Genomic DNA, 144179 nt, shown 5'->3' on the forward strand with positions numbered 1-144179 from the left:
ATTGAAGCCCTATAAATTCATGGACGGGTTTTGAGGCTGTCTCATCCTTGAACTTTCCTACAACTTTATTTCTCTCCATGGAAAAGCAGGGGTGGTAAGGAGGGTAGTTACTTGTGTCGAAAAGGTTCAAATTTTCTTCAATCAACTGATACACGTCCTCCACTTTTATATTTAAAAGAAAACTATCAGTATCGGTCATACAGAGTTCTACGCGATCCCACAGTATAATTTTTTGTAATTTACAATAGAAAAAATCGTACATATGGGATTTACTCAACTCCAGTACGGAAAACCCGAGATAGACAGGCTTGTTCATTTTTAGTTCCAACTTAAGAGAGAAAACCGTGATCACGTTCAGACTAATTATTTGCCAGTGTTTGCATAATGGATTTGAAATGTACTTATCTAACTGTTTTTCATCCATGATAATTTTAACATTGATATGCTTGCGAACTGATTGAATAGTCTTCCCAAAGATAAAATTGCAACAGGCCTTAAAGAAGGATATTTCAAATTTATTTTTTGCATTCTGTCTATTGCGGATATTGAAGTCGATGTAGCTTTTCAGCCAGGGAGATTGGGAAAAGCTAATAATGCGATGTACTTTTATTTATTGCAAACCGAGCTGGAGGTAGAGTTTTAAATTGAGGTAGTGGACAATGTACTTTCCACGGTCAAAAAGTGTGTTCATGAGCTTTTTGGTTCCAGTTTGACCGTTCTCATTTGTTTGATAGTTTGACAGCAATTCATGTGGAGGTGGAGAGACGCAAGTGGGGAACTGGCATGCTTATCATGTAACTCTTTCGGATACTTGAGATCGCATTATATTACATATCCAGTTTCTGAATTGCTGTCCAAATTCGCTAAATCAAGTTTGGAAATTTCTTCCTCTGTGAGGAATTTGAAATTTCCAACAGGTAAGTTTCGACTCATGGCTTCCGAGTATAAACTGTTTGCATCGATATAAAGGAGATAATTACTCGGTTTTGAGGGGTCGTATGTCTCAGGTAGATGTTTGTTATTCGCCTCACAATAACATTTACCGATAAATGGGACCCCACCATTCATCACCGCCTCAAACTGAGATGCATGTCAGGATGTGTAATCAACTCTAGTTCAACTTTAGTGTGCTTCAACATGCAATTCCAGGTAAAGTGCGCGAGGGAAACAAAATGAGTGACATCAAGGCCATATCAGCTAAAAAGCGTAGACCTCATAGATTCAAAAACTTCCGCTAATAGCATCACATCCAAACATAAATAGAAATTGTGATATTCACCGAGCGATTTCAGCTTGAATGTCGAGAACACTCTTTGCGCATGCTAATATTCTTCCCAAGACAGAGGTGTATCAGTTAAATCATTATGAAAACATTCGATAGGAGGAAGCAATGTTTCCGCGTATTTTTCGGGACAACTCATGTATGAGTAAGGATATATGCCTTTTTTCAACAAGAGATGTCTGTGTTCGAGTTGCGGGTGATTACACAGTGAAAATAAACGTTCGAACTTCTTTCCCATGTCTGTACTTTCTACCAAATTACGCACCAATACTTCCAAGGATTCGTTCATAAACTTGTAGGAATCTAAAAATTTAATTTTGCCTACTGAAAGTGTCAAAAATCTCTCTGACGTATTTGCAATGCAGGAAATTTCTTTTTCGCATTTACCGGGCGCTTTCAGAATGAAATGTGAATCAAACCCAGAGAAATTGTGGAAATAACACGAAATGTACTCTGGAGTATGAGCCGATAAATTACAAGAAATGTGCGCCGCACATAGGTAATTTCCGGTTTCATGCGCATGGTGATGACATTTGATATCGGAGTCTAAGAACGGTTCGGCACAAAGCCCACAGTTTACCGAATTTTGAAATTTGTGCTCTTGACTTTCGGATAAATGTTGCATCGGAATTTCACGTTTCATATCCTCATACAAAATGTTGCCAAGATCTGTAATTTTCTGAAGAAATTTCTCCATGAATTTTCATCTAAACTACTCAATCTATGAAGTATCACATCGATAACAACAAAACAATACCCGCAGGGAATATTTTTCTGTTATACTGTTTTCTTTGTAAAGCTATGAGTGATTTCATCCGAATCGGATTCATCATCATCATTATTATCGATATTAACAACGTAAGTTTCTAAATCTGCGTAAATGGTATACTTTTTCTTCAACGTGGAGCCTAGTTTCTTAAATTCAATTGTGTCTCCACGTTTAGGATATGAAACACGCTGTGATCCAAAGTTGGAACAAAGCTGTTCATGTTTCATCAAATTTGCTTTGCCATCATAATTTTTAGATTTGGTCGATGTAAATCTATGAAAACAGAAATTACAAATATGTACTTGTCCGTCGTGTTTTGAAAGGTGAGAGAAAAGATGCGATAATCCATTTTTCCCATTCGCGGTATTAATTAAACAGAAATGCGTTTTTCCTGCATCAGCTTTCAGCATTAAAAGATTAATTTGGTGCTTACGAGTGCGGAAAATGCTTGTGCGGTAGGAGAAAAACTTTTTGTTGTCATATGCAATGATGTGAATTGCAATATCCAGATTCAGTATTTCAAATTTCTTAATATCACGTGTCGTCACCAGAAAATTTACACCTTGTGTATTATGTGTGTGAGCAAACTCGCTCAAATACTTTACAGTCGGGTGTAAGTCCTTTGGTTTCTGATGGAAATACGCGAGGAGCATTTTTCATCAGACAGATTTTTGACATTTATAATACAATTTTTGTTTTCAAGAAACTGGGGTGTTTGAATGGAACTGGATGTGAATATTGGATTAAATTTTATCACGTTCACATCCAGTGACTCAATTTTCTTCAAAACCCAACCGCTGCCATGTCGAACAAAGTTGTCAAAAGACGACAGGATTTTTCTCATAGCCAACATGAAATGATCGTTAAAATCTTCATAATACTCAAGCACATTTAGCGCTATGTTGGAGTAACTATGAAGATTTATGAGAGATGAGACAGTCTCGCTAACCTCATCATCCATCACCACCAATTTATACAATAAAACATTCAAGACAATGAACCATTTTACATTGTCATCATGCCGTGCCGCGTGCTCTCTAATTATGTCGAAAACGTGTCGTTTCGATCCCTTGAGAACATTCTCGATGCTAATTTCCTCAGCATCCTCGATGGTTATACTATGGCAGACCGTGCTGGAATTCACACCATGTACTCTTCGTTTCCTCGGCATGATGATGTTGATGTTAGATTCTGAAAAACGAAAGAATAACGATCAGCATGAGATGGAATTAGAGTGATACAGTACAACTGCATGTTTTTAAAGCAGTTGTGAATTTGCATTGGTAGAAGAAGGCTGTGTGGAAATGATATCTCAAGAACACATAATGTTGCATGAAAGATTATGATTATTAACTTTTGATAAAAGATGGACGAAATCTTCTCAGCATTTGTCGGCGGAAAACATGGTGAAAGAGGGATTTATATTCGCATGTATACCAGACATTGTGCGATGTGTATTTTGTTCAATTTATTTGGGAAAATGGGAAGAAAGTGACATACCAGCAATAGAACATGCAAGGTACAGTCTAAACTGTGCATTGAGAAGGAAAGATAATATAACAATTGAAGAGGAGAATTTCGATAATTATATTCTACGCCAATATGAAGAAAGATATTTAACTTTGAATCATGTAGAAGATTCATCCGTTCAAGGAGAGTATTTTGAAAATCATCATCGTCATCTACATTGTGACTATTGTAAATCATTATCTGATAAAGCAGACTATTTTGCGAGGAATGGTTATTTCTTACATAAAAATCACTATCTGCAATGTGTCTATTGCAAATATATTATCGAGAATCCATTTGAAAAAGTAATACATTTACCGTTATATGAAGAGTGTGAGAAAGGAGTGGGAGGAGAAGATTATCCAGATTATGCATATTGTAAAGATGAGCTAAAATTGCATGCATGCAGTATGCTGTAGAAGGTTTTTTGTCCTCCGAGGACAAAAATCCTCCCCTCCGAGGACAAAAATTGTCCTCCAAGGACAAAAATCCTCCCCTCCAAGGACAAAAATTGTCCTCCGAGGACAATTTTCCTCTCCTCCGACTCTCCTCAGTGGATAAAATCAAAGTAAAAATGTACTTACATGTGTTGGTTGATGCTGCGTGAATGACAGGTATTTCCTCGGCTGTAGATGTGCAGGTATAGATACCGGCTATGCTTCCTTTTCGGATTGCGTGTTAACCTCTCAGGTATGTTGCCTTGACGAGAGCTTAACTGCTTATGAGCTCGGAAGCTGAGTTGTGAGGTGAGAAAATGCTGTGAAAACAATGAAATATTTAATAACTGATAATATTAGAAATCAATAAGCATCACGAGAGGCGGGATGCTATTCAAAAATATAGAATGTTTGAGTGATTGTAACGGGCCCCATGCTGAGACGTAGATGAGAATTTTTTTTTCACCTTCTAGCAGGTGTGCCTCTCACTCAGCAGACACTGTCCCATGCTGAGTTCTAGAGGAGAATTTTTTTTTCCTTCATCCTCTAACACGTGTGGCTCGCACGAGGATGCTATTCGAAAATATAGAATGTTTGAGTGATTGTAACAGTTTTTTATGATAGGAGAGAATACTTATAAATCTGAATGATGTTGATAATGATGTGGGAGGATATAGCAGCACATGTTGTTCTGTGCCTAGGGGAGAAATTTGATTTCTTTTTGCCTTATAGCATGTGTGGCTCTCACTCGCACGAGCCTGGAACAGAGAGAGGAACGCATGTTATATAAACAGATGTAAAGAGAGGAAAATTGTCATTTACATCAGAGTCGGATTTGAGTGTACTACATACTTCACTATCGTATGAGATGAGTTCTCCATCATCATCATTCATTCTCCCAGATAGCCCACCACCACATAAGCGTATCCTCAACTACTGGCAACAGAAAGCTGCCCTCGCTGCCAAGTCGTCCGCTGCTGCACCTGCTCCTTCTCCGCTCACCGTGGAACCACCATCGCCGGGCAAGATCGTGCTGGGAGACAGTCTGCTTCAACGCCTGGCTCCACCTGCTACCTGGGCACCGCGGCAAGTGGTGCTAACTACTCTATCCAACAAGATCAAGCAGAAGCAGGGGAAGAGGAGGTTGGCTTTTGAGGAGCCTGAGGTTAGCGGGGAAGAGGATGAAGAGACAATCTACTCACAAACAAAGGTTAGTCTCAACAAATATTATTAACTTGTATGTGTACAGATTTTTTTTTTTTAACAATCGATCATGGAAAAAATCTGTACACATACAAGCCTTTGATTATTATTATTATTTGATAGCAAGGAAATATTATTTTAACTGATCAGAAATTGAATTACAAGATATTAGTGTTTAAAGTAATCGATCATGCATAAATTATTTGATAGCAAGGAAATATTATTTGAACTGGTTAGAGTTGGAATTATGTGATATTAGTGTTTAAAGTAATTGCTCATGCATAAATTATTCGATAGCAAGGAAATATTATTTGAACTGATTAGAAATTGAATTACGTGATATTATTGATAAAAGTAATCGATCATGCATAAATTATTTGATAGCAAGGAAATATTATTTGAACTGATTAGAAATTGAATTATGAGATATTATTGTTAAAAGTAATCAATCATGCATAAATTATTTGTTAGCAAGGAAATATTATTTGAACTGATTAGAAATTGAATAACGTGATATTATTGTTTAAAGTAATCGAGCATGCATAAATTATTTGATAGCAAGGAAATATTATTTGAACTGATTAGAAATTGAATTATGAGATATTATTGTTAAAAGTGATCGATCATGCATAAATTTTTGATAGCAAGGAAATATTATTTGAACTGATTAGAAATTGAATATGTGATATTAGTGTTTAAAGTAATTGCTCATGCATAAATTATTCGATAGCAAGGAAATATTATTTGAACTGATTAGAAATTGAATTACGTGATATTATTGATAAAAGTAATCGATCATGCATAAATTATTTGATAGCAAGGAAATATTATTTGAACTGATTAGAAATTGAATTATGAGATATTATTGTTAAAAGTAATCAATCATGCATAATTATTTGTTAGCAAGGAATATTATTTGAACTGATTAGAAATTGAATAACGTGATATTATTGTTTAAAGTAATCGAGCATGCATAAATTATTTGATAGCAAGGAAATATTATTTGAACTGATTAGAAATTGAATTATGAGATATTATTGTTAAAAGTGATCGATCATGCATAAATTTTTGATAGCAAGGAAATATTATTTGAACTGATTAGAAATTGAATAACGAGATATTATTGTTTAAAGTAATCGATCATGCATAAATTATTTGATAGCAAGGAAATATTATTTGAACTGATTAGAAATTGAATTACGTGATATTATTGATAAAAGTAATCGATCATGCATAAATTATTTGATGGCAAGGAAATATTATTTGAACTGATTAGAAATTGAATAACGAGATATTATTGTTTAAAGTAATCGATCATGCATAAATTATTTGATAGCAAGGAAATATTATTTGAACTGATTAGAAATTGAATTACGTGATATTATTGTTAAAAGTAATCGATCATGCATAAATTATTTGATAGCAAGGAATATTATTTGAACTGATTAGAAATTGAATAACGAGATATTATTGTTTAAAGTAATCGATCATGCATAAATTATTTGATAGCAAGGAAATATTATTTGAACTGGTTAGAGATGGAATTATGAGATATTATTGTTTAAAATAATCGATCATGCATAAATTATTCGATAGCAAGGAAATATTATTTGAACTGATTAGAGATGGAATCACATGATAATATTGTTTAAAGTAATCGATCATGTATAAATTATTTGATAGCAAGAAAATATTATTTGAACTGGTTAGAGATGTAATTACGAGATATTATTGTTTAAAGTAATCGCTCATGTATAAATTATTACTCACTTTGAGATTGTGTAGTGAATCTATTGATCAAGTTCTCTAGTATGATTTGACAATTCTGATTTGATGATAATCTGAAACAAATAAGACACTAATCAAATATTTTTCAACAGAAACATGCTGGAATGGAGGACGCCTCGTCACTTGTCCCCCTGATGAAGGAGGTGCAGCGGGCGGAGGAGGATGAGTTGGACTTTGTCCAACTCATCAATCAGCCTGTAGCAAAACCCTGGGTGCCGCTGAGAGAGTTAAAGGAGGATGCCCCCTACCCCATTATCAGCACAAGGGAGCATACGAATAAACACGGACGACAAGTTATTTTAAAAATTAGCAATGCAGGAAGCAAATCTGTGTGTGAGGTATATTTACCACAACGATTTGCTTCCTGCATTACCACTGAAAAAATAGAACAATTTAATAAAAGTTGTAAAAATTTGGTAATGATAGTATCACATAAGTCGGGGAATTGGACCGATATAAAAATTGTTAAGCATCAACAATTCTTATATCTATACAATTCGTCGACTTATGTGTTACGAATTGTATAGATGTATGTGTGAAAGTAGTATTAGTAGTGAATAAATTTTGTATTTATTTGATAAAAAATTGTTGTCAATTCTTACCTGTTGTTGTTGATAAGTTCACAATGAATAGTAGAAACACAGAAGAAGAAGAATGGTTCACTTTTCACCTGCTTACACTCTGTTGTGAATGATAAGTAAGGAAGCTGAGCTCCCCTTTTATAGTTTGTTGTGAGCATGCATAGAGGCAAACGTCTTCACTACTACACACACACACACACACAGACACATGTACACATACAGCCAAGTGGCTTCGGTGAGTTGATGCATTGCTCTCCCCCACATCTGTTTTGGCACGTGTTCCTACAGATATGGGCGGGCGCGATGACATCATTTCCCCCCCTTTCAAATTGTGTTCACCTTTTCAGATTTGTTATTTGAAATAATATTCTTATCATTCGAACAATGTTATGAGCACATAGCAATCTGATACATGGTGTGAATCCATTTCCAACTCGATTGAAAATCAAACCAATTCAATTCTCTTTTGATTAAGTTGGTGTAATGATTAATTAATTAATTAACCTCAGTTAATGTTCAACCATTGAGTTGAAAGGTAAGGAAATGGTATGTAGGAGAAAGCGAAGTTCGAGGAAACGAGGTAGAGGAATCTTGAGTTCAGCAGCAAAAGTTTTTAAGGGTGTGAGGGGTTTGGCAGGTAATGTCACATCCACTATTCTAAATAAGCTAATTGACAATCTGCAAGATGAAATTCACATTCCTGGCTATCAGTGGTGTGGGCCGGGCACAAAGGTTAATGAAAGGTTAAAGAGAGGTGCTCAAGGTATAAATTCATTAGATAGAGCCTGTAAGGTACATGATATAGCATATACACAAAATAGCGATAATAAAACTTGAGCGATAGCTGACAGAGCTCTAGCGAACATATTCAAAAATCCACAAACACCCCTTGCCGAGAAAGCACTTAGCTATCTTGTTACAAACGTCATGAAAGCTAAAGCAGCATTTGGTGGGTCTTTGAGAAAGAAGAAGAAGAGGAAGAATGAGAGGAGAAGTTATAGTAATGATATTAGACGCAAAGCTATAGCTTAGTTGAAAAAGCATATTGCAGGAAAAGGGTATTTTTTGAAGCCTTCTCCTCAAATAACTAGTGGGGGGAGAGTTTTAATCCCACCCTCTTTACCACCACCGCCATCATCATATGGAGTGAGTTTATTCCCCCAAAAACAAGTTAAGAAACGTAGAACAACAAAGAAGAGTAGGAAGAAGAAGAAGAAGAAGAAGAAGAAGAAGAAGAGAAGAAGAAGAAGAAGAAGACATTGATATTGAAGGAGAATTGAGTAATTATGATTTGATTGATTGGTCGTAATTATTACAGATTCGGCTATGAGGTATATATATGCTAGATGCATTACCCAAAAAAATTCTAAAAAACGAGAATGCCATTGTGAATTTAGCGAGGGAAAGCAAGGATGGCACACATTGGGTTGCATATAAAAAAGTCGGTTCTAATGTTTGGTATTTTGATCCAATTGGAAATTTACAACCGCAATACGAATTAGACAAGTATTGGAAAAAAGAAATTGGAGTAAATATATTCTATAATGTAGAGCACATGCAACCATTAACTAGTGATTTTTGTGGTCATCTTATGTTATTGTTTCTTGCAAATCAGTTGTAATTAAGTGTTTGTGGTGAACACACACACACATTACAAGATGGTTGTTATTACATTAAGATCTAACACAAGTAACCTCTACAAACATTCACAAGAAATTATAGAATTGGATAAAAATTGTGAATGGGAAATTGGATTGATTGATTTTTGTAGTTACAATAGTATTGCAAACGTAAACAAAGGAACAAATTCCAGCTTCAAATATGGTGATAGATTAATTGAGCTGGATATGGGTGTATATGAAGTTGAGGATATTATATAATCTTTAAAGAATGAATTGAATATTGATGAGAAGAAGAATAAACTTATTCTATGTGCAAACGCAAATACTATGAAGATTGAAATTCATTCTGATGAAGCTATTGATTTAACACATACTGATTCGATTGGTAAGATACTTGGTTTTGAGAATGTTGTTTTGCAACCGAATAAATGGCATTATTCTCAGCATTTGGTTGACATAACAAGCATTGGTAGTATTGTACTCAAGTGTAATTTAGCATGTGGTAGTTACTCTGACGGAAAACAAAAACATATAATCTACGAATTTTTGCCAAAGGTTCCTAGCGGCTATCTAATAAACGAAGTACCATAGCCGATTATTCATGTACCTTTGAATACGCATCGAATTCAAACTATTAATGTAAAGGTAACAGACCAGAATGGATTGTTTATTGATTTCCGTGGAGATACAATTACAATTAGGTTGCACATACGTGAAAAACAAAAGTAAACGTAATGGGTTATCTTGTTTTCAATCCACGTTCAAATAAGACATGTACACACAATGTCATTAGAGAGACGAACGTGAGAGCATCAACACCTAAAAACAAACGTGCTTTGTCGGCTAAAAGTGTGAGAATATTAGAAAAGTTAGGTTTTATAGTTGATTGGCGGAATGTGAGGAGGAGGAGTGGCTGCAATCAGTGAAATTCTGGACGTGGAGACAGACCTTCAGTTTTATAATGATATAACCAAATTCCAATTTCACACTCATACAGTTTATTTGGGACAAGAAATAAAAAACTGTGACGAGGCACGTATTGGCATAAATTCTTTAGATGTCTATTCTTTACCTTGCAAATCATTTATATTTATTGAGGGAACAGTTAACTGTACAAAACCAGGAACAGAGCCGGCTGATCCACCAGTTGTGGCAGACTATAAATTAAGCAGTAACGTAATCGGCAACCTTTTTGACAAAATACGATATGAATTAGCAGGTCAGCAAATTTCTAAATCAAGATTGATTGGATTAACATCCACAATTAAAGCTATACTAGTGAAGAATACGCTCGATAAGAACACATATCACTTGGCTGGTTTTGACAGAGCAGGATATGAGCTAACAGATAATAAATTCACTTTCTGTGTACCGCTGGAATTAATCCTCCCGTTTTTTGAAGATTTTCAAAGAATAATTTCAAATTTGAAACAGGAACTCGTCTTATTGGGGTCACCGACAGACCTAAATTGTGTTGAGTCCGCAACTGGAACAAGCATTAGTGTGAAAATTACAAAACTGCAATGGAGAATGCCCTACATAACTTCAGAAGATCACGTAAGACTGAAATTTTTGAGACCGCTCGATGCTGACACTCCACTGAAATTAGGTCACCGGCATTGGGAAATTTGTGAATTACCAAATTTGCAAAATTCACTCAACCATTCTTGGGCAGTCCGCACCACATCGATTTTTGATAGTCCAAAATATGTTATAATTGCATTTCAAACCGATCGTAAGAATAAAATTAAAAAATCAATATCTAATTTTGATAGCTGTGGTATTTACAATGTTAAAGTATATTTGAACAGTGAGTATTATCCATATGAAAATCTGCTGGGTAAAAAGGAACCATTATACCGGATGTTTTTGGATTTCGCGCCCTCGTATTATAATCATTCAATCAATAGCGAACTCGGAACAGAAATTGACTTTAAAACGTTTTGTGATTCAACACCGCTGGTTGTTGTGGACTGTTTACACCAAGCAAGTCATTTGAAATCTTCGACAGATGTTCGTATTGAAATGGAATTTAATAGTGCAGTACCTGCAAATACTTCCGCCTATTGCGTTTTAATTAGCGATCGTGTGATGGAGTACACTCCTCTGATGAGCATGGTGAAAGAATTTCAGTAATTTTATTGATAGAGTGCACTGCATTCAATATTATATAAGGTGTGCACTCTGACAAATTTGGTTCATTATCAGTTTCATCTTTGAACAGGTAACATCTAAAATGTCCTATTCTTTGTGTTCTGATATTTTTGGCAAAGTGCAAACTCAGTCTATTGGTATCCAGTGTGATCTTGATTCTGATAGTTTCTATTATGAACCAAGGTGCAGCACACCGATCCAGAAGCCACCAGTGGGTGGGGGAGGAGCAGAAACGGGAGGAGGAGGAGGGGGAGAAAGACGGAGGATTCGATGAGCCCGCCGAACAGAAAGAAGTGGACAAGCAAGCAAGTACGAAAATTGCTACAGTTGATCTTCACTGGTTTTAACAAGATTGTAATCAAATTATTGTGAAAGAACTTGCCATAATTGATCAGTTTAATAATTATATTGTATTCCATTTCAAATCACCATTTGCAAAGACAGAATTGAGTGCAAAATTGTGTAACAATGTAACATGGTTAGAACGTCACTATCATAAAATAAAATGGGAAGATGGAGATTTAGAATACACTGACTCATTAATATGTGATTACCTTGTAGGTTATGGAAAAAATTTCACAAAAGGAACTGAGAAGTTTTTAAGAAGATTACATACTATTGTTCAATGTATACCAGAGGATTTTGCAAAACCCGATTTCAGCTTTTTCACTAGTTCATGGTGTTATGGTGTGTGAAACATTCATAAAAATAGACCAGATGGACGGTGTGCTTTGTTCAGTGCTCAATATTATAATTCTTTGTTGTTTAAAAATATGTATCAAACAAATAATTTCATGTGTGAAAATAATCGAATGCAAAGTATGAAAATGGCCGCAATGTACACGAATTCACAGAAAAGAAACTTTGCTCATTATGGATTCTTCTACAACAGAAAAGAGATTCAGTGCGTTTATTGCATGCATGCATTGAGACTGCATAAAGCATGTACATGTTGTCTGTCTACAATTAATGAAGAAAGACCACTTAATTACTCTATAATAGTCCCAGCCTACACTTAGTTTTGTTCATTCGCTTATCATGGATCCGAGAAAGTGGTTGGCTGCTGACAACGAGTTGGAAGTGAGGTTGGAAAACTGTATTGATTGGTATGATGAGTGTGAAAGTGCAATTAGGAAATCAACTCGTAAAAATTATAGTTTGGCAAAACAATTAAAAGACATTTTTCTGAGCACGGTTAATTTAAATGACATAAGATACTATCTATGTTATTATCGTCCTCATAATTTGTGTATAGATAAGTTAATCAAAATTGAAGATGAAATTATGAATAGTTGTGGTGAAATGATGTGTAAATAAACTTTTTCTGTGTTCAAATGATTTTTCATTCCAATATCCCACTCACTTTTTAGTTTAGTAGCTGGTCAGAGCTGGACCTGACAACAGCAACGCATGTGGTGTGATCTTTTTATACAAGTGAGACACGACCCCCTTCAAGCAACTGTTGATGGTAATAAGTACAGCAGGTGCACCTTGTCAATTTATAGATCAGAGACACATGCCAAACATCTGGGAGGGTGTTAACATGCAGTGTTATGGTTTTTCAAAATTCAAAAAATTAACTCGTCTCTTGATGGAAACTTCATTCAACGAATTTGATTCAATTGCGAAGAATATAAAATTTTCAACAGGATGTCAAGATGCTGATTTACCATTAACAAAAACAGAAAATGTGCACTTTCCAATTTTATCTGAGATATTCGAATTACTCGATATACTAGACAATGGACATCTACATTATGATTGTACAAATGATTTGCCATTATCTGTTGTTAAAAATTCCGATGAACTTTGGAAATGCTTGTGCGATATTGCAGATAAAAAATGTAAAAGAACTTAGATCATTGACCTCTCTGTAGAGATATGGATTCACTTTAATCTGTCAGTATAGCATTAGATGTAGAGAGAGATAGGGAATTTCTCAATTCACTTTAATCTGTCAGTATAGATGTAGAGAGAGAGAGAATTTCTCAATTCACTTTAATCTGTCAGTATAGCAATAGATGTAGAGAGTGATAGGGAATTTCTCAATTCACTTTAATCTGTCAGTATAGCAATAGATGAAGAGAGTGATAGGGAATTTCTCAATTCACTTTAATCTGTCAGTATAGATGTAGAGAGGGAATTTTTCCCCTCAAAGGGAAATTATTTTTTCCCTCACTTTCTTCATCCCCCTCATCACCACTGGAGCAGGGGAAGGGAAAATCTATTTTGAGAGAGAGAGTGAGAGAGATATATCTCTTTCTCTTTCTTCATCCCCCTCATCACCACTGGAGCAGGGGAAGGGAAAATCTATTTTTAGAACAGAGAGCCCCCTCGTCATCACTGGGCAAGGGGGAGGGAAAATCTATTTTTAGAACAGGGGATGGAAGAGGGGTGAGAGGTGGGAGGGGGATTTCGAGCAAAAAAGCTTCCTCAAACTGTCAGTTTATAACTACTGTCGACAGTTAGATTATCTTTCTATGTACTTAGTCCAATCCATTACTGATATTTTTTTTGCAACCCATTACTTAATTGGTCTAATCAGTTGTTATTGTTTATTGTGTAATGTCTAATCTAGCTTTCCCTAATATTATCCTCTATGTAATTAGTCCAATCCATTACTTATATCTTATTTGCAATCCATTACTAAATTGGTTTAATCAGTTGTTATTGTTTATTGTTTATCAAAGGGAATTTCTCAATTCACTTTGATCTGTCAGTATAGATGTAGAGAGGGAATTTTTCCCCTCAAAGGGAAATTATTTTTTCCCTCACTTTCTTCATCACCATCATCTCCACTTGAGCAGGGGAAGGGAAAATCTATTTTGAGAGAGAGAGTGAGAGAGATATATCTCTTTCTCTTTCTTCATCCCCCTCATCACCACTGGAGCAGGGGAAGGGAAAATCTATTTTTAGAACGGAGAGCCCCCTCGTCATCACTGGGCAAGGGGGAGGGAAAATCTATTTTTAGAACAGGGGATGGAAGAGGGGTGAGAGGTGGGAGGGGGATTTCGAGCAAAAAAGCTTCCTCAAACTGTCAGTTTATAACTACTGTCGACAGTTAGATTATCTTTCTATGTACTTAGTCCAATCCATTACTGATATTTTTTTTGCAACCCATTACTTAATTGGTCTAATCAGTTGTTATTGTTTATTGTGTAATGTCTAATCTAGCTTTCCCTAATATTATCCTCTATGTAATTAGTCCAATCCATTACTTATATCTTATTTGCAATCCATTACTAAATTGGTTTAATCAGTTGTTATTGTTTATTGTTTATCAAAGGGAATTTCTCAATTCACTTTGATCTGTCAGTATAGATGTAGAGAGGGAATTTTTCCCCTCAAAGGGAAATTATTTTTTCCCTCACTTTCTTCATCACCATCATCTCCACTGGAGCAGGGGAAGGGAAAATCTATTTTGAGAGAGAGAGTGAGAGAGATATATCTCTTTCTCTTTCTTCATCCCCCTCATCAACACTGGAGCAGGGGAAGGGAAAATCTATTTTGAGAGAGAGAGTGAGAGAGATATATCTCTTTGTCTTTCTTCATCCCCCTCATCACCACTGGAGCAGGGGAAGGGAAAATCTACTTTTAGAACAGAGAGCCCCCTCGTCATCACTGGGCAAGGGGGAGGGAAAATCTATTTTTAGAACAGGGGATGGAAGAGGGGGGAGAGGTGGCTGGGGGATTTCGAGCAAAAAAGCTTCCTCAAACTGTCAGTTTATAACTACTGTCGACAGTTAGATTATCTTTCTATGTACTTAGTCCAATCCATTACTGATATTTTTTTTGCAACCCATTACTAAATTGGTCTAATCAGTTGTTATTGTTTATTGTGTAATGTCTAATCTAGCTTTCCCCAATATTATCTTCTATGTAATTAGTCCAATCCATTACTTATATCTTATTTGCAATCCATTACTAAATTGGTTTTATCAGTTGTTATTGTTTATTGTGTAATTTCTAATCTAGCTTCCCCCAATGTTATCAATGTAACTGTTTCATATAAATACGGTATTAGAATCAATGTTAAGTAGTCTTAAGCAATATTCTGTATTATGTAGTTGTAGTGTACAGGCTCGGCCTGAATGAAGTCTTTTTAAAAACGCACAGTGTGTTCCTGCACCCTTAACTGGCGCCCGAACTTCTGTAGATCTTCCTTGTGAAATTGTTCGTGTTCTGTGAACTCTCCCAGGCCGATTTTTTTTTCCTCAGCACTCCGCCGAGTTTTTCATAAGAGAGCTACGAAACCCTGCAGCAGGACACCGTGCGAAGACCCAGTAGCCAGCCTCGAAAAGCAACAACCAGAACTGCAAGACTCCAATACTCACACAGATTGTAACCCGCAGACGTTATCATCTCAATCATCTGCTATCCACCATTGCGGGCCAACACCTAAATAGATTTTCACCAATTCCAACACGAGTTCCAGCAAGGAAATTCCTGGACGAACCTCTCGAAAAAATCTTAAGTGGCCTCGAACCAGAACAGTCGACATCTGATGTGCTGAACCAACTAGTTCCAGCAACCTCAACTTCAAGAACTTCACGAATCTCACCAACTTGAAAAAGGTACAATGGCTTCAAAAATCCTATCAGCCAGCATTACTAATTTAGTACCATCATTTAATGGCAACCTTCTAGAACTACCCTATTTTTTTAAAAATTTGTCAAGAAATATATGATGAATTCTGTAGCCAAAATGTGGAAGCACTAGAGACTAACCACTGGCTTTTATTCCACCACACTTACAGTCATCTCTCAGGGAAATCCCGTACGGCTGCCCGAGGTTGTAGAACTATTCCTGACTTATTGACTGCAATTAAAAATAATTTTTGGGAAAAAAGATCTATAGCTGACTTAGTAACACAAGCCATGATGCTCAAACCATTCAGTAACAAGTCAACCAATGATTTTCTTGATAGGCTTAAGTACAAAAAGAGTGTTATAATCGATCGCTATAGCATGGAGAAACTCTCTGATGACACAATCACTTACTTGACTAGTCAACTTGATCGCACATTGATGACCACTCTCATTCGAAATGTACCAGCAGACTTTGCTGCTTTCCTTAGGGTACACAAAATTCTAACAATTGAAGATGCTCAAAACAGCTTATTGCATGATTTCGACGAGCCATTTGATTCCAAACCCTCATTTCGTAACTCCCGTAACAATAACTATCGTAACTTTGAGGACAATCGTAATAATCGCTCCAATCACTTTAATGACGGTCGTAATAATCCCAACAGAAACAATCACTACAATAAACAGCAACGAAACGTTCATCCTGGCTTCACCAGACACAACACCCCAAATTTTGAAAATCCTCCTAAATTCCAAAATGGCAGACAATTCAGTAACAATCACAATGGTAGTGCTTTTGCAAATCGGAATCATTGTGATTCCAACACCGTGTCAATGCGCACTGTTTTAAACAGAGCATATCAAAAAAAATCATCACATTGTAGAAGATTCTGATGAAAACTCTTCAGTTGAAGATCAGCTCTCCACATTAACCAAACATATAATACCTGATACAAAAAATATCTCGGTCTCTAGCCTCGATATGTAGGAATTGTTCCACTCTTTTAGTGAAAATACATTGTATGAAATACGCAATGGAATACCCTCTCTAATTCGTACATCTCACATGAACGAAGGAGAAAGAGAATTTATTATGGAATTGTTATCAGAGTTCCCTGGAATAATTAAGCGTGAACACGACTCTCCAACAAGCACTAATCTTCTCCAACATAGAATTAAAACCAAGACTGATGATTATATCTATACCAAGAACTATCGCTACCCCGAATGAAGAAGATGTTAAAATTTAAATTGAAGAACAAGGTCATTCAACTTAGTAATTCCCCGTACAATTCTCCAATTTGGGTTGTCCCAAAGAAAAAAGATGCGTCCGGTAAGCGTAAAATCTGCGTAGTAATTGACTATCGTAAGCTTAATGACATCACTGTAAGTGATAGGTTCCCACTCCCTAACATAGAAGATTTATTTGGAAAAATTGGAGAAGCTACATACTTTTCAGCGATAGATTTGTCATCAGGTTTTCACCAAATTGAAATGGATCCTGAATCTATCCCAAAAACCACTTTCACCACAGAAATTGGTCATTTTGAATTTCTGCGCATGCCTTTCGGTTTAAAAAATGCCCCTCCGACTTTTCAAAGAGCAATGAATCTGATTTTCTCAGACACACCCAACGTCCTTGTCTACATGGACGACATAATTATTTTTTCAGACAGCCTTTCCGAACACAAAAAGCATCTTCGGACGGTATTACAAAAATTGAAAAATCACAACCTTCAAATTCAATTGGATAAAACCGAATTCTTCAAACGAGAACTATTGTATTTAGGGCACATAATTTCGAGTGACGACATACGCCCTAATCCAGAAAAATTAAACGCCGTAAAGAACTTTCCAATACCAAAAACACCTAAAGCAATTAAACAACTCTTAGGTCTCACTGGCTACTACCGTAAAATGATCCATAATTACGCGAAAATTGCTAAACCTCTTACGCGTTGTCTTCACAAAGATGCAAAAGTCGATCCCACAAACAAGGAATTTTTAAATGCTTTCGAAACTTTAAAATCTGCATTGCAAAACGAACCAATTCTCAGACTTCCAGACTTCTCAAAAAGCTTCACACTCACCACAGATGCAAGCCAATTTGCGATTGGAGCAGTCCTGTCGCAAAATTTTGAGAAAAACGATCTCCCTATGCCTCTCGCACTTTAAATAGGTCAGAAGAAAATCTCTCTACAATTGAAAAAGAACTTCTTGCAATCGTATGGGCATGGGGCATGTAAACATTTCAGACCATACCTATACGGCCGAAGTTTTGTATTAAGAACTGATCACAAACCTCTTGTTTTGTTGAAGAGTCTGAAAGAACCCAATTCAAAACTATTACGATGGCGACTCCTATTTGAGGAATTTGATTTCGAAATTCAATTTTTAAAGCGTAAAACTAATTTTGTGGCCGACAGTTTTTCTAGAATAAAACTTGACACGCACGATCTTTTAAATATTGATGACTCTGACGACCTTGCCTCAGTTCTTCAGGATTTCATTGATGACTACTGCCCACCTGAAATTCCCAATAATGACAATGTAAGTACTCAAACGGTACACAGTCAACTTAGTTCAGATAATAATCATATTGCAATCATGGATGAGGACAAGATCGTTAATGTTGAACACAATCAAATAATTATCAAACGAGGTATTTTCAATGGTCTAGGTACAGCAATATCTTGGATCACAGGTAACATGGACGCTAATGACAAAGAACATTATAATTCAATTGTCAGTGAAATGGAAAATAATGAACAGATAATCCAGAAAAACCTTGACTCACAAATTATTTATAATCATAGGTTAACAGACAAATTTAATGACAATATGAAAATTATTCAAAGCAACAACGCTGTTTTACAGGATTTTTTACTGAAAGCCTCACATGAAATCAATGTCATTGAACGTCTTCAACAATATTCTCTTCTATTAGCAAGTGTGTCTCTTCTTGAGCTTCATGTAAATGATATTGTGGAAAGTCTGGAATTTTGTAAAAAGAATATTCTACATTCTAGTATTTCATCTCGCTCATAAATATCTTCAATAATTTTAAATACTCCCGATAATTTGGCATCACGAGACGCTTCCGTGCTATGGCAGATCTCAAACGTGCATTGCGCACTTGGTAATGATTTATTGACTTACTTCATTCAAATTCCTATTGAAACCTTGTTATTAGATTCTTATTTTATTATTTCGTATCCAATTACGCCCAACGCAAAACTGACAGATTACAGAGAGTAATGAAAATCAACAAATCTATTGTATCCTATTGTAAAGGCGAATTGTATGTTCTAGACGATTGTGTTTTAATCTCTAATACTAGGTATTGTAATAAGCTTGATAGGTTAGATGATCCATGTATTTTAGATTTATTTAGTAATAATGAATTGAAAAATTGTGAATTAATCTCTTTGCAAGCGACTTGTGGTTTTGTAAAATATATTGATAGCATTAGTAGTTACTTAATCTATAAGAACAATAATGTACGATTGTGTGTTAATGGTAGTGAACAATTGATTAATTTGCATAGTACTTCACTCTTATATGTGACGTTAAATGAAAAAATGTGTGGCTTTAATACTCCAACAGTTTACAAGGACACTTCACCACTTGTTATTTCAAAATTTCCGGCTCACCTGAAACAACTTGTTAAATTCGATACAGTTCATTTAGTGAACCTAGGAGATAAACATTTAGACATACTTGAACCAATCATGATTGATGATTCAAATAAATTTTATGTTGTTGTAGGATTAATCTTATCTGTAACAATTTAATAGTTTTATTGCTTCTCTATTTGAAGAAATCCAGAAATCATAGTAATGTAATTGTACAATCTGTTCCACTTAGAAATTTGCCAAGTCGATTAGTCATACCAACTGGACTTTAATACCTTGCCGGGACGTAAAGGACTTGGGGAGGGAGGAGTTAGATTATCTCTCTATGTACTTAGTCCAATCAATTACTGATATCTTATTTGCAACCCATTACTAAATTGGTCTAATCAGTTGTTATTGTTTATTGTGTAATGTCTAATCTAGCTTTCCCTGATATTATCTTCTATGTAATTAGTCCAATCCATTACTGATATCTTATTTGCAATCCATTACTAAATTGGTTTAATCAGTTGTTATTGTTTATTGTGTAATTTCTAATCTAGCTTCCCCCAATGTTATTAATGTAACTGTTTCATATAAATACGGTATTAGAATCAATGTGAAGTAGTCTTAAGCAATATTCTGTATTATGTAGTTGTAGTGTACAGGCTCGGCCTGAATAAAGTCTTTTTAAAAACGCACAGTGTGTTCCTGCACCCTTAACTGACGACGCCTCACCGACCCGCCTACAGCGCGACATCAACATGCTCCAATAACAATGCAGTAATCGTGCTTCCTACTGCAGATAGTGAGGTGGGGGGAAGAGATATATTTTTGTTTTCCGTTATGTGTGCTACAAGAACTGTGAGTAGAAAATTTCTCAATATCTTCAAAACCTATTTCCATCTTTAATGAATCTAAGTACATTCATAATTTAATAATATATTCTACTTAAGTATATTCTTCATTCTGAATTGAAAACTCGTAAGAACTCCTTCAAACAAAAATTTCAATACATAGAACAATCGAAAACTCAAGAGTGAATGTCTCGTATGTCATAGCCTACTTTACTTTTACTTATAACAAACTGCTTTTCTTTTGAATGTTTTTCACTAATAATACCTACAACACTAATTTTTCACGTACAATATTATAATTTCTGTCGAAAACCCCTTCCCTTTTGTTGCTTCTATTCAAATCTTAATACGTCTTAGACGAAAAGTCCCTCCTCTATACATTTTTCTCTACTTTCTTTCGCACTTTGGCGTGAACTTTTTAATAACTATAGAATGGAGCAGTATAATCATCTTTTAAGTTGCTAGCAGTGTTAAAACTGATTATTAACAAAAACCTCATTTAATGAACTATTAGTATACCAGTGATTAACGAGTTATATATTCTACCTAAGTATATTCTTCATTCTGAATTGAAAACTCGTAAGAATTCCTTCAAACAAAAATTTTAATACATAGAACAATCGAAAACTCAAGTGAATGTTTCGTATGTCATAGCCTACTTTACTTTTACTTATAACAAACTGCTTTTCTTTTGAATGTTTTTCACTAATAATACCTACAACACTAATTTTTCACGTACAATATTATAATTTCTGTCGAAAACCCCTTCCCTTTTGTTGCTTCTATTCAAATCTTAATACGTCTTAGACGAAAAGTCCCTCCTCTATACATTTTTCTCTACTTTCTTTCGCACTTTGGCGTGAACTTTTTAATAACTATAGAATGGAGCAGTATAATCATCTTTTAAGTTGCTAGCAGTGTTAAAACTGATTATTAACAAAAACCTCATTTAATGAACTATTAGTATACCAGTGATTAACGAGTTATATATTCTACCTAAGTATATTCTTCATTCTGAATTGAAAACTCGTAAGAATTCCTTCAAACAAAAATTTTAATACATAGAACAATCGAAAACTCAAGTGAATGTTTCGTATGTCATAGCCTACTTTACTTTTACTTATAACAAACTGCTTTTCTTTTAAATGTTTTTCACCAATAATACCTACAACACTAATTTTTCACGTACAATACTATAATTTCTGTCGAAAAACCCTTCCCTTTTGTTGCTTCTATTCAAATCTTAATATGTCCTAGACAAAAAGTCTTTTCTCTATACATTTTTCTCTACTTTCTTTCGCACTTTGGCGTGAACTTTTCAATAACTATAGAATGGAGCAGTATAATCATCTTTTAAGTTGCTAGCAGTGTTAAAACTGATTATTAACAAAAACCTCATTTAATGAACTATTAGTATACCAGTGATACGAGATAATTAAATAATAAAATAAAATCTAAAATTATACAACTAACATAGGTACTCAGGTACCTGTGTACCTGTTATATTGTCTATAATTATGCGTCAAAGGTACCGATTTGAATTCACCACGCATTAACCGAGCCAGCTGAATACGATAAGAATGCGATAAAAGATTATACTGCATTTCCTTACATCATTATTATCAATAGAGACTGTTTAATTACATATATTGAGACTGATTATACAGTCTCTATAATATTATTTCCAACAATTCTAATAGAGTTGTACGTGAATAAAGTTGAAGGTATGAATAGGCTAATAAAAATTAATTTAAAATTGATTATTCATTAATTTAAAAGCAGCCCATGTCAATAAGTGTTTTATGAATAGGCTTTATAGGTATTTGCTAAGCATGATTATACCCTATATTCGACTATTCAACTTATTGAGATAATATGCTATGAAACGAAGTTAGAGGCGTGCTGTTGCCACAGTTGGAAAATTTCGTTATCATAAAGCACTGATTACACCGTTGTAATAACAAGCTATCTTCGATTGCAGAGATTAAGTCTAGCTGTGATTTCATTGGCAATTACTATTAGCTTCAGTAGAGCAACGCTATATCTAACTTGATTTAATACTTGAAATAGAATCTGTTCTGAAAAATCCGACCACTTATAAATTACACTTCTTATGGAAATCATTATCTTTATTTTTCCGATATATTATCACATAGTGTAGCATGTTCCAGATATAACTCTAAACAGTGTGAAATCCTACACACATTTTATGATCGAATAATCTATTTAATTTACCTTAAATACTATATTTTTCCAATTTTTCAAACCTAGAATCGATTGAAATATTATCTGTTATTAACAATTTATATATTCTCTTTCCCTTCTCAATTAACTAACTCAAGTAAATTTATTTTTCTGTTCAGCTGCTTTATATAAGGCTATTCAATGAAACGATACAGTATGCATGAAAAAATTCAATTAAATTTTTTATTATTATTTTTTTTTAACGTCGGTTAGCCTATGCTTTTTCACATCACATTTTTTTTTGTAATTACGATATTACACCAAAGTGTTAGTTTTAATTTATTTCAAATTAAAATAATTGAGTCTTTTTATTCTTATTTTGTTTGCTCTCAAATGTACAGTACCGTTTAATTGAATGCCAGGCGGCCGGGTAAGTTGTCATAAAAATGATAAGAGACGTGTTCGATGAAATGGATCTTCCATTCATTAAATGCACAGAGTGCAATGACATTAATTATTTTAAATATTTATTTAGAGATGAGGAGGGCTCTGAGAATAGCCGGTGTCATGGGTTTTCAGTAATTCACCAAAATATTCGAAGCTACGGTGGAAATATTGATGAATTTTTAACTGTTTTACATGGACTTGAGCATAAATTAATTGTATTTTTTCAACCGAAGCATGGCTAAAAGATGAAAGTAACTTAATTACAATTCCAGGATACAATTCATTCAGAACTTATAACAGCTTGAATCAGAGTGATGGGTTGGTTGTCTATATTGATAGCGAGTTATCAGTAACATGTAGCGAGCATTTAATTGGCGGCCTGGCCACCTGTTTGAGTTTGAAGTTTGAATGGGCGAGTGCAACATGCGAGCTATCCGTCTATCGCAGTCCGAACTCCGGCCTCTCTGATTTCATAGACGCACTTGGAATTTATTGTAATAAACATTCAAATAGCTCTATTCAGCTATTAGCCGGTGATATCAATTGCGACTTACTGAATGTTGCTCCCAACTCTCTTGAAGAACGTTACGTGGATGTATTGAACGGCGCGGGTTATGTGGCATGCATAGATAAAGTCACACGTTCCGCTAGTGGCACGTGTATTGACCACTATTTTATCAAACTTCCGCGTGCCTCCAAAGCATCATCCGTTATCTTACAGTCCTCTATAACAGATCACTATGCCATATGTTTGAATTTAGTATCTTCTGACTCACTCAAACCCACGAATGTTGATAAATTCGTTTCAAGAACAGACTGGAACGAAATTTCAAAATCTCTTCCAAGCCAAAATTGGGATAGCGTCATTGATCAAAATGATTTTGATATGGCTGCTGACCAATTCACTAACATTCTTCAGAATGTTATTGAATCCAAAACATCAGTGATTAAACTTTCAGCTAAAAAACCCCAAATCAAGCCTTGGATCAGTGCGGGACTTGTTAACTCAATACGGCATCGTGACAAACTTGGAAAAAACTAAACAGACAGCCTTTTAATCAAATTCTGAAGAACGAGTTTAAACAATACAGGAATTTTCTTCATTCTGCAATCAAACAAGCCAAACATAGATACTACAGAAACAAAATTGAAGAATCTTCTCATAATCCAAGAAAACTGTTGGATTAATGAAATTTCGGGTCGTCCAGCCAATAAGCAACCTTCTCCAATAAGCGCTTTTACTCAAAGTGGAGAAAAAAAACAGCTCCGAAGGAATTGGAGAAATCTGCAATGATTTCAACCAATACTTTTCGACAGTTGGGGTAAACCTGGCTGGTTCTATCATGGTGCAGGGTGCGCCAGAAATAAAAGATTAAGATCATGCAGTGGAGACTGTATTCGAGTTTCAGCCAGTTTCAAGACAAGAAATTGCTGATGTAGTCAAGAGTCTAAAAGGCCGTTCTGCCCCCGGCCACGACGGTATCCCAACTAGGGTTTTCAGAGATAACTTTGATTCACTAATTTCACCTATCCATCACATAGTCAATCTTAGCATTGCGGTGGGCCGTTTCCCGTGTGCTCTCAAAACTGCCAAGGTGATACCAATATATAATTCAGGACAAAAGAATGTCTTGTCAAACCATAGGCCAATTTCTTTGTTCGTAACAATGTCCAAAATTCTTGAAAAATGTGTCAAGAAACAATTATCCAAGTACTTGAATGAGAATGATTCGATCTCTGAAAACCAATATGGGTTTCAAAAATCAAAAAACACCTCTGATGCTTTTTTTGATTTGACACGGCATATTTCAAATAATTTTAAGATAAAAAATAAAGTTTTAATAACATTTTTAGACTTGGCGAAGGCCTTTGATTCTGTTGATAGATCTAAACTTATCACCAAACTCGAGATGTGTGGCATCAAGAACAACTCACTGCAGTGGTTCAAAAGTTACTTTGATAATCGACAGCAGTACGTTTCAATTGATGGAAAATTTAGTGAAACGGAACCAGTTGAGTTTGGAGTGGTTCAAGGTAGCACTCTTGGACCTCTTCTGTTCCTCATCTATGTGAATAATATTCCAAATTGCAAACTAATGGAAAATTTTTCTTATTTACTGATGACACGGTGTTGGTGTCAGCTGAGGGCACATGGGAGAGGACTTATTGCGGTGCATCATTGGACCTTGCAAGAATTAAAAACTGGTTTGATCACAACTGCCTGACCGTTAATGTCACAAAAACTAAATACATGCCAATTGTAACAAGAAACCAAACTGATCCTGGCCAACTCATATTGAAGATGCACTCATGCGAAAATGCAAGGAGTCAGGACTGTGCTGTCATTCCCTTGAACGAGTTGATTACTTACTACAAATACTTAGGTGTTATGATAGATAACAAGTTGAGTTGGGTGCAGCATATTTAGTGTGTCAAGAGCAGACTTAGAAAATTATTATTTGCTTTTCCTGAGATCAGCCAAGTAATGAGCATAGACCAGTGCAGAATGGTGTACTTTGCATATGCTCAGTCGCTGATCCAGTATGGCATCCTGGCTTGGGGTGGTGTTTCCTCTACTGCCGTTCAACCCCTAGCCGTTACACAAAGAACAATAATCAAAAAAATACTGAAAAGAAATCACAGATACCCAAGTACCTTGCTTTTTTCAGAATTTCCGGTTTTAAATATCAGACAACTTTTTATCAAATCAGTTTCAATTCACATAAAAAAATACAAATTGGCGAAACAAATTTTAATTCCCGTTATGAAACTCGCCATAGGTCCAACTATAATATTATGAAATTCCTCAATTGACACATGGGTCAGAACTATCAAATTCATATTACTTATCACACATTTTATATAGAAACATTCCAAATGAGATCTGAGAGGCCGAGGTGTGCTGTTTGGCTGTGTATAGAAGGGGTGTCGACAGGTGGCTATATAGCATTGGCTGGGTGGCAGCTGAAGCCCTTCTCTGCTCTCTTTACACCCGCCAACAACCCTTGTAGAGATAAAACTCCTTGAAATAATTAAGTGATTTTTCTTGACACGATATAAATGTTATTTTTTCCTTTTTTTCAATGAAAAATTAGTCCTTTCTCATATTTGTAACCAAGCGTGACACGGTCTCAGAGCCATCCTCTCCCATTATGAATAAGTTATCTTTCTTTATTTCACTTATTTAAAAAAAAAATATTCATTTACTTTGTAATTATTATGAATAAAATTTTGTGATTGCAAATGTGTTGTCCATGGAACTCTCCTCCACACGCAAACGATTGGTCTTTGTGAGGGAATTCCGTGTACTATATGTGTCTCGCTTGTTATTTTTGTAAAGTACCTATGTTGTAAAGAAGGAATAAAGATCATTTGAATTGAATTGAATTAAAAGGAGGATATCATTCGAGCGAGTGTTGTGTTTGTACATGTGGTGTCCAGTGAAAGAGCAGAGCAGTGATTGATCTAGCTCCTTTAATAGTGCAGTCAATAAGTGTACATATTAAATAAACAATAGCATAAAGAGTTTCTAATGAGAAATTCACCTTGTGATTTCTTAAATTAGGATAGAAAACTTAGCTTATTAGTCTTTAGACTTGATGTCTATAGACCAAGCACGTCCGCCAATGAGGCGCCCAAGAGGAGTCTTGAAGGAGAACGAACAATCTATACTATGCACACTATGACATATTACTATGATTTATCTCCCAGAGAAGGATGTAAACCCATGAATCCAACAGTCTGGTTAACTACACATGCTACTTTTAGAGACGGGGGCACCCTTGATTCCCATAGTGTGGTTTAGTCTAATCAATTAATAAAAATCCTGTTGACTTATTATTCTATCAAATAAAGCCTTGTTACTGAATTATTACTGCATTAAAAAAAAGTTTAATGCATTATCATCACTCTGAGGTACATAAATGATTAACTTTGAATTCTTCATGAAGATTCTGAATGAACCGAATGTCATTGAAAATGATCGACTTACCCGGAACAGTTTAGATTCTCCAGACAACTGCAGAGCTATGACTGGCGAAGAGAATATCATTTGGAAATGGAGCCAGTCTTTTTGTATACCATACCAGTCTCTGATAGCAGAACTCATTTTAAGAAGCATATCATACCAGTATTTCACTTCATCTAGTACATGAAATAAACAGAGGAGTCACGTAGAATTATTTTTTTAACATTCAAAGAATAGCATTGAATGAATAAATTAATTTATTATAACGATGAGTCCTACTAGCGATTGTAATTCAAATCTTGACTATTAGTTTAGTATGTTAACCAAACATTGAAAATATGAGAGATTCTTAGCTGAATTATAGTGGCAGGGGCGGCTCCTCATCAGAAAAGCTTTACAATTCTAAAAAAATCTAAACAAAGAAGTCCTGAATATGTTGATGGGAGAACGCCTTTACACACAATATTCCAGGCTACTGTGCCCTCGTTCACTGGGGAAATAAACCTCTCATTGGTAAAGTTCTTACAAAATGATTGTCAAGTGAATATCGTTAAGGGCAGCATACAGGTAATTGTGATTAAACATAATCTCAAAACGAAGAGGTGTGATCCAAGGAGCAAGAAGTGGTTGATGTACTGAGGAGGTTCCAAAATAGAAATGTGGTTGTTTTTAAAATGGTATGGAAATAGATAACAGGGTACCGATCATAATGGGATCTACGTTTCAACTCGGCCACTTTTGTCAGTATATGTATGTATTTTTCTTCTAAGTATGTCTGATTTTGTTTTGAATTTGCTTTTGTCTGAATATGTATGTGGATTTTATGCGTTTGCATTTTGTCTGTAAATGACGCATTTTCAGCCAAACTCAGTATTCGATTCTTATGAGATTTGGTTCATTTCACTGGTATTTTTCAGTGGTATCAGTCGAAAGATTTTGTGTCATGTTTAAAACAAAGCATTGTGAATAATGTTGGAAGTATTGAATTTCTTATGTAATGTTCTAGATTTTATAAATAAACTCCTCTGGTTCAGTATCCACAGAAATTAATATTATCAATAATGCAATACTAGAGTATTCTCTTCATTCGAGTAGGAATTTGCTTGTACTTCAAAATACGTCAGCTATCACTTGGAGGAAATTTTATAGAAATAATTGGGAGGATGTTTACTCACCTTTGACAGGTTTAACGAAAGCTGATCCTCTCATTGATAAGGTTTTGACAAGATGATTGTCAAGTAGAGCCTGAATATCATCAAGGTCATCAACAATATAACAGTGTTTCTCACTGGAAACGAAGAATGCCAATTATGAAATGGATACGGATGAATAATTTTTTAGTACTACAGTTAGAAATGAATAACTTAACTTCAAAAAACTTCATTCATGTATTACAAAATTACCGTAGCCTACCTACAAAACGCTAAGGTTTATGAGAATGTTCATGCATCATAATCTCCAAATAATTTTGTAAATTAGAAGCACAGATGATATCTAACCACTTATCAATCCATCCCAGACTTTATTCTGTGTGAACTGTTAGTGAAGCTAGAATTTACAACTTTGGAGCTACCGAATATCGAATTATGATTTATGAAGTTACACTTCGTATAACAGGTTAGCCTTTGGATGTTTTTTATATCAAGAAGTGTGAGAAAACATATTTATTCATTCTTCATTCTTATTTTTACTTTCCTTGCCCTATAGGTATGGGATATATAGCAGTATATATACTGCTTTCCCCAAAAAACTAAGGTAATCCGCCATTTTCAATATTAATTAATTTTTTGAATGGGAAGATGGTCATGCGATTCATTATTTCAATACAGAATTTCAAGAAAAATGAATGGCGAAAACCACATATCGATATCTCAAACCATTTTGAAGATATTCACATCAATTATCAATACCATTAAAGCAGAAACGGAAGAAAAAAGTATGAGAACGGTTTATTATCTCATAAAAAATGTGATTCGGTGGATATGATTTAGGATCTTATTCAAATTAAAAATACTACTTTACTGTATCTTTGAAAATCTTGTCTGCCATTTCCAATGTAACTTCATTTTTTTAAATGGGAAGGTTGTCATGCAATACATGATATCAATACGGAATTTCAAGACAATATAAATGGCGAAAACCGCACATCGTTATCTCAAACCGTTTCAAAGATTTCCACATTATTATTCAATACCATGAAAAATCTATCACATTATTATTATTGATTATTAATAAGTTGAACGCAAACGCAATAACTTGCGGTTTGCTTACGATGTGATGTTGGTTGCTGGAAGTGCTGGGGAGATGACGGAAATGTTGAATGAATTGATAGAGGCCAGCGAAAGCATGGGCCTTCAATTGAATGCAAACGAAAAGAGAGTGATGACAAATTTCAACAAGGAGGAAGTAATGGTGACATGTGGTAATATAGAATACGTCGAGGAGTATGAATGTAATAATAATTGATACAAATTTATAATCCATTAGATGGAGGGAGGAGATCGCTCAATGCGTGGGAGATATGTATCCGACAATAGTCAGGGATCGGAGAAGGTGGCAAAGAATCATGGAAAATTTGTAAATATAATTATTGCAAATTTTGTTTTCAAAGATGTTTTTTTTTGGTAACTGTCAACCAAAAATTACCTCAATTGAGAGGCTTTGTTCATTTCATGAATGTCAATAAAGCTATTATTATTTTTATTATTGATTATTTCTTGAACATTTCATTCACTCTGTATAGTGAGGCATCATCTTTAAAAACTCTGTATCTGAAAATGTATTATTGGAAATTTACAAAAATTTATAATGTTTTTACAAACTTATCTGGATGTAAACATCCAGAAAAATTATAATTATTAATGTGAAAATGTTGTTATTAATGGGAAAGTGAATTGTGGATCCACAATAATGCATATAGTCCATTTAGACTATATAAAATTTACCTTGAGAATTTAGTAACAAATGTAATGCTGGTCCATTCGGAATACATTTTCTTGAGATTAATCTGTAATTGAAGCTCTTTGGTAGCCCCAATACTTATTATTTCAAACCTGGAACCGATATAAAAGTATTTTTCCAGAGTGAAGTAGATACACTTTCACTGTAAATAGAGAATACAAATGATAATATCATGGATAGAGTGAATTGCAAGTTGAAACCTGAGCCTAATACAAAAAAGCCAAAAATGTTGGAACAGAAACACGGGTAGAATCATCGCTAATCAGTTTTTGCAGCGTTGAATGACAATAAGGTCAGGCCATGTGCTTGATTTTTATGAATAAAGCCGGGTTTTGGAAACGAGACGGAGCCGCCGAAAACAATACATGGACATGTAAAAATTTTAGTCATCCTTGAGCGGTCGCCTATTGTTATTAAATTTCAACATTTTCGTGGCCTATTGACAAATCACAAGTTTCCCAGTCGGTGCCAGCCAGCTATTGTCGTAGCCTTCAGTGATTGTATAAGCACATACATTACTATTAATTGATGATCCGTACAGATTTAGTTAATCCAAGACCATGTATTTAGTGTAAATAATAAGACTAGCACCATGAACTATTATAAGAAAACTTTATAAGTCACAGAATACTTCCCCTCCCCCCTAAACATAGAAATTAAACTCCCGTATTGCAGAATAACAATAAGGTTTTATTTATGTTCTATCAAAAAACGTTCCATACCAGTCTTTGATATGTATTCTCTAAATGCAGTTATACATGAACATCGAATAAACTCCATGTTGTAGTGTAGTAGGGAAGATAAAATGTGTCACACTGACCGAGACCATAGTTATGAGATCTGTCATCTTGCTTGCACAAGATGCAGTCAGCAAGTAGTGATTTTTACTGGAATGAACTGGTATGATATCCCCACATCACTGGAGAATTTGAGGGTGAGAAAGTTAATTCTAGAAATCCATCCTCAAATAATTCATTTTTGGACATCCCATACTTTTTTAATTTCGATGGTAACATAGATAAAGAATAGTGTTCATAGATGATTGATCAGATAGCGGAAATAGAAAAAAATAGAGTGTAGTAGTGAAGAATGATGAGAGGAACCTCACAGAGCTACGCCAGTACACAGCTTGCGAGCATTGTTGAGTTCCATCAAATTTACTATCAGACCTATACATTAAACCAATACAATTACAAGTACGCCTATTTAATCACAATTTGGATTGAATTGCGAAAAATGATAGTTACAAATTTAATTGCTTCTCACATTTTGTAACTTGTAAGAAACAAAAAGTTTAAGCTCGCTACCAGCTATAGGTGCCTTACAGCAAAGAGAAGGGACCAATAATAATGGTAATCAGAGAGCAATAGAGTATAGAAGTGGAGAGTTGAAGGATGAACCTTTTTGAACTTTCATGGAACATTTACCCAGCGGATGGGTAGTGCGATCCTGTCTCGTTTTCAAAACCCCATCATAAACCTACTCGAATTAATTTATCAGCATAATTTCCAAGCCACAATAGTCACCTAGCCTGCATGCCTCATCACTGAAATGTTCTCCCACCACACCTGCTCATGACAGCGTGCTTCCCCTCCCGCATCGTTGAGTGGTCTACATCCCTCCTGGGCATTTGAATAGAGCGCTCATTCCAAGCGCCGGTCGCTCTGTTCCAGCACCAGCTCTTGTTGAAGAGTCAACAGCTCCTGATTGGTGAGTGACCACCGGCCTTCAACATGGGCCAGAAAAGCTGCTCCCTATTAGCACATTGGCTGAGGTACCGTGAGTAAAAGTGAAACAGTGGTGAGTTATTTCCTGTTAGTATCTCTCAGGCCTAAAACTGGAGATCACTTGGAGATTCCCAATTTTCCTTTCCCTAAAAGTAGCAGTGCTTATTCACGGTCAATTCTTCCCTTTCCTAGAAGGGACAGTGTTCATTTATAGCCTATTCTACCCTTTCCTAAAAGGGGCAGGGTTTATTCACGGCCTATTCTACCTTTTCTACAAGGGGCAGTGTTTCTTTAGGAACTATTCTTCCCTTCCCCAAAACGGACAATGTCAAGTTATGGCTTATTCAACCTTTTCTACAACGGACAATGTGAAGTTATATCCTATCTCATATCTTCTCCAATATAATGGCAAAAGGCATCTCAGGGCCAAGACTATTCTGTTTTTGAAAATTATTCTTATGAATCACCATAGCTCCTCCACCAAAGTTCTAGAAGAAATGAAGACCTGGTGACCTATGTGACACCTGGTCCTATCGGTTTCTTTTTTTCATCCTTCCCTTATTATTCTTCCCCCATCCCATCCTTTCATATCTACCGTCTATTTACTTTTCCTGATACCTTTTTCTCTAGGATTGAAGGTTTTCTCAGTACATGGATATCCATAGTCGAAAAAACCCTTCAATCTGTCATCCTTTTTTTTGCACCACTTCCTTTTTATTTTGTTTTAATGTGTATTGTTGTTGATTGTTGTTTGCATGTATTCTTTTTGTTTTTCTCTGTATTAAACTTGTATGTGTGTGTGTGTGGAAATAAATTGAATTGAATTGTGCCAAGAGCAACTCGTTTCCTCCACCCCCTCCTTAACCATATCCGACTGCTGCTAGTCGCCTGAGAACAACAACTAGGATTTTTTTACATGTGTTCAGTGGAAAATATTTCAAACGTATAATACTATGTTCTGCTGGAAGTCAGTAATCAGCGACACAGATTTGGCACGTCATGATAAGGCCGTTAGGTTAGCGGAAGACACTAATGTCCAACTTACTGGTCAAACAAACTTTCCAAGTTGAGATTGACCAACTTTTGGAGCGTGGTACCGGCGTCTGGAGTCAAATCCAATTGTGCGAGCTCTGACATTTCTTTCCAATGTTGGTCGGTTAGAGCTGGGTTGCACATTATTGAAACAATCCTGATGTGGGGCTGAAACAAATATTTTAAGAATTGTCAGCAATTCTCCCTAACATACAGTTAAGTATGGTGTCTATTCTGATAACATTCATATTCATCAAAATTTCAAAAAAAAATGTATTTATAAGATAATATTATTATATTGAATACTCATCAAGCATCAACGTCACAAAGACGAAATGCTATTGAGTTTCTCTCGTTTTTTTGTTGTTTTTTTTAATGTGTCTTAGCAGAAAATATTGATGTCTTAATTATTTGAACAACTGCTGGTGATATTGTGAGATTCCTTCTTCGGATAAAACACTCTTACAAATTTCAATTTTCAAACATTCAAAAACAATCATTGAAAATAACACTAGTTATATGAGTAGATGCTGTTGAAGATGTGTATGGTGTTTTCAAGGAGTGTTCGAATAAGTGGAATTGAAGATCTTGAAATTCCATGGAATTATGGAGAAGCTGAGCTTCCACTTGATCCATTGCACTGATTATTATATATGCTGTTGATTATTATTTGGTGGTGCACACGTAGCAGCTCATAGCCTATAGTTTCATATTTTGAATGAGAGAATCATTTTTTTTCTGCGTAAGTCGACTCTAGTCGATCTGATTTTTTCACCATTGAGTGCCTAAATCGACTTCACGGCAATAGGAAAACATCTCCTCTGGCTTGTCAAGTCAACTATAGTCTGGAGTGATAGAAAACATATACTTTCCACTAATTGTGAGGTGCTGTAGTCTGTGGCAAGGTCTAAAATTTCTAATGTTTACTATACAGTAGCCGGCATTGGATGGACCGTTTGTGATGATTTATTTGAATTCAATTATAGCGATGTTCAAAATCAGTCATTCCAATTGTTTCGAATAGCTATTAGACTCAGTAATATTGTTTTCCAAGTGTTGATGAATGGCAAGTGAGTGAGTACAAATCATGTCAACAAACTTCCAGGTGGGCTTCAAGTTTCTAACCTACAATAGCTTCAATAGGAATGAATGATATTATAAATCTATTATATTGATAATATTGATTTAGGCTAGCCCTACATGGATACTATCATATGAACACGGTTGCCAAGGTGACTGCAACGAACATTTCTAACTGAGCTACAGTAAGGAATGTCATTACCGTCTACACAAATTTTGTGAATCGATTCAAGGTCAATTTTTTTTATAAGACGAGAATATCCAATTATAATGGGTTGTGTTTTGATGGGATTAAGCTTAAGGCCATTTTTCATTGTCCATTCCACTATCGAATTCATTATCATATCCTGATTCATTATTCCAACTGTTTCATTAATTTTTGTTATGGGACAGCTTAAATAGATTTGATGGTCGTCTGCATAAGTATGGAAACTGGAGAATTTGATAATGGAAGAAAGGTCATTAGCATACAAAGTGAAGAGGAGAGGGCCTAAATTTGAACCTTGTGGTACTCCATGCATAACGTTTTTCCAAGTAGACTTTTTGTCACCGACAGATACACATTGTTTCCTACCTAAAAGATAGGATTCAAACCAAACTAATGAGTTGTGACTGAAACCAAGAATAGCCAATTTATTCAGAAGGACTGTTTGATCAACAGTATCAAATTAATACTTTAGAGAAATCAAATAGGGTGATGATGGTGCATTTTCTTTGGTCCATAGCTAACCTTATATCATCAGTGACACAAAGCAGAGCTGTTTCAGTTGAATGGAATTTTCTAAAGCCTGATTGAAAGTTATGAAGCTTACTATTGTTGTCTAGAGATTTTACAACTTGAGCATGAATGAGTCTTTCTAGCACTTTGGACAATGCAGGTAAAATACTGATTGGTCTAAAATCCTAAACTTTATTGGGTGATGGAACTTTATTTAGAGGGCGAACCAGAGCAAACTTCCAGTTTTCAGGGAAAATGTCTTCTTCAAGTGTAAGCCTGGTAGAGGATCAGTCTGTTATTGTGATGCAAGCAGGAGAAGACCTTGAAGGAGGTTGCTCCCACCATCAAGGAGATTGCAAAGCTAAGACGTAACATCGAGTGAAAGCATAAGGCTACTTTCACACGATAGGAGACGTGCAACTTGAACACTGAACAGTGTTCACGTTTTTTTGTCGAGATACATTGAGTCAAATTTCACATGGTGACCCCGAGCCAGGAACCTCCTTTTGTCACGTCTTTTCCCTTCGAGGCAAGCAGAAACCGGCTTGGGTCGAGATACTAGCGGACAAATCGCCGCTTTCACATGGTGATTCTACATCTCTCCAGTCACCACTTATTCTCAAAAACTATCTTTCTTGAAAATGAAGATAGAAAGACTCTGATTTCAGATTTGGAATCAGCGACCCCAAGTTCTTTCAAGCGAAAGTCCCATTTTCGAAAATATCCGAAAACAAGGAAGTTATGACTGTTTTTAGTAAAGTTTTCTATTATCATATAATTATATGGTAAAAACGAACAGGTACTGTACTATAGAGTACATTTTATGTACTGTAGCTATTATAATACAACTAACACTATTTTTGTGTAGGAAATTTGGTGGGATATTTTTCTTGATTTCTGAAAATACCCAAAAATAAGGGAGTAAGATAACTTCGAAAAACCAACGTTTTCCTGCCGATTGACAAACACATATTATGTCTTGAAGTAATAACGTGTAACAGATATCCAGATCACTATTCAAGCAATCAAGCTTTTCATGAATTCATTTGTCTCCTCATGGCAGTAGGTTTGCGCCCAATGTTTTCACTTAAACATTTCTGTGATAATCATGGAATTATGATAAAACACATTATCGTATTAATCTTCTGAATCCAGTTACATGCACACCGATTTCCGTAAAATTGATTTTCACCGTTCCTATGAACTCTACCAGGTTCAGCGCAACTTGTTAAATATCATTATGTTTGATTCAACAGAATTCATAAGAACAGCAAAAAATCGAACAACAAAAAAGCCGAAGTTTGTGTCGATGGTATACGACATAGAAAGCAAAAGCTCGCACTTGGTCCATAGTTCTACAACTGAGGATTCAGCTCAGCGACTAAAATCGACAAGCCATGATTATGTTAATCACTACTCATATAATAATACAAAGTATAGAACTGCTTTTCACTATGATACATGGTTTTCATTCTTTAATAAAAATAAAACGAGATTCCGGTGTCAAAAGCATCAGAGTCACCAGGCTGGTCTGGACTATTCATGACTTTCTCAGTATGCATTATCCACTCAGCAGTTCTAATACACAGACATCAGTTTCGTTTTAGTTGGAATGGAATGACATTTTTTATTTTTTCAGTTCCTATAAAAATGTAAGAAATTGAAAAATAACACACATAACCATTATTGTTTATATTAAGTGATATTTCTAATCTTAACCACTGCTCGTGGTAAGGCAACACGAAAATCATATCAATAGCTATTGTACCAACATGTTATGGGTAGGGTACTCAGTACTGAAGAGAATCAATCAGAGAAGTCAAGACGTCTTTGATCAGCACTTAATCATGGTTAAATATTTCATAAAATGTTATATTCAATTGAGCCAAAAAAAATATTTTGAAATAGGATTATTTGAAGTCTGATCCAATAAATGGGATGAGGAAATACACAAAATTGAAATTCATATTTCTACATATTTTTATAGATTAATAAATCACTGGTTCCCAATAAGTTGTCCGCGACAGCTCTAGAAGTGGTCCGCGAGGAGTCCGTGGGAAGGAAAATTGATGTTTCAAGCTTTATTAGTGTTTTTTTAAGTTATCTTCCTTGTTTATATTAAAGTCCAATCAATTTCTCTTCGGAAATGATATATCAAACTCAACTTAAGTTCATAATAATGTTTACAATCGGTTAAATAAGTGATAAGTTACAAATGTCTAATGCTATAAGATAGGACTTGAAAGTTTGTTTAGAATCTTTATGGCGGATTTGTACCATGTACCGAGCTAGCCAATCAGAAGCGTGACAGTCAATGGCCATACTGTGGGTAATATAGTAACTGTAGGTAGGTAGAGCAGTTTATAAAAAGAACACAGTCATAGTCAAGATATTTTATCTGTAGAACAGCTGTTTTGACGACTTTTAAGAAGATCATCGAATTTCACAATTTACACAAAGGAAAAAGTATTCTGAAAACAATCATATATACACATATACAGTAGTCTGATCGTAGTTTCAAATATGTTGCCGCCTATCATCATTATGTTATTCCCCTAAATTATTCTCGTTTGAGAATGAGGCTTACAGTTCAATGAGCAAGGAAAGTTGTGTGAGTGTACCACACCAGATTTTTGAAAATGGGACTTACACTTTAAAGAATTTGGGGTGGCTGAATCCAAATCCGAAATCAGAAATCTTCTATCTATGATTTTAAAGAAGTTAGACTTTGAGAAAAAGTGATGAGTCCTACTTTGAGCAAACGTCGGCGTGATTGTTAGATCCGTCGGCTTATTTGTAGGATCCCCATGTAGAAGCACAGGAGAGCTGCAAAATGTGAAATATGATCTTCCATAATATGATTTTCAGGAGCCAGGATTCTGCCGTGTGAAACTGGCCTAAGGAGCTCACACTTGGAAGAGAATTGTCAGAGGAGCAACATGCAAAATATTTCAAACCACTAACTGAACAGCTGGAAAAAACTACTGAGACGCTTTAGATTCCTACAGCCCAGCAAAAACCACCTCCAGCTCAGCAGCAAGCACCCCCAGCTCAGCAACAGCCACCGGCTCAACCATTAGAAGAACAACATAGACTTATACCGCCTACACCACCAACAACTCAATCCAACCTGATGTTAGCTCCTGATGTGTCAGTGCCGGGTCAGTTGTTACTGATTTCTTCACGATATAATTTGATAGTTTTTGTGCATGATAGTTCAGAGTATTGTTGTAGCCTGCCTCAACATTTGGTATTGGATTACAGCTGGTAAAGTTGACCAACTTCCCATTCACCAGTGCTTGTATCAAGAGGTGGGTGAAAGTAACTTTTGAATACAGATGTATTACCTCCAAAGCAGAGCATTGACTGCTCAATGTACTATTGCTATATATATATATATATATACAACGGAAGGAGTGTTTCCATCTATACTCAAATTATCAAGAGTAGTACCAGTTTATAAAAAGGGACCAAAAGATTGTCCATCTAGTTTTCGCCCCATATCATTAGTTCCTATATTTTCAAAGATCTTTGAGTCAGTAATGAAAATCCAGATCTCGAATTACCCAAGTGAACAGCACATTTTAAGTGAAGCTCAGTTTGGTTTTATAAAAAGTAGATCTACCGCATCTGCAATAGATGCTCTGAATAAAAAAGTGTTGGATGCTTTTGAAACAGGTCAATTTGCTCAGGCTACCTTTGGTGACCTCAGCAAGGCATTCGATTGTGTCGACCACAGAATCCTGCTGAATAAACTTGGTCTCTACGGTATGAACAGTGTAAGCCTCATGTTAATTGGGTCATACTTATTTGACTGTAAGCAAATAGTCTATGTAGGTCATACTAAATCTAAGGTAAAAATGATCAAGTTTGGCGTTCCTCAGGGCTCTATCCTTGGACCTGTACTGTTCACCCTGATGATAAATGATCTTCCATTATCAGTGACATCTCAGTCAATACTTTACACAGAGGATACCACTTTTTCAATTCAGACTCAGATTTCAATTCAATTCAATTCAGATTTTCAAAAACTCGCTTCTACGATGGAACATACTTTAAACCAAGCAAGCAAAAGACTTACTTGCTGGCGTTTCCCCATTATAACAAATGATATCCTCTGAGCGCAGTTTTAGCTACACTGACTCCTGCGTGTGTTTGGAAGTTATTCCATGTGTTCGAAGGGAGTACCTCCACCCCTCTCCTTCTTCCATGTGTTTGGCCTGGCGCTGCTGAATGAATGGAATTCCCGAAGAAATGTCTGGCTTTTGTGCTGTGTTGAGAATGATTTTCCAAAGGGAAGAGATATTTGTACTGTCATCTCTTTTGTTAAGGCTCCCTTGTTCTCTATTTCTAGGGCCTCTCGAACAATCCTAACCCGAAAATCTTAAATGCTGTAAAGGGCTGGAGTAGATTGTTTGTTTTTTATGTTCAATTTGTGTTCCTCTATCCTGGCTGATATTCTTCTATTTGTTTGACCTACATACATCTTGTCACAATTCAGGCAGGGAATACCATAGACTCCCTGATTTTCTAGTTCTAATCTCTGAAAGGGTTTCTTTAGAAATTTCTAAATAGTTTGGAGAGGTTTGTAGACTGGTTTGATTTGATATTTCTCAGTATTCTTCCAATACGGTCAGTAGTACCCCTGATGTATGGAAGAAGGACGGTTTTTTCGAATGCTTTCTCTTCCTTGAGTTTTTCTTCAGGGATTGGAGGTGTCAGTTGTTTTTCCAATGATTTTTCGACCATTCTATTATTGTAGCCATTACACTCCAGTATGGATTTGATTGTCTTGATCTCATCTTCTTTCTTTTTCTCGTCCATGAGATGAAGAGATCGAAAGATTAGATTATTGACTACAGAGAAGGAGTGTGCGGGCTGATGATGGGATAGTGCATTCAGGTATCTATTTGTATGGGTTGGTTTTCGGTATACAGAGTGTTCTAGACTGCCATTTTTTTCTCGTGATTGGAATGTCTAAGAAGGGTAGAGTGAACTGTATTTTGGGGTGTATCTGGTTCAGCTGATTGAGGAATTCGAAGAGTTCTTCTTTACCATGAGGCCAAATGATAAAGATAATATCGTTAACATATCTCTACCAAAGGGTTGGTTCCAGTTTTGTTCTACTGAGAGCTTTTTCTTCAAAATTGATTGATTGATTGATTGAGTACTTTATTTATGTTGATTACAATATATACTGGCTTATACACTTATATACAATAGCTTACAATACAGCAGAATTATAGATGAATTTACATAATTTAGACTAAGAAAATAATTATTGAACTGTATGAGATATGAAAAAGTGATTTGTAATATAATAGCTATAGATAATTATATTGTTATGCATCTACATAATTTGACAGAGGTTTGGACATATCAATTTCCATTTTCAGAAAGAATATTAAAAATATCGTCCCCACTAACTCTCCAACAAAACATTAATTAAATCAATAATACTATACTAAGGATTTATTTATTAGTGGTAATATTGTAAAAGTTCTAATTAATATATATATTTAAGAGAAAAAACAGAGAATTGATAGGGTAAAATAATTATATAGGTAGATAAGATCAAATTATTGATTAATAAAATGAAGTAGGCTGAGAGTAGATCAGGGTAATCAACTTTCAGTAATATAAAGCAGTATGCAGCTGATAATTAAAATAACATGAGTTTATATATATTATATATATATATAATATATATATATATATATATATATAATATATATATATATATATAGGTTCATTCCTTAACACAAAGTTGGTCTTTTGTATAAATCTTTACAACTCATGTTTGTACGTTCAGGTAAGATGGTCCAAGCATCTTTAGTAGCTCCACAGACCTATCATGTGATGGCATTTGTGTAATGCAGTATAATAGTTCACTCCCTTGGGTCTGAGCGTTCGCGCCATTTATTCAGACTGAACTTGATTTGAGGTTATGTATTGAAGTTCGCGCCGTTTCTGTTGTGAATGGAATATTCTTGTCTCGTCCTTGTCTGTCAGCTGTCTGTTGTCTGCAGGTGCAGAGTGAAAGTGATATTGTGCTTTGTGATGTTGTGATTGTGTCAAAATGTCCAAAAAGATTATTCAAGCAGTGATCAAATTTTGAATTCAACTTTGAAAGGTAAGTCAGTTATAGAATTATAACTTGTACTTGAATTATTATAATTACTTGTACTATTTAGCTTGCTTCTTTCACAATTATTTCCTTATGAGATTTAGTAATGCTTTAAGGTTATTAACATTTTGAAATGAAATCAAGAATAAAACACATCAAAAGTAGAAATTAAAAGTAAACCGCATCACTACTCACAGAGTGTATGTAATTGAGTGATTGGAAATAAATAAATGTAACAAAAAATAAAATCTTAAATGTAATTCCTTCATTTCTATCACTACTTACAAGCTCAACTAAGTTAAATCTGCACAAGAATCTTATTCTATTAGGATATATACAATTAATATATACCTGGGTAGAATTGGTAAGAAGCTCATTGGCAATGAAATTCTCAATTGTATAAATAAATATTTAGATCATAAAAGTCAAGTTAGTCCTAAAATCATTCCTCTTCAGCCATGCAATTTTTCATAAATAACTCTTTTAATAGGTCCAAAGATAGGAATGGATATTTATTTATTTATTTAATCAATGAGAATTACTCAACTTACAGAAAAGTACCACAGGCTTATACGCCCAAAACGGTTCCAATTCTAATTTATACAACAGTCCAAATGTAGCTAGGTTATGTGATATGCAAACAATACCAATCCTGGGCCTAGGACTAATGATGAATAAACAGCTAATGAAACTTTTCTAAACACTATATCTTTGAATGTCCAGGGTATATCAAACAAATAAGAATATATTTCCCTCTTATTATGTTATAAAACTATAGTGCTGAACACTGGTTAACAAACAATGACTGTAGCTGTCTCACAATACCTGACTATGAACTTGGATCCTTCTATGAAAGGAAAAATTCCATTCATAGTGGAGAAGCAATTTTTTTAATTGATGGATTGAAATAAGAAGAATTGAGCATAGAAAGGAACTTTCTATAGAAATGATTTGTGAAGCTGCTGCAATTGAACTTCCAAATGAAAAAATAATTGTTTTGTCATTGTACAGACCCTATAATAATGATGTTAGTTTTTTTAACAACTCTCTATCCTGTCTTAATGATATATTATGTGCCATTTATAAATGTAACTATAATTTAATATTATGTGCTGATTTCAATGTCAACTTTAATGTAAATGATAATTTTAATAGAGATCTTTGCAATTTGTTTGAATGTTTTCGTATCCATATTTCTACAAAAATGAAATCACTAGACCAGGCACACTGAATGAAGGCCACTTTATTGATAATGTTGTGACTGATATCCATGATAGCAGACATGTGACCCGAGTTATCAATACACATCTACTGTCAGATCATCATGCCCTACTGTTTAAATCTTTAATAAATGTGAAAAATGACTCTCAAAGTTTTTCTAGTGTAAACAAAAAGCTAGATAGGTTAGTTAATTAATGATCAGAACACTTATTTATTTGTTAGGTTAATTAGTATCATACACTGGAGTGTGGTGTATTTGCTAAGCCTAATGATGCGAATGATAAGTTTAAGAAGTTTTTTGATTTGTATATGTCAGCTGTTAATGCTGTTTATCCTCTTAGAGGTTTCAAAGTTAGTAAGCCTAAGCTGGATGATGGATGGTATACTGCTGATTTAATGAAGCTCAAACATAGTTGTGATGAATATTATAGCTTACTGAAATTTTCTAAGACTAATCAGTTTAGAGATAAATATAAAAGCTGTAAGAAAGAGTATAGAATTGCTATTAAGAATGCAAAAATAAATTATTCCAACAACAAAATAGAGCACTCAAAAAATAAAACTCAAGCTGCATGGAAGGTAGTTAAAATTCTTACAAATGTCAACAATGAAGCTATTGATTCACATGATGATAACAACACTGATTCATTTAACAACTTTTTCATTGAAAAAGTTGAGGAAATTAGTGAAAATGTGCCAGTTAGTGAACATCTCAGCTCTCACTACATCAATAAGTGCAATAGGCCCAATGTACCATTTTTTTCCAACCTGTTACTGCAGATTATGTGTACCAGAAAATAAGTAGTCTTAGTAATTCAAGTTTTTTTTAGATATATATGGTATTAATTCTAAGGTCTTAAAAATATCTGCCCCTTATATAAGTGAAGTTTTGAGTTACCTTTTGAATTATTGTTTAGTATACAAGGGCATTTTTCCAAGTGTATTGGAAAACGTTAAGGTAATACCTGTAGGCTACATAAAAAAGGTGATAAGAAAAACTTCAGGCCAATATTTCAGGCCAATATAATCAGGCCTTATTTCAGGCCAATAACAATTGTACCTGTGATATCCAAAGTATTTGAGGCCATAATGCAAGACCAGATCTCAAATAATTTTGAAAACTTTGGTATTTTTACTAAAAAACAATTTGTTTTCAGGCCATGTAGAAATACTAGCAATGCAGTAACAAGTTTAGTGAATTAATAGTGTTGTTAATGATTTGGAGAAGGGTCTATCTGTTAGTTTTAGGTCATATGACATGTCTTAAGCTTTTGATACTGTTAAGCATAACATACTTTTTGAAAAATTTTCTTATTATGGCTGCAATTCAAAATCAATCTATTTAAAGGACCGCAACCAGTTTGTTTACAAAGATTGTCAATTCTCTAAGGGCAGAAAGGTTCATTATGGGGTCCCTTAAGGCTCCATACTTGAATCAATAGTCCCTAATATATATATTAACAACATAATTTGTAATATAGAAGGCACTGATAAAGCAGGATTTCTCTTTGCTGATGATTTTGGTCTCAAAGTTAGTTGTAAATCCGAAGCAGGTGTACAAAATTGTCTAGTTGATAGCTCTCTACTCCTTAATAATTGTTGTGCTAGTAATTATTATGTTCACCTATAATAGAAATTCAAACAATGAAGTAGGGACTGAACCTTTGAAATTTCTAGGTATTGTTCTTGATCCCAAACTTTATTGGCAACCACATATGCAGAATTAATTAGTGAAAAAAATAGCAAAGGTACTGTACTTGCTGAGAAGGTTAAAGTTAACTGTAGATATTCATATATTATTAAATGTGTATTTCTCTCAAATACAAAGTTTACTGTCCTATGGTATACTATTATGGGGCTCTAGTACTCATGTCTCAAAAATATTTATACTCCAAAAGAAAGCAATTAGATTGATTTGTAATGTTGATATGAGGACCCACTGTAAACCTTTTTTCACAAAATTGGGAATATTAACTGTCCATTCTTTGTATGTATTATTTAGTGTTAGTTAAGTAATCTGGATTTTTTAAAATTAAATAGTGACTGTCATGGATATGAGACCAGAAATAGGAATAATATCAGAGTTCAATAGTTCAGGTTCACAACTTCACAAAAAAATCTTCTGTACACATCTGTTAAACTGTACAATTCATTACCACTAGAAATTAAGGCACTGCCTCTTACATTCTTCAAAAGGAAATTGAAAACTGTACTGAAAGCTGAAAGTTTATATAACATCCAAGAATTTCATGTAATTGACTGGACCAAATATTTGTAGGCTAATATTATTTGTATATATTAATTGTATTATGTAATATCTAGTACCTATTTTTGACATTTATCAATGCAGTGTTAACAATGTCTATGATGATATAGATTCTTATTCTTATTCTTTCAAGAATGTGACCAAAAAAAGGCTTGCTCATTTTTGAAAGTGGATTTCATATTTATTTCTTGTTTGTATTCTAGTTTCCTACATCTTTGTGAGTATTGAGAGAATTGAACAAATACTTTCTGCATTAATTAAATTAATTACCTATAATAAATTAACTTATTACACATGGATGAGTGGATGAATAACCCCCATAATAATTTGAAATTAAAAATGGTTTTTGAATTTCAGTATTTTTTTTATTTCTACAATTTATTCCTGTTTATTATTTCATTTATTTTATAATAATTCCTGTTATATTAAATATAAACAATTTTCATAGATAGAGAATAGCTACAGTATCTTATATTCACTTTCTAGAAAATCACATGAAAATACGTGTGAAACAATTGTGGAAAATGCACATTGTAGTGGGTTCTAGCACATACAATATTATTAGATTACAAACTCTACCTCTTCTTTGGCTCTAACCTTCTTATTGTGAACAACTTTTTTTGAAAATTGCAGCTTTGAATGCTTTATTGAAAAACGATGATATGTATCAAAAAAGTATTTCAGCTGTTGTTTTTTCCAAAGACTAAATTAAAATAATGTGTCATTTAGTGTGATGATCTCTTTCTTCGAGAAAAATTAGTTTAATTGAAATAGATGGAAACAATTATTAATCAAACTTGAAAAGCTATGAATTATACATTGAAACAAATCCTGAAACAAGAAATCTAGCTTATTGGAAGAATAGCTTCCAAAATTACTAATGAAGCTAACAATAAAAATCAATGGAAAAAATTCCAATGTCACTTTAAAAATCATAAATTGAATTCATGAAGTGCATCAACAAATCAATTGCACTCAGCCTATCAGCTTGGAAAATTATGTACCGGTATTATCAATAAATTCAATCGAAAGAAAATACTGCAATCATGCCTATTGGAAGAATCCTTACAGATATCGCAAGGAACGGAGAACCAAAAATTTAAATTCTATCAGCCAGTTGTATAAAAGAAAATCAAACCATGAGATGACGTCTTTAATGGAGCCACTGCAGCCACTTCCCTGTTCAGCTCTGTATGATGACGTCATCTTATGTTAATTAAATTGCATTTTCTTTTGTGCAACTTGCCGTTTGTGTTGGAACTTGGAATTATGACACCCCTATTGTCTGTACAGGTAGATCAGAATTTTCTCTTTTATCATATTCAGAACCTACAAGTTATGTATGGTAGCCATTGAGCTTATTAATTTTTTTGTCCAAAAATATGTGGGGTCCCAAATTTGAGAATAATTTTCAATATCATTTATCTTATCAATTCGAGTGATAGCTCATTTTACTCTAGAACATGGTATGCCATAGTGGAGTAGGTCAATTTCCACACAGAAAAAACTAAACAAGTAGAATAGAGGACACGTTATAAAATTTTTTTGTAACTAACTAGGTTTTGTATGTAATTTATTGTAATTTATCTAATATGTTGTGTAATTGATCTTGTAGTTTTGTTTTTTTTTGAGAAATAAACATTTATTTAATTATTTGTTCATTTTACTCAGCTCTTCAAGGTGGGTTTAATGCATATCGGTTACCTGATTGAACCTTACCTAACCCTAACGCATGCCTTCGCCACGACCAACCTCACCAGACGTGTGTATTTTAATGAAATGATTATAAATTCAACTTTTTGGAATGGGATTGCTCCAAAAATACTCAAACAGTGTAATAAATAAGTCAACAGTGCAATTCATTAACATATACATAGCCTATCTGGTGAGGTTAGAGGTACTAGTGAGGTTTTGTCAGGCAACCGAAATATGCATTGAAACCGCCTTGAAGAGCTGAGTAAAATGAGCTATCACTCAATATGAAAGGACAAATATTAAGAATTCTCTAATTTGGAGAAAAAGAAGAACAAGATGACAAAGAAGGAGAAGCATAAGAAAAAGAAAAGTTGGGAAAAAAGTAGGTGTTATCCAATGTACCTACAAGGTACTGGTATACAAAATACAAGGTATACAGAATACAAGATACTGGCCACGAAAAGATGCGCGTTGACAAATCCAAACCAGCTGGTCGGTGTGACGTCATTGGTGCTCTAAAAGTATATTCTTCCTATCTTTTCAATGTTAAATTGAGCAACTTTGTAAGTCTTTTTCTCAAAAAGTACATAACTTTCCAGTACCATCGACATCCCCTACGATTAATACAAGAATTTATTCTCAATGTTTTTAGAAATTCAATACTTTTGGACGGCTGGATCTTTCAGAATGATCGATTTTGTAAGAGCCTGCTCATCGAATAACTGTTGCTCTCTTATTGAAAATTAACATGCTTTCCCTGGCTCTTTTGTAATTCAATTACTCAATGCTGATCAATTTGATAAAGCGATCATTGAATAAGGAATTAAAAACGTGGAAACATTAATTAGAGTATAATATTATTTCTCTCAACATCCTTCATATCTTGTCTGTATATTACATAGAATCAGTAGAACATCTTGCCTGTTCAACATCTTTAATCCTTCAGGAGTGCACTCTTAATTCAGGAAAAAAATGATATACACATATACACATACTTTAACCAGGTGATAGTTGTGTGTTACGGTCACATACAATATTTATCTTCTTTTCTTGAGCAGCTTTGTAAGTCTTTTTCTAAAAAGTATATAACTTTCAAGTCCCATCAACATCTCCTACGATTTATACAATATTTATCTTCAATTTTTTTCAGAAATTCATCACCTTTGAACTCCTAGATCTTCCAGAATTCTCGATAATGTAAGGGCATACCGGTTTGGAGATAGAGAACTCTCATTTGTTACTACGAGAAGGGATACTCGTAGAATGAATGAATAGATTTTATTTGTCAACATTTGAAAAGATGAATGGCTTCAAAGGTTTTCTACTGGAGGTTTTCTATTCAAAGTTTTAATACCCCAACAATTATAAAGTTGAAAAAAGGTACTGAATGTAGCCTATTTCTCCTAGTAATACTTTGAGTGATAATATAGACCTACACTTCTTCAATCACTGTTTTTATCAGCATAATAATTAGGCTTGGCTTGAATACTTTATAGTTATTTCGAGCTTTCTCGTTATTTATTATGTTGTACACATTCGAGCTGTTTCCTTTGTTCATTGTGATATTCTTCTGCAAACTCAACCAATATCTATCCTTTCAAAATTGATTCTAATACCAATCTCAATGCAGAAGACATATAAAGGAAAAGCTAATATTAATTAGATAGAAGTAAAATCAAAAGCGGTTGCAGAGAATAAAGGTTGTTAGTGCAGGGCATTCCATCAGTGATTTGAAAGGAGAATGTGGATGATCAACGGATGAAGATGATAAGCGCACCACTTTCCTCCCTTATGATATTATATTATGATATTTGATGATTTCGTTCGTTATTACCAATCAATTGGATTGATCAACAATTAAATTCCAATTTAATTTTCGATAAAGAACTTTATTGGTTTCAAAATTATTTACACTCAGTGACCAAGGCACAATCTAGTAACATAATTTTTATCACATATACATCACTCACACTCTATGTGGTAGAAAGCCCCAATATATGGAACAAAAGGAAGTATGGGGTGATAGTATAACACTCACATTCATAAATGCATTATAAACTGAATAATTTGCTATTTGAAAAAATATCTTAAAATATGCCCAACTATATTATCTTTCCGGTATAGGAAAATAATGTGGAGATTGAAAATAATTGGAATTTACCACGCACATTATCCTGTTTTAAGTTTATGAGAGTTCAATTTCTAGAATTGAAATGCCCTCCGAGTTGATTAAAGAGATTGTCATCCTTTCTATTCTTTCAAACAGGAATTCAACCGATCACTTGCCTTATAGAATTATCAAGTTCATTAGAAGGAATATATTGTAGGATACTTATAGTATGAATTCATATTCATACGCATACTTTTCAATGTATGATTCATTTTCATTAAATTCATTATTATTGAATCATGAAGAGTTGATTTTCCCTTTCACAAATAAATAAAGAATGAGAGTTCTACAATAAGTACCAATTGAGAATTCCTCTTACAAATAATTAAATTAGAAATATGTGTTTCAGAATACAAGATCAAGTATTCAATACAATTATTGAGAATTCCTCATGCGCAATCCATGCTTTAATATAATATTCGCCCATATATTTTTTTGTTATAGTTTTCAATTAGAAAGATTCAACCAGAAAACTATTTCCTCATCAAGTATGTGAGAGCCATAATTTTCCTGAAAAAAGAGTTCCTCCTAAGGGATTAGGCAAGAAGTTCTATTGATTCTACATATGATATACAGTACACAGACAAGATAAAGGATTGTGAAAGAAATAATAGTACAATCAATGTTTCATGTTCTTAATACCTTATTCAATGATCGATTTATCGAATTCATTAGCATTGAGTAATTGAATTACAAAAGAGCCAGGAAAAGCATGTTAATTTTCAATAAGAGAGCAACAGGTATTCGATGTAGGCTCTTACAAAATCAATCATTCTGAAAGATCCAGTCGTCCAAAAGTATTGAATTTCTAAAAAAAATTAAAGATAAATATTGTATGAGTCGTAGGAGATATCGATGGGACTTTAAAGTTATTTACTTTTTGAGAAAAAGACTTACAAAGCTGCTAAATTTAACATTGGAAATATAGGAAGAATAGATATTTAGAGTACCAATGATGTCACACTGATCATCCGACTCTGATCATTAAAAGATCGAGATGCACGTGGCCAGTACCTTGTATTCCAAGTAACTTGGTGTTATCTACAGCTTCCACTTTTATAGAGAGATAAAATGAATGCATATCGTTTGAACTACCCAATAGCGTTGTAGCGTTGTTATGCGGGAAAAGTTATCCAATTCAGTTCCTTGGCGGGCGACAGTAGTAGATACATAATGCGGATTTTGCGAGACTTTTTTACGACTTTCCCCCCTCCCCACCCCCTCCCACCTCCCATCGCAACCATCCTACCTACCCCCCACCTCCCCCACTCCTGCCGCACCTCTCCCGACCTCTCCTGACCCCTCTCCTGCCCCCTCCACCACCCCTTAGAAGGAGAAGATGCTCTCTCTTTCTAGAAGAAGGAGAGGTGGAAGATGAAGAAGAAGAAGAAGAAGAAGGAGAGGTGGAAGAAGAAGGAGAAGAAGAAGAAGATGATAACGATGATACTCTCTCTCTATTTCTCTCTCTCTCTAGTCATGCTCTAGTTAATATAGTCATGCCTAATTACATCCAGTCATGCTCAATTACATTTAGTCATGGTCTATTTGATGATTAATAGCAGAGAGATATGTGAGAGAGAGAGAGGCAATCTACTGACAGATTTAAGTGAAACAAACTTCTGCCAGATTTAAGTGAAATGAATATCTTACTCTCAGATTTAACTGAAAGATGTTCTTGACAACGATGTGAAGTACATGCAGAATTGTGGGTTGTACACACAATGAACACTGCCAGATTTAAGTGAAACAAACTTCTTACTGCCATAAATTCTAGATGTACTTGACAACTAGGATGAGATTCTACCATTCTTTAAAGAATTCATGTCCAGCAGTAACATTCAAATCCCATCTTTTTAAAACTCTTTATGTGTCTGTGTATTCAGCATAGTTGAATATTCTTTTGGAAAAATAATAGTGAATTCAAGGTTCTTTTCTGAATCTATATTGATATAAATTAAATCATTCTCACCAAATCTTACATTCTTAACAAAGAACCAATCAAACTGAAAAACATTGGCATATCAAAGTTTGTCATTTCTTGTTGTAGTTTTCAATCATCTCACAGCACTATGTAGCAACGTTTATAGATAAGCTTACCGTGAGACAACCTTGGATGTTATCATTACGCACCAATTCTCCTCTTGGCTGATGATTTACATGTTTCAAAATTTCACTTCAGAGACCTTACAAGGACGAATGCGGTTCCGGTCTAATTCAATACTCGAGCATTGTCACGTTTTGCAATTTTACTTCACATAGCTTACAAGGACGAATGCGGTTCTGGTCTAATTCAATACTCGATCATTGGCACGTTTTTGCAATTTTACTTCACAGAGCTCACAAGGACGAATGCATCTCTGCTCTAATTCATCTCAAATTCGAGCATTAACACGTTTCGTGCATAATCTTGTTTCACCTTGGAAAAAATGCATATGAACACTCTCTCACGTTGAAATAGAATGTAGCTAGCTATTTCTCATGCAATTTCTCCCAAGAAATTTGCATAGTGAGAATCGGTTAAAGATTGATATGATTCTAACTTTAGGGTTTTAGAACATCGCCATAGATAGAGAGACCCATTTTATCAGTAATTAAATCACCTACTTGATCTTCTGTCAAATTATGCTGTTTTGCCTCAATCCAATTCATATGAAAGCTAACTTTAGCGTTATTCTGTACTATTTGGTAGGCTATTCGATGTATAAATAAAGTGAGATAATCGGTGAATGCAGCTGAACATTGTAATCTTGTCACTTCATCATTCTCTGTATTTTTAATTAAAGATGCTATTTCCTCACGAATTGATTTGACTGTAGCTTGTAATTCATCTTTCTTAATAAATGCTTGCATTTCACTACTCAGATCATTTTTCAATACATAAGTTTCGATAAAGATGTTTCATGTAAAGATGTAAATCATGTTTTTTCGGCTTAGGAAGGTGAAGGAGTCATGGGAAAATTCTACAAAAAGCCGTGAACGTTTTTTTCATATATTTGAGATTCTTCTAAATTTTCAAATCAATCTGTCCAAATTCAACAAGGTTATAAGCATTTTCAAATTTGATGCTGGTTAAGAATAAAAATAGAGTAATATCCGTATTCCCTACCAGACATTCAGCTGAACTTTGAGTTCTCATTTTATTCTATGGAAAAATGAATGCATTTTTAAAAAACCTTTGATTGGGAAGCTTTAATGTTGAACTAGCAATGTGGGCTGGGGTGATATGATCATGGCATTGGAGAGAGTAGACAAAATGTAGACAATAATTTTGGCAACGCTGTAGTTTATCATTCAGAGTGACTTGCATATCATTAGGAACAGAACTACAATACATTAAATGTGGGAAGATGAGAGATTGAACCAATAATAATTAAATGTTTCCAGGGAGAATATCGTGCATTTTCTTCAATGCATGCATGGCTGAGAATACCTTTTTACAAGTTTTGTTCACTTGTTCTGACCAGTCAAGAGTATTATCCATAATAATGCCTAAACTTCCAACTGAGCTACAGTAAGGAATGTCATTACCGTCTACACAAATTTTGTGAATCGATTTAAGGTCAATTTTGTTTATAAGACGAGAATATCCAATTATAATGAGTTGTGTTTTGATGGGATTAAGCTTAAGGCCATTTTTCTTTGTCCATTCCACTATCGAATTCATTATCATATCCTGATTCATTATTTCAACTGTTTCATTAATTTTTTTTATGGGACAGCTTAAATAGATTTGAAGGTCGTCTGCATAAGTATGGGAACTGGAGAATTTGATAATGGAAGAAAGGTCATTAGCATACAAAGTGAAGAGGAGAGGGCTTAAAATTCAACCTTGTGGTACTCCATGCATAACATTTTTCCAAGTAGACTTTTTGTCACTGACAGATACACATTGTTTCCTACCTAATAGATAGGATTTAAACCAAACTAACGAGTTGTGACTGAAACCAAGAATAGCCAACTTATTCAGAAGGACTGTATGATCAACAGTATCAAATGCTTTAGAAAAATCAAATAGGTTGATGATGGTGCATTTTCTTTGGTCCATAGCTAACCTTATATCATCAGTGACACGAAGCAGAGCTGTTTCAGTCGAATGGAATTTTCCAAAGCCCAATTGAAAGTTATGAAGCTTATTATTGTTGTCTAGAAATTTTACAACTTGAGCATGAATGAGTCTTTCTAGCACTTTGGACAATGCAGGTAAAATACTGATTGGTCTGAAATCCTCAACTTTATTGGGTGATGGAACTTCATTTAGAGGGCGAACCAGAGCAAACTTTCAGTTTTCAGGGGAAATGCCTTCTTCAAGTGACTTGTTGAAAATGTATGTAATGGTTGGTAAAACAGCAAATAACATTTTCTTGATGAATTTAATAGGAATTTTGTCAACACCCGTAGCATTACTATGAATACGTTGAATTGCTCTGAAAGTGTCTTCTTCTGAGATTGGATGGAAATGAAATTGATCAGTAATTGGTAAATCTAAGTTTGTAACCTGCTCTTCAAGATCATTGATATGATTAGCAATGACAACTTCGTCGTGTTGGTTAGAGTGTGAAACGAAATGGTCATTTATATTGTTCAATGGTAAGTCTATTTGTGGATTCGATTTCTGTTCGCCAAGCCCAAATTCTTTTATCCCCTGCCAAAGTGATTTAGAGTCTTGTCTGGTGTTTGTCATAAACGAATTCAAGTACCTAATCTTTGAGTTCCATGATTCCTGTTTAACTCTATTTCTAAGGCTCCTATACTCTATCAAACTGTCGAAGTCAAATGTCTTTTTAAATTTTCTATGTGCTTTGTCTCTACGTCCCATCATCTTAAGTATGTCTTCAGTCATCCACGGTACTCGTCGTTTTCTATTGATCCTCCTTGTCACATAAGGTGCATGTTTGTCATACAAAGTCAAAGTCCAATTCTCGAAAGTCTTGACCATGTCATCAACTGAGGGTAATGCTTCAATTTGATGCCATGGAGTCGAGCTACATCAGTCAGGAAGGCAGCTTCATCAAAGTTTTTGAAGTCTTTATAAGTGATAATTTTCTGTTCTGGCTTGGGTACCTTATGGGAAAGTACACAGTACATCAAATCATGTCTAGAAATAGCTGGGACTGAGATATGGCCCGCTTGAACAACCTTATTGGGATCACTAACAATGAGAAGGTCAATGAGTGTGTCTGATTCATTAGTATGATGAGTTGGATCGGGAGGTTAAATAGTCATGTTTAGTCATTGGAAAATTGTAGTCAGTTGAAGGTAGTCAAAGTTCCGATATGTCATGTTCAAGTCGGTGTTCATATCCCCCATAACTAGTATATGGTTATAACAAGGCATAAGAGAAAGCAAGGCACTTTCGAAATCTGTGAAATGACCTATTTCTGGTTGACGATAACAGATACCAACGAGTAATTTATCAGTACTAGATAAGGATAATTCAAGTAGCATAAACTCTGGTCTGGAACAATACTCTTGTTTAGATGTGATCTTTTACATAAATTGCTACACCCCCACAAGCTTTATTCAATCTATCATTCCGGAAAAGATTATATCCAGGCAAAGCAACAAAATTTGATGGAATACTAGGCTTCACAAATGATTCGGAAATTCTGATTATATTGAAGTCCTGAAAACGGAAGATTGCTCTGAGTTCATCAATGTGGCAGCTGAGGGATTGTACATTAAGGTGAGCAGCCTTGAAAAGTTTTTTGAAAGAGTGGAGCTTATTTGCTAGAAACATACCTGCGTCATTATTACTATTATTGAAATAATCATACCTACTTGAGGGCGAGCGAGCTGACGTGTCAGTGAGAGGCATCATGGAAGCAGACCAATTGTGAACCGACCTCAGAACGACACATGACGGGGAAAATGGGGATGAAACTGATAAAACTTAACCCAAATGAAAAAGTCTCTTGATTCGAGTGCATTCAGTATGCCTTGGCAGTTCGGCTCCCTTCACTATTTATAGTACTAGTTCAAAAAATTCACTGAACACAATAAGATGTAGATGTGTGGAGTTCCGGTGATGAATAATCCTAATGGTGTATGAGATGAAGATTGAGGAAGAACTTGTAGTGGGAGATCTAGTGCAAGTGGTGATAGAGCGAGTAGGTATCCGGTAGTGGAAGAATCGGGTCCAATTGGAGGTAGAGCGAGATTCAGATTCAGATTCCTTTATTCATGTCAGAGTCCAGCAGATAATCCAATGTGGTGGGCAGTTTGCAGTGGTAGATGCTGATGGGAGCGAGCAGGTGGGGGAGTGAGAGAGAGCCAGGGCGGCGGCAAGAGAGAGCGCGTGCGAGAAGTCACAGGAACCAGGTCTGAAAACAGGAAGAAAACTCCAGCAGAAACACAGCAGAAAAAAGTACAGAGAGTATATGAAAATCATTAAGAGGATGGACAATTAAAAGAGAGTGTACAGAGAGATGGAAAATAGCGAGAAATATGAATCAGTAGATTGATTTCAAATTGCAGTTGACGGTTGTTAGAGAGAAGAATGTGAAGAGAGGACTAAGCTGTGTGAGAATACACATAGATTATATGAGATTATTGTCTAAAAAGGTGGATGAAGAGAGAGATATTAGAAGAAAGTAGTAAATATCCGGTGCATAAAATGAGGTAGATAATAAGAAAATGAAATTGGAGGGATGAGAAAAACCGAAGGAGAGAGAGAGGGAGTGAGTAAGAGAGAGCAAAGGGATTGATACAGATAGCATAGAGTACAGTGTTAATGATCTGGTATAGAAATGAAGTAAGCATGTCTATATTATTAAAAATATACAGTATAACTAGTTTTGAGCATGAATTGAGCTAATTTGGAGGGAGGTCAGAATGAGAAGAGATAGGAAGAGAAGAAATATTAGAAGTCACAGACAGGTAATACTGCAGAGAAGAAAACAGAATAACGAATATATAAATAGAATACGCGAATAGAAGGTTGGAATGTGACTATGGTGAAAATCACAATAGAAGTGCCAATCATAAGTTTACCATCATTATTACGATGACTGTTATTTCTGTTATTGTTGTCAATTCCACGAAAAGTCAACTTGAATCCTGCTGTAAGTTTACTATACACACTAGTAATATACATGTGGGGACTGGATTCAGGCTTTGTTGATAAACAGAAATGGATTTAATAGATTATGGATTGACAATGAACTGAGATGAGGAAGATGAGTTATAAACTCAGCAGTTCGAAATAGGTTATAAATGTATTATTAAAGTGAACTTAGGTTTCGGAGCAATTTTCATAATTTTATCAGCAGTGGAAAAGGTTCTATTTTTGTACTATGCTATCGTTAGATAAAAAGTGACACATTGGATTAGCTGGAAACATCATTCGATTATGTATGGAATACTAGTTTCCTGATTGAGTATTTGATGATTCAATCAGTAATAACGTTTTATTATACTAGATGAATAATTGCTATAACTAAATTGATATAGCTTTATTCCAGTTATATTTTTTCCATGAAAACAATATTATATATGTTCAAAAAAGCAAAAATTAATTTTAAGATTTGTAAACATAGAATCCAGTTATATTTTTCCCATGAAAACAGTATTATATATGTTGAAATAGCAAAAATTAATTCGGTAAAAATGGTATCTTTAGGGCAATTGTCCAACAAAAAATAAAAGACTGTAAAAATGAAAAGAGAGAAGAGTGATGATTACATGAAGAGGCACAATTGAAATAATGAGAGCTCACCTTTAGTAGGAAGATATGACGTGCCAACACCGTGAAGTGTTTACTGGAGGTCGGCAAGATGCTCGGCGGTGTAGATGCGTCGTCCAGGTCCCTCTCCGATGGCGTACTTGATGCGGCCATCGACTGTCCACGTGTTTCTTATCCCGTACTTGTTTGCTGCTGCGTTCAAGAGTGCCAGTCGGTGTTTCGTCAAGTCCTCCCTCACGGTGATGCCAGTGTTCTTGAGCATCCGCTTGGCTGCGAACACCCTCTGCCTCGTCCGGTAGCTGTCAAACCTCACAATGATGGGACGATGATGCTCCTTGCCGGCTGCTCTGCCCGTGTCCTGACCTGGCTGCTGGATTGGTCCCACTCGATGCGAACGATAAATGTCGTCGATCTTCAACTCCACGTTCAGCTTCTCCTTGCAGACTCACTGAACAATCTGGTCGGTGGACTCCCCCTTGGTCACCGGAATTCCAAAGAATCGCAGGCAGGTATGGCGACCATATTGTTCAAGATCATCGATTTTTAATTCTGTCTCCTTCTCAATTGCTGCCATCCTCTGCCGAAGTTAATTATTCTCACCCTGCAATCGATCCAATTCGGATTGGAAGAAGGAGAAAGCCTCTGCGACAGCTTGATTTACTTCCTTGTTTATCCTCTGTAGAATTTCGTCGGCCAGTTGGTTTGTGTCTTGACAGGGAGGGGTCGTTGACACATGTACATTGCACGCCTACCTGCCTTTTGTGTGGGAGTTTCCTGCTTCTTACCGTTGCTCTTCACCATGTTGCAATAGATAAACCAAACTGTGGTCAAACTAATTGGAGGTTATGTAATACTATTTATTGTAATTACTGCGTAATTACAATGAAAATCAGACTTTTAAAAATATTTTATTAAACTATGTGAAAAACTTAATGCACTAATGTAAAGCTCGAATCGATTTTAACAAGATAACCCTACAAAATAAAGCTTTTCAACGGAGCCGAACTGCACACGTGTTCACTCACTGACCTTCAGAGGCGAACAGAGAGAGATGGAATCCAGTGGTGGAAAATCGAGTGCAATTGGAGACCCAAAATGAGTCATGGAGAGATTGGCTATTGCTGAAGAGAGGGATGATCCCATCGGGGCTTCTCTAGTTTGTCTATAGTATTGGTTATTGTGAGTGAAATATGTATTTTCCAATTAGTGACTTGTCAGGTCAATAATTGATTTAGAAAAGTGTGCTTTTTGATTCATAATGATTAGGGCTTCATCAACAGGGATGTTAGGGTACATGGGAATGATGTCTAAACTTGCTAGTATATCCCCCGAGTCTAGGGTTATGTCTTTGATTTGATTGATAGAATCATATGAGTTTTCCACATATGATTGTGATTCTTCTATAACTGTTTGAATGAGGTTGGCTATGGATCGTTCAAGTTTCTGGGTAGGTGAGTTAATAGCACTCACAATTGATCTGAGTGGTGTATCCAGGTTGTGTATTTTTGGAAGATCATAAATTTTCGGGCATCTACTAGATTTCTCTCTGTGAATTAATTTGATTTGAGTATCTGGGTTGATTTCGGATTATTTGATTTTTGACTTCGTAATTTACTCAAGGTGGGTTGTGGGGTCTCATTGAACCGGCTTGCAGGCTGCATCTTTGAGAATATTCTCTAGTTTTTATATACTGTTCTGTCCATAACTACTGTAGAATTCCTTTGTCAGCTGATAAGATTACTATGGAGGGATATCAAGAAAGGGTTTTCAAGGCTGTGATTTCTTCTTTTGATAAATTGGACTTGGGAGGATTCGATTTTTTCAAAATATGAAAGATTTCTTGTCTGATCTCTTCTGCTTCAATGTGTTCGAATTCTTCAAGACTTTGTTCGATAGTGGATATTATTTCTTCATGTGGTAAGTTTTTGGGGGTGATTGCAAAATTTAAACTTTTTTTCAGAACATTTTCTTCAACTTTAGATAATTTGTGGCTTGGAAGATTGTGTACAACTCTCCTACTAGTGTTTTCGGTTGTCACTTCCTTGTCTTATTGTCCTTGATCTGAAGGTTAGCAAATTTCTTATCTTGTTTGTTGGTTTTAAGGGTTCTGTCTGTACAGTATGGAAATTAACTAATTGTTCAAGACGTTGCCAAATGAGGGGGTGTAGTGAGTTACTGAGGGTGGAGTGAATGGTAATTAATTCTGACTCAAGAGTACTGAGTTGTTTCCTAACACGTTGAATATTTCCAATGAGTGACACATTATCGGCTTTCTTAAGAATACTATTTGTTTTTAAATTATTAGTATGATAAGATGGTTTGGTGAAGTTGAGAAGCACATCACTGTCACGACCCTTACACAGAAAATTCAAATCACACAACAATGTTGTCCTTTTCGACTGAAATTTTTCAAACACTCTACATTGATTGAAAACTATCTCCCCGTAGAGATGTAATATGTTAACTTTTAAAAATTCGCGGATGGATGAACATGCTAATATTTCAACCGGGTACATCCGATAAGCAGTTTCACTTACTTGCTGACGTTTCACCATTATAGCAAATGACATCCTCTGAGCGCAGTTTTAGCTACACTGAAGTATTTCCTACACTGTGTGTGTTTGGAAGTTCTTTCATGTGGTCAAAGGGAGTACCTCCTCTCCTCTCCTTCTTCCACATGTTCGGCCTGGCGCTGCTGTGTGAATGGAATTCCCAGAGAAGTGTCTGGCTTTTGTGCTGTGTTGAGAATGATTTTTCAAAGGGAAGAGATATTTGTACTGTCATCTCTTTTGTTAAGAGCAATGTTATAATTCAGAAAAAGGGCTGAAACAGGCACTTTGTTCTAGCGTGTTTCGGACACTATTTCCCAACCGATAATCATGAAAATGGTACCAAATTGTTCAGAAAGATTTTGACATCTTGCGCCGTACCGCGAAATTCTAATTTTCCAACTATAAAATTACTTTAACATTCGATGAACTTGGTGAAAATTTGTCAAAGTTTGATGTTCAATAGAATAAAATTGATAAGTGATATCAAAATTTGGCGGACGGCGCCAGATGTCCAAATGTTTCTGAACAATTTGGTACCATTCTCATGATTATCAGTTGAAAAATAGCGTCGGAAACATGCTACAACGAAGTACCTGCAAAGTACTCTCAATCGAGAAAAGTCAATTCCCCACTAGCCTTTCGAAAAAGTAAGGTTGAACTCACTGACACAGTCCCAACTGCTATGATTGTGAGTACAAACACTCACACCGGAGAAGTGGAGAACTGGTTTTCGGTTGTCAAAACAATTGATTGTTTTTGTTCAATGAGATATCGCCCATCATCTTGTCTGCGCTATTGTGTCTTATGATAATATACTATATTCATATAATATGCTCTATGATTCTATATGCTTATACAGTAGATTGACATCCATATTATAATTTATTCTCATTTCATTTCAAAATCACATGGAATCTGTACTATATTCTATTTGTACAGCTATTTTGGAGACATGGTTGTCAGGGTGAGAGAATAGGGACAGCAGCCAATGGGCCGCTGTGCCCTGGGAGAATGGAAGGGTAGGGATGGCAGCCAACAGGCCGCTGTGCCCTAGGAGGGTGAGAGGATAGGGACGGCAGCCAACGGGCCGCTGTGCCCTGGGAGGATGGAAGGTTAGGGATGGCAGCCAACGGGCCGCTGTGCCCTGGGAGGATGGAAGGTTAGGGACGGCAGCCAACATGCTGCTGTGCCCTAGGAGGATGGAAGGTTAGGGACGGCAGCCAACGGGCCGCTGTGCCCTGGGAGGGTGAGAGGATAGGGACAGCAGCCAACGGGCCGCTGTGCCCTGGGAGGATGAAGGTTAGGGACGGCAGCCGACAGGCCGCTGTGCCCTGGGAGGATGGAAGGTTGGGGATGGCAGCCAACAGGCCGCTGTGCCCTGGGAGGGTGAGAAGATAGGGATGGCAGCCAATGAGCCGCTGTGCCCTGGGAGAATGGAAGGTTAGGGACGGCAGCCAACGGGCTGCTGTGCCCCGGGAGGATGGAAGGTTAGGGACCGCAGCCAACGGTCTGCTGTGCCCTGGGAGGGTGAGAGGTTAGGGACGGCAGCCAACGGGCCGCTGTGTACTGGGAGAGTGAGAGGATAGGGACGGCAGCCAACGGGCCGCTGTGCTCTGGGAGAATGAAAGGTTAGGGACGGCAGCCAACGGGCCGCTGTGCCCTGGGAGGGTGAGAAGATAGGGATGGCAGCCAATGAGCCGCTGTGCCCTGGGAGAATGGAAGGTTAGGGACGGCAGCCAACGGGCTGCTGTGCCCCGGGAGGATGGAAGGTTAGGGACGGCAGCCAACGGTCTGCTGTGCCCTGGGAGGGTGAGAGGTTAGGGACGGCAGCCAACGGGCCGCTGTGCCCTGGGAGGATGGAAGGTTAGGAACGGCAGCCAACAAGCTGCTGTGCCCTGGAAGGATAAAAGGTTAGGGACGTATGGCAGCAAACGGGCTGCTGTACAAGGACAGGAGGTCAGGGATGTATGGCAGCCAATGGGCCGCTGTACAGGAGAGGAAGGCTGGGAGTGGAATGCTGTGGTCTGGGGCTCGTCCGGCGTTTATATACTCTCCCAAAGTGGAGGGGATGGAGTTTCGCCGCCGCCAGAGGAGGTAAGAGTTGTCTTGATGCACAAACGATGGTGGGCCATCGGTACCGTCTTTATCTCCGCAGTCAGCTAGCTTTGCTGATAGCTGAGTGTCTTTCAATAATATTATTTATTATTTTCTCGTCACAATTTTACTTTGTGACACCCCACTCCTACTTGGGGAGGGGGGGTGGTCAGAGCCCTCTATGGCACCACCTTAAAAGGTGTGAGCCATCTAGGCATCAGCTTAAGAGGTGTACACTTCTCAGGCATCACCTTTAGAGTCGTATGCCACTCACTTTGAGCATCATCTATGCCTGATTCACAGGCACATATTTACACTGTCCATCTGGTAACCGGACTTTTATACGTGGTCGACCTGCTTGTCTGCGCTTGCCTGGTGTTGTCTTGCGGTGGCACAGCACCAGATCCATATTTTTAGATGGGCCTGGTCTGGGATCCTGTGGGACTATCTCTTTGACAGTCAAAGGGTGTGTTGACTTTTCCACATCCATGACAGTCAATGGTGGCATTGAATCTTCCCTTACCACCTTTCTGTTTGTAGGGCGAGACAGGATTGTGGAATTGTCTTTATATGATGATATTCCACCATTGTTTATCCTCTTCGTGTCGACTGCCAGGCTAGATTCTGGATCGCGGCCTGTCGTTCGGAGTTTCTCATCTCATCACAGGGATCAACTATGTCATCCCAAGATGCTTGTCCTGGAATGTAGGACAATTCCACCCTGGTATCAATCCAGGCATTGACTCTGACTCCATTCAAACCAACCTGCTTGCGCATCCTTCTGTTGAGACTTTTGTTTTCCTGAGATTTGGAATCTATGGCCGATATTGTTGGGACTGTTGTTGTCCTATTCCCCAATAAGAACGATCGCGACTTAATACGCTGACTAGAAGGATTCAGTTGGGGAGGATCCCAGTCTACCTCTCTCGTGAATGTGTGAATATTCACCCTGTTTTCACGCATAAATTCCATGCCCAATGGCAACCCCTGTCCAAGTCCTTCCATTATAGACGCCGCTAGTGGAACTGTGATTCGTTCTATAGTTACATTAGTTGTCAGCTTCCCATTTAATGGGGTAGATCGTCCATCAGCTAATACTGCATGGTGATGAGCTGGTACCTTCCTTATCATCCCTATTTTTTGGAGAACTTCATAGACCTCATTACTCATATAATTAGCTTCAGCGCCACTATCTAGCAATGGCTTACACTTTTTACCACCAATCGTCACGGTAATGAATAGTCTGTTGTCCCTTGATGACTCTTCAATCACAGGAATCCTGTGTGCTGTTTGCGTCACTGCTGTCTTGTTCAGAGTTTTATTCTCCTTCTGCATATCACAGACACATTTGAGTGCTCTTTTCCCGCATCTTTCACTTGGCAGGATTTCGGGACAGTGTGATCTTCAGTGCCCCTGTTTCTTGTATTGCCAACACATGGGTTCAGACTCACTAAGAGAGGGTCTGTTACTTCTAGGGGCTATTACTGTCTGTCCCGACATTTGGTCCTGTAATCGTTTTTGTGTCCTCAGTCTTGTGAACTCTCGAGTTCTGTCTATTCTGTTTCTCCTCTGCTTTGATTTGTTCATTCTCTTTTGCGAATTTTTCTAACTCGTCAATACTATGAACATCCGATTGCCAAATATACAATTTATACCGTGAGAGGAGATTCTTATACACTCTCTGTAATTTATTTTCGTCTGTGAAACCTCCTCGACGCCTCATGAGTGTCAGTACATCTTCGAGAAATTTGTCAAATGATTCACCTTCCCTTTGCTTCCTTGCCGGGATCAGATTCTTGAGGTCCTCCTCATAGGTAAGTGGATAGTAGCGTGATATTAAATCTGTCACAGAATTGTCCCACAATTTTCACTGGTCACGACGATTACGCATCCATAGGGTAGCTTTACCAACTAGTAATTCAGGAGGGGCAACTAGTAGTTGGTTGCCAGTAAGCTCATTTATGCTTGTTGTAGTTTGTCTAGCCTCTCTGGGAAGCTGGGAGTATCTGATTGGCCATCAAAAGACAGTCCCCAGCTTCTTACTTTATCACATACCGCCCCTGGCCTCTATGAGGGGGTTTGTGTGGATATTGGTTCTGACCTCAGTATGGGTACCTGTCACCGAGTGTTTAGTTTCCCCACTGCTTCCACTCATTATGCCGGGTCTTGGGTTGGGATAACGTACTGCCATCTCCTTATGTTGTTCCACTAACAACCTACTCAGCTCGGCATGTGTTCCAGATGACACTATGCCCCAGTCTTGTAGAAGATTGAATGCTTCATCCTTTTCCAATCTAAAGATCCAGAAACACTGGGGTCAGCTATCACCTCGGGGTTGACGTCCTCAACCGACTGATCCTCTGTCAGCTCCTGGTGTTAAGCATCTGAATCAGCCTCGCCCTGTTCACTCATTATTCTAACTTCGTTGCCTTGTGCCTCAAGTGTGGGCACCAATCTATCACGTACACCCTGAGTAGCTTCAGAGGTGGGTGACTGATACCCAGGTGTTGCTCCTGGATGACTCAGCTCAGTCATAATGTGGGCGGGGAAAGGAGGCAAGTCGAAGTTCCTCTTCTCTCTTCTTTGAGCCTCAGCTGGCGTGGACAGCACCTCCTGGTGCTTCTGACGGCGTGAAGGTCACTCTCTTCTCTGATGACACCACTTTGATAGTAAACGCTCCATGCACCAGTATAGTAGGAAGAGGAAGGATAGATAGGAGGGATGGCAGCCAATGGGCCGCTGTGCCCTGGGGGAATGGAAGGTTAGGGACAGCAGCCGACTGGCCGCTGTGCCCTGAGGAGATGGAAGGATAGGGACGGCAGCCAACGGGCCGCTGTGCCCTGGGATGATGGAAGATTGGGGACGGCAGTAAACAGGCTGCTGTGCCCTGGGGGGGTGAGAGGATAGGGATGGCAGCCAACGGGCCGCTGTACAAAACAGGAGGTCAGGGACGTACAGCAGCAAACGGGCCGATGTACAGGAGAGGAAGGTTGGGAGAGGAATGCTGTGGTCTGGGGCTCGTCCGGCGTTTATATACTCTCCCAAAGTAGAGGGAATGGAGTTTCGCCGCTGCCAGAGGAGGTAAGAATCGTCTCGATGCGCGAAAGATGGTGCGCCATCGGTACCATCTTTATCTCTGTGGTCAGCTAGCTTTGCTGATAGCCAAGCATCTTTCAATAATATTATTTACTATTTTCTCAGCTGGCGTGGACAGCACCTCCAGGTGCTTCTGACGGCGTGAAGGTCACTCTCTTCTCTGATGACACCACTTTGATATTAAACGCTCCACGCTCCACTATAGTAGGAAGAGGAAGGATAGACAGGAGGGATGGCAGCCAATGGGCCGCTGTGCCCTGGGGGAATGGAAGGTTAGGGACAGCAGCCGACGGGCCGCTGTGCCCTGAGGAGATGGAAGGATAGGGACGGCAGCCAACGGGCCGCTGTGCCCTGGGATGATGGAAGATTAGGGACGGCAGACAACAGGCCGCTGTGCTCTGGGAGGGTGAGAGGATAGGGACGGCAGCCAACGGGCCGCTGTGGCCTGGGAGGATGGAAGGTTAGGGACGGCAGCCAACAGGCCGCTGTGCCCTGGGAGGGTGAGAGGATAGGGACTGCAGCCAACGGGCCACTGTGCCCTGGGAGGATGGAATGTTAGGGACGTACGTTTGCTTCTGAATAAAACTATGCTCATGAATCATTGTAGCGTTATAATATGTAGTGTTGTTGGTTAATTTGAATGTTTGTGCCCTGTTAATTATTTATTTATTTATCAGATTAGCACAAACAATATAATGATCGGGAAAGAAAAAACAGGTTATTGCCCAAAACTTTTTCAATTTCCTAATTTAGTTTCAAATTGTGCAAATATTATACATAGGTTATGTCCATTTCAATTTTCCATACCAAATCACAATCTGAGAGTATAGATTAGAATGGAACAAACAATTTTTAATTTTGATAGATTGATGGTAACTATCAGTAGATAGATTGATTGTTTTTACTTTTGTAAAAACATGAAAAAAACGTTAAATTCACAAAATAAAGAAAACCCATTAAAATTTTGAGCTCGAAAATATAATGTTCACCTCAGCTATATAACAGCTGTTTCATGTTATCATGGATAATAAAAACCAATTTGATTTGATTTGATTTATTTTATTATTGGAATCATTTTTTGTTTGTGATTTTCCCTGATAATAAACATAAATACATTGGAATATTTGATCCTGTACTCCAAACAATATTATTACTGGAAAAATTAATTCCTATCTGAAATCAAAATAAATATAATTAAATCACAAGAATGAAGAATCATGATTTTCATTTGTCTATGCATGAACCATTTTATTAACAGCCTTCAGCACTTACTGTATCTGTTTATTTGACAGAGGCTGGCTCAAACAGCACTCTGGTTTGTGGACTGTATCAATCACATCAAGAACTTTTTGGGGTTTCTGGCATTGGGTAGCAAGTTGAACAATTGAAATAGCTAAGTGCACAATATCATAGGCCTACCTTCATGTCCAAATCCTCCTTGCTTCCAGGATCCCAGGTCCAGATCACAATACGAGATGAGACGACACTTGTAATAAATCACATTAAATAATCAATAGATCACTTTGCAAAAATCGACATTACGAGAAGTGAGCTGTTCAATTGGCTGTCAATCAGCAACTGGCGCAATTTTGCTATACACATCACCCTTCAATTGCCCCCTCCACCACACAACGCCAGACAACAAAGGGGAATATTCATATAACATCCAAACATTCCGCCCACCTTGGAAGAACTTCCAATAACAAAAGAAAAAAAACACCTATAACGAACCCCACTAGGGAAACTAGGAAAAAAAATATCTTCACTCCTCAGGGGCCATTGAGGAGACTTATACCAAAGGAGTAGTAGGCCCACAGAAAGGAGAGGATGGGACGAGAAATAATGACTATATACAACCACTATAGATAAAAACAAGAAACAAAGCAACTTGGGAACCTTTCCCACATGTAAAACGAGAAATAAAAAACTATCCACTAAACTTATTGAAGTTCCCTTCAATAAGGCCTAATCTTCATCAATATGGAGGAGACATAGGTACCCTTTTGACAGCCATAGTGAGACTTCCTTTTGCAGTCTGTACCTCCACCACTCTCACAATTCCATCCTGTCCAGGGAATATCTTCGTTATTCGACCAAGCCTCGAGTGAAGAGGGAGTAGGTTACTTTCCTTTAAGAGAGCCATACCTCCAATGTTAACATTACTATGTTTTCTGTACAATTTTTTTCGGGTTTGCAAGCTAGATACATACTCCAATTGCCAACGTTTCCAGAATGAGGATACAATTCTTTTAAGTAAACTCCATCGATTTCTCAAGTTCACCGATTGAATTGATTCCTCTGAGTCTTCACTCTGTGTTGCAAGAGTAATTTTTCTTGCTTCCAATCCAATCTGTTCGGAATTTTCATCATCATTACCGTGGGTTTGGTGTGGCCAGCCCTCCAGTGGTTTTTTCAACCAATCAGAACCATTCCACCACAGAGAATTACCAATTAATTCATTGAGCAAAAGTCCTCGACTAGCACAATCAGCTGGATTACAAGTAGGGGTAAAGTGAGAATACTGCCCCAAAGCTGGCTCAAACCTGGCTCAAACCTGGCTCAAATCTGCTCCAAATCTGATTCTTGGTTCTAACCTTGCCCAATCCAATGTAATCTGATCCAACCCAACCTAGCCATACCCCTAATCTCACAATAAACCTCAAATGAAGATTTCCCACTTTTTTGGAGAAAAAACTAGATCCAGCTTTTTTTTATTTCTTGAATAACTAGGAAACCGTTAATTTTACAAAAAATCTACAAGAGTAACTTTTTCCAGTAAATCTAATAACGAATCCATTGACACCCCATTTGTCAAGATTGAACAGAAAATAAGGATCTCATGGGAAAACTAGATCCAGCTTTTTTTTATTTCTTGAATAACTAAGAAACCGTTAATTTTACAAAAAATCTACAAGAGTAACTTTTTCCAGTAAATCTAATAACAAATCCATTGACACCCCATTTGTCAAGATTGAACAGAAAATAAGGATCTCATGGGAAAACTAGATCCAGCTTTTTTCAATAACTAAGAAACCATTAATTTTACAAAAAATTTACAGGAATAACTTTTTCCAGTAAATCCATTTGTCAAGATTGAACAGAAAAAGTAGATCCAATTTCTTGAATAACTAAGAATAATTTTTTTCAGTAAATCCATTATTTGTCAAGGGATCCTAACTCTGAAACTAAGCAACAAGCACACAATAATATGTTTATGTTGAGACCTTGCTTAAACCTCAGCACTAAACCCCCCCCCACCCCCCCACAGGGGGGGGGTGGGGGCTTGACCCTCTGCCTTTAACCTGAACTACTTGAAAACTCACCTCAGGTTGTATTGAGAAGGAAAAATATACATAATAAAAATGTATAAGAAACAAGTCAAGTCAGATATATTACTTGTTGATCAGAGTGTACATCTTGATGAGAGTATTACCAAATATGAGTATATCACTCACACACCATATATTCAACAGACATTCAATTACAATGATGAAATTCGAATTAGTTTAAAACAAGAAGATATTTATACACTTCCAAGTAGAAGTTTTCTCATAATTGAAGGCGAAATCAAAGTGAAAGATAAGAATGATGTTGAAACCAAGGACTTTTCACTTATCAATAATGGAGTTGCATACCTATTTGATGAAATCAGATATGAATTGGGAGGGGTTGAAGTTGATCGCACACGTAATGTAGGATTGACAACAACCATGAAAAACTATCTACGTCAATCAAAACTCAATGAAAAAATTATGGAGAATGCAGGATGGAAGTTGACTGGATGGAAAAGTTTAGATAAATTCTGCTTCTGCATTCCTTTGGATATGTGGTTAGGTGTAATGGAAGACTATAGAAAAGTTCTATTAAATGTTCATCAGGAAATTGTTCTATTAAGGTCATCATCAGACTTAAATTGTATTGAATCAGAAACAGCAAAATCGGTGAAAATTGATATTACAAAACTACAATGGAAAGTACCCTATATACATGCTTCTGACACTGTTCGTCTTGATCTGCTGAGTTTAACACATAGTGATATACCAATTACCATTCCATTCAGATCATGGGAATTGCATGAATTTCCACAATTACCTGAAACTACCAATCTTCAATGGACAGTTAAGACAACTTCAAACATATTGAAACCTAGATTCATTATTCTTGGATTTCAAAAGAATAGGAAAAATGTTATAACTGCTAACAGGTCACATTTCGATTTCTGTAATCTGAACAATGTTAATCTCTATTCAAATGCTCAATCATTCCCCTATGAAAATATTGTTGGTAATAAACATTTATTGTATCACATGTTCTCTGAATTCCAAAATGAATACTATCCTTATAACAGCAGTACATCAATTGAGTATAAAACATTTGATGAATATGCACCATTGGTTGTTATAGACTGTAGTAAGCAAAATGAACTATTGAAATCTGGTGCAATAGACATAAAGTTGACATTGGAAACAACAAATAATTTCTCAGAAAAAACCAGTGCCTACTGTTTAATCCTCTATGATAATGAGTTTGAATATACACCACTGAGTGGAATAGTAAAAAGAGTATTATAAATCTTCTATAAAATAACAAAAACTAGACAATATTCAAATCAAAAGTATTAATCTACAAATGTATCAATATTTTACCTTCAGTATCATCCCATTAATTTATAGAATTGTTCTTGTCTTGATCTCAACCATTTTCTTCAAATTTAATTTTAAAGCATTTCATATTATTATTCAATTTATCAGCTTCTTTCAAAGCAAAATACTGACTGTGTATCCATATGAGCTTAGATTTTTCATTAAAGTTGAATAATGTTCTTGGTCTGGGTAATCAAACCTACATTTTTTTCTGGGTGTACTCACCTACATCTACAATTTCTTTCTGGGTGTACTCACCTAAACCTAAGATTTTTCACCTATATTTATTACATTTTTTTCATACCATTCTTTAAAAGAGATTCCAGAAGAAAGTGAGAATTGTTGGATTAAGTTTGGATCAGTCATATACTTCCATTCTTTTTCATTATTGAGATTGATGTTTGGTATGAAAGTTGCAGCTAATGGTATACATTGTAAAAAATGGAAAAAATTCTGAATCAAATTTTTGATATCAACATTAATATCACTATTATTATCTTTATTATGCCAATATCGACCAAATTTATCAACACTCATGATCTATTTTTATAATAAATGTTTAATACAACCTGAGGTGAGTTTTCAAGTAGTTCAGGTTAAAGGCAGAGGGTCAAGCCCCCACCCCCCCCCCTTGTGGGGGGGGGGGTTAGTGATAAGGTTTGCTTAAGAAAGGGTATCAACATAAAAATGCTTGTTGCTCAGTTTCAGAGTTAGGATCCCTTGACAAATAATGGATTTACTGAGAAAAATTATTCTTAGTTATTCAAGAAATTGGATCTACTTTTTCTGTTCAATCTTGACAAATGGATTTACTGGAAAAAGTTACTCTTGTAGATTTTTGTAAAATTGATGGTTTCTTAGTTATTGAAAAAAACTGGATCTAGTTTTCCCATGAGATCCTTATTTTTTGTTCAATCTTGACAAATGGATTTGTTATTAGATTTACTGGAAAAAGTTACTCTTGTAGATTTTTTGTAAAATTAACGGTTTCTTAGTTATTCAAGAAATAAAAAACAGCTGGATCTAGTTTTCCCATGAGATCCTTATTTTCTGTTCAATCTTGACAAATGGGGTGTCAATGGATTCGTTATTAGATTTACTGGAAAAAGTTACTCTTGTAGATTCTTTGTAAAATTAACGGTTTCTTAGTTATTCAAGAAATAAAAAAAAGCTGGATCTAGTTTTTTCTCCAAAAAAGTGGGAAATCTTCATTTGAGGTTTATTGTGAGATTAGGGGTATGGCTAGGTTAGGTTAGATCAGATTACATTGGATTGGGCAAGGTTAGAACCAAGAATCAGATTTGGGGCAGATTTGAGCCAGGTTTGAGCCAGGTTTGAGCCAGCTTTGGGGCAGTATTCTCACTTTACCCCTACTATTACATTCGGTTGACACATATCTGAATTGCTCTGTGGACAGGTGTTCCTGTACTTGACTTACACAATTTGCCACAAACCTAGCCCAACGATGAGGTGAAGACCGAATCCAACTCACTGCCACAGTTGAATAAGTCCAAGCTGCAATATAATCTATGTTTATAATTTTTGAAAGCACTTCTTGAACTTCATGTAATAATCTAGCTACTAGGACAACCACACAAAGCTCCCATTTCTTCACTACCTCCACGGATGCTATATCATCCCAGTCACATCCCGATTGCCATAGACATTGAATTATACTCAATGAAAGGTGTTAAATATCCTAATGGATCAATAATTTGTGCTGAAGTTGATAAGACATTTCGTTTTGTAGCTAAACTGGATGGAACCTTCACCCTGTAGAAGAGGTAGTAACCAATTGGATTCGATTGGAAGCCAAGAATTTTAATGGTTTTATCAGACTCCAAAGTGAAATCTTCTGCATCAATAGCACAATGCTCTGGAGGGAGATTTGATAGAATGGTAGAATGATTGCTGGCCCACTTTAGCAATTCAAATTTCCCTTTGCTTAACAATTCAATAAGCTGCAGTTGCTTGGTTGTTTCCATTGATGAGACTGATGTAACTATATCATCCATGTAAGTAGAAAACCGTAAGGCTTCAGAAGCCGCAGGGAACATTTTTTCTTCATCTTCAAAAAACTGAAGCGTAGTACAAATGGCAAGGAATGGCGATGATGATACACCATACGACATAGTTGTTATAGTATACTCTTTCATTTCTTCTCCCCTTTCGGATTTTGTCCATTTTATTTCAACATTATCCTGTCTATCATCATCTAACTCTTCCAAATTTCGTTCCTCCCTTTCAAAAACATCTTCTCCAATTTCCTTTTTTGGTATGGGTCTTCCCATTGGTTTGATTTCATGTGGACCATGAATCACTTTTAACTATTTCCGTAAATTATCGTTGATTGGTAAATAACTGTTGAAGGCTATACCTTGTTTACCTGGAACTTCTTCTAAATCATCTCCCAATTCTTCTTCTCGAATCATGGAAACATTTTCTCCGACATTAGTTTTACCTTCAAGATATCCCGATATCTCACTCGTATTTGTTTCCTTGGATGTTAATTCTACAATGTATCTACCAGTATTCAAACGACAAACAGTTGATTTGTATATCTCCTCACAAGCCATTTCACTTTCCAATAATTTTTTTGTCCTAGGTGGCTCTTCTACGACCCAAAATCGCTTCACCAACTCTTCTAAATTAGCATTGGAATACATGCACAGATTATTTGAGATAGAAGAACTCTCCTCTGATACCTTACCCATCAGGCAGTAGCCCCATACAGTTTCTAGGGCAGATGGTGTACCCGCTGGACCAATCACCTTTCTTCCAGTCAGAATGAAGGGGGAGTATTCAGCACCCAATAAAATATCAACCTCCTCTGAAAGGGAAAATTCAGAATCTGCTAGCTCCAGTCCTTCAATATGTGCCCAGTACACATTTTTTATCTGATTTGTAGCTGCTATTTTGTTGACTCCCAAAGCGGTAATTTTTAATGAAGTTTCAAATTCACAGTTAGTAATTTCATCTGTCACTTCCAGTTTAGTATCAGATAATCCATATATTGGCAAACTATGTGTTTTCTGTACCACTTAATCCAGTTTTTTCATGCATCGCCTTGTAATAAATGACTCGGTGCTTGCACTATCTAATAATACTTTGACCTTATGATAATTGCCTTGATTACTTCAAACTCCTAATTTAACAGTTGGTAACAATACTAAGGAACTATTCACATTCGAAAATACTTTCTTAGCTGAGTCAGTAACAAATGTTTGATGACTAAGACAAACAAGGGGAACATTCATATGACGTTCGAACAGTATCTATATAATACTAGTTGTCAGGCTCGCTTCGCTCGCTATATCCGTTAAGCCAGACATTTAGTCTGTACCCCCGACTGGATTGTCCTAACATATGATAAAAATGCTCAAATGAAAAATGCAGGCGTGCGAAGCGAGCCTACTGATCTCGCTCTTGAACAATCTAGTTGGGGGTCCAGGGGGCGGAGCCCCCTGGCTAGATGGATATGGCAAGTGAAGCGAGCCTGACGACTAGTAGTAATATAATATTCCCAGGAATAGCTCTGATTGAAGTAGCATTACCCAATCAATTTTTCCGTGATAAATCAGGACCTCCTATATAGGTAATTAGGAGGTACTGGATAAATTGGTATTTAGGAGGTCCTGGATAAATGCATCTCAATCTTCAACTTGGTGCCAACCTAACAAAGTCAACTCAACTTAATGCCAATCTGACAAAATTTTTAATTTAGTTACCAGAACATCTCTTTTGAAGAGGTACACTCTCTAGATTATAGTTCTATATTAACATATGGTATGGACATTTCAATTATAATTTCAAGATATTGGAATAGGAAGAATATACATGCTAAAAGACGAACTTTAAACCCTTAAAAACCACCCTTAGAGTTAAAATATCGCCAAAAGATTCCTTAGTATGCCTCTAAAGGGCCAACTGAACATACCTACCAAATTTGAACGTTTTTGGTCCGGTAGATTTTTAGTTCTGTGAGTGAGTGAGTGAGTGAGTGAGTGAGTCAGTCAGTCAGTGAGTTAGTGCCATTTCGCTTTTATATATATAGATAGTGCACTCATATATTAATGAACTTGTATGTAGATTTAGAAGAATTAGTCAAATGAAGTGTTCTTTGATAACACTGTTTAAGCAATAGAATACCATCTATAGCCAGACTACTCAAAAGCAGATCAGTCATGTAAGAACAGCCGCAGAATGACTGGACAATGTAGTGTATAATAATAATAATAATAATGGACTTTTCTAGGAGAGAAGACTGATGTGGGAGTGAGTGCGCCTGTCAATTGTGATGGTGGTGCTACTGAAGTAACACTGAAGACAGTGAAGCTATGAAGACCGATGTTTGTGAGCCAGCATGCTTTTTTACTCCGTTCCCCATCTCATCAGTTAAATCTACCTAGTACTACACTTTTTGAACAGCCTTCCTAGAGATGGCACTTAAGGCTCCCTTGTTTCTCTATTTGTAGGGCTTCTCGTACAATCCTAACCCAAAAATCTTGAATATTGGCTATTGGTTTTGAATTTTTGAAATTTATTCCGTTACCTGTGTTTTTTTTCATGGTTCCTCTATCCTGGCTGATATTCTTCTATTTGTTTGACCTACATACATCTTGTCACAATTCAGGCAGGGAGTACTATAGATGCCCTGATTTTCTAGTTCTAATTACTTAGAGGGTTTCTTAAGAAATTTCGAAATAGTTTGGAGAGGTTTGTAGACTGGTTTGATTTGATATTTTTTTAGTATTCTTCCAATACGGTCGGTAGTACCTCTGATGTATGGAAGAAGGACGGTTTTTTCGAATGCTTTCTCTTCCTTGAGTTTTTCTTCAGGGATTGGAGGTTTCAGTTGTTTTTCAAATGATTTTTCGACTATTCTATTATTGTAGCCATTACACTCCAGTATGGATTTGATTGTCTTGATCTCCTCTTCTTTGTTTTTCTCGTCCATGAGAAGAAGAGATCGAAAGATTAGACTATTGACTACAGAGAAGGAGTGTGCGGGCTGATGATGGGATAGTGCATTCAGGTATCTATTTGTATGGGTTGGTTTTCGGTATACAGAGTGTTCTAGACTGCCATTTTTTTTCTCGTGATTAGAATGTCTAAGAAGGGTAGTTTAGCTTCTCCTTCTATTTTGAGAGTGAACTGTATTTTGGGGTGTATCTGGTTCAGCTGATTGAGGAATTCGAAAAGTTCTTCTTTACCATGAGGCTAAATGATAAAGATAATATCGTCAACATATCTCTTCCAAAGGGTTGGTTCCAGTTTTGTTCTACTGAGAGCTTCTTCTACTAAATGAGTCATGAAGATATTGTCTATGGCTGGAGAGAGGGATGATCCCATGGGGGCTCCTTCAATTTGTCTATAGTATTGGTTATTGTGAGTGAAATATGTATTTCTCAGGCAGTGGCTTGTCAGGTCAATGATTGATTTAGAAAAGTGTGCATCTTGATCCAATGATTGGGGCTTCATTAACAGAGATGTTGGGGTACATGGAAATGATGTATAAACTTGCTTGTATATCCCCCGAATTTAGGGTTATGTCCACCAATCAAACTAGATAGGAAATTTGCTAACCTTCAGATCAAGGACAATAAGACCAAGAGAGTGACAACCGAAAACACAAGTAAGAGAGGTGTACACAATCTTATAGAGTCCCTAGAAATAGAGAAACAAGGGAGCCTTAACAAAAGAGATGACAGTACAAATAGAGAGGGTAAGGAGGTAGCAATGGGTTGGAGGTGGGAAGAAACAAATCTCAAATCTCTGCCCTTGTTGGTTTCCACCTCCAACCCATTGTTGCCTCCTTACCATCTCATATCGGAGACTCCTTCCACTTCTCCACTTCATAGATATCCTAAGAAACACAACCCTTCCAACTGACCAACAACTCCTTCTTGTTACCATTGATGTAGCCTCCCTCTACACTCCCATCCACTATTCTGAAGGCTTAAAACCCCTCGAGCATTTTCTTTCCTCACGACCCGCACCCTCCACCCCTTCAACCTCCTTCCCAGTGAACCTTGCCAAACTGGTGCTTACAAGCAATGCCTTCAGGTTTGAAGATGGATATTATCTTCAAACACAGGGTACAGCGATGGGCACCAGGATGGCACCATCCTATGCAAACCTATTCATGGGTCTCCTTGAACAAGATTTCCTTTCCAAACAAACACTATCCCCCATGATATGACTCCGTTTCATCGACGACATAATCCTCATATGGCCTCATGGACATGATACCCTCTCCCACTTCCTCAATCAACTCAACTCCAACTACTCTGTCTCCTTCACCTGGAATATTTCAGAATCCTCCATCAACTTCCTAGATGTCAATGTAATCCTTTCCAACTCCAATACCTAATCCACTAATACTTTCACCAAATCCACCCACACTCAACAGTTCCTACACTTTGAGAGTTGCCATCCCTACCACATTAAAAGATTCCTCCCACGCTCCATCTCAATCCGAGGCCAAAAAATTTGCTGTGATCCCCACCATCTTGACCAGTACCTCAAAAAACTCCACCAATCCCTCATGGAATGTAACTATCCTGAAAGGTTGTTACAGAAACAAATCTCCTCCAAAACTGGCACTTATCCAACCACAAAAAATTCCTAAATCCCACAAACTCCAAAGCTCTGTATCACCTACTTCCCTGGAATTGAAAACCTCAAACCTGTCCTTAAAGATCTGTTCCATGTCATCTCTTCCAATCCCTCTACCAAACACCTTTTCCAGCAACCACCCACCCTCATTCATAAGCAACCTCCCAACATCAAGAAAATTCTCAGTAAAAAAAATCACTCACCTCTGATGAAATTCCCACTCCACCTGGTACCCTACCTTGCAAACGCCCCTGCTGTGAAACCTGTCCTATCACTGATTCTTCCATCTCCTTTACCAGTCCTATCACCAACTTCACCCACTAAATCCATCAATCCAGTAATTGCATCTCCAAAAATTGCATCTACCTCCTTTCCTGCAACTTCTGTCCTGCCTTCCACAAAGGTGAAACAAACACTGCCCTGGACCTCTGGATCAACAATCACAGGGCTTCCTTTGAAAATAATACCCTATCCCTACCCATCCCTACCCATGACTCTGAGCACAACAAGAAATTTGACCAATGCTTCGAAGTGAAAGTCCTTTCCTTATTCATAACTCACTCAAATCTGAAATATCCCATTTGTAACCGCCCTATAAATACCCCATAATGTCCCCTGATTCTGTATCCTTTTTTCTCTCCATCTGTCTTCACCGCGTAATCTGTGGTCTCTGCTGCTACAATTAAGTCTGTACAATTAAGTGTGTACTCTGTGGTCACACGAACGTTAGATTCAAAACTGCAGTCTTTTTGGTTTAGGAAGGAGACACAGTCTCCGAAAATTTTCCCTCATTTCTAATGTAAGTTTTTCAATCTATTTATTTTGTTTCTCATGTTTTTATCTATATTACAAACTTTAAAGTGTCTTCTGTTATGTGCTATATATATATATATATATATATATATATATATATATATATATATATATATATATATTATATATATATATATATATATATATATATATATATATATAGTTTATATATATATATATACAGGGTGTTTCAGAAGTAGTGTCGAGAATTTTAGGGTATTGTACCTGGATGCTAGGAGACTACAAATGTCATATTTGAAGTGTCCAAAACTCAGTGGTTATCCTTATAGCTGCCATTTTGTTTTTTTCACTTAAAAATTTTTATCTCAAGAACGAAATGTTGTATTGATCTGAAATTTGGCATGAATATTTATGCTATAAAGACTCAACTATAAAAAATAAAAAAAAAATTTCGTTGGAATTTTTCAAAATGGCGGCCATTTTAAATTTTTGATGGCGAATATCTCGAAAACCGTCCATTTTACAGAAAATTTACAAGAGACAAAAAAGTTAGCAAATTTTTTCACGATTCCAATGATACCTAATTTATCAAGATTGGTCGAAGAATAACAGAGAAATTAATTTTTTTCGTACTGCATGCATGACCACTTTTCACCATTTAAAGATCAATATTAATTTTTTAATTCCAGATGTATTTAAGATGAAGCTTTGAAACTCGGTATGGCTCCATATGGGCAAACAGATGATTTTACAATGGTTTTCAGATGATAATGTTTGTCTTGTAAAAGTATTGTTGTTTCATTAAAAGTAAAGAACCAGATGTAGTGCTTCCTATTTCTTAGTCTCACGTTTCCTAGGTCTTATTTCTATCTTAAATTTCCAGTTTCAATATTTTCTTACGTTGCTTCTACACAAATATTTAATTATTGTAATGGAATTTAGTTCGCTGGAGTACACCGATATTCACTTCATGTATGGAGCAGCTCTTGGCAATGCGACCGAAGCAAGAAGAATGTATGCAGCTGCATTTCCAAACCGCCGTCTCCCTTCCGACAAGGTGTTCACAAGAACTCACAATCGGCTGAGAGAAGTTGGTTCATTTGAACGGAACAGGGTAATTGCTGGTAGGCCTCGAGCAGTTCGAAATGTTGCTTTTGAAGAGGAAGTATTGCAGAAATTCGATTTCAATCTTAGAACGAGTACGAGAGCAGTTGCAAAGCAAATCAATTCAAGTGCTTCTTCTGTGTGGCGTGTACTAAACAAGGAAAGACTTCACCCCTTCCGCTTTCAAAAAGTTCACTCATTGGTTGAACGCGACTATGAGCCAAGAGTAAACTGTGCCCGTTGGTTTCTTCAGCAAGACATTATCCAACCAAATTTTCTAGAAAATGTGTTATTTACCGATGAGTCCAGCTTTACAAGAGAAGGAATCTTCAACTCTCGCAACAGTCACGTCTGGCCTTAGACAATCCTCATGAGGTCAAAGTGCGTGGTTATCAGCATAGATTTTCGCTGAATGTTTGGACGGGTATCTTAGGTAATCGCGTGATTGGACCATACATTCTTCCTAATCGTCTGAATTCTCCCACGTACATTACTTTTTTAAGAGACATACTACCAGAACTTTTGGAAGATGTGCCTCTTGCAAACAGATATAATATTTGGTTTCAACATGATGGTGCCCCTGCTCATTTCGGAAATGTTGTTACGGACTTTCTGAACATGACCTATCGTCAGCGGTGGATTGGGCGGGGTGGACCAGTACCGTGGCCCGCACGTTCACCTGACCTCAACCCTTTAGATTTTTTTTTCTGGGGCCATATGAAAGACCTTGTTTACAGCACGCCAGTAGAAAACGAAGAAGACCTTGTGGCAAGAGTGGTTGCTGCAGCAGGTGCCATTCAAGATGATGAAAATGCTTTTATAGCAGTTCGACGGTCCATGATTGAAAGGTGCAGACTGTGTAATCAAGTTGAAGGACGGCATTTTGAGCAATTGCTGCATTAGTATCAGTGAACCGATTTGAGTGAAATTAATATTTTTCAATGTAAAATAAAATTTGGAGGAAAGTTATTCTTGTATATTTCTGTAATAAGAACGGTTTTCATGAAATTATAAAAAAATTAATATTGATCTTTAAATGGTGAAAAGTGGTCATGCATGCAGTACGAAAAAAATTAATTTATCTGTTATTCTTCGACCAATCTTAATAAATTAGGTATCATTGGAATCGTGAAAAAATTTGCTAACTTTTTTGTCTCTTGTAAATTTTCTGTAAAATGGACGGTTTCCGAGATATTCGCCATCAAAAACTTAAAATGGCCGCCATTTTGAAAAATTTCAACGAAAAATTTTTTTTTTATTTTTTATAGTTGAGTCTTTATAGCATAAATATTCATGCCAAATTTCAGATCAATACAACATTTCGTTCTTGAGATAAAAATTTTTAAGTGAAAAAAACAAAATGGCAGCTATAAGGATAACCGCTGAGTTTTGGACACTTCAAATATGACATTTGTAGTCTCCTAGCATCCAGGTACAATACCCTAAAATTCTCGACACTACTTCTGAAACATCCTGTATATATATATATATATTATATATATATATATATATATATATAAATGTATTTTATAAACTCATGTTATTCCATTATCCACTGCATACTACCGTATATTACTGGAAGTTGATCACCCTGATCTACTTTCAGTCTATTCCATTTCAATAATCAATGATTCGATCTTATCAACCTATTAAATCATTTTACTTCATTTATTTTCTGTTTTTTTTTCTCCTATATATTAATATTAATTATTCGATACTTTTACAATATCCAGTATGATACTTTTTATCATAATACTGAACTGTATAATTATTCTCTTAATGTATATTTCTATAAATTCATCTATAATTTTGCTGTATTGTAAGCTATTTATATAACTGTATAAGCCAGTATATATTGTTATTTACATAAATAAAGTACTCAATCATTCAATCAATCTCTCTCTCTCTCCCTCGCTCTCTCTCTCTCTCTCTCTGAGAGGCAGAGGCTTGGGCTTTTTTGCAGAGAGGACCAGGAGTCCTAATTCCGCCCTAATAAAGGCATATAATCAATCAATCAATCTGATCCACTTTCCGCCCTGATCTACTTTCAGCCTACTTCATTTTATTAATCAATAATTTGATCTTATCTATCTATATAATTATTTCACTTTATCAATTTTCTGTTTTTTTTCTCTTGAATATTTATATCAATTAAAAATTCCACAATATTTCCATTAATAAAATAAATCCTTAGTTTAATTAATTAAATTAACGTTACTTATGCAGACGAACTTCAAATCTATTTAAGCTGTCCCATAACAAAAATTAATGAAACAGTTGGAATAATTAATCAGGATATCAATTCGATAGTGGAATGGATAAAGAAAAATGGCCATAAGCTTAATCCCATCAAAACACAACCCATTATAATTGGATATTCTCGTCTTATAAACAATATTGACCTTGAATCGATTCACAAAATTAGTGTAGACGGTAATGACATTCCTTACTGTAGCTCAGTTGAAAATTTAGGCATTATTATGAATAATACTCTTGACTGGTCAGAACAAGTGAACAAAACTTGTAAAAAGGTATTCTCAGAATTATTATTGGTTCAATCTCTCATTTTCCAACATTTAATGTATTGTAATTCTGTTCTTAACGATATGCAAGTCACTCTGAATGATAAACTACAGCGTTGCCAAAATTATTGTCTACGTTTCGTCTACTCTCTCCAACTCCATGATCATATCACCCCAGCCCACATTGCTAGTTCAACATTAGAGCTTCCCGATCAAAGGCTTTTTCGAATAGTCAAGCTTGTTAGATATATCTTGAAATACGGTAATCCGAACTATTTTAAAGATGATTTCAAATTTGTCTCTGAAGGTAGGAGGATAGATGCTTCACATACTAGAACCGGAGAAAGTACTTCAAGGATACCCAATCATCGAACTACTATTTTCACAAAATCCTTCTTAGTCAGTGCCTGTCGTGCATGGAATGCACTTCCTGTTTCTATCAGGTCCATCGAGAGCCAAGCGAGCTTCATCCTGACTTCAAAAAATCATCTTTTGGAACAAATGACTGAAACTGTCCGGCCCTAGAACGATCACATGACAACCATCTCCCACCCATCCCACAAATACAAACTTTTGAACCTGTTATAGAATGAATTGTATTTATATATAATATATATATATTATATAAACTCATGTTATTTTAATTATCCACTGCATACTGCTGTATATTACTGAAAGTTGATTACCCTGATCTACTCTCAGCCTACTTCATTTTATTAATCAATAATTTGATCTTATCTACCTATATAATTATTTTACTCTATCAATTTTCTGTTTTTTTTCTCTTAAATATTCATATTAATTAAAACTTTTACAATATTTCCATTAATAAATAAATCCTTAGTTTAATTAATTAAATTAACGTTTTAGTAGAGAGTTAGTGGGGGGGATATTTTTAATATTCTTTCCGAAGAATGGACATTGATATGTCCAAAGCTCCGCCAATTTATGTAGATGCATAACAATATAATTATCTATAGTTATTATATCATAAATTGCTTTTTCATATCATATACAGTTCAATAATTATTTTCTTAGTCTACATTATGTAAATTCATCTATAATTTTGCTGTATTGTAAGCTATTGTATATAAGTGTATAAGCCAATATATATTGTAAACTACATATAAATAAAGTACTCAATCAATCAATCAATCCCTCCCTCACCCTCGCGCTATCACTCCTGCTCCACTTCCTCACACATTCACATACACACTCTCTCTCTCTTACCCGGTTATGTGCCAATTGGAAGGATACTATTTTATAGCCTTTTCTGAGAATCGACAATTCAAATGGCATTGAATCTTTATTCTCATTATTACATTTTTCATACAAGGAAATTCGTCGTTTATAAGCAATACTGTCATTTGATGTAAATCAGTGTATAAGGTACTGTTTATAGTTCATGATATTATTATATTATTGGCATTTAAATTGCATTCTACATTCATTGTTATTAGAAACATTTTTAATACTTCTCTCCTTTCTTTTCCATCAGGGTTCTGTTATTATTTCATACAATGCTTCAGACATATTATCTTCTACATATCTTAAATTTGACTTTCCCATGCCTTCATTTGTGAATTTTTTGTATCAATTATATTTATTACTATCAACTCTTGCTTGTAATATTATGAATTCCCTCATTCCACTGAGTAGGATTGTATAATATAGTTGATGTAGCATCGTACTGGAGGCGGTTGATGGTTGAATGTGAGAGAGGGCCGGCTGTGCAAAAAAAACTAAAGCAGCAATTAAATTAAATCCTCTCTCCTTCATTTTCCCACTATAGGCCCATAGTCTGTGGGTTTGTTTGTTTGTTTGAATGTACTACAATAACTTTAAAAAGAGTAGATCGATCTGCTTCAAATTTTGAACATGCACTCTTCGAACCTTTTTAAAGGTCAAGTTCGTTGAACAACAAAATATTGTACAGGATTTAAAAGTAAAATAAAAAGTACATGAGATAAAATAACTTGCTCCTGTGTGTCTGCCTGACTATTATCCTTCAGTAGCATACACATAATATCAATGATACAAATTGTAATGGCAGTTGCTATGTCGTTGGTATTATCCATTTAACGAATTTGAATTTCGATTCTGAATCATTCACCCATACGGAGAAACCTATAAAGTTCTATGGATTCACATAGGCCTACAACAAAGTAACACCTGGGCTTACAACAAAGAGATGACCTTATAAATATGGTGAGAGATTTGAAATTAGAAATAGAACCGTTGAAATCTGAAGTTCAGAGTCAGAGTGAGGATTCGAATCAATTAATTAAGTCACTTGAATACAAAAATGAATCTCTATTAGAAAGAGTGCAGTCAATGTCTACTTCTATTGAAGCATTGGAGGCGGATAACTTAGCCTTAAGAAATGAGAGAGTTGTGGAGCGAGGAGAGACTAATAAATGGAGGACCCTACATGATAAATATTGTACGTTGAGTCGGGAAAGTATGAAGAAACACAGTCAAACGGTGAAATCCCAAATTGTTGTAATAGGAGGTCGTCTAATCGAAAGACCAAGAATCAATCCGGACAATCTAATGCTAGTGTCACTTGTGAGGCTAAAATACATCATTACGCTGATAGTCAAGGGAGAAATGTCTGCAGAGAGTTCATGAAGAATAACAGCTACAATTTTACCTCTTTTGTAAAGCCGGGTGCGAAGTTCCGGGATGTCTTACCCAATAACCTTGATAGCTTTGGTGCAAAGGACTTTGTCATAATTCAAGCCGGCTCAAATGATGTAAGCAAGAATGAGGCTGACGACGTTCTAATAGCATTGCGACGGAGTTTGGTGGCACTGTTTAGGACAAATGTTCTTGTTTTTTCAATTCCTCTTCGGTACGACCTGGCAGACTGGTCCTGCGTCAACGTCGGAATCAAGGAAACTAATAGGTCAATGTTGAAAATATGTAGCCTGTATCCACACGTAAAATTCATGGACATTAGTAACCTAGGACGAAGATTTTTCACACGTCATGGATTGCACTTGAATGGCTTTGGAAAAGCGTATATAGGTGATAGGATTGTAAAGTATGTTGAGGAGTATTTTTCATATTTGAGCTCATTTCCTCCCATCACTCTTCCACTTAATTCTTTTTTAGAAGAGTAGATGGGCAAAAATTTTATTCGAATTACACTTCTGCTGATAGACATTCTGTGATTGGTGTTTGTTCTGATCAAATCAATTTAGATGCTCAATGTGATAAGAATAATTTTACACAACCCTTTTGTAATGAACAGAATAATAGAATTGGAAAAATTAGAATGGGTTTCATTGATATGCAGGGTTTAATAAGTAAGGAGGACTTGTTAAATGAGTTTGCTATTGATAACACTATTGATATTATTTGTGTAAGTGAACATTGGTGTAGAGAGTCTCAACTGTCTTTTTTAAAACTAGATGATTATTTTCTCTGTAATAGTTTTTATAGAACACTTCACATTCGAGGTGGAGTGGCAATCTTTATAAAAAAATCAGTTAAGGATTTTGACCATTTGAATGTAGATTTTCTTTGCAGGGAGTTGGACTTTGAAGCCACATGTGTTGTCAATCGTGTTTCCAAATTGATAATTCATCAATTTATAGATCTGCTAATGGTAACAGTAGAGTTTTCTTGGAACAATTGGAAGAACTGTTTAACTTCTTGCATGGGCTAGCATTTAAAAACTATCATTTATTTGTAGGTGGAGATGTGAACTCGGATTTTGACTTGAATAGAGATAGACGTAGCACTTTTGAGCTGAGAAACTTATTAAGGCAATTCAACATGACATTCACAAATGTCGTAAATACAAGAGATAATGCTTGTCTTGATAATATATTTACTAATATTAGGAGTACTGTTGTTTCAAATAAGGTTCTTCCTTTCCCGTACTCGGATCATGATTTTCTGACCATTGAATCTGTTGAGCTTGCACATAGTAGTAATGTTAAAAAATATAATACCGAATCAAAGCTAGTACAAACAAGACCTATGACTGCTGACAAAAAAAATAAATTTAGAAATTCGTTGTATAGTACTGACTGGTCTGATATATATAGTAAAAAAGAACCAGCTAATGATTTGTTTTCATATTTCTTTTCTAAATTCTTAAGAATATTCAACTATAACATTCCTGAGAGAGCTTGTAAAGTTTCCTACAATAGAGGCAAGCAGAGTAAGAAAAACAGTTGGTACAGTTCACAGTTGGCAGCCCTAAAGCAGCGAATGTTTTTACTAATGAGTCTAAATGATAAGTTCAAAACTGCCGAAACAAAATCTGCTTATACAGAATGTAGAAATAGGTATAAGAAATCAATAAGAGGAGTAAAAAAAATCTATAACACTGAATACATTGAAAAATCAAAAAACAGGTGTCAGGCTGCATGGAAAATTATAAACACAGTATCTTATGAACTACTCCGCCAAAATCAGTACTATTAATGATTTCTCAATAATGAACGATAGAATTTGAAATCAGATAAATTGTACGATAATAATTGAACAGATTGTCACTAAAGACTCTCTTCCTACTCTTTATTTCGGTCTAAGGTGATAATTTTGGAACGCAATAATTATTCTTATACTCAGCAATTAATAACTCGAAGAAAGAAAGAGAGGAAAAGAAAAAGAAAAAAAAATTGAAATGGTTAATTTTAAGGTTTGATAATTTGGATTAAATTTCGAATTCTTCCGTTCGTGTAACAAATTTCAAGAAAGCCCTTCGTAAATTGGGTTTTTTCACAATTTAGTATTAGAAGCAAAATGATCCCACATTAAATATTCTTACATCAATGATTAAGTTGTTACACTCAAACAATTCACAGTATTTAATTTTGCTTAGGCAGCCAACTAATAATAATTTATTAATCATCAAGTTCTTCGTCGAGTAGTGGACTAACAAGATCAATGACTAGTAATGAAGCTTCCATTAACAACTCGTTATATTCGTACATTGGAAGCAGCTCCAATAAAATCTCCACTATTTCCTGTACTAGCGTTAAAAAATTACGTTTTCCAATTTTATAATCAGTGCTACCCGACATTTTTTTTTTTTTCAATCCACTGATAAATTATTCTACTGATTTCTACTGTATTCTATATTTTTGGCATTCTTGCAGCCAAATTCCACCGAACTGCCACCATTGTAATATCTCGGGTAGCTAAGATATTAAAGAATTGCTTTTACCAAAGTGTAGACGTGATTAAATAAAGCTAAGGTTTACTCTATGAAAATTGTTATATTTAAGCATTTGCTCTACCAAATTTTACATCAATTTTGGGCTCTATTCTGGCTGCCTAGCCTAATACAAAAAAGAAACATTGAATGAGATTTGGACTGTTACAATGAACAAAAAAAAACCTATCGTTGTGCAAAAACATAATTAAACATAGTTCGATCGCCCCGTGTCATTAGAGTAGAATTAATTTTGGGACTCACCCATAATGTAGACGTCGAAGAAATCCATTAGGTGATGATTTGGGTGATCCAGTTCCGAAAAGAATTTGTGTCCGAGTGCGCTCCGTTCGCTTCAACCGTTAAAAGAAGAGTGCACGGAAAGAATGCAATTTTTGTCTCAGGTCCGACTCTTCCTAGGCCTACACGTGGAAAACTAGACTACGGCAGGGGGGAAGAAGAGCCGGAAACTGTTGATGGGACGAGTGGATGGAAACTATCTTTCCCAGGCTGGGATGCAAGCTAGGCAGTTCCCAACCCTGAGAAAGATCCTCACCTCGTCCATCGGTTGAAAAAAATGCAAGCTTTCCGTAGCCTATGCTAGGCAGCCAGCAAATAAAATATTACGTTCTAATTTCACAAATTTCAATAATACTATTTCAATTGCTTCCATTACACTGATAATAATGTTAATGCTAGAGAGAGTGTTCCTCTGCATCCAGATGTTCTAAACAATTATTTTATTCAGTCTGTTAAAGATATTCAAGACTCATTGAATGGACCAGGTAGATTGTCATTGGATCTAGAATCTGTTAAGGGACCCAGTTTGACTGCTAATTTTAATTTCTGTGAAGTGCTCCCTGAACAAGTGTCAGACATTGTCAATGGTTTTAAATCTTCTAATAGCTGTGATATTTACGGCATGTCTGTCAACTTATAAAAGGAGGTGATAGATAGTTTTGTGAAGCCTCTTACACATTGTCTAAATAAATGCTTAGCGGAAGGAGTATTTCCAGAGGAGCTCAGGAAGTCGAGGTTTGTTTACAAAAAGGGTGATAGAGATTGTCCAAGTTGTTATAGACCAATATCTATTGTACCTGTTCTAGCAAAAATACTTGAAACTATAGTATATAATGAACTGTCCGATCATTTTGAGCGTTTAAATATCATAGCACCTTCTCAATTTGGCTTTAGAAAAAATCAATCCACTGTAGATGCTCTTCTCAAATTAACTAAGAGTGTATTGCAAGCATTTGAACAGGGAAACTATGCTCTGGCCACCTTCTGTGACATAAGTAAGGGATTCGACTGTGTTGATCATATAATTCTTTTGGAAAAGATGAGCTATTATGGAACAGGTCAGAATGCTCTCAAATTTTTAAAGTCCTACCTAATGAATCGTAGTCAACTAGTAACTGTAGGTAGCATTAGCAACAAGTCGTCGTTGTTGAAGGTTGAGTCGGGTGTGCCACAAGGCTCGATACTTGGTCCTTTCTTATTTTTGGTTGCGATCAATGACATTTCAGCTTTCGTTAAGACTGATACAATTTTGTATGCAGATGATACCACTTTCTTTAACCTGAACAGTGATCTGAACATTTTTAGCCAGGAAAGCAAACACACTATGGAAAAAGCATCTCTATGGTTCAATGCAATTAGCTTTGTTCTTAATAACAGTAAAACTGAACAACTTAATTTTAATTTAAAAAGAGGACCTCCAGTGAATAACCCAGTGAGTGTGAAATTTTTAGGGATTCATATGGACTCAAAGCTCACATGGGAGCCACATATCAAATATGTCAGCTCAAAGCTTAGCAGAGTAATACATTTGCTCAGAAGTCTATCCGGTGTGGTACCTATGAAATATTTAAGAACGGCCTATTTTTCTTTCTTTCATAGTATAATATCTTATGGCCTCATCCTTTGGGGTAATGCTTCTCAGATCAATGATGTTCAACTCATTCAAAAGAAAGCTTTAAGAATTATAACTAACTCATCATATCTTGAAAATTGCAAACCATTGTTCATTAATCAAAAAATTCCAACTGTGATAAACTTGTATGTATATTATGTCCTCATTTATAACCATAAGAACCTATCCTGTCTGCAGTTGAGAAGTGATGTTCATTCAATTAACACTAGGTACAGAAATTACATTGATATACAGCACAAAAGATTGACAAAATCTCTTAATAGTTTTGAGATCACAGGACAAAAACTGTTCAACAAACTGCCTTCCCATTTACATAATGTGTCACAAAAGAATGATATTCAAACAAAAGATATATAGTTGGCTAGTATTAAATCCGTTTTATAAATTGACTGAATTCGATGAGTGCCTAGTAAATAGTTAGTACCTGTCTATAAGTGTTTGTTAGTCTGATTATCTTGTTATCTGAATTCAACTTCTCTTCATCACTCAACTGTGATACTATAGTAGTAGAAACGTCCAAATGTATTTATTGTTGTTGTTATTCTATTCGTTAATATTATAATAATATCTATTTGTTCTATTTTACAATATTAACCATCATTACATGATCATTGTGTATATACTACTGTAGAAGTGTATGACTTGAACTTATCGTTGTTATGTTATATATTGACGTTGTCTATGCTGTAAAGGCTTTTCGACAATAAAATTTTATCTATTTATTTTTATTATTTACAGCTTAATATTGATACTAACATAGGAAAACAGCTAAATGATCCTATTCCAAAGATAATTTGACAGTGGGATCAACTGGGAATCCTATTCAAATAAAAAAAAATTCTGTAAGTAACTTTGAAATTTTGGTCTGCTATCTTGGTTTCGCCACATTGAACCAAACATTTTTTATAGGAAGGTTTTAATGCAAGATTCAAAAAAAAGAATTTCAAGAGAAAATGAATGGTCGAAATCGCCCATCAATATATCAAACCGTTTCAAAGAATATTCACATTATTTCAGTGTTGAAGTTTTTGGATATCTGTAAATACCGAAATATTGCTCGCCTAGGAAGGATATATTATTCATCACATATTCTTATTATTATCGTTCATTTGAGCATGCTTCATTCCATCAGAAAGTCAAAGTACTGAGAAAACGCAGAAAAACTGAGAAAAACGTTGGAAAAACGCTGATTTGGTGTATCTTTGATGAAAATATTGGAGTCACCTCATCACAAAATTTTTAGACCCTAGCTAAACTTCTGTACCAAATTTGAACATTTTCTGTCTATTACTTGATGAAAGCGCACTGATAAAACGATAACTGAGAAAACGCAAAAAACCGCTAATTTTGAGCGTATCTTTGGCGTTATTTCAAATTCCTTCTGAAACAACATTATTACACCCCAGCTGAGCTTCTGTAGTGAATTTGAACATTTTCTGTTCATTTTTTCTCGATAAAGCTGAGAAAGCGCAAAAAAACGCTGGAAAACGCAGATTTTGGGCGTATCTTTGGAGTTATTGAAAATTCCCTATAACACAACATTATTACACGTTAGCTGAGCTTCTCCACTGAATTTGAACATTTTCTGCTCATTTGTTCTCGATAAAGCTGAGAAAACGCTGATTTTGAGCATATCTTTGAACATTTTTCCAAATCCGTTCTTAGTGCGCCTCTAGAGGGCCAACTAAACATACCTACCAAATTTGAACGTTCTTGGCCCGGTAGATTTTTAGTTCTGCGAGTGAATGAGTGCCATTTCGCTTTTATATTAGGTAATACTATATAAATACTATATAATCGTACTATATACGACAAAACAACGACTGACCCAAATGAAGAGATTCAAAATATAAAATTGGGAATGCGAAAAATATTATGATAATTGAATCTACAAAGCTTATCATTTAATTAAGAGACATTCATAGCATTATTAATTTTCTGAAAAACACTGATAATCGGCTATAATAGTTTAGCAATATGGCACTAACAGTTTCAATTTTAGATGACTCTCTCCTGGATTATTGAGATCTGTGTTGGAGATTCCTCAGTGATTGCTGCATCATTTTTTCTTTTTTTTTTTTTTTTTTTTTTTTTTTTTTAGATTACGTCCTAAAGACTCCAGTCATGGAGTATAAGACAAGTCATGTTATTACATAATAATTCTAACACTAAGTAGTTCAACCTAGTTTAGGTTTGAAAGGAATTCTTGTACACTATAAAAAGCTTTATCAACTAAATATTTTTTTATTTGTTTTTTGAAAATCTTCAAATCATCATTACTTTTCAAGATTTGAGGTAGCTTGTTATAAAATTTCCTACCAATATAATCTGGTTTTTGTTCAAATAACCTACTATTGTGACCCATTATATGATAATCTGCTCTGTTTCGCGTATTATACTCATGAACATCTGAATTCTGGATCACACCACTCTTTTTCACATGCATTACAACTTCATATACATACAAAGATGGCACAGTTAATAGACCAAGCTTTTTAAATAAAGGCCTACAAGAGTCTAACCTATTCACTTTCTCTATACATCTGAGTGCCTTCTTTTGAATCTTAAACACTCTGTCCATATTTTGTTGAGATGAATTACCCCATACTAAAATAGCATACCTAATATGAGATAGTATAAGTCCATGGTAAGCAGTTAACAGTAGTTTTTTATCATTCAGCCTAGCAAGCTGCCGCAGGACGAATACCCCAGATGATATCTTATTACATATCCTCTCAATGTAAGGATGCCATGTTAATTTCCTGTCCAATAAAATTCCCAAGAATGCTACTTTCTCTTCTTGGTCTAATTCATTTTCCTCTACAAACACATTTATTTCTCTATCCTCTACTGAATTATATTTACTTTTGAATTGTAGGAATTGACATTTCTTACTAGTTATTGTTAATTGCCTTTGCTTCAAGAATTGGACAATTGACTGTACTCCAGTAAAAGCATTTATTTCTAGACTATCTAATAAATAATTGTTAAAGATGAGCGATGTGTCATCAGCAAACAACAGAGCTCTGTGATCTTTTAACTCTTTTGGTAATTGGTTCACATACAACAGAAACAGTAAGGGACCCAGAATTGAGCCTTGAGGTACTCCAGCCTGGACCTCCAGTTTTTGAGATTTAATTTTTACTATTTCATTCCCATCCACCTTGGTAAGCTCAACAGTCATGTCAACAGTCAATCATGTCAACAATAAGCTCAACAGAGCTCATCTGAGAAAACCCCGTGAAAGTGAGCTCTGTTCGAAGTTAACAGAATGCTCAAGTATAGAGATTTAGAAGAAAACAACCATTTCATGTTCATTGAAATTGATCACATCAGTATTTACTCGTGAATTACCGGTAGTATATTATTAATAGTAAATTCGTATGGCTTTTGTTGGTGGGGAGTCCCTTGCGGGAAGGTCCCACCGCCTGAATATATAATTTAAGTCGTCAATGGGCCTTACGACTGTCATACTTCAGCCGGGACCGACAGTTTAACGTGCCCATCAGATGTTAATGTATTAAGATTTGAGAAGACAATATGAACATCTTATTGGTTTTTCTCTCAATGATTGTAATGGATGGCTTAATTGCTTTTAAAAAATTATAAAAATATCACAGTTTATTACATTCCAGTACAATTATCTTGTTTCACAATACATTTCTAAGTAGAGCTCATAAGTATCGTAGTCCTGTCATACAATAATTGAAGTTGATTTCATTCAACTCTATTATACATTTCAAAGTTTTTGTATTCTACTCATTTCCATTGACAACATGCTCACATATCCAATCTTCCAGGAATTTTATCTTATATAAATATGCCTCTACATCCCCATATTCCAAGAAAAGGGTATTGCTATGTTGAGGAAGCACATACGAAAATTATCTTATAACAATCAGGTAGTTTTGAGGGAATATGAAAAGATAGACCGATTGCCTCAACGGTCTATTGCTGGTTTTCAAATAAAATGTGGAGGTGAGTAGATGTGACAAGTGACATGTTTATTTTGTTTACAACAAAGTTTTTTATCTTGTTGTCCAAGTTGTTCTAGGTAGTTCTATTATAATTTCTCAATTATGTTTTATTATATATTCATATTATAATAAATTACTTCGAAAATGAATTGGTTGTTTACTATATCATACAATGTTTCAAATATATAATAACGTATGAAAATAGTCTGATGAGAGTAAATGCAACGTTGCCAAATAGAATTTCATCAACTTCGTCCACAGCTGATTAAAAGTAAGAATTAATATTGATATCCTATTATATTAAGCGAACAATTTCTGTATATGGTTATATTGTTATCTGATTATCATGAAAAGGATAATAATTATTCATCATTGGAAAAACAGATAATAATTTTGTCGTCTGTCGATAACAGAAGATGTGAGTGCCTGTGTAGAAGAGAGACAGAATTATTCTCAGCTGTTCAATTACAGTATTTGCAATCAATCAGCTTATTCACGAGAAATATTAATCTAGAAATATTGATCGATTTTATCAAAATATCTGATTTGTTGACATGACATGGTATATCATTCTAAATGAGAGTATATCATAATTTTCAAAGTTAATCATCATTATACAGTTTTAAGTGATTAGTGAGTGTTTTTTTGTTATTTAATTTGGTTCGTAAACAATCTAAATATACTTTTCCGTTTTGAAATGTTTGGACTGAAAATTTGACCTGAATTTAACTGTACGGAACACAATCTACTTTTTGGAATATTTATAGTGTATGCATCAAAATGTGGGGAACAAACAGTTTTGGGCTGTGCCTGTTTGCCCTTCCCCAATCATTTTTAAGAATTGTGTTCTGTTTATCAAAAAATAAATAACGAGCGAAGTTCGGTGCCCTGATATTTTTTATAATACAGTACAACTGGAGTATTGGCAACGTTTATGGTAAGGGGTGAGGAGGTAATCAGCTCTTCCAACTTCAATCGGATTAGTTTCGTGCAGTTTACTATAACAGACGTTTCCATCTGGATGTTACTATAAAAGTATTTATTATCGTACTAGCCGTATGGCTCGCTTCGCTCGCCATATCCGTCTAGCCAGGGGGCTCCGCCCCCTGGACCCCCAACTGGATCGTCCAAGAATGAGATCAGCAGGCTCGCTTCGCTCGCCTGCATTTTTCATTTGAGCATTTTTATCATATGTTAGAAAAATCCAGTCGGGGGTCCAGACTAAACGTCTGGCTAAACGGATATGGCGAGCGAAGCGAGCCTGACGGCTAGTAATATAATATTCCCAGGATTGAAGTAGCAGTGCCCAATCAATTTTTCCGCGATAAATGCATTTAAATCTTCAACTTGGTGCCAACCTAACAAAGTCAACTCAACTTAAAGCCAACCTGACAAAATTAATTATTTAGTTGCCAGTTAACAAATGTTTCGAAGAGGTACTCTATCTAGATTATAGTTCTATAGTAACATATGATATGGAAATTTCAATTATAATTAAGAGATTGGGAGAAGAAGAATATACATGCTAAAAGACGACTTTTAAACCCTCAAAAATAACCCTTAGAGTTAAAATATTGCCAAAAGATTTCTTAGTGCGCCTCTAAAGGTCCAACTGAACATACCTACCAAATTTGAACGTTTTTGGTCCGGTAGATTTTTAGTTATGCGAGTGAGTGAGTGAGTGAGTGCCATTTCGCTTTTATATAATATAGATTCAATTTCTGTTTGTTAGTTTGTTTGTATGATGGAAATCGAAAACGGCTCTAACGATCTTAATTGAGTTTGAAATATAGTATATATTCTAAAATATAGTGAGTTTGTGATACGAAAATCATAATTTTTTAATTAGGTCTCATGTTTAGGATAACTCACTGAGGGAACTTGAAAATGATTAGCTTATAATATTCATTAACCGAGTAGCAGCTGATTCAGAGAGTTTTCCATTGTCAGTTGAAAACGAGACAAATAGTGTTGAGTCACCAAATTTGTTGACGTCATTTCTATGAAGTTATTGCATGATTCGAGAAAATAGGTGCAGAGAGCAGCCGAGTGACAGCAACGCAACGCAAATTTGAATTCGATTGCGGTAATATTAATCAGGTAAATGCTAAAGTAGTCAGTTAATACCTAGTCAGTAGGTTCAATATACCTAGGTAATTGAGTTATAACAATTCCATTTACTTCTAAATTCCCATCTCTATTCCTTTGTACTTTCAACTCTGTTTCTTTGATATTGTTATTTTTATAGACGTGAAGTAGATAGATAAGTGTAGGTGTCTTCCATAAGTAAAATGAAATGTCTATTTCCGACTTCTGTAGTTGAATACTTGTAACTAGTAGCTCTGTGAACAGTAGACAGTAGAACGTACAGTTGCTATAAACAGATCTCATTGTCAATATGTCACCCCAATTAGCCCTTCGGACATCGGAGAACAAGAAAACGGTACCTTGACGAGAAATCGGTAAGTGTTGAAACGGCCAATTGAAACGACTGATTGGCGTGTATTGACGATGACAATATTACCTGTTATAATTGAAATTGACAGCAGTGCCAAGCTGTAATCATCAAAAGCTAATTTACAAACATGCCAACATACATAATACAGATAAAAGCAAATCCCGTCGAGTTGAAACGTGAAAAATCAATCATCAAAATATTATCATAAAAAATATAATTTTCCCGCTTTTTTGGGAAACGATAACTGTATATCTTCCAGTATTAAAAATGACATTCAAAATTGAAAACAATACTAAAAAATTTTATTATATTCAAAATTCTCAATGTTCGAGTATATTAACCCTCCAGTAGACTACATGCAACACAGTAGAACCTCTATAATATGTAGCTTACGGGACCAAGCGTTTAATACGAATTTTGGAGGGTGACGAATTATATATCAAGCTCTGCAATATCGAGGCTGATAAAACAAAAGACAATAAAATTATATCATGGATACTGATCCCATCATCACCCATAATTAATTCATAATAATTTATAGCCTCTATGAATGGATATTGAGAGAAAAATAGTAAGGCGTATCATGGGACCAGTCAGGAAAAAATATGGGTGGCGTATCAGAGATAATGAAGAGATTGCCAATTTCATGGGACCAGAAGATATTGTACAAGTTATAAAGGCGCAACGCTTGAGATGGTTGGGGCATGTCCAGAGAATGGAGCACTGCAGACTACCGCATAAGTTGTTAAAAAGTAAAATGATTGGTACGCGTAGAAGAGGAAGGCCCAGGAGGAGATGGCTGGAGGATGTGAGTGTCGATTTGCGTGTTTTGGGCATCAGTGGGTGGGAGAATGTGGCGGAGAGGAGAGACGATTGGAGGCGAATTGTGCAGGAGGCCAAGGTCCACATCGGACTGTAGCGCCAATGAAAGTAAAGTAAGTATGAATGGATATTAGAAAATATTGTTTAATATTAATTTGACATACTTGTAAAAGATTTCAGAGATCAATACAACTGTTCATGAGCGAGTTCTTTAACTCAGGGTGTCTCTAGTTATATTATCATATCTGAAACCATAGAACTTAAAAGTTCACTCCGTATGGGTGAATAATTCACAATCACAATTCAACACCCCCAAACTAATAATACCAATTACTATAACGTTATAGGTATTGCTATCACGAGTAGTATTATCTAATTTGTGTAGGCTATGTTGAAAACAAACAATAGATATGCAGACAGACAATAACGGAAGCAAGTTGATGTAAAAGTTGCACATTAATCAGCTGAAATGTTTCGGCGCAATAAGGACAGTCTGTGTGATAATTCTCAAATAGCATTAGCTGTTTTGAATAAATGGGTTAATTGTGGTAATTGCATGTAATTAATATTCCAGCTTACCAATGATGAATCACAACAACCTTTTTTCCAATTCACTTCATCAGTTTATGTGATTTTCGGTGTCCTCATCGCTGGAGTTATTAGTTACTGTAGCATAATTTTCGATATACTCATTACTGGAGTTATCAGTTACTATGGCGTATTAGTGTATTTATCTTTATGGGAATACTAATTACAGTGTTTTTGATGGCAAAACTACGAATTATAGTGTTAAAACTCAATTTGCATCATCCTTGATCTTTGAACTTAGCGTGTTGCCAGTATAGCCAACGTTTGGCAGATTTAGTCTGCATTGTTTTCGATATTTGTATCTTTGTAATAATTTCAATTTGTTGTCTAGTATTATTTGATTAATTTCAAATTTGTCCTTTTTCACTTGCTTTTGGATAATATTTGTGTTTTGTATCTTTATTCTTGCATTTCTCACTTGCTGAAACCGTTGTAGGTAGGTTTTGCTCCACTCGGTTTGTGTAGCGCTGGTGTGCTGCTTCTTTGTTTTCAACTCGATTCCGGAATGTGGGAATTGGCCAGCTCTTGTTTCAATTTTCGAATCTGAATTTATTCCAGCTGAATATTCAGTACTTTCATGTTTCATTGGCATATTTGCGATAAATATTGGCCTAATTCAATCAAACAACTTGTATGTCTTCACGGATTGTGTTTGAATCTCAAACTTCTGGTAGGTGTAACCTCACTTTCAATTTGAACACGCTTTTCTGAACTCAATTTTTAGAATTTAGTTTGAAGCTCTTTCCAATTTTACATTGTTCATCTATTTCAATCTTCTTTAAAAGATGTCAATTTAGAATTTTGATTCTATTGCATTTCTGCAAATTCCAAGATCATCAAGATTGCTTGATGTTTCTACAAATCTTTATTTCATATTCTTGTTTTCAAACTCTTTGTACTCTGAACTCTGTGTAGTTTAGAGCGCTGTTGCTACAGTCAACATATTTTCTTACTGTAAGGTATTTTCTTTTCCTCTGTCCACAGTTTGGATTTCGGGAAACTCAATGAATCTCTCTCTACATCTCTCGAATCAATCTGCTACCGAATCTGTTCTACAATTCTACCTACGATCGAATCTACTGATTAAGGTCTGCAGTCTCTATTGACAGTCGAAATTGCATCCACTTTGGGGTTCCATATACCCTCCCACTCACTTGGTCGACTGTGCAATTTAGCATTCCACTTTGGGGTTACATATACCCTCCCACTCTCTGGCCGGTATGGTGATGATGATTTCCATTGCCGGATCATTTCTTACAAATGCCTACAATCTTCGACAGCTTTCGACATCCTCAAGATATTCAGGTTGAGTAATTGTATATTCATCATAAATTTGTAATATCATCCATTTTTATTCATTCATCCGTCTATTTTCATTAATTCATTATCATTCATACTGCTATTGTTCATTTACTTATATAGATTTATCTTACTTATGAGCTGTACCTACAAAGGCAATCAAAGAGTTTGTCATTTCAGGACATTGAATAATATTCAAAATTTTGAATACAAAATCATTTATTTTTTGAATTTGTTTTTTCACAATTTAAAAGTCTTTATAATTGGCATCACATTCAACTTATGTATTTTGAAACTTACATCACAATTAATTCAACAATAAAAATAACAATTATTCACTATTTTATTTTGCAATTATTCGCATTACCTATTGTTTTGGTAGGACGAGTTATATTCAGGACTCAGCCTACCTGGTCCTCTATTAATTTTGCTAACAGAAAAGTTATTTTGATAGATATAAGGAACATATTTATCATTATAAGTTTGGCCGTCTCCGGTCCGGATACTTCATATTGACATATGCTTAGAAAATACATTTATCCTTATTCATTATTTTACATCAATTGTGTAATGATTATTGTCTTATACTTTTATTCATAGTGTTTATTTCTGTATGTTCAAGGGTAATATTTGTATGGAGTTGCTCATACTGATACATTCAACCAAGCACTTATGTCATTATTCCCAACAATTGGATACAACACCAGAAGCCATCCAGTGTAAGAGGAGGTCGAACATTTTCAATTGAGGTATCGTTTCAATTTTCAATATGCCTCCTAAAGGCAAACGAAACAGCCTTCTCACTGTGAGAAGTGGCATCATTAAAAATCTATCTTGGCTTTATACTGAATATTTCAATCTTAAAATCAATGATGAAAATGATTTTCAAAAACTACTAGCAGTCAAAACTAAATTGCTCAACTTTGAGCAGCGTTATGAAGAGATAAGCCTGGAATTTGATTAAGATGACATTGATGACAATGAACATCAAATTGTCACAGAAAAATTATTAATGTGAATTGCTAATGTAAATACAATTTTGAAAAATTATGATTCACAGCAGCAAGTTGCTACATTTCAAGCACCGGCAATGGGACATTAGCATCACCATCAATCGCAATCTGCTTCAGTGACTGCTAATAATGTCAATTCTCTGCCTTTGCAACCCACTATGCCTATTTATCAAGGTCTACAATTACCAATGGTACCGTTACCAGAATTTTCAGGTTCCTTTGATTCATGGCTTGAATTCCGTGATACCTTTTCCAATATGGTTATTGAAAACCAAACTTTGGTTCCAGCTACAAAGCTGTATTATTTGCGCAAAGCTCTCAGTGGTGAAGCCCTTGCACGCATTCAGAATATTCCTCCAGGGAATGGAAACTTTGAGCTTGCATGGAATCTGCTTACACAGAGGTACAATAACCCCAGATTAATTGCAAGTACCCACATTCAAGGTATTGAATCACCCCCAGCACTCAAGAAAAATTGTTCCAAATCTCTTAGAGCTTTCATTGATCACTGTAAATGTCACATTAATGCTTTAGAAGCGCTCAAATTGGATGTTCAAATTAAAGATTTACTTTACATGCAAAAAATCACTTCTCAACTTGACTCTAATATCTTGCGCGAATGGGAAAAACGCATTGAAATAAATGAAATCCCTACTATGGATAAACTGTGGGAATTTCTTGAAAATCAATGTAAGGTAATGGATGCTATTTCATCTCATAGCCCCTCAAATCCACCAACTAATCAAAAGGTTTTTACTCAAGCTACTTCAAATGCACCCAATGTTAGGCAAAATACTCGTCCTTTTGCTCAAAATAATACTCTGAATAATTTTCAGCCATCAGTATCCTGTCAATTTTGCAATGATCGATCTCATGGGATTTTCAAATGTGTCAATTTTTCAAAGATTCCCATCAATCAACGTTATGATGCAATCAAAAGGAAAGGGTTGTGTTTCAATTGCCTTAATCCTTACACTGACAATCACAACTGCTCTTCTAAGAGATGCCAAAAATGTGATAAGCGACATCACACTGTTCTACATGATTCCTTTACTAGCAATTCAGGAGGTAAGAATGTTGTTTCTAATGTGATTCAGTCTCAGAATGAGTGCACCGTTTCTAGTGCCCATTCATCTTCAGCATCAAATTCAGTTAGCTCACAATCTGATAATTCAGAAACAACGGTTGTTTCACATGCTGCTTCATCCATCATTTCTAATAATAAGTCATCAGTTCAAGTATTACCTACCGCAGAGGTTCTGGTTGTTAGTTCAAATGGTGAATTAATTGCATGTAATGCTTTAATGGACACAGGAAGTGATTGTTCACTCATCACTCAAGAGTTGGCTCATAGATTAGCTCTTCCTTCTCGTCATGTAACTAATCTGATTAATGGAGTGTCCAGTATGCAAGCCAAATCTACAGTTGTTCACTCAGTATTAATAAAATCATCTGATCATACTTGGTCAACGCAACAAGAATGTATTGTTGTTGAGAAATTTGCCTCATGTATTCCTCGTGTCACAATTGATCTTAACTATTACAAGATTCCAAGCAATATTTGACTTGCAGATCCAAATTTTCATAAATCTAAGAAAATTGATATCCTATTGGGTATTGACGTTTATGCCACAATCATGACTGGCAATCAAATTATTGTGTCACCTGATGTTCCAATCCTACAAAATACAAAACTTGGCTGGATTGTTTTTGGCACTTGTCAATTACCTAAATCAGTGTCACTCAAAAAATCATCTAATCAATTTGTTACCAATTTTGTCTCCACAGCTGAAGTCTCCAATCAGTTGGAAACCTTCTGGAAGCTGGAAGAAGTCTCTTCAGTTATTCCTGTCTCTCCTGAGTGTGCTAGGGTTGAAGCACACTACAAAGAAAATACCATCAGGCATGAAGATGGTCGTTTCCAAGTGTCCTTACCTCGCAAGGATTCATTTGCCACCCTTGGTCATTCAAGGACTCAAGCTATGAAACGTTTCCATTCATTGGAAGAAAGATTTCTTAAAGAACCTGAGCTCAAACCTCAATATGTTGAATTTATGCAGGAATATGAAGATCTAGGTCACATGCACCCTGTACCGCCACCAGCCCCTGAGGAACAAGTCTATTATATTCCACATCACGCTGTCTTCAAGCCCGACTCCACTACAACCAAAACAAGAGTTGTGTTTGATGCTAGCGCCAAAACATCAACTGGAATTTCTCTCAATGATGTTATCTTCAAGGGTCCTGTTGTTCAGTCAGACCTTTTTGACATTGTCCTACGATTTCGTATGCGACCATTTGCTTTCATCGCGGACATAACTAAAATGTACCGCCAAATTCTTTTAGATCCTTCTGATCATAATTTGCATCGTATTTTTTGGAGAGATGATACTTCAAAACCTCCTCAAGAATACCAATTGGCCACAGTTACTTATGGGACAGCTTGTGCATCTTATCTCAGCACTAGAACCTTGAATTTACTTGCTGAACTTGAATCAACACCTGATTCTCCATTGTATCATTCAATTCATCAACATTCTTATGTTGATGACCTAATATCTGGTGCATCTACATTGGAACAAGCCATGGAATTGTCACATCAATTGCTCACCACTTTGAAAAAAGGATGTTTTGAAATAAGGAAGTGGATGTCCAATTCCCCTGAGTTACTGAATTCACTACCATCCAATTTGCTAGAAACTTCAATTGTTAAACCAATTTCAGATCCTGATAATGGAATAATCAAAGCTCTAGGTTTACTGTGGAATTCCAATTCTGATAGTCTATACATCTGTTCTAACATTGATTAAATTTCTGAAAAGACTTCATTCACAAAGCGTGAGATTCTGTCAGTTATTGCTTCAACTTTTGATCCACTTGGAATCATTAGTCCCATCATCATCCTTCCAAAAATCTTATTTCAAAATTTATGGCTTGCAAAAATTGATTGGGATGATAGTCTGCCCAATGACATGCCACTGAAGTGGTTGCAGATCATACAAGAACTATCCAAAATCTCAAGCATTTCAATACCACATTGTGTAGTATCAAAGGATCAATGTTCCATAGTTGAACTTCATGGTTTTTCTGATTCTAGCGCTACTGCTTATGGAGCTTGTGTGTATGTATGCACCATCCAAAATAATGTTGTTCAAACTCATCTTCTTTGTGGAAAATCACGTGTTGCACCTCTCAAGCCTGTCTCCATTCCAAATTTGGAACTTTGTGGTGCCTTAGTATTATCACGACTCATTAACAAAGTTGTAAGTGCTTTGAATTCTCTTGATTTGACTATTTCAGGTGTTTTTCTCTGGTCAGATTCTCAAATTGTCTGCAAGTGGTTGCAGTCTCCTCCTGACAGAAAGTCGATTTTTGTTTCATTGAGAGTAGGTGAAATCCAAGAATCAACCTCACAGTATGTCTGGAACTATGTGAAATCATCTCACAATCCAGCTGATTTAATTTCTCGTGGCATGATTCCTAGTGAATTAGCAAACAACAAACTCTGGTGGCATGGTCCCCCATGGTTGGCTGATCCAACTGATAGTTGGAGGTCATTCTCTTCTCATGTAGCTATTCTAGCTCCCAATACAGTTCTTGTAAATACTGCAGTTGTTTCACTTTTATCCATTATTTCTGAACGTGTTTCCAATAGTTTTAAAACTATTCGTGTCACTGCTTATGTTCTGCGTTTTTTACATAACATTTGTCAGAAAGTTGCTGATCGCTGTACTGACGCCCTTTCAGTTGATGAAATTGAAGATGCTGAAATTCATCTATTAAAGGCCATTCAAGCTGAAGCATTCCACAAGGAGTTGGAAATTTTACGTGCAAATGATGAGTTGAATGCCTCCAGTAAGTTTCATTCTTTGTCTTTGTTCATTCACTCTGATGGCCTCATAAGAGTGGGAGGACGTTTAGCTAATGCTAATATTGATTTTAATTTCAAGCATCAGATATTGCTTCCTGCCAATCACAAATTCACCAAGGCACTGATTTTTCATCACCATAACAAATTGTGTCATGCTGGTGTGCAAGCAACCATGGCTGCAATCAGACAACGGTTCTGGATACCATCAACAAGGCGTACTGTTAAGAATGTTCTGCAAAAGTGTATCAAGTGTTTTCGTTTCACTCATACTCAAGCTGCACAATTGATGGGTCAATTGCCCTCTGTGCATGTAAATATTGATTTTCCATTCATGAATGTTGGTCTAGACTATGCTGGACCTTTTAGTCTCCGTATTGGTGGTCCAAAGTCACGGACATTTGGTAAAGCCTATTTTGCATTTTCCATTTGTACTCGTGCTGTACATATAGAAGTAGTATCAGAGCTGTCCACTTTAGTCTTTCTGGCTGCTCTCACCCGTTTCATCTCAAGACGAGGTATTCCAAGGAATATATATTCAGACAATGCTACCACTTTTGTGGGTGCAAATAATGATCTCAAAGAGTTAGGTGACTTCCTCAACTTGCCTAGCAATCAACAAATACTTCAAAATTCAGCTGCATCTTTGCACATTCAATGGAATTTCATTCCCCCAAGAGCTCCTCATCATGGTGGTCTGTGGGAGAGAGGAATAAGAAATTTCAAGAGTATATATAAAATTATTGCTTTCAAACATAATTGGAATTTTGAAGAAATGTGTACTCTTTCTGCACAAGTTGGAGCTATTTTGAATTCTTCACCTATTGTTCCATTGTCTGAGGACCCTCTTGATCTTCAATTTTTGTCACCTGGGCATTTTCTCATTGCGTGCCCACTCAATGCTTTGCCTTCTCATAAGCAGAAATTCAAACATGTGAATTTTCTTGCACGTTGGAATAGACTTGCTGAAGTCACATAGGAATTTTGGCAACAATGGTCTGAAGAATATTTAGTTACCCTTCAGAAAAGACATAAATGGTCTTCTTCATCACCCAATCTTCAAGTTGGCACTCTTGTGCTATTGAAGGATCCTGGGACACCACCAACACTCTGGAAGCTTGGACGTATTACAGAGGTTTTCCCTGGCTCAGATGACAAGGTTAGAGTCATCCAGGTTATAACTGACTCTGGTGTTTTCAAACGTTCTATTGCTAGTGTTGCACCTTTGCCATTAGAGGATAGCGAATGATGCAAATCTCTTCAACATAAATTTTTTCTTTCTTCTTTGTTTTACAATTCTTCTAATTGCAAAACGGGGCCCAGTCTATGTTAAAACTCAATTTGCATCATCCTTGATCTTTGAACTTAGCGTGTTGCCAGTATAGCCAACGTTTGGCAGATTTAGTCTGCATTGTTTTCAATATTTGTATCTTTGTAATAATTTCAATTTGTTGTCTAGTATTATTTGATTAATTTCAAATTTGTCCTTTTTCACTTGCTTTTGAATAATATTTGTGTTTTGTATCTTTATTCTTGCATTTCTCACTTGCTTAAACCGTTGTAGGTAGGTTTTGCTCCACTCGGTTTGTGTAGCGCTTGTGTGCTGCTTCTTTGTTTTCAACTCGATTCCGGAATGTGGGAATTGGCCAGCTCTTGTTTCAATTTTCGAATCTGAATTTATTCCAGCTGAATATTCAGTACTTTCATGTTTCATTGGCATATTTGCGATAAATATTGGCCTAATTCAATCAAACAACTTGTATGTCTTCACGGATTGTGTTTGAATCTCAAACTTCTGGTAGGTGTAACCTCACTTTCAATTTGAACACGCTTTTCTGAACTCAATTTTTAGAATTTAGTTTAAAGCTTTTTCCAATTTTTCATTGTTCATCTATTTCAATCTCTTTTAAAAGATGTCAATTTAGAATTTTGATTCTATTGCATTTCTGCAAAATTCCAAGATCATCAAGATTGCTTGATGTTTCTACAAATCTTTATTTCATATTCTTGTTTTCAAACTCTTTGTACTCTGAACTCTGTGTAGTTCAGAGCGCTGTTGCTACAGTCAACATATTTTCTTACCATAGGGTATTTTCTTTTCCTCTGTCCACAGTTTGGATTTTGAGAAACTCAATCAATCTCTCTCTACATCTCTCGAATCAATCTGCTACCGAATCTGTTCTACAATTCTACCTACGATCGAATCTACCGATAAAGGTCTGCAGTCTCTATTGACAGTCGAAATTGCATCCACTTTGGGGTTCCATATACCCTCCCACTCACTTGGTCGACTGTGCAATTTAGCATTCCACTTTGGGGTTACATATACCCTCCCACTCTCTGGCCGGTATGGTGATGATGATTTCCATTGCCGGAGCATTTCTTACAAATGCCTACAATCTTTGACAGCTTTCGACATCCTCAAGATATTCAGGTTGAGTAATTGTATATTCATCATAAATTTGTAATATCATCCATTCTTATTCATTCATCTGTCTATTTTCATTCATTCATTATCATTCATACTGCTATTGTTCATTTCCTTATATAGATTTATCTTACTTATGAGCTGTACCTACAAAGGCAATCAAAGAGTTTGTCATTTCAGGACATTGAATAATATTCAAAATTTTGAATACAAAATCATTTATTTTTTGAATTTAATTTTTCACAATTTAAAAGTCTTTATAATTGGCATCACATTCAACTTATGTATTTTGAAACTTACATCACAATTAATTCAACAATAAAAATAACAATTATTCACTATTTGATTTTGCAATTATTCGCATTACCTATTGTTTTGGTAGGACAAGTTGTATTCAGGACTCAGCCTACCTGGTCCTCTATTAATTTTGCTACCAGAAAAGTTATTTTGATAGATATAAGGAACATATTTATCAATAGAGTTATCGAGAGGTTTCATTGTACTCACTAATATTGACAATTGGACTATTTTTGTTTTGTTTCAAGGAATTTACTAATAGTTCTATTATTTAAGCTCCAAATAACTGCAGAAAAGAGAGACAACTGCACAAAATAGGAATTATATATAACAAGATATACAGTTACAAGATAAGTCATCGCCTGATATTACTACGAAGAGGGATAGAAGAGAGTGAAAGGTTTTAGAAATAAATTGTCAATGGTCTTGTTAAGAATAGCCCACACGTGGAGATTCATCAAAACAATAACCATTGTTTGAAAACAAGATAGCTCTGCGTAGTACAGTCCGTCCAAGAAGTATAACTTGACCGTCTTGTTTCGGAAGTGTCAGAGATTCAATGTGCCTGACTTTGTCGTTTCTGTACGAATGTAAAAGTGTCCGGTTTTGACGCCTAAAACGGTGTACACACGTACGTTTGCCTCGGCTGAGCATACGTGTATGGGCTTGCATTCGCACGTCTGGACACTGTTCGCTGAGGCATGTGGGCGAACCGGAACCCTGTCGGTATTTTGGCGTGCTCAAAGGCGCCTCGGGCGAGCATTGAATGTACGTGTGGACGCGATTTTGCCATACGGGTGAGGCAAAACGTAAACATTGAAGGCGTCATAACCTAATCCCAATGAATTAGGTTAATGAATGACAAATCGAATTGTGATCCAATAACTAATTGTAAATTGTAGGATTTTTGTAATTTTGTAGGATATGTGGATTGTCAAATATTTAAATAGAAACATGCATGGGGTATATAATTTGTATCATGATTAACAAATTTAGAACTGCATAATTTAAGTGAAAATAGCTTCTCTACAGGGCTCCTACAAAAAAGTATAGCTCACATAATTATTATCTTACTGTGGCTATCAAATCATCTTGTGTTTGTTTTATATCATAAATTGAAGTTGGTAATTAAAATTGTAATCTTCAATGTGATGTTATATGTTTTAGATAGCTAGGCTATCTATAGAGAGATTTATTCAAACTTTGAACTAGTATTCCTTAAAGGTAAATCTTGAAGATAATCTTGTTTTGTCATGTGTATGAGCAGAGTTAGTTTAAAATGGGCAGCAATTCAGTATTTGATTCAATTTATGACTAATTTTGTTATAGAAGACTGTCAATTTTGTAGGACAGAGTTAAGTGCTTCGATTAGGTCATCAAAACTTCTGGAATTATTGTAGACAATTTTTTTTTTTGAGATTCAGGATAGATATTGGAAACAAACAAATGAATCGGCTAATGCCAATAATCTCAAAGTAAGGGCCAATTGTTTTTGTAAAGTTATTGCTTCCTTCATGATGGTATCATTTGTTTGGATAACTAGTTGAATTAGATTCAGTATATTAACAAAATAATGTTTTGACATCCTAATAAAGTTTGAATTAACAATCTCATATCTTATGTCATGTAGCAATTTATTTCCTTACTTCAACCTACAATCGTTCAACCCACCAACATCGTTTGTTAAGTTTTATTTTCGAATTTATTATACAAGTCATTGAAATAAATGATACAGCTGCATTTTGTAATAATTGCCTTCAATGATGATGGAATGACGCCATTGTTGTCATGATGTGGAAAATTAACATCTATCATTCTTCGTGTCGTCTGCAAATCAGATAGCTTTTTGAATGCCGAGGCATACGTGGAACGCGTCCACAAGGACGTGTAGTGAATGCCGAGGCATGTGTACATACGATTGTTCGCGCGAATCTGTACGGACGTGTGTACAAGGCTTAACGCACACGCCAATTCGAGACTCTTTCAAAACAGTCTTTTTCTGTCGCTGGCGTGCGGTGTCGATGGATGAGATAGTCGCTGTCCACTCCTGTCAGGTTCTGGGTGTGTCGGAGGACTAAGGTGGCGCGTACCCGTTCAAGGATACTCAATTTGTAAATTGTGTGAAAGCAAGAAGAAGTGTGCAATCCACAATTACAATGGCAGAAGAGAAGACTCTAATTATGAAATATGGGTAGTTAGGCTAGAAGCTCACCTATTGAGAAAAGGTGTTTGGGATGCAATAGAAGGTTTTGGCCCATATGTACATATTGATAAGAACGACGTAGAACGTGAGATTGAAGATGAAACAGCTTTTCCCCAGAGTGAAATAAAACGAAGAACAAGAATGAATCAAGAAGCAAGAGCTATTATCATAGAGCATGTTGAAGACTCGTTCCTGTAACTACTTACATGATGAGACATGCTTGGCTCGTTTATCATCATTCCATTTCTTTATAGCATTTTTCTGCTTATTTCTCAGATCAGTGTATGTTTCAAACCATGTATCATGTTGAAGTACCATATCAAGAGTGATATCTGAACTGTCTCAACATTGAATTTGCCTTCTTACGATCTCCCAGCACGTATCTTGCATCTGCAGGGTTTTCCACTTTACAGCATCTGGTCCATTTATGGCTTCTTGAAAATTTGATGGAATTTTCTTCTTGTAACTGGAATGGACCACACTGCAGCATGGGCATTGTTTCTTGGGTATACACTCGCGATTTGATCTTCTCAATGTTGGTTCTTCTTCAGTTTTTTACTAAAGCTATCCTGTTCTACCGTAGTGCGAAGTATTAAAATTAACAAATACTTCCCTAAAACACCAATAATTCTAGTTGTTAAGTTGAGAATAATTATGAAAGCTTGAATAATAATGACTTCTGAAGTAATAATATTTTTATGGTACAGCTATTTTCAAAATGATTATTTCTGCAGTATTGTTAATTGGAATTCGATTATGTTTTGGAAGCAATAATGTTCATCCTAGAGAGCATTTATCATTTTTCCAATTCAAAAATGAAATAATGAGCTAGTATTAATTCAATGGAAATCATTTTGAAATATTGTATATTTAAAAATGTGTATGAATTTGTATCATGGAAACCATACTAAGTAAGTAATTTTTTTTGTAAAGTTTACAAGTCTTGTAGACTTTACAAAAAAATATTTTTTTGATCTTACAGTAGTGTTGTGAGTGATGTTGTGGTACGTTTCCATAATGAAAACACAAATTTGGAATTGTCAATCACTTTTGTGGTTTTAATTGTCAAAAAGTGGTTGACAATATTTCAAATTTGTGTTTTCAAGATTATTTTTGGTCATAGAAACAGAAATTAAACTTCTATGGACTCAGTTAGTCGAGTACATTATTATAATATTTCGAAAAAATTAAATATCTCGAAATCAATGATTGGAGTTTTTTGATATAGGGAAACAATAAGCAGGCAAACAAAGACTAGTGACCCTTCGAAAGGTGTGATGAATGAGTTCCGGTGACTAGAATCTACCAGTGTGAACGTTTGTATGCAGAACCATATACTTTATTACTATCTCTCTCCTCTGAAAATATGTCAGGTTCTATTTTCTGGCAGGATTTTTCTATCACGGTTGACGGTCTGAAGACTCACATTCAAAAAGCACAAATCTTTTTGGGAACTATCGGCCGACGAAAAAATCATCTAATACTTTTTGGGCTCTCCTGTAAAATCAGCCCTTACTAACTGACTTACGCCCTGACTTACGCCCTTCTAACACTTGGGTAGAGACTTCTGGGTCAGGTATGGAAAATCTTATTCTGTTTTGAAGAAAATAGAAGCCGGAGCTCCTCATTGAAGTTTTCTAGGACCAATTCTTCACGTAGTCTCTAGTATCGATATTCCCAGCCTTGGTGAGAATACTACAGCAACATTTGCAGACAATACAGCCATAGTATCAGCAGAGATTGATACTCATATCGCAACAAAAAACTACAGTGATCCATCAACAAATTCCAGGATTGAACTAGAAAATAGTGGATGAACTAAATGAAACAAAGGCGATTCACATCAATTTCACCAATAAAAAGGATCTGCCAATACCAATAATCAACAACCAAGTTGTACTATATGAAATCATATTGTATGAACCAAATATCAGAATCTTTATTGGCTTATTGGAAGAAACTGCATTCTTCTAATCCGAAACAAAGTACTCCTTCATAAACAAGTATTATAGCCAGTATAGACGTATGGTCTACAGCTTTGAGGGTGTAGCAAAGACAGAGTCAATGTCATACAACGATTTCAAAGAAGGTGCTGAGGAACATAGAGGATGCACCTTGGTATGTCAGAAGCAGTGATCTTCATAGAGACCTGCACGTTGACCTGGTGTCCACCAAGATCCAGAGGCATTCAGAGAGGCACGAGGGGCGACTACACCAACACGACAGCATTGAGGCGATCCAGCTGCTAGACAATGGAGAGTTGGTGCGCAAGCTCAAGAGCAGAAAACCGTTTAAACCAGTGTAATGCTTGTTCAAGTAGTGTCCAGTGGAAGATCAGAGCGATAATATAGTGGAATCTAGTTTCTATAGTGCAGTCTTGTAGTTTCCAATGAGAAATTCACTTTTTCATTTGTCTTCAAGTAGTATGTTGGGATAGAAAATTGAGCTTATTAGTCTTTGGACTGGATAGCTATAGTATGGAACAAAGAAAAATATTGGCTAGATGTGATATTGACTTAGAATATAACTTTCACGGTAACAGGTTGATTAGTAAGTGATTACCTTGAATTCTTTAATGCTGTGGAGAGTCTCATGGCACAATTTGAGTGGAGCAGGCCAATTATTAAAATCGGGATCATCGACAACTCCTCGATACCGCCGTGGATAATTGTCAACTGCATGCTGCTTACACTTCAGCTTGAATGTTTTCTCCGCTTCAAAAATTTCCCTGGAATTGAAATATCTGATGAATAGGATGCGTCATTATTTGGAAGAATTAGGTTCATTGTAAGACCGATTGGAGACTTTTAAGTGTCAGCAACTGATCCTTATTGGATCAGGATGAATTGATGCTCAATTTTACAAGTTCCTAATGTTGTAACCTCCATAAGGAGGAGAGAATCTTTAAATATTAGAGGAGTCGTGGGACTCGATAAACAACAAAATTGCTTTCTATATTACTCATAATTTATTCGATAAACTTATCTCATATAAAATTTGTACAACAATGATAATAGGTACAATTTCAACAAAATGTTTTTACTGAACTTGAAAAAACTGTCAATAAGATTTTGCTTATTGATCTGGTATTCTAACTGTCTATGAAGGTAGCCTGTGTTTTACACATTTCACAACCACAGATGTATAATAAGGGAGCATTCCTGGCTTGATTGGCACTGCCCTTTCCACGCAGAAATTATGTTCTCCCACCGCCAACTAAACGACCGTTCACTTGGAGATGGGACACAAATCCGTGAACTTTGCAATTTATCAACATGAGAAAAGTAAATGCAAATTGAACAATGCAATGAGTATTCCTCAATATCTCCATCCCTAACGGAAATAAAGTACCAAGAAAATACTTCAACTTTGCATAAAATCTGTCCGTCCTCCCAGATGCAAGTTGGCAAAATCTTAATGAGTTGAATTGAAAAACCAATTTCTATCGAATAGAATCGGCACAGGAAATTCAACTTCATGATCACTAGAGTCTCACTGATAAATCTCAATTCCTCAGTATTCTTGAAAGAATAATAATTGATGATAAATCATGCACATAAGAATATAATAATATTTTATTCCCTTTCAATATTATAAGCATAACACTGTATTATTGAACGGTATAGAATAGAAACAAATTTTATTCCAACGAATAAGGTAGCATCAAGCAAACATCGGAAGTTGCAAATTCATAAATTTATATGAAAACAATCAATTCTATCATATTAATGAGCATTGCAGTTGTATGAAGAGAAATTTCCAGTAGCGAATTATACTTATACTGAATAGAATACCTAATCTCGCTACTCGAAAATAAATGGAATCAGAATTCTTACATGTAGAATATTTGTACGGTGTTTTCGACATTTTCAACAACAAGCGCTTCGAACTCGCCGTTCATCCAGTTTTTCCTTGTCTTGAACCACTTGTTGCAAGTGTATATAAGTTTTGCAAAAGGATGAATTACACTCTGAAAACAAATAACAAATGCGTTTATATGATTTTATTGATTTGTGCTCTGCTATTTATTCCAACTTGGCAATGCAATTCAACAGCATACGAATCGAAACATCTTGCTGTATGCATCGTGATTTACAGGTAGATTTCTACGGGGCAATAGGAAGGCTTACCAGGTAAAATATTTGAAAAATTGAAATTTTTTTCAAATTTCTCTAAAACTTGAAAAAAGCACAGCCAACTGGGTTGATGGTGTGCATTAGTTGTCCATGTCATTAGCATCAAGTGGCTAGAAACATAGGAAAAATTGTCAAACTTGAAAATTTTCCATTTTCTGGGGGCTCAATGTAGATTTCAACCAGGTTTAGGGGAGCTTGCCACGCCATATTTTTCGAGAAATCAGAGTTTTTAAAACTCTGAGAAACCATCCCAGATTTTGAGAAATTTCATTTTAAGGGTGTGATGATGCAACATGTATGTATTTAGTTTGTTGATTCCTCCTTTTCAACCATTTATTTGGAAAGTTCCAGTTGGTTTGAGCCTACATTTCTGAAAGGTTCTCTATTTCTCTCACGATCTAATCAACTAGAACTTAAAATGGCAATACAGAATAAAAAAATAACAACTATAGTGATCAACTTTAGTGATAGTAGAGATAAATCGCTCGAAATCACCTTGAAACCGCAACGATTAGAACTGGAACCAAGAGAAGCAGACAGTGACAGAAAATGGAAACACTGGATACTGACTTTCAAAAACTATCTAGAAGAAAACAAATGCAGCAGTGTGAAACTACTGAAGTTATCATATAATTTTATCAATTCAACACTCTATGAAATAATATCCGACTCTAATACATATGAAGAGTCAGATGATACATTATCCAACCTCTTTGTCGAATAAAAGAATGAAATACATGCCAGATACCTTGTTACAACAAGAAAACAAACATCATGGAGAAACGATTGACAAATATTATTTACTTGAACTGAAAAATCAAAATCGATTGTAATTTCGAAAACGTTACTGCCGCAAAAAACCGAGATAATTTCGTTAGAGATGCATTCATTTCAGGAATTCAATCTTCTCGAACAAGACTTAGACTTCCTGAACATAAGACACTAACACTAGAAGAAACCATTAAAATATCTCGTACATTACAGTCTGTCGAAAAATGTAATGAGAACTATGAAAATAAAAATTCAGATTCAGTAGTAAATTCAATAATCCACTTGTGGAAGTGTAATTTTTGTGGGGGTCTAGATAAGCATTTGTGTAACGATTGTCTTACCAAGGTAGCTACTTGCCAAAACTGTGAGAAAATAAGCCATTATAGTAAAGTCTGCCGTTTAAAAAAACTTCTGAATCAGGCACAGGAAATTTCAGTAGATATAAACTGATACTTTGGACTGACTTTTTTGCTCCAAAACCCCCTCCTCCCTCTCGTCCCTCGACCATCCTGCCTCCCCTCCCCACCACCTGTAGGGTGGGGGGTGTTCTAAAAGTAGATTTTCCCTTCCCCTTGCCACAGTGGTGGTGAGGGGGTTGAAAAGAGAGAGATATATCTTTCTCTCTCTCTCTCTCCCCTTCCCCTTGCCCAGTGGAGGTGAGGGGGTTGAAAAGAGATATCTCTCTCTCTCTCTCCCCTTCCCCTTGCCCAGGTGAGGGAAAAAAAATTTCCCTTTTAGGAGGAAAAATTCCCTCTCTATACTGACAGATTAAAGTGAATCCATATTTCTACATCTAATGCTATACTGACAAATTAAAGTGAATGCTAGATGAGGGAAAAAATCTCTTTGAGAGGGAAAAATTCTCTACTGACAAATTAAAGTGAATCCATTCTCAAATTCTCTACTGTCAAATTAAAGTGAATCCATATTTCTACATCTATACTGACAGATTAAAGTGAATCCATATTTCTACATCTAATGCTATACTGACAAATTAAAGTGAATGCTAGATGAGGGAAAAAATCTCTTTGAGAGGGAAAAATTCCCTTGGTGACAGATTAAAGTGAATCCATATTTCTAATGCTATACTGACAAATTGAAGTGAATGCTAGATGAGGGAAAAAAATCTCTTTGAGGGGGAAAAATTCTCCACTGTCAAATTAAAGTGAATCCATATTTCTACATCTAATGCTATACTAGTGAATCCAGAGTGAGGTCAATGACTCTCTCTACATCTAATTGAATTGAGAAATTCTCTCTCTCTCTCTCACATCTAATGCTATACTAGTGAATCTCTACAATGATCTAAGTTCTTTTACATTTTTTATCTGCAATATCGTACAAGCATTTCCAAAGTTCATCGGAATTTTTAACAACAGATAATGCTGAATCATTTGTACAATCATAATGTAGATGACCGCTGTCTAGAATATTGAGCAGTTCGAAAATCTCAGATAAAATCGAAAAGTGTACATTTTCTGTTTTTGTTAACGGTAAATCAATATCTTGACATCCTGTTGAAAATTTAATATTCTTCGCAATTGAATCAAATTCGTTAAATGAAATTGACATCAAGAGACGAGTTAATTTTTTGAATTTTGAAAAACCATAACACTGCATGTCCCAGATGTTTGACATGTGTCAGATGAGGGGAATAGAGAAAGATATATCTCTCTTTCTAAATTGATGAAATGCACGTGTTATAGAGGCTCGTGTCTGTATAAAATAGATCACCCCACACGTGTTGTCAGGTCTAGCTCTAAGCAGCAACTAAACTAAAAATCGTGAATGGGATATTGGAATGAAAAATCATTTGAAGGCAGAAAACGTTTATTTACATATATCAGCAGCACAACTATTCATAATTTCATCTTCAATTTTAATTAGCTTATCTATACACAAATTATGAGGACGATAATAACATAGATAGTCTCTTATGTCATTTAAATTAACCGTGCTTAGAAAAATGTCTTTCAATTGTTTCGCCAAACTATAATTTTCAGGAGTTGATTTCCTAATTGCACTCTCACACTCATCGTACCAATCAATACAGTTTTTTAACCTCACTTCCAATTCGTTGTCAGCAGCCAACCACTTTCTCGGATCCATCTTGTTGAGCGAATGAACAAAACTAAGTGTAGGCAGGAACTATTATAGAGTAATTAAGTGGTCTTTCTTCATTAATTGACGAGAGACAACATGTACGTGCTTTATGCAGTCTCAATGCATGTAAGCAATAAACACACTGTAAATCCTTTCCATTGTAGAAGAATCCATAACGAGCAAAGTTTCTTTTCTGTGAATTCGTGTACATCGGAGCCATTTTCATACTTTGCATTCGATTGTTTTCGCACAAGAAATTATTTGTTTGATACATATTTTTAAACAACAAAGAATTATAATGTTGCGCAGAGAATAAAGCACAGCGAGAATGTGGTCTATTTTTATGAATGTTACACACAGCATAACACCATGAACTAGTGAAAAAGCTGAAATCAGGTTTTGGAAAATCCTCTGGTATACATTGAACGTTGCTATGCAATCTTCTTAAAAACTTTGCTTTCTCAGTTCCTTTTGTGAAAATTTTCTCATAACCTGCAAGGTAATCACGTATTAATGAGTCACTGTATTCTAAATCTCCATCTTCCCATTTTATTTTATGATAGTGACGTTCTAACCATGTTACATCGTTATACAATTTTGCACTCAATTCTGTCTTTGCAAATGGTGATTTGAAATGGAACACAATATAATTATCAAACTGATCAATTATGGCAAGTTCTTTCACAATAATTTGATTACAATCTTGTTTAAACCAGTGGAGATCAACCGTAGCAATTTTCGTAGGCACCTGCTTGTCCACTTCTTTATCTTCGGCGGCGGACTCGTTGAATCCTTCGTCTTTCTCCCTCCCCTCCTCTTCTTGTTTCTCCTCCTCCACCTGCAGCGGCTTCTGGATCGGTGTACCGCAGCTTGGTTCATAATAGAAACTATCAAGATCGCACTGAATACCAATAGAGCGAGTTTGTGGCTTGTCCAAAATATCAGAACACAAAGAATGGGACATGTTGTCTGTTCAAAGGTGAAACTGATAATGAACTAAATTGAGCAGAATGCACACCTTATATAGGCTGTGCGCTCTATCAATAAAATTACTGAACTTCTTTCACCATGCTCGTGAGAGGTGTGTACTCCATCACACGATCGCTAATTAAAATGCAATACGCGGAAGTATTTGCAGGTACTGCACTATTAAATTCCATTTCAATACGAACATCTGTCGATGATTTCAAATGACTTGGTTGGTGTGAACAATCTACAACAATCAGCGGTGTTGATTCACAAAACGTTTTAAAGTCAATTTCTGTTCCGAGTTTGCTATTGATTGAATGATTATAATACGAGGGCACGGAATCCAGGAACATGCGGTATAATACCTCCTTCTTACCCAGCAGATTTTCATATGGATAATAATCGCTGTTCAAATATACTTTAACATTGTAAATACCACAGCTATCGAAATTAGATATTGATTTTTTAATTTTATTCTTACGATCAGTTTGAAATGCAATTATAACGTATTTTGGACTATCAAAACTTGATGTGGTACGAACTGCCCAAGAATGGTTAAGTGAATTTTGCAAATTTGGTAATTCACAAATTTCCCAATGCCGGAAACCTAATTTCAGTGGAGTGTCAGCATCGAGCAGTCTCAAAAATTTCAGTCTTACATGATCTTCTAAAGTTATGTAGGGCATTCTCCATTGTAGTTTTGTAATTTTCACACTAACGCTTGTTCCACTTGTAGACTCAACACAATTTAGATCTGTCGGTGACCTCAATAAGACGAGTTCCTGTTTCAAATTTGAAATTATTCTTTGAAAATCTTCAAAAAACAGGAGGATTAATTTCAGCGGTACACAGAAAGTGAATTTATTATCCGTTAGCTCATATCCTGCTCTGTCAAAACCAGCCAAGTGATATGTGTTTTTATCCAGAGTATTCTTCACTAGAATAGCTTCAATTGTGGATGTTAATCCAATCAATCTTCATTTAGAAATTTGCTGACCTGCTAATTCATATCGTATTTCGTCAAAAAGGTTGCCGATTACGTTACTGCTTAATTTATAGTCTGCCGCAACTGGTGCATCGGCTGGGTCTGTTCCCGGTTTTGTACAGTTAACTGTTCCCTCAATCAATATGAATGATTTACAAGGTAAAGAATAGACATCTAAAGAATTTATGCCAATATGTGCCTCGTCAGAGTTTTTTATTTCCTGACCCGAATAAACTGTATGAGTGTGAAATTGGAATTTAGTAATATCATTATAAAACTGAAGGTCTGTCTCCACATCCAGAATTTCACTAATTGCTGCGGGACCTCCTGACATTTTGCCAATCAACTATAAAACCCAACTTTTCTAATATTCTCGCGCTTTTAGCCGACAAAGCACGTTTGTTTTTAGGTGTTGACGCTATCGCGTTCCTTTCTCTAATGACTTGATTGTGCATGCACATATTTGAACGTGGGTTGAAAATAAGATAACCCATCACTTTTCACGTATGTGCAACCTAATTGTAATTGTATCTCCACGGAAATCAATAAACGATCCGTTCTGGTCCATTACCTTTACATTAATAGTTTGAATTCGACGCGTATTCAAAGGTACATAAATAATCGGTGATGGTACTTCGTTTATTGAATACCTGCTAGGAACCTTTGGTAAAAATTCGTAGATTATATGTTTTTGTTTTCCGTCAGAGTAACTGCCACATGCTAAATTACACTCAACTACAATACTGTCAACGCTTGTTATGTTAACCAAATGTTTGGAATAATGCCATTTATTTTCCTGCAAAACAACATTATCAAAACCAAGTATCTTAGCAATCGAATCAGAACGTGTTAAATCAATGGGTTAATCAGAATGAATTTCAATCTTCATAGTATTTGTGTTTGCATGTATAATAAGTTTATTCTTCTTCCCATCAATATTCAATTTATTCTTTAAAGATTTTATAATATCCTCAACTTCATATGCACCAGTATCCAACTTAATTAATCTATCGCCATATTTGAAGCTGGAATTTGTTCCTTTGTTAATGTTTGCAATACTATTGTAACTAGAAAAATTAATCAATCTAATTTCCCATTCACGATTTTTATCCAATTCAATAATTTCTTGTAAATGTTCATAGAGGTTACTCGTGTTAGATCTTAATGTAATAACAACCATCTTGTGTGTTCAGCACAAACACTTAATTACAACTGATATGCAAGAAACAATAATGTAAGATGACCACAAAAATCGCTATTTAATGGTTGCATATGCTCTACATTATAAAATATATTTACTCCATTTTCTTTTTTCCAATATTTGTCCAATTCGTATGGCGGTTGTAAATTTCCAATTGGATCAAAATACCAAACATTAGAGCCAACTTTCTTATATGCTACCCAATGTGTGCCATCCTCGCTTTCCCTTGCTAAATTCACAATGGCATTCTCGTTTTTTAGAATTTTTTTGGGTAATGCATCTAGCATATATATTCCTCTTAGCTGAATCTGTAATAATTTCGATCAATCAATCAAATCATAATTACTCAATTCTCCTTCAATATTCATGCCTTTTTCTTCTTCTTTGTCTTCTTCCTACTCTTCTTTGTTGTTCTACGTTTCTTAACTTGAGGGAATAAACTCACTCCATATGATGATGGGGGTGAGGGTGGAACTCTCCCTCCACTAATACTAGGAAAAGGCTTCAAAAAATACCCTTTTCCTGCAATATGCTTTTTCAACTGAGCTATAGCTTTGCGTCTAATATCGTTACTATAACTTCTCCTCTCATTCTTCTTCTTCTTCTTCTTTCTCAAAGACCCACCAAATGCCGCTTTAGCTTTCATGACGTTTGTAACAAGATAGCTAAGTGCTTTCTCAGCAAGGGGTGTTTGAGGATTTTTGAAAATGTCCCATGCAGCGTTTGCTAGAGCTCTGTCAGCTACCGCTCGAGTTTTATTATCGCTATTTTGAGTATACGCTATATCATGTATCTTGCAAGCTCTATCTAATGAATTTATACCTTGATCACCTCTCTTTAACCTTTCATTAACCTTTGTTCCTGGGCCACAATACTCGTATCCCGGAATATGATATTCCTCTCCCAGTTCATGAATTACCTTATTTAAAATAGTTGATGTCACATTACCTGCCAAACCTGACACACCTTTAAAAACTCTTGCCGCTGAACTCAAGATTCCTTTACCCCGTTTCCTCGAACTCTGCTTTTTTCTCCTACATACCATTTTTCATTACCTTTCAACTCAAGCGTTGAACATTAACTAAGGTTGATTAATCAATACACCAACTTGAATTGAATTGAATTGGTTTAATTTTCAATCGAGTTGGAAATGAATTCATACGCTATGTACTTATAACATTGCTTGAATGATAAGAATATTATTTCAAATAGCAAATAATCTGAAAGGTGGATGCGATTTGAAAAGGGGGGAAATGATGCTGGCATTGTGCGCCCACCCACATCTGCAGGAACACGTGCCAAAACAGATGTAGGAGGGAGCGAGCGAGAAGCCACTGCCTCTTGGTTGTACGGCTGTGTGTGTGTGTGTGTGTGTGTGTAGCGGTAAAGACTACTGAGCATGCTCACAACAAACTATAAAAGACTCAGTCACCTTATTTAAATATCATTCACAACAGAGCAGGTGAACCATTTCTTCTTCTGCGTGTTTCTACTATTCATCACGAACTTATCAACAACAACAACAACAGGTAAGAATTAAAAACAATTTTTATAGAAACAATATTACATTTTATCTATCTATTCACACATACATCTATACAATTCGTAACACATAGGTCGACGAATTGTATACAGATATAAAAATTGTTATTGCTTAACAATTTTTATATCAGACCAATTTGGCGACCTATGTGTTACCAGCATCAAAAAAATTTTACACTTGAGATTAAATTGGTGTATCTTCTCTGAGCTAATGCAGGAAGCAAATCTTTGCAGTAAATACACCTCACTCGTAGATTTGCTTCCTACATTGGTAATTTTTAAAATTACTCGTCGTCCGTGAATATTTGTCTGTTCCCTTGCACCAACTATGGGGTAGGGAGTGCGCTCCTTTAACTCCCTCAGCGGGATCCATGGTTTGGGCGTTGGTGCATTTACAATTGATACGAACTCCATCTTGTCCTCCTCCTCCTCCTCCTCCTCCTCCCTTCATCGCACCTCCTTCATCAGCGGTACCATGGATGAGCTCTCGTCCATTCCAGCTCATTTCTGTTGAAAAATATTTGATTAGTGTCTTATTTGTTTCAGATTATCATCATACTAGAGAACTTGATCAATAGATTATTGATCTCTACATCAGATTATTGTCATAATCTCAACTCGACATCATCGAATTGACATTCTCTGCATAAAGTGAGTAATATCAGTTATTGAAATAACATTGTTGCATGATCGATTACTTTAAACAATAACTTCTGAGCAGTTCAAATAATATTGGTAACATTTATGCATGATCGATTACTTTAAACAATAATTTCTAATCAGTTCAAATAATATTTCCTTTACATTCTAATCACTTCAAATAATATTGGTAACATTTATGCATGATCGATTACTTTAAACAATAGTATCTCATAATACCATTTCTAATCAGTTCAAGGAAATATTGCTAACATTGTTGCATGATCGATTAGTTTAAACAATAATTTCTAAGCAGTTCAAATAATATTTCCTTTGCATTCTAATCATTTCAAATAATATTTCCTTAGCATCAATTTCTATTCGGTTCAAATAATATTTCCTTTGCATTCCAAGCAGTTCAAATAATATTGGTAACATTTTTGCATGATCGATTACTTTAAACAATAATATCTCATAATACCATTTCTAATCAGTTCAAGGAAATATTGCTAACATTGTTGCATGATTGATTACTTTAAACAATAATTCCATTTCTAAGTGGTTCAAATAATATTTGCTTGCATTCTAATCAGTTCAAATAATATCCATATCAAATAATATTCATATCAAATAATCAAAGACTCGTATGTGCACAGATTTTTTTAACAATCAATCACGGAAAAAATCTGTGCATACACAAGTTAATAATATTTGTTGAAACTAACCTTTGTTTGTGAGCAGATTGACTGCTCCTCCTCATCCCCGCTAACCTCAGGCTCGTCAAACACCAACCTCCTCTTCCCCTGCTTCTGCTTGATGTTGTTGCTCAGCGTTGTCAGCACTGCACGCCGCGGTGCCCAGGTAGCCGGTGTAGATTGTGGCAGAGGACTGTCCGGAATCACGATCTCCTCACCCCTCTCTCGTTGAACGTAGATTCCCTGTCTTTTCAGGGGTGAGGCGGAGGAGGAGGCTGGGGAGACAGCGGAGGGGGCAGCCGTGGCAGCGGAGGTGGCAGCCGAGCTGCGAGCTTTCTGCTGCTGCCAATAGTTGAGCACACGCTGCGGGGGGCTATCTGGCAGGATGTATGATGGAGAAGATGTTGATGGAGAAGTCATCGTGAAGCTGGCTCAGATGTGAATGATAATTTTCCTCTCATCACTTCTGTTTATATAGCATACGTTTCTCTCTCTGTTCCAGGCTCGTGCGAGCGAGAGCAAAGTGTGCTACAAGGCGAAAAAAATTCAAATTTCTCTCCAACAACACATGCTCCCACATCATTATCGATTTGTAAGTATTCTCTCTCCTATTACAAAAACTGACACTCGATCATTTTTCAAATAGCATCCATGTGTTAGAAGACAAAAAAAAAAAATCTTGTCTAGAACTCAGCATGAGAGGGTGAAAACACCTGCTAGAAGCTGAAATCCCCCATGCCAACTCACTTAAACATTCTCAAATGATTTCTAATATTATTAAATATTTCACGGCATTTCAACATAGAGGAATAGCATTCTCGATTGATTTCTAATATTATTAAATATTTCACAACATTTCAAGATAGAGGAATAGCATTCTCGATTGATTTCAGTTCAGTTATTAAATATTTCATTGTTTTCACAGCATTTTCTCACCTCTCAACTCGAGTTCCGAACCTCACAACCAGTTGAGCTCTCGTCAAGACAAGACAGCTGAGAGGAATTAATCTGAAAGGAGTCAAAGGCGGTATCTACACCTGAGAGGAATCAATCTGAAAGGAGGCATAGACTGCTATTTACACCTGTACCATAGTCCCGCTATCTACACCTGTACACTTGAGGAGATTTGCGCAGCATCAAGCAGTACATGTAAGTACATTTTTACTTTGATTTTATCCTCTGAGGAGGAGAGGAAAATTGTCCTCCGAGGACAGTTTTTGTCCTCGAAGCACGGTTTTTGTCCTTGGAGGATAAAAAACCTTCTACAATATACTGCATACATGCGATTTTACTTCATCTTTACGATGCGGTATATCCGAAACATCCAAGCCCCGCTCTTCTTTCTCACACTCTTCATATAAACAAAATGGTAAATGTATTACTTTTTCAAGTAGATTTTCGATAATATATTTGCAATACACACATTGCAGATAGAATGGATTTTTATGTAAGAAATAACCATTTCTCGCGAAATACTTTGCTTTATTGCATAATGATTTACAAAAGTCACAATGTAGATGATAATGCTTTTCAAAATACTCTCCTTGAACGGATGAATCTTCTACACAATTAAAAGTTGAATATCTTTCTTCATATTCTCGTAGAATATTATTATCGAAATTCTCCTCTTCAATTGTTATATTATCTTTCCTTCTACAGTTCGGACTGTACCTTGCATGTTCTATTGCTGGTATGTCACTTTCTTCCCATTTTCACAAACAAATTGAACAAAATACACATCGCACAATGTCTGGTGCAGATGAGAATATAAATCCCTCTTTCGCCATGTTTTCTGCGGACAAATGCGGAGAACATTTCGACCATCTTTTATCAAAAGATAATAATCCTAATCTTTCATACAACATTATGTGATCTAGAGATATCATTTTCACACACCCTTCTTCTACCAATGTAAATTCACAACTAAACATGCTGTTGTACTCTATCTCATCCTGATCATTATTCTTTTGTTTTTCAGAATCATGCCGAGGGAATGCAGACTACGTGGCGTGAATTCAAGCGCAGTCCGCCATCGCATCACCCTCAATGACGAGGCTGAGGATATCGACATCACCAACGTGCTTGAGAGGTCAAAACGTCGAGTTTTTGATATAATTAGGGAACATGCGGCACGTCATGATGGGAATGTTAAGTGGTTTATAGTATTAAATGTTTTGCTGTATAAATTAGTGGTGATGGATGACAAGCAGGTTGGTGAGACTGTCTCATCTCTAATAAATCTACATAGTTACTCCAACATAGCGCTAAACGTGCTTGAGAACTATGGAGATTTTAATGAGCATTTTTTCTTGGCTGTGAAAAAAATCCTCTCATCTTTCGAAAATTTCGTAAGACATGGGAGTGGATGGGTGCTAAAGAAAATTGAATCACTGGATGTGAATGTGATTAAATTTAATCCTATATACACATCCAGTTTCATTCAAACACCCCAGTTTTTGAAAAACAAAAATTGTATTATAAATGTGAAAAATCTCTCTGACCAAAAATGCTTTTTATGGTCAGTGCTCGCGTATTTCCATCAGAAGCCAAGGAACTCCAACTTGAGTGTAAAGTATTTGAGCATGTTTGCTCACACACTTAATACGCGAGGTGTAAATTTCCCGGTGACCACACGTGATATTAAGAAATTTGAAATACTCAATCCGGATATTGCAATTCACGTCATCGCGTATGACAACAAAAAGTTTTTCCCCTTCCGTACAAGCATTTTCTGCACGCGTAAACACCAAATTAATCTTTTAATGCTAAAAGGCGATGCAGGAAAAACTCATTTCCGTTTAGTAAATACCGCGAACGGGAAAAACGGGCTATCACGTCTTCTCTCCCACCTTTCAAAACACAAGGGTCAAGTACACATTTGCAATTTTTGTTTTCACGGGTTCACATCGACCAAATCTAGAAATTATGATGGCAAAGCAAATTTGTTGAAACATGTGGAACTTTGTTCCAAGTTTGAATCTCAGCGTGTTTCATATCCTAAACGCGGAGAGACAATTAAATTCAAGAAACTAGGCTCAACGTTAAAGAAAAAGTACACCATTTACGCGGATTTAGAAACTTATGTTGTTAATATCGATAATAATGATGATGAATCCAATTATGATGAAATTACTCGTAGTTACACAAAGAAAACGGGGCAGCATATTCCCTGCGGCTATTGCTTCGTTGTTATAGATGTTAACGGGGAAATCGCCTACGGACCTTTACTCCATAGATTGAGTAGTTTAGACGAAAAAGTCATGGAGAAATTTCTTCAGGAAATTACAGATCTCGGCGACATTTTGTATGAGGATATGGAACGAGAAATTCCGATGCAAGCTTTATCCGAAAGTCAAGAGTGCGAATTTCAAAATTCAGTAAACTGCGGGCTTTGTGCTGAACCGTTTTTAGACAGCGATATTAAATGTCGTCACCACACTCATGAAACCGGTAATTACTTGTGTGCGGCACATGTTTCTTGTAATTTAACAGCTCGTACTCCGGAGTACATATCGTGTTATTTTCATAATTTCTCCGGTTTTGATTCGCATTTTATTCTGAAATCGCTCGGTAAATGTAAAAAAGAAATTCCCTGCATCGCAAATACGTCAGAGAGATTTTTGACACTTTCAGTAAGCAAAATTAAATTTTTAGATTCCTACAAGTTTATGTCTGAATCCTTGGAAGTATTGGTGCGTAATTTGGTAGAAAGTACAGACATGGAAAAGAAGTTTGAACGATTATTTTTGGTGTTTCATGATCCACCTCGCGAACACAGACAGCTCTTGTTGAAAAAAGGAGTATATCCTTACTCGTACATGAGCTGTCCCGAAAAATTCGCGGAAACATCTCTTCCACCCATCGAATGTTTTCATAATGATTTAACTGATACACCTCTATCTTGCGAAGAATATGAGCATGCACAAAGAGTGTTCTCAACATTCAAGCTGAAAAATCTGGGTGAATATCACGATTTTTATTTATGTTTGGACGTAATGCTATTAGCGGTAGTTTTTGAATCCATGAGGTCTACGCTTTTTAGCTCATATGGCCTTGATGTGACCCATTTTCTTTCTCTCGCGCACTTCACCTGGAATTGCATGCTGAAACACACTAAAGTCGAACTAGAATTGATTACTCATCCTGACATGCATCTTATGTTTGTGGCAGGGATGAGGGGTGGGGTGTCATTCATCGGTAAACGTTATTGTGAAGCGAATAACAAACATCTACCTGAAACATACGATCCTTCAAAACCGTCTTATTATCTCCTTTATATCGATGCAAACAGTTTATACTTGGAAGCTATGAGCCGAAGCTTACCTGTTGGAAATTTCAAATTCCTCTCAGGGGAAGAAATTTCCAACCTTGATTTCGCGAATTTGGACAGCAATTCAGAAACCGGATATATAATAGAATGTGATCTCAAGTACCCTCAAGAGTTACATGATAAGCACGCCAGCTTCCCACTCACACCTCTCCACCAAACGCCGCCGCGCGAATTGCTGTCGAACTACCAAACAAATGAGAACGGTCAAACTGGAACCAAAAAGCTCATGAACACACTTTTCGACCGTGAAAAGTACATTGTTTACTATGTCAATTTGAAGCTCTACCTTCGGCTCGGCTTGCAATTATTGAAAGTGCATCGCGTCATAAGCTTTTCCCAATCTCCCTGGCTGAAAAGCTACATCGACTTCAATATCCGGAATAGACAGAACGCGAAAAATAAATTTGAAATATCCTTCTTTAAGGCCTGTTGCAATCTTATCTTTGGCAAGACGATTCAATCTACCCATAAGCTAATCAATGTTGAAATTATCACGGATGAAAAACGGTTAGATAAGTACATTTCAAATCCACTATGTAAATGCTGGCAAATAATTAGTCCGAACGTGATCGCGGTTTTCTCTTGCAAGTTGGAACTTAAAATGAACAAGCCTGTCTATTCCGGCTTTTCTGTACTGGAGTTGAGTAAATTCCATATGTACTATTTTTTTTATTGCAAATTACAAAAAATTGTACCGTGGGATCCTATAGAACTCTGTATGACTGATACCGACAGTTTTCTTCTAAACCTAAAAGTCGAAGATGTGTATCAGTTGATTAGAGAAAATCTGAGCCTTTTCGATACTTCTAACTATCCACCTTCCCACCCTGGCTTTTCCATGGAGAGAAATAAAGTTGTAGGAAAGTTCAAGGATGAGACTGCCTCAAAACCTGTCCATAAATTTCTTGGACTTCGATCCAAACTTTACTCCTTTTTAGTATGTAATGAGAATGAAGAACCTGTAAATAAATGTATAGCAAAGGGTGTACAGAGCGGTGTGGAATGTAGAAAACTCAATTTTAATTTATATAAGAAATCATTGTTTGAACGTAGTGAACACGTTGAAAAATTTAATATGTTAAGATCCAATAATCACACCATGTATCAGGTTGAATGTGCAAAAATCTGTTTGAGCCCTTATGATGATAAGAGGTACATTGCTGAGAATGGTGTTGATACTCTCCCTTTTGGACATTATAGAGTGCCAACTGTGAACTGATTGCTCAGTATGTTCCGTGACAATCATCCAACACCACTGATTTGACTGTTGTAAATATCATGAATATTATTAGATCTAAGCTAGCTGTAGAGCTTCATAGCGTGCCGCATATGAACTATCCCACTCGCAAATATGAGTTGGAAAGTGAAAAAGACTTGCTTCAAGCCGACCTTATTGAGATGACGAGTTTATCGCGTTTTAATAAGGGTTACAAATATATCTTAGCTGTTATTAATTGTTTTTCAAAATTTGCATATTGTGTACCATTAAAAGACAAGGCAAGCCAATCTGTATTTAACGCTCTCGAACCAATTATTTCTAAAAATAAGGGAGTTAAGCTGTTCCAAACAGATCAGGGAATAGAATTCTTTAATTCAAAAGTTAAAGCGTTATTAGATAGATATAGTATTAAACATTACCATGTTTTTAGTGATAAGAAAGCCTCCATTGTTGAAAGGTTTAATAGAACACTTAAAGCAAAAATTTATAGATATTTAACTGAACATGGAAACAAAAACTGGATATCGCTACTAGACAGTTTAGTTCGTGATTATAATGCAACAATGCATTCATCCAATAGAATGAAACCTAAAGATGTGGGGAAGAGAGATCGTAATCATGTTTTAATGTCTTTGAATTCTGCATTCAATAGACGATATAAATTGAAAAATTCAAAACTGAAATTTAAGCTAGGAGATGTTGTACGAATCTCAAAGAAAAGGCTTCTTTTCGATAAATCTTATAACATAAACTGGAGCACAGAGTATTTTGTAATTCATTCTATATTTCCTTCTAAACCTATAACCTACTCACTGAGAGATCTAAACGGAGAAGTAATTAGTGGTAGGTTTATGCAGAAGAAATTAAAAAAACACAATTAAACGAATCGGAGAGACAAGTGTATTTGATTGAAAAAATATTAAAACGTGATAAAAAAGGATTGCTAGTGAAATGGATTGGGTTTTCAACGCCTAATTATATTAGTAAAGATCAACTATTAGATGAAAAATAATCTTTTGTAATCTATTGAAAATATCATGTACATTTATTGTAAATACATTCCATTCAGTGTAAATATCATGATGTACATTCGTTGAAAATATAATAGAAGTATTATTATCAAACATTGCTTTTCATTTCAATCTGGAGTTTCGTAATTTGCTAAGGCTCAAGCAACAGATGCATTCTCGTGAAGAGGGTGCGGGAAAGAGAGGGCCAGTTGAAGTGAGAAACTTCTATCAGTGGGAGGGAGCAAGCGAGCGTCTGTCGAACCATGTGGTGGCTCACCCTTCTCCCTTATAACTTATCAGTTCCTTATCAGATCACGTTCTGTACGTTTGTAATCATGAGTCAAATACCAACTGTTAACTTTGATAAATTAATTACAGATAAAGAAAAGCCTGCATTTTGTAAAAATGGAGACTTACTTCCTCATAATGCAAGAATGTTAATTATTTCTCCCAGTGCTGGAGGAAAAACAAATCTCTTATTTAATTCAGTATTCGCTGAAAATGGCTTAAGATTTAAGCACATTTACTTATTTAGCAAGAGCTTATATCAACCAAAATATGTTTTTCTCAGGAAGGTATTTGCAGGTTTGAAAAATATCGGATTTCACATGAAAGAGGATGTGAGCCAAATTCCCCATCCAAACCGTACCCCTGAATATAGCTTAGTAATTTTTGATGACTTGCAACTGAGCAATGTCCCACAGATAAGAGAATATTTTACTGTGGGACGACATCGAAATATTGACACTGCATATTTAATTCAGAGTTATTTAGAGTAGATTTATTGAGTCTGAAATTAATTCACAGAGATCATGTTGGAGGAGATATTTCTTATAAAGATTTCGTTAAACTTTGTCATACAGTTTGGAATCGTAAACCTCATAATTTTGTTACTATTATGTGCGAGTGCGGAATTAATAGCGGTAAGTACCGAGATTCTCTCGATACGTTTCTTACCGTTCAGTAGAGATTAATTCTTTGTGCAGTCATGTTGTCATACAGCAGCAGAAAACTGAATAGATAGAACGTTGGTTTAATCGAAAAGATTAAGAAATTGAGAAAAGTAATTAGAGACAAGCATAAATGCTTAGTCAATTTTGAAAGGCGATCGGAGGAATACAATAGGAAAACTCTATCACCATTGATAGAACCTATAATTGAACTGGGAAAAAACAAATTCTCACACTCTAGTGTAAAACCAAAAAAGGAAGAAGTAAAAGAGGAACAGAGTATGGAAATTGATGATAATGAGGAGGAGGATGAGCAGAGTTATGAGAGTTCAACAGACAATTTTTTAAGCTCAACTAAATTTGAAAACAGTTTACTTGGTTCTAGCAGAAACGATGATGTGCTGTCACAATATCTAAAAACGTTTCATGCGGAAAATTTGAATAATTCAATCAGTTATGGAATTTCATACAATTTTAAAGATGACGTGTATTATATTGGAAATCAGCAAGTAATATTCGATAACGGTTATATAGATATTAATGATGAGAGATTTCGTTTAACACATGGTCTACTTGAGTTATTATTCAGTGCGAGACCAAACTCGAATCTTTATAATCAGAGAGACCTGGATAAGTATAAAAAAATCTTAACACTTACAGGCATACATTTAGATCAAAGAGGCTATGTTAAACGAAATCAGGGAATTAAATCGCATATGATTCAAAAGTTATTTCCCAGTAAAAAAATTAGTAAAAAGAAGGGGTGGGGTTTATTGAAATTTGCAAAAAATAATTCTCATGATAGAATTTATCAATACTTTGATAATTTTGACGAATTAGTAGAAAGATTAAATTTACTCTATTCCTCAAAAGCTACTGGCAACACCGGGCATGATATTGAGATCGCGTCTATAATTGAAGAGCTAAAAGGAGCAAAACTAATTGTTTAGTGTTACGATGACTCTACATCGATTCGGTCGAATTGATACGCCTAGTGCTGGGCCTGCTGTTGCTAATCTTACGTGTGATATTGACTCGATAACACAGAAAATAATTGAATCGATAAATCAACAAGGAATCAGTGAAGCTGTAAAATTTTATTTAGATTCGCAAATAACCAAACCCGTTTCGGAAAATACAAAGAATATTGGAGTGAGCATAATTGAAAGAGAACATATTCTAAGTTCATTACAAAATTTCAGTGCTAATATCGATAAAGCTATTGCAGAGAGAACTCTAACTTTAGAATCTGCTCTAGGAGGAGTGAAAACTTTAACAGACAGCTTTTCATCTCAGTTGCTCAGTATTAACAACGATAAAGTTGATAAAGCTTATTTAGATGAGAAATTAAAAGCCATATCAGATAAAATTAAGAATTTGGAGGTGTTGGACAGAAACTATCTCAATACTAAATTAAAACAGCTTAGTACAGAAATTTTTACTAAAGTAAATGAAACACATCCATCATCAATTGATAAGCAATATTTAGAATCTGCTTTGCAGAAATTGACTAGTTCTTCATTAACAAAGGAAGAGTTTGAAAAACGATTATCTGAAATGGCGAGTGCAATAAAAGCTAATATTATGGAGGGTATTGAACAGTTCATTACAAAAGATGCTATTGCTATTCTAATTAAGCAAATTGCAGAAAAGTACGCAACTAAAAATGATATAGGAGATTTTATTAAGAAAAACGAGATGGGAGTCGCTGTGAAAAGCGTTCGTGATGAAATAGGTGAGGCAATTAAAAATTCGGAAGAGGGTACTGTCATGAGACTGCAATGTTCGGCTCCATTCATTGACTATCTAAATTTATTCATACACAGAGTGGCCCTGGACATCGTATCCAACTACGCCCGGGTTTCTTTTCACATGAACTGGATAGAGGCCAAAGAACACAACCTTTCCGAAAATCAGGTAGTGCAAATTATTACAGAAAAAATGGATCTAGCCCAATATAAAGACTTTATATTGGCGCCGAAAACATAAAATCTTGTAAACACTTGCGTGAGAGAGAGTGAACTTTAACACATGTTGCTTCAAATTTCAGTCTAGACATTTTTGACTGTGATTGATTGCATAAATCTTGTAAACACTTGTGTGAGAGAGGGAGAGTGAAGTATTTAAACACCTGCTGCTTCAAATTTCAGTCTAGACATTTTTGACTATGATTGATTGCATAAACACTTGCGTGAGAGAGAGTGAAGTATTTAAACACCTGCAGCTTCAAATTTCAGTCTAGACAATTTTGACTATATCAGTTTTTGCATAAATCTTGTAGAAGGATGAGATATTATGAGAGAGAGTGAAGTAACTTTAACGGGTAAACACATGTCACAGATGATAAATCGATTAAGACATTTTTTCATGTAACGGAATGTAACGGTTTTCGATGCAGGAGTTATTCTAGAGGAACCTAGCAGAGAGCAGAGCGCACGTGTCATTTGTCTAGACAAGGGAGACGGTGACGAGCGAGCGCACGTGCCTACGGTTTGAATTCTCTAGCCTTTCGTAACTCTCGACAGAGAGAAGCGTTTCACTAGTACAGTATAGGAGCGCTAAATGGAAGTTAGTAAACGCTTGTCTCCTTCACTCGCCTCTCGTAATAGAGAAGGAATTTAGAAGGGTGAGGGTAAGAGATGGACTGAGTAAAAGAAGGAGAAAGCAGATGCTACATCTGACTAGAGCCGTCTGCTGCTTGTGAGAAGTGACATTAATCTGTCAGTATAGATGTAGTAATATGGATTCACTTTAATTTGTCAGTATAGCATTGGAAATATGGATTCACTTTAATTTGACAGTAGAGAATTCTTCCCTCTCAAAGAGATTTTTTCCCTCATCTAGCATTCACTTTAATTTGTCAGTATAGCATTAGATGTAGAAATATGGATTCACTTTAATCTGTCAGTATAGAGAGGGAATTTTCCCTCCTAAAAGGGAATTTTTTTTTTCCCTCACCTGGGCAAGGGGAAGGGGAGAGAGAGAGAGAGAGATATCTCTTTTCAACCCCCTCACCACCACTGGGCAAGGGGAAGGGGAAATCTATTTTCAGAAAGAGAGAGAGAGAGAAAGATATATCTCTCTCTTTTCATCCCCCTCACCACCACTGGGCAAGGGGAAGGGGAGAGAGAGAGAGAAAGATATATCTCTCTCTTTTCATCACCCTCACCACCACTTGTCAAGGGGAAGGGGAAATCTATTTTTAGAACACCCCCCACCCTCCAGGCGGGGGAAGGGAAGGCGGGATGGACGAGGGGGGGAGAGGGGTGAGGGGGTTTTGGAGCAAAAAAGTCAGTCCAAAGTATCAGTTTATATCTACTAATTTCACATGCCCATACTAACCACATTTTCGCGAGTGCAACGCCGAAATGCCTCAAAAATACAGTGGTTCAAATCAAAGTAAATTGGTGTGACGGAAAAGCCCTAATCGACACGAGAAGCTCCTTAAGTTTCATTGACAAAATATTTGTCTTATCTCATAATCTATCTACTGTCCTTCCAACGGAATTGTAACTTTGGCGTCAAATGATTTCCATACAAAACGGAATCATACGTTCCAGCTCAAAAAACTTGAACAATAATAACTGTAAAAGCGTCCCACTATTATCCAACTCATGCACTGATGTCATAATTATTGGCCAAGACAGTCTTGAAGAACATTCATCGGTGAGCATCGAGTTTAGCGGCGAAAAATCAACCCTTTCCATCTGCGCCTTATCACAAGCAACGATATAACCAATATCTATTTTAAAGAAAATTCTACCTGATTGCAAACCCATTGCTGTCGAATCAAGAAAATATTCTCAAGACGACAAACAATTCATCAAAGAAGAGATCGATTACTGGCTGAGAATATTATTGAGAAGAGCTATTCTCCTTGGAGAAAACAAACTTTTGTTGTCTTAGGAGAGAACAAGAAGAGAAGACTCGTGATAGATTACTCTTAAACAATGAACAAATACACCCTTATTGATGCCCATCCATTTCCTTGAATAGAAGACTAGGTAAATACAATCTCAAAGTTCAAAATTTACAGATCAATTGACCTGAAATCAGCGTATCATCAGTTCGAAAGTCAGGAATCAGACGTACATTTCCCTGCCCCCCCCCCACACCACACCTAGCCCAATGACGATTTGAGCATTACACATCGTTTGTGCATCGTTTGTGCACGAATATGCACGACCACTCTGCGTTTGTGCACGCAAACTGAACAAATTATTTGAAAATTCGATTAGGGGGGCTGGGGAAATGAAAGCCCCCGCACTTAGCGTAATTGCAATTTGAGAATTACAAATCGTTTGTTCATCGTTTGAACACGAATGTGTACGTACGAATGTAACGTTTGTGCACACTTTTCAAGCAAGGAAATGGGTAATCACAGAAGTGACGTATAGTACAGATGTCGAAAGGTGCTGGGGAAATGCTATCACCTGAACAGTCAAAACACTCCAATTTTCGGCTCAATCGTTTGTGCTTCGTTTGTGCACGAATGTGCACGTACATGTAACGTATGTGCACACTTTTCAAGCAAGGAAACGGGTCATCACAGAAGTGACGTATAGTACAGTGATCAAGGGTGGCTGGGGAAATGCTATCCCCCAAACAGTCAAAACACTCCAATTTTTGGCTCAATCCTTTCTGCTTGAATTGTGCACGAATGTGCACGTACATGTAACGTTTGTGCACGCTTTTTAAGCAAGGAAATGGATCGTTGCAAGAGTGAGGTACAGTATTGTGGTCGAGGGGGGCTGGGGAAATGCTATCCCTCCTGAACAGTCGAAACACACTGATTTCCGGCTCAATCGTTTGTGCTTCATTTGTGCACGAAGAACTTGCATTTCTGAAGAACAGGTACTTTTATATTAGCTGTATCTCATAACGGTACTTATTGCTATTAGTAGATGTGCAGTTGTTTTGAGATCTATTGTTGGACATCAATGCTGATGGAGAATATAAATACTGTATTCAAATAATCATTGTATTTCTCTCTTCTTAATCCTATTTCTGTTTTCAAATGAACATGAAAACTCACCAAAACTATTGACTTTGATTAAAAAAGTATTAGGTTGTAATTAGCATCTGTGAGAGAGTGGTCCAATGTTCTGTTGTTTTGTATCGGATGTATTCATTTTGAATCAATATCCCACTCAATTATCAATTTGTCATACTTCCAATGCTATGTGAAGATTGAATTATAACATAGATGAAATATTACATTCTAGGCCTATGCAATAAAATGTAATCACTAAATATTGTAGAAGACCAGATCTTTGTGAATTTAGTAGGCTTTGACTTGTATTCAATAGTTTTCTCCCATTACTCATCCTGAAAAATACTATGGCTCATTTTTCCCGACATGATGTTTAAGTATATTCATCTTCTCAGTATCTGTACCTCCTATTCAGTCTTAACCAATCCTCTAATTAGAAGATTTTATTATGGATTTTTGTACACATTTAAATATGACTTCATTTTATTGCAGTATATTCAACTACAATCTTGCAAAACTCTCTATCAAATCGAATGCCACAATACTATTGATATCAGATATCACTGTTATTGATCATCATATCAATAAATGAATCCACTCATATTGATTGAATATCATCCAATGTTAACTTTGATCAGTAACATTTGATATGGCTATTGGAGTTCGAACTGATGAATCCCAATAATAGCCTTCATTGATGATATCTTCTCAAGCATTTTGATCAGTGATGTAGAGAGTCTATATAGAATCAGTCTAACGACTGCTCTCTACAACGTTCCCAGGACTAGTTTCTGAGAACAAAATGAAGATTATTTTGAAAAAATGATCAACTTTACAGAGTAATGCGAACAAAAGCAAGCCTTCTCTTCTGAGCTATATTAATAGCTGGTATAGTTTTAAATATTGATCCATTGTTGACCTATAATCACATTTATTCAAAAATGACTCATTTATTTGAATTTCCAACTCATTTAAAATCACACATTTTTCAAAAATGATTTGAGAGAAAATTTCAAACTTGGTACATAAGCTCAGCTATAGTCTAGAAATTTCGACTTGAGAGGATTTGAAAATTACGCCAAAGATAATTATGCCCAACATATCCCAAAATTCACCAGCATTTTATTAAAGTGTTTCTTTTCTCAACTTTTTATATTGAGTTTTCATTTGCATTTTCCTACATTTCTCAGAAAATTTAATATTTGAGAGGCTCAGATATGGATGTTTGTTGAGTTCTCCATATTATTCCTGTTTGAAATTTTAATGAAATGGTACTGAAATTTCAATATGCATTCTATTATAGAGGATAATGGAAGTATTATTGGATCACTATTAATTGGAAATAATGATCCACAAGATTTCCAAAGTAGTTGAGTATCAACTTGAAGACTAATATTGTATTTTGACTTTTTCATAAAAGAAAGTAAGCTCAAAAGAAAAATGCAGGCGTGCGAAGCAAGCCTGCTTATTCTATTTCTGGATGATCCATCAGGGTGTTCAGGTGTCAGAGCACCTTGGCTAGGTTGATAAGGCGAGGGAAGAGAGCCTGCTGGCTAGTGAAATATAATAACTCCTCATACTTCTCTTCGATTTCATTTTGCTGTCACAGAAAATTTCCCTTCTCTCTTGTCGAAATTAACAAACTCCAGTAGATGAAGAGTGTATGTACTGGGAAGCTTTTTTACTACTTTTCCCCTCTCTCCCCACCCCCGCACCCATCCTATGTACTCCTCACCACCCCCGCTTATCCCACACCTCCAATGCCCCTCCCCCGCTCCTTAGAAGGAGAAGAACCTCACCCTCTCTCTCTCTATTTAAGAAGAAGAAGAAGAAGAAGGAGAGGAGAAGAAGAAGAAGAAGAAGAAGAAGAAGGAGATTAGGGAGAAGAAGAAAAAGAAGAAGAAGAAGAAGAAGAAGTAGAAGAAGATGATAACGATGATGCTCTCTCTCACACCCTCTCTCTCTATCTCTATGTTATGCTCTATTCCAATCATAGATAGTCATGCCCAATTACATTTAGTCATGCCTAATTACATTTAGTCACGGTCTATTTGATAATGATTTATAGCAGAGAGAGATGTGTGAGAGAGAGGCAATCTACTGTCAGATTTAAGTGAAACAAACTTCTTACTATTATAAATTCTAGATGTACTTGACAAGTAGGAGGAGATTTTACCATTCTTCCAAGAATACACATCCAGCAGTAACATTCAAATTCCATCTTTTGCTTTCAAAACTCTTTATGTTGTGTGTATTCAGCATATTTGAATATTCTTTTGGAAGAATAATAGTGAATTCAAAGTTGTCTTCTGAATCTATATTGATATAAATTAAATCATCCTCACCAAATCTTACATTCTTAACATAGAACCAATCAAACTGAAAAACATTATGTAATGCTTTAATGGGATATATCTCCAATGAATGTTCATTGAAAATTGACATATCAAAATGTGTCATTTCTTTTTGCAGTTTTCACTCATCTCACAGCACAATGTAGCATCGTTTATAGATAAGGATATACTAATTACAATCATATACATGCTTCCTGTGAGACAACCTTGGACGATATCATTATGCACCAATTCTCCTCTCAGTTGAACATTAACACGTTTCAAAATTTCAGTTCAGAGACCTCACAAGGATGAATTCGATTCCGGTCTAATTCAATACTCAATTATCAGCACATTTGCAATTTTACTTCACAGAGCTTACAAGGACGAATGCATCTCTGCTCTGATTCATCTCAAATTCGACCATTGGTACGTTTTGTGCATAATCTTGTTTCACCTTGGAAAAAATGGTTGTGAAGTAGAGAACACTCACTCACGTTGAAATAGAATGTAGCTTTCTATTTCTCATGCAATTTCTCCCGAGCAATTTGCATAGTGAAATCGGTTGAAGATTAATTTGATTCTAACTGGAGGGTTTTAGAACATTCGCGTAGATACTAAGACCCATTTCATCAGTGATCAAATCACATACTTGATCTTCTGTCAAATTATGCTGTTTTGCCTCAATCCAATTCATATGAAAACTAACTTTCACGTGGTTCTGAACTATTTTGTAGGCTATTCTATATACAAATAAAGTGAGCTAATCAATGAATGCAGGTGAACATTGTAATCTTGTCACTTTATCATTCTCAGTAGTTTTTATTGAAAATGCTATTTCCTCACGAATTGATTTGACTGTAGCTTGTAATTAATCTTTCTTAATAAATGCTTGCATTTCACTACTCGGATCATTTTTAATACATAAGTTTCACTAAACGTAGATAGCAATGTATTTAAATTGTTTTTTGAAACAAATTGTTCAATCCCCTCTATAAGATTTGTCTTTATCGTATTAGTCATTGCAGATAATCAATCTTCAAACTCTTGTTTTGTTATAACAATGTTATTCAATGCCTGCACAGTTTCAGCCAAATATTCCTTATCAACTGATAATGAATGAGTTCCATTTACTCTAGTAAAAAGTTCTGTGCTAAGCTGTTTCAATCTGGTATAAAGATAATTTCTATCTAATACTTGCAAATTTTTAATCTTGTCTGATAACTTCCAATTTCTCATCCAAATAATTCTTGTCAACTCTATTATCATTGATCGTATTCAAGTGCGATCTGAATATCTCTGTTGTTGATTTGAGATCATGTAGAGAATTCTCCAAATTGATAGATTTCTCTTCAACTTCCCTATCGATATTGTCAGATAACTGTTGTAATGTACTGAAGATGTGTTCCTTCTCAATCTCGTTCAATCCAATATTCTTAACTATATTAGATAATTTTGAATCTAAATATGAACACAGAGATTCACTAACACCCTGTTGATTAATTGCCTGGATTATTTTCTCACTAAAACTGTCAAGATCCGGTTCATTCCATACAATCTCTTTCTTTGCAGCGACTCTCTTGCTTCTACCTCCGAATCTGTGCATGCTCATTCTGCAGCTAAACAATAATTTTACCTTCACATAATTCTTCTATAATTGATGCAATCTCAACATCATGACCCAAGTGTCCAGCAAGTTTTGATGATTTTAATAAATGAAGTCTCTGAACCAATTCATCATGGTTGTCATAATATTAGTAAATTCTATTGCTGGAAGTATTTTTTGCAAATTTCAATAACCCTGCACCTCTCTTACTTGCTTTTTTAACAGGAAACAGCATTTGAATTAAGTGAGACTTCACACCACTGTTACGTTTCACATATCCTTGTCTATCCAAATGAACTTTTGTTATTGATAAAATCTTCTTGTATTTATTCAGATCTTTTTCATCAAAGAGATATGAATTTGGTCTTTGGGCAAATAACAGTTATAATAGTGTAATTTGGAATTTTTTGTTATCAATATAAAAGAAGTAGTTATCAAAGCTAACAACCAACTCACCCATAAAATATAATTTTCGATCAGAATCATAGGAAATTCCATAAGGAATTGAGTTATCCAATTTTTCACTATGGAATGTATACAAATATTGTGCAAGCACTTGATTCTTTATCCTCTTCATTTTGCTGGTTGTATCACTCTCAAGCCTAGTTGAATTGAATATACTTGAATCGTTCATGCTTAGATCTTTTTCAGCTGCTGATGGTGATGCAACTTCTATTGTTTCACTAATATCATCATGTTTTTCTCCTAGATCCATACTTTTTTCTCCTTTGTCTTCATCTACTTCTTCTTCTTCTTGTCCCTCCTTTTTTGGTATAAAACTGTGATCGGATTGGTGAGAAGATTTAGTTTTCCCCATTTCAACTGGAGGTGTGATAATCGGTTTAAAAAGTTTTTCTCTGTAATCGTCAGATTGCTTTTCAATATGTACAATGCTTCTATGTTTGTCTCTGATAACTTTCCTCAATTTCTTAATCTTATCAATTAGAGCAACGCTAGCATTTTGTCTTCTACTAGACATCCACATTCTTCTACTGCTACTCACTCTCTACTGAATGTCAATAAAGTTATCCAGACCCTGCCTATATTTCCCACTATTAGCTACACATTCAGTCATAATAGTAAAAAACCTATGCTTCTTAGAATCCCATACATTTGAACACAATTAACTGAAATCTCTGAAGCAAATATCTTCATCCAGATAGTCTCTATGTATCAATTTGAGTGATAATTGATCAATTTTGAATATATATCATATTTGCATTATCTCTGGTGAAATGTTTTTGTGTTGCACCATAACTTTGAATTAAATATGCTGTATCAATATTACAATGTCTGCTCATAGTAAAATAATCCCTTATTTGAGGTGAGTGACTAAGTTGTAAATCATCAAATATAACTAGAGAATATTGTGGTATATTGTTTGGGTGTGGAATGCTATCAGGAATATCATTCACATGAAATTCAATACCTTCCATTTTTGAAAAGACTTTTCTTAAAAACAAGTACTTATCTTGATATTGACTTCTAGTATTCAAATAAATATGTTTAAATCTCAATCCATTTTTGGAAAAAATCTAGTTGAACAATAAATTCATTTTACCACATGCAGATGGGCACACAATGAGAATTCTAGGGTAATGTGGGATCAATGCCAATTCTTACACCATACAGGCTTTTCCTCTTGTGTAATTATCTTATCGAAATTCACAATGACGAGTTTGTTCATGTTGAGAAAGTGAGATATACAAACAGAACGAACTGTTACATGTGTCTGGTTCACTTGCTAATGAAGCGTTTCTAGGTGACACACATACATGTACTCAACCATTCAACATCTAGACAAGTACCACATGCTACTACTTTACACTTTTCTATGACAAAATGGGAAATGAAAGAGCGAACATTCAATTCAAGTTGTTTTTATTTAAAAAACACACAATCTAAAGTTTATTACAATGATTATTCACAACAGATGTGGATAGATAATTATACAATGATTATTCACAACAGATGTGGATAGATAATTATACAATGATTATTCACAACAGATGTGGATAGATAAAAATTATACAATGTACATTATTTACATCATATGATCTTACTCCAGTTATTTACAACAAGTGTGGATAGATAATTATACAATGTACATTATTTACATCATATGATCTTACTCTAATTATTTACAACATATGATACAACAAATGTGAATCAATAAAATCATACAATGTACATTATTTACAACATATGATCTTTCTCTGATTATTTACAATCTTACTCTAAAAAGTTCTCTTGATTTATGAATGATGGTTGTGGAAATCCAATCCATTTCACAAGCAACTTATCCTTATCTTGCCTCAATATTTTTTCTATCAAATAAACATCTCTTTCAGACTCATTCGAATGTGTTTTTTAAATTTCTTTTTTTTTTTTAATCATCTCACCACTAAGATCTTCTAATGAGTAAGTGATAGGTCTTGTGGGATGTATGCTCACAATTCGGAAATATTCGGGTGACCAATTCATTAGATATTTTTTATCAAATATCTGTTTCTTTTTAGAAATTCTCATGATATCACCTAGCTTATATTTTGGTTTCAACACTTTTAATTTGAATCTTCTTTCAAATGCAGAGTTTAGTGATTCTAAAATGCATTTACAATGTTTTTTAGTTACATCTTTAGGTTGCATTCCAATGGAACTGTGTACTATATTGTTATAATCATCTACAACATTTTTCAAGTTATTAACCCAGTTTTTACTCCGACGTTCAGTTAAAGATCAATAAATATTTTTGATTTTATTGTACTATTAAATCTCTCAGCAATACTAGCTTTCTTATCAGTAAAAACAGAATAATGGTTGATATTATACTTGTCTAATAAATCTTTCACATGCTTATTGAAATACTCCTTCCCTCCATCTGTCTGGAAAAAACGCATATGTTTATTCTCATGAATAATGGGTTCAAGTGCATTATAAACACTTTGTGCAGTCTTATTCTTTAAAGGTATACAATAAGTGTACTTAGTAATACAATTAATAATAACTAAAATATAATAATATCATTTATTGAATTTAGATAAGCTACCCATCTCAATCAGATCTGATTGATATGAATCGTTCTCATTCTTCAACTCATATCTATGTGTGGGGTAATTTATACATGCAGCAGAGTGAAGCTCTGCTGCTAATTTTGCTCTTATATTACTTATTCTTCTTCTTTGTGTGAAGACATGCTTGAAAAAGAATTCGATGTGTTGGTCACTACCTCATTACACACACACTGATCTGTGCAATCAGTTTGCTATTTTGTAGTGAATGAATGGGCTTAATAAACAGACCTTTGCACATTCAATTTGATGTATGTTATGATTTAATGATCTCAACATATTACATTTTTCTATATGTTGGCATCGTTCAATCAAACATTTCTTATACAAGTCAAAACTAAGTTTTCTATTTTTTACATGTGTCTTCACACCTTTTGCTATACACCTATTTACAGTTTCCCCCTTCTCATTATTTACAAGATATGAATACAATTTCGCCCATAATCCCAGAAAAGATTTTAAAGGAATTGAACCTGCTTCATCCTTAAATTTCCCTACAACTCTATTCCTCTCATTGGAGAAGCATTCATGCTCAGCTCGGTAATTTGAAGTGTCTAACAGTTCCAGATTATCTCTTATCAATTGGTATATGTCAGGTGTCTCCAATGATAAGAGGAAGCTATCTGTATCAGTCATACAAAGCTGGATGCATTGCCATGGTATGATTTTTTGCAATTCACAGTAGAAAAAATCATACATGTGTAGTTTACTCAAATCTAGGATGCAGAAACCTGGATAGATGGGCTTATTCATTTTCAGTTCCAGCTTACGTGAGAAAACTGCAATCACATCTGAGCTTATTATCTGCCAGTGTTTACATAGGGGATTTGAAATGTACTTATCTAGACGCTTGGTATCTGTGATAATTTGAACATAAGATTGTTGCCAATTTCCCTGAATCGATTTTCCATAAGTTAGGTTACTCATCTGCTTGAAGAATGAGACTTGAAATTTATTTTTTGCGGTTTGCCTATTACAGGTATTGAACCCAATGTAGTTCTTCAACCAAGGCAATTGGGAAAAGCTAATGATGCGATGTACTTTTGTTAATTGCAATCCGAGTTGAAGGTACAGCTTCAAATTCATGTGATGAACAATGTACCTCTCTTGATCAAAAAGTGTGTTCATGAGTTTTTTAGTCAGAGTTTGACTGTTCTCATTGGTTTGGTACTCGGAGAACAATTTGCTAGAAGGAATTTGATGAAGTGGAGCGAGAGAGAAATTGGCATGCATATCATGTAACTCCAGGGGGTACTTGAGATCACATTCAATAACATAACCAGTTTCTGATTCACTCTCCAAATTTGTAAAGTCAAGAGCATGGATTTCTTCCTCTGAGAGGAACTTGAAATTTCCATAAGGTGAGAATTGATTCATAGAGTGGGCATACAAAGAACTACAATCTATATAAAGCAAAGAGTAACTTGGTTTTGTGGGATTGTATGTGTCAGGGATGTGTTTATTATTGGCTTCGCGATAACGCTTGCCAATAAACGAGAGACCACTGTGCATTCCTGATTCAAACATTAGATGTATATCGGGATCACAAATCAATTGGAGTTCAACCCAGGTGAACTTTAACATACAATTCCAAGTGTAATGAGCAAGCAAAAGAAAATGAGTCACATCGAGGCCATATGAGCTAAAAAGCGTTGACCTCATTTCTTTGAAAACCTCAACTAATAGCATGATGTCTAGGCACAGATAGAAATCATGATACTTGCCGAAAGATTTCAACTTGAATGTTGAGAGCACTCTTTTGGGGAGAGGTGTGTATCATTAAGATTGTTATAAAAACATTCTATCAGAAGGAGAGAAGTCTCTGCGAATTTTTCAAGGCAAGATATGTATGAATAGGGATATACTCCTTTTTTTAACAAGAGTTGCCCATGTTCGAGATCGGGGTCATTAAATACTGAAAACAGACAATTGAACTCGATTCCATATCTGTACTATCTACTAAGTTGCGCACTAATACTTCCAAGGACTCATTCATAAATTTATATGAATGTAAAAACTTAATTTTTCCCACTGTCAATGTCAAAAATCTTCCTGATGTATTGATGATACAGGAAATTTCTTTTTTACATTTTCCGAGAGCCTCAAGAATGAAATTGCTGTCAAATCTACTAAAATTATGGATGTAACAGCTAATCGTATCGTCAGTTCGAGTATTTAAATTACACGACACATGAGCAGCACACAAAAACTTTCCATTTTCATGTGCATGATGGCGTACCTTCGTATCTTGTCAAGTCTTCTTTCTCACCTTTTGAAAAATACTCGTCAAGTAGATGTTTGTAATTTCTGTTTCCACAGATTTACATCAAACAAAACAGTAAACCGGGACGGGAAAGCAAATTTGATGAAACATCTAGAGCTTTGTTCAAAGTTCCAGTCTCAGTTCGAGACTTCGTATCTGATATCGTACACCTTCGTGTCTGTTTTGGTAAAAACTTCATTGCAAAGGCCGCACTTATCAGCGTTTTGAAATTCGCGTTGCTGACACTCACTTAAATGCTCTATCGGAATTTCGCATTATTTTTATATCCACACTCAATAAATCAATAAATCACCCAGTTCGATTATTTCCTTGAGAAATTTCTCCATGATCTTTTTATTGATATTACTCAATCTATAGAGTACTGGGCCGTACGCGATATCTCCATTCACATCAATTATGACGAAACAATACCTGCAAGGAATATGACACACCATTTTCTTGGTGTAACGTCTGCTGATAGGTACATCCTCACAATCAGATTCGTTACCATGCATATTCACAACAAATGTTTCCAAATCCGATTGTATACTTTTTCTTCAAAGTCAAACTGAGTTTTTCAAATTTGATTGTCTCACCTCGTTTTGGGTACGAAGTCCTCTGAGACTGGAACTTTGAACTAAGCTCTAGATGTTTCATCAAATTTGCTTTCCCGTCCCGGTTTACTGTTTTGTTTGATGTAAATCTGTGAAAACAGAAATTACAAACATCTACTTGACGAGTATTTTTCAAAAGGTGAGAAAGAAGACTTGACAATCCGTTTCTCCCATTCACGGTGTTAATTAAACAAGAATGGGTTTTTCCTGCATCGCCTTTCAACATTAAAAGATTAATTTGGTATTTACGCGTACGGAATATGCTTGTTTGATAGGGGAAAAACTTTTTGTTGTCATATGCGATAACATGAAATGCGATTTCTGTATTGAGAATTTCAAATTTCTTTATGTAACGATCAGTGGTTGGGAAATTTACTCTGCGAGTGTTTAGCCTGTGAGCAAATTTGCTCAAATATTTCACCGTTAAGTGACTGTTATTTGGTATCTGGTGAAAATAGGCTAGAACACTCCACAGAAAACACTTTTTATCAGAAAGATTTTTGATATTGATAACATATTTCTTGATGAACTGGGGTGTTTGAATATAACTACTTGTGTATATTGGATTATATCTAATCACATTTAGATCAAGCGAGTCAATCTACTTCAACACCCACCCACTACCAAATCGAACAAAGTTATCGAATGAACTTAAAATTTTCCTAACCACTAACATGAAATGTTCATTCAATTCGTCATTGCTCTCCAAGACGTTCAAGCCTATGGCCGAGTAGCTATGCAGATTCACAATGAATGAAACAGCTTCGGATTCCTCTGATTCTGAAACTACCATCTAATACAATAATACATTTAATACTAAGAACCATTTCACATTTCCTTCGAAACGTGCAGCATGTTCTCTTATTATCTCAAAAACATGAGCTTTTGAGTTTTCAAGTACATTTTCAATGTCAGGTGCTACGTTTTCAAAGGAAATGTGATGGCGAATTGCGCACAAACTCATGCCTCTGACCCTGTGTTCTCTGGTGTGCTCCATCTCTGCTACTAGTGGGGTGCTGAAAACAAACAAAGAATATATTACTATGGCATAGAATAAGATATAAAAACAAGTAAACATTATTCTAAAAATCAGTTGTGATTTGACAAGCTGCAAGTACAGTGCAAAAATGTTATATCAGGATCAGATTTTCAAGTACGAACGATTGAGGCTATTAACATTTGATAATCGTTGGAAATTGGAATCGAGTCTGTTGTAACCTCAAAATATGGCTAAACAGGGTTGAATAAAATTATCAGAAGTTTGCTGGTACTTGCATGATACCATGCATGATTAAACAGAATTTTACAATTGATGAAATTAACAGTTTTTGAGAGAATAGTGATAATAAATTATAAAAGATTTTTAAAATTGCTCAAGGTCATGGTTCTGGCAGCGGAGGATAGTTAATCAACTACAAGTTCTTAGAAAATTCCATATAATAATAATAATAATAATAATAATAATAATTTTATTTCTCAATAAGCATTCATTACAAACACAACATTACTACAAGAAATAATTATTCTATTGAGAAGACACTCCCGATAAAAATTCTATTTTGGGAGTTGCCATCAAAGTCCATTTGTATAATTTATTTGATGCAATCAATTGAAAATAAATTAACTTAAACCATAAAATGTAAATATTCTAATGAAAGAGCTTACAGTCGTAATTTTTACAAAAGTTATTAATATTTGAATAAAAAATGAAAGTGAATGATGGAGACAGTGCTACCTTATGTCTAGTAGAATATTGTAGTGTAAAACTGTAAGTTTTTTTTCAAGAGAATATGAAGAATGAGGTTATGACAATGAACATTAATCTATGTTGAAAATGAAAAGAGAGAGATGAATGATGAAAAGCGGCTCTGCCAGTTATTGTCAAAAACAAAAGTAAGCATGAGAAAGAAAGAAAAGAAAATAGCTCGTTCTGTACCTTTCAAGCTTATATTATTTAATTATAATTCTGTTTGTGTACTGTGGCTTATGTGTGCAATCTTAGCTTAAATCAAATTAAATAAAATCTAGGATCTTAATGGTTATAAGTGCTTGTCGACATGGCCATTAATTTAACGAAGAAAAAATTTATATTTTCTGCACTGTAATTTCTTTCCAAGTGAAGATTGGGGCCCCAAATTTTAAAACTCACATGAAACTCCTCGGTGGTCGTGATTTTTCCTTTAGATCAAATTCGTTTGATTGGCGGCGGGTCCAGGCTTTGGTTTCAGCACATGTGGAATTTTAATTTAATATCCCCTTCACCAAAATAATTAGGGAATAATTAAACTTGAATTTCTCGAATTATCGATCGATGAAATAAATTTACAAATAACAAATAAAATAGCCTAAAATATTGGCTCACAGATAAAACATATAAAATCGAACAAAATTTCACTAATAGGTCTTTGGTAACTTTTAACAAGGTCTTACAGGTAAGGATTTCAAAAGGGAAGTGAAGTGTCTTTTTCTAAGCCTTTTGGCTACAACCTTTTCTCTGAGAATCTCTGTGTAATTAATTTGCATGAAAATTTGCCATTGGTAGGATGATTATGACGTAGGCATGACGTCAGTGGCAAGCAGTAAAATATAATTCCTTTAATTACAATAATAATCTAATTTGTATAATTTTTCAAACTGCTTAATTCTCTAGATAGAGTTCCTCTATACAGTGTACATGCACTAGAATATATGATAAGGCAGGTTTGTTGTCTGATAACAGATTAACATTTGATGTTTTCAAACGATCACCCTTTTGGTGCTATTTCTATGACATATGATTGGCTTAGACTTGCCAAAAAGATTCATTCACCATGTGGTTCAGTTGAATCAATAATTAATAATTTAATATTCCTATACAATTCTTATTATGTTCGAAACTGTTATAATTAATTTTTGCTGCTCTTATCAGTAATACAATATTCATGCTATGACCTAGTATATTAAAATAATACTTGACATTATAATGCTCAGTATCGCGTTAGCTCTCATACAGTGCAGATGTACTCGTAGTGTAGTGCAGTAGAAGTAGTGAGTCAGCAGTTGATTGTTCACGGTATTTAAGTGGAACAAAACATTGCATCAAATTTCGGTTAAAATCCGCCGTCTTTATGCAATCGAAGTGACCTACTTTCGCGCGGCCTTCAATTTTCGTTCGCGCTCGCGTTTCCGCGATCGTGAGTGAGTACGAGGGCTTTTCGAAAAGTATGTTCGCAAATTATTGACTATGGCTACGTCAAGTGGAAAATTGTTGAAACTACCCAGTTTTCTTGCCCCGGAGTTTGAAGAGCAAGAAGACGAGGAAAGCAACATCGAGAACATGGACACCACCAAACCATCAGAGATCCAGTGTTCACCGGATCGTTATATTAAATCAAATAAGCTCCATTCAGCCGCCGAGCATGCACTCTTCATTGCCTGGAAGGAGTCGGATGAGAAGAGAAAGCAGCTAGAGAAGAGCAACGTAGAACTTCAGCGGAGAATTGAAGACTTAGAATTGCGATTTCAAAAAATAGAACAGAACATTCAACAACCATGCAGTCCAGCAGTTGCTGAAAACTACTCAACTAATGAGGAGGAGTTGGCAAAAGAGACTGAGTGGATCAGGGC

The 144179-nt window shown here is 35.7% G+C and overlaps 3 protein-coding genes across 3 annotated transcripts; 2 read left to right on the forward strand and 1 right to left on the reverse strand.

Moving 5' to 3' along the window:
* The first annotated feature begins 4865 nt into the window (after nucleotides 1-4865).
* On the forward strand, nucleotides 4866-12766 carry LOC120354562. The gene is made up of 4 exons (XM_039441908.1): nucleotides 4866-5207; nucleotides 7081-7321; nucleotides 11529-11650; nucleotides 12716-12766. Exons 1-4 carry the CDS (start codon nucleotides 4866-4868, stop codon nucleotides 12764-12766), a joined length of 756 nt encoding a protein of 251 aa, XP_039297842.1.
* A 4185-nt stretch (nucleotides 12767-16951) lies between these two features.
* Nucleotides 16952-109088, reverse strand: LOC120355001 (dynein heavy chain 12, axonemal-like). Its single transcript, XM_039443224.1, has 7 exons — nucleotides 108980-109088; nucleotides 107706-107871; nucleotides 32737-32891; nucleotides 29949-30056; nucleotides 28179-28291; nucleotides 27028-27179; nucleotides 16952-18461 (listed from the first exon to the last, which is right to left on the reverse strand). Exons 1-7 carry the CDS (start codon nucleotides 109042-109044, stop codon nucleotides 18441-18443), a joined length of 780 nt encoding a protein of 259 aa, XP_039299158.1. The 5' UTR covers nucleotides 109045-109088; the 3' UTR covers nucleotides 16952-18440.
* Nucleotides 96462-98347, forward strand: LOC120355002. The gene is made up of 2 exons (XM_039443225.1): nucleotides 96462-97415; nucleotides 98136-98347. The coding sequence occupies exons 1-2, from the start codon at nucleotides 97209-97211 to the stop codon at nucleotides 98331-98333; spliced, it is 405 nt and encodes a 134-aa protein (XP_039299159.1). The 5' UTR covers nucleotides 96462-97208; the 3' UTR covers nucleotides 98334-98347.
* Nucleotides 109089-144179: the final 35091 nt, after the last annotated feature.

The sequence above is a fragment of the Nilaparvata lugens genome, chromosome X, assembly GCF_014356525.2.
Source record: "Nilaparvata lugens isolate BPH chromosome X, ASM1435652v1, whole genome shotgun sequence".
NCBI lineage: Eukaryota > Metazoa > Arthropoda > Insecta > Hemiptera > Delphacidae > Nilaparvata > Nilaparvata lugens.

Excerpts from the sequence above, each read along its gene's own strand:
- LOC120354562 (XM_039441908.1), top strand. The coding sequence starts at position 4,866 with ATGAGTTCTCCATCATCATCATTCATTCTCCCAGATAGCCCACCACCA. Across the intron at positions 7,322-11,528 it reads TGCAGGAAGCAAATCTGTGT|GTGCAGCACACCGATCCAGA; the intron begins GTGAGGTATATT and ends TTATGAACCAAG. Across the intron at positions 11,651-12,715 it reads AGAAAGAAGTGGACAAGCAA|TTTAGTAGCTGGTCAGAGCT; the intron begins GCAAGTACGAAA and ends CTCACTTTTTAG.
- LOC120355002 (XM_039443225.1), top strand. The coding sequence starts at position 97,209 with ATGATCGATCTCATGGGATTTTCAAATGTGTCAATTTTTCAAAGATTC. Across the intron at positions 97,416-98,135 it reads CTTTACTAGCAATTCAGGAG|CTGAAGTCTCCAATCAGTTG; the intron begins GTAAGAATGTTG and ends TTGTCTCCACAG.
- LOC120355001 (XM_039443224.1), bottom strand. The coding sequence starts at position 109,044 with ATGAACGGCGAGTTCGAAGCGCTTGTTGTTGAAAATGTCGAAAACACC. Across the intron at positions 107,872-108,979 it reads ACCGTACAAATATTCTACAT|GGAAATTTTTGAAGCGGAGA; the intron begins GTAAGAATTCTG and ends TTTCAATTCCAG. Across the intron at positions 30,057-32,736 it reads TTGGAAAGTTTGTTTGACCA|GTTTGAAATAATAAGTATTG; the intron begins GTAAGTTGGACA and ends TATCGGTTCCAG.